Source organism: Megascapheus bottae, chromosome 4 (assembly GCF_031878675.1).
Source record: "Megascapheus bottae isolate mThoBot1 chromosome 4, mThoBot2.hap1, whole genome shotgun sequence".
Lineage (NCBI taxonomy): Eukaryota > Metazoa > Chordata > Mammalia > Rodentia > Geomyidae > Megascapheus > Megascapheus bottae.
In genome coordinates this window covers 33,468,205-33,612,383 of record NC_143512.1, presented here as the reverse complement: position 1 = coordinate 33,612,383, position 144,179 = coordinate 33,468,205, and the positions used below count along the sequence as shown (strand labels likewise).

The window sequence follows — 144,179 nt, the reverse complement described above, 5'->3', positions numbered from 1 at the left end:
TATAGGACAGTAGATTCTGAAATGAAGAATACTCTAGCTTAGCAGATCTGAGGAGGAGGGGTCTAGGATAGTTGTAGAGTCAAAGGATATGGCTTATATGGAAACCATTCTCACTCCAAGTATCATCCAGCCTTTCAGTCCTGTGTGATGGAATGTGGTGACAAGAAAAAGTTCTTCCAGGCCTCAAAGGACATAAGGCACAAGGGTTTTTGTAGGCAAAGGGGATTCTGGTTGCAACTCTATAAGCATGCATAACCCTTGAATGATCCTGAAGAAAGGCGCATGGAATTTTGAGAAAGTGACTTCAGAATTTGTGCCTACTGAAAAGTTATGATGTACTTCAGCACCCATCATTCATGCCCATAATCATAGCTTTTCAGGAGGCTGAGATCTGAGGATTACAGTTCAAACCTAGCCAATAAAGTCCATAAGACTTTTATCTCCAATTAAATACACACACAAAGACATGCATTAACATACATGCATGCACACACATTGAAAGATGTCATTGCATAGTAAGGAGTACATAAACATTATTAGGTTTTTTTACTTTGTTATTTCCTATCATAGCAATCCTTTTCTTGCTTTCTTTCTTTTTAATTCTGGTTCTGTCACCTCCTTATTGGTAACAACTTACGCATCACCAAATTCCAATAGTAAGACTTTAGGTAGATCTTCACAGCTCCAAATTCTACAACTTTGATTCAATTCAAAACATCTTTAACACTTTCCTCTTATGTTTCAGGAAAATACAATAGGATATAACACAGGTATGGAAAGAATCATTTTTCCCTGCATTAAGGAAAAGGAAGAGAAGTAGATAGTATTATAAAACACGATGAAGAATATAGCCAAAGAAAATAAGAGGAGCTCCAACCAAATGCAAAAGAAAAAGAAAAAATGGAGAAGCACTCTGCTGTGACTCAGAAATCCCAGGTTCTAATTTGATATCCATCACTTACTAGCTAAATTTCTCTGGGCCAAGTCTTCAGACCGTAGAGAGGCAGAAAGGCTGATGGTCAGTCAGACAATGAGATCTGGAACAAATTGAGTAGATTCTAATCTGACTCTTCATTTATTCACTGTTAACTTTGGACAAGTTACTTTTCTGTATCTCGGTGGCTTAATCTACAAAACAAAGATGGCATAATAACATACACTTCCTGTAGCTGCTGTAGAGATCAAATAAGTTAAAAACATGTTAAATGGTTAGAACAAACACTGGCTGGCACAAAGTAAGCATTTCTAAATGTCAGCTATTTAAAAGAATTTCTAAACTTCAGTATTCCTCAGTAGGAAATGACGATAATAATAATTGTCATTGCCAACCTGTCTTAGAAGTAGTGCTGAGATTATTTACATGAAATGAGATAACTTACATGAAAATGTTGTGGTGGTTGTTGCATACTGTTATATAGACTATAAAAATGAGTGCTAATACCAGCAGATGACAGATAATTCCTTCTCAGAACAGGCTATGGCCATTTTGTCAATAGAAACTCCATTTGAAACCCTTCTAAAGACACAAAACTAATATGAAACCTTTCATGCTATCTTGGCAGAATCCTAATCTGCAAGAATTTGGACAATAAGAGAAAGTGTGGCTAGTTGTTTTATAATAATCATTTGAATGAAGTGTCTTAACCAATGAACCCATAGGCATTGATGACCACATTTTTGAGATGATATTAGAGTAAATACAGGAAATTCAATCTCTTTAAAATGTTATCCTCTTGGGATGTCTGTTGACATTTTGCAAAGCAAACCATAAATGTACTTAAGCCTATGAGTAAAACATTAAAATTAAAAAACCAGCCTATCTTTGCTCGAAGTACCTTTTTCAAATGGCACAGAGAACTTTACACAAGCTTCAGGCATTCTGTATTTAATTCCTAGGGGCAACGGTTTTCATCACGCATTGAGCAGCCTGGTCAGGTAGTGCTGAGTCAACCCTGCTTCTGGATGTTCCTTGCTGGAGAATGCAGCACACAGGCCTTGGGATGTCATTATTCCAATGTTATGATAAGGTACTCACTTATACTGCTTTGCAGGAGAAAGAGCCAGAGTTTAAAAAGTCAGAGCCACCCATTTATATTATGCTACACTAACACTTTTTCGCAGAATCTCATTTTTAGAAGACAGTGCTTAGAAGAGCAAAAGCTTTACCGGGCTTAAATCCGTGATCTTAGAATCAGTGGTCCTTGGAAAGGTTTTTCTTTTTCTTCTTTTTAATCATTAGTGCTTTTGATTTTCATTGGTATGAAGGCAGCATCCATTTAACTTGTGGCACAAAACGCAAAGATGATCTGCTGTTAGTGGAGAAACTGGGTGGATGGATTACAGCCCAGTGAGTGGAACCACAGCAGTCGTGGCAAGTTAAGAGCATGTGCTTCTAAATGATCTTATTTGAATAAAGGACTATAAACCTGCTTATTGGAGAGGGAGGAATGGCCACTTTTAAAAGTTCTGCAAGGTGCAAACAAGATGTTTGGGTGTCTCTAATTAGTCAGGAAAATGGTCGCTGCCTCTTCTATCAGAACAGCGTGGTATGAGAATAAAATCTGCAACAGTAAAAAGCCTTTGGTTCCTGAAGTACCTCTTGCTGGAGGACTGCTAAAATCATAAATAGCCAGCATGTTACTCCTCTGCCCTTTTGCACTTGATGAAATTATGATACATGGAAGTAGCCTCTTTTTCCTCCCAAGGTACTTCAGAATTTTAACCACGCTAAAATATAACATGTGTATATGCCTTGATTTATGACCTTTATAACCTTTACTTAAGATTTTATCCAAAGTAAATTCCTGGTGGTTATTTTCTAACCATCCCTAATGTTGGTTGAACCGGGAGATGAAAACTCTGTTTTCTTGCCAGAGGGTGATGCTGACTATTAGAACGAAACCTGGGGACGGCATTCAAAGTCTCACCTGTAGCAACTATACATGATTTGAAATTCATAAAGCAGCCTGCTATACCCATAGAACTAGGATTAGACAAGGGCGTTCTTTTGATGTCAGTGTTATCAGTCTGTACAGCTGGGATGGTCCTTCTCTCTGAGCTCAGCCACACCCAAAAGGATAATCATCCTGAGAACATTTGTTTATTCTTCTTGTCAGCTTGCACCTGATTCCTGGATGGCTGCCTTTGACAAAGAAGGTTTTCCAAGAGCATAAGGAAGGAAGAGATTTCTTTTTAAGTAAGTAAATAAGTAAATAAATAAATAAAGGCTCTAAGCAGCAGGTCATAAATGGTTGATATTTGACTTTGGAACCCTGAGGCATACATTAAGAAATGCTTATATGACCATGGGCTTACTTTCTGCCTAAATTCAGTAACTTGTGTAGCGCAGCAGTTACCTTCTCAGTGTACTTTGGAGAAAACTAAAGTTCAAAAGGGAATCAAGCTATTAAGGACTGGAAGTCTGTACAGAATATAGGATGGAATCTGAGTTGTTGTGAATCTTTACATGTGTTTAGAATCCTTGCACAGATGATATAATGGTGTCATCCTGTATCAAGTGTATAAAACTCTTCCTGCCAGGAAAGCGCAACTTGGAACTCAGGCAATCTTTCTATAAGGATTCAGGAAACATTTAGAAACAAAGCCAAAACCTATATGGATGTTCCAAGAGTTAGAAATCTAGATCAACACACACACACACACACACACACACACACACACACACACACACACACGTTCATACATAATACTCATTCATCAACCAGCCTCTCTGGCCAACATACTATCACCAAAGTAGCTGAGGAGCAAAACTACAAACCTCTCATTTCTCCTCGTATTTGGCTGAGAGGGTCTTACCTAGCTTAGCACTCTACTGGACTTACTATCAAATTACAAATTTAGCCTCTGGGGAAGAAATAACTGAACACATTTATCATATATAATATTAAAATGATTCATAGAATATTCATTCACATCATATATGACATTGCCTTGAAATCAAACAACTATAGAGCTCAGTGGTTCAGCACTTTCTGAGCATGCATGAGGTGTGCGTACATGCATGCATCCACACATACACACACCAGAAACAACTCAAATGGCCTAAAACTGGTGACTCAAGGAAGGAAAAGCTGTGGTACCCCTAAGCGATGAAATACTACATAGCAATGAAAAGGAGCAAACTACTGATAGACCCATTAACACAAATAAAGGTCAAGTCTATTATGTTAAGTGAAAGTAACATGGGGGGAAGCAATATATTGTATGATTTCAATTGTATGACAATGTATAAAGGACAAGATGATGCTAGAGAAAAGGCCTGTAGCCACCAGGATTTAAGGATATGAGAAAAAGCTGAAGAAAAGGGACAAAGGATTTTGTAGAAGAAAGGGAACTAGTTGTTCCTTCTGGTGGTATCACATGGTTCTGTATTTTTTAAGGTTCCGATAATGGTATGCCTGAAGAAAACAAATTTTACTCTATATAATTTTTTTAAAAAATCACATTTTAAGGATGTGAAATTTGAACATTCAGCTCTTGATATTTTATTTCTGTCTTATACACTCAGGGAAAATAGTTGAATATTTTTCCTAAACTGCTTACTGCTTTCAAAACCTTATACTTGGCTTCAGTGTCAGCTTCTATGACGCCTTCCTATCTTGAATTGTTGATAGACACTAATATTGCATCACTATCACATGTATTATTTGACAGTTTGCTTTTTAGCCAATATTCTTTCAAGATATCCTTCTTGTTTGTTGGTTGTCATGGCCGGAGATGGAACGCTTAGTCTTTTGCATGCTAGGCAAGTGTTCTACCATGAATTATAGCCCCACTCTTTACTTGTTGGAGACAGGCCTAGCTAGGGAGCCCAGGCTGACCTTGAACTTGTGATCTGCCTGTTGCAGTCTTCCCACTTCTGGAATTACTTGACAGTGCCGGACTAGTACATTGATTTTTAATTGCTGCAGAGAATTTCACTGTAGGAGAGACCGACATTTTCCTGGCAGTCCTGACAGATATTTAAGATGTTTCCCTGCTCCCTGTTACACGGTGTCTACATTTATCCACCTCTCTGCAACATGGAGGAGAAACTCCAGGGCAGAAACCTTTTAGAATGTGTGCTCCTTCCTTTTAATTTCCACTGTACCTGGGAATTATCTCACACGCAATGCTGCATATGATGCAGTGTGCCTGCCATGTATTAAGCCTTCCATAAAAGTGCGTCCAATGACCACACCTTTGAACAAGTACAACTTTAAGGTTTGAGCTCTCTCTTCACTTCCTTCACAGGAGTCCTAAAAGATGTCCAAGATGACATCTATGAAACAAACAGGGTGGCCTGGAGGGTCTCAAAGGCCTCGCACTGTGGTTTTTCTCCAGTGACATTTCCCTCAAGGTCAGTCAGAGCAGTTATGGTAACCTTGAGTAGGTACTCAACCTACTCAACTTGGAGCCAACTTGGTTTTACAGGGAACTGGTTCCAGCAGCAGCGGCCCAGCTGGTGACACCTGGCCAGGTGACCCTGGGCTGTCTCCTAGACAGGCCACTTCCCAGCCCCACCTCTCCCCCTCACCAGGGCTGCTCGGATCTCCTCTCCCAGTGCCCAGCTGCGCTGGCCTGGATGTGCAAGTCAAACACACCCTTTGTAGCTCTGGGCATGCAAACCCGTGGGTCACCAAGGCCGGCGGCCTCCGGACCTGACAGGGGTGGGGGACGCGGTGGGGGAGGGGGAGGGGAGCCAGGACGAACACCCGTCTGCGGTACAGCATCCCCACCCCCACCCACCTCCCGCAGCCCCGGCGTCTTTCGACGTTGGCCTCCCCTGCTCAGCAAGCCTCCAACTTGACCTTCGAGAGGCTTTCAAGGGCAGAGGCCCCCTGACTTTTCCTGCCCCAGCGCTCCGAGGGCCTCCTTCTGCGAGAAGGCGGCGGACCTCACGTCGAGGCTGGAGGGGGAGGTGAGAGGGAGCGGGCCGGGGAGGGGAGCGGAACGGGGAGGGGGGACGGGGGAGAGGCTGTGTCTGCATATGCATGAGGCACCCAGCTCTGCCCTCTTCCGCGCAGCTGCTGGCCCGGGAGGGCGGGGGACCGGAGGGAGAGGGGGAGGGGGAGGGGAGGGAATGAGGAGAGGGCGGGGCGGTTGGAGCCACCGCGAACGCCGCGCTGCGTCTGGAGGACGGAAGAGGTGATTTGCATGGCGACCGGTGATTGGCTGTGGCCGGAGGCTGGGTCTGACAGGCGGCTCCTGAATGGTTAAACCCAGGAAATTACAGTATTCGGATGCTTTTCCCCCCACCCCCCACCCCGATATCCAGGACGGGCCTGGTGGGCGCAATTATGAAGTCTGGCCGCAAAGGGGCGCCACGTCCCATCTTTGTTCAGAGTCCGGGCTGCTTTTCTCTTCTCGGCTCCCTCCCTCCCCACCCCGTCCTCCCCCCCCCCCCGCCCTCCCCGCCCTCTCCGTCCCCGCCCCCACCCCCCCTCCTCATACACACACACACACACACACACACACACACACACACACACACACACACACACTCACGCGCAGAAAGTACAGAGAAACCCTGTGATCCAGTCAACTGGCACTGCCCCGTCTATTAAGAAAGATGAACACTCCTTTCTCTTCTATCTCCTTCATGGGAGACCACTTTTCATCTCAGATGATCACACCAATAAATATTCTTCCAGGAATTAAAAAAAAAACGGCACTTTGCCAAAAGATAAGAGAATCTGTGAAAATAGGTGGATTGCGCAGAAAGACAATACATGGAGGCAGAGAATAGGCACATATGTAAATACGAGCATAATCGCACCCAGAACACCAATACACGAGGGGCACACAGACGGGACGCCCGGGAAGAACAACAGCTCTCCAGGTCAGCAGAGAATGCACGGAGAATGCACCGAGGCACACAAGGCTGACCAACACACACACACACACACACACACACACACACACACACACGGATTTCAAGACATGCCTCCCCATGAATTCAGTGGCAAGATTCAAAACGCAGTGGAAACATTGCCGATAAAATACTAGAGCAGAATTAAAAGGGTTCATCCCTTCCCCCTCCAAAACATGCTCAAGCAGAATGATTCTATTTGCATAATACTAATATACGCAGGGCGCCAATAGGAGGGGGGAATGGCTCCGTGTGATGCACACACCAGAGAAAGCATGCACCCCATACACCCGCCCGCGCGCACGCCTGTGGACAGGACACACCCACAGCCTGTGTCCTCCGCCCACGGGCTCAGGCAGAGGACAGATGCCAGCCACCGCGCAAGAATAGTTGTCCAGAAAATAATAATGTGGAAAAATGGGGGAAAAAAAGAAAAGAAAAGAAACCCTAGCCAGCTAAAAGCACATTAGAGAGCCCAGGATTTTTACACACACACACACACACACACACACACACACACACACACACACACACACACCCTTGTTAGACAAGAAAGGTGGGCTCAACAAAATAGCAAATGCACTCCAGCTTAAACACTTGAACATTACTTTAGCTAAGAGAGGTTGGCCAAAAGCCTCCTAAGACATTCATACCTCACAAATAAAGAAAATTCTTTCGCTTATTTCGCTCTTCTCTTATTTCCTCTTTCCTTTATTTCACTTCTTGGTTTAAAAAAAAACAGAAAAGGGGAAATTCTTCTTCCTCTCAAGGAAGATAGCTCCTTTTTTTTTTTTTATTTCCCCCCAAACCATAAGCTTTCCAGTTGATTTCCCAGGGAAGAAGGTGCCAGAGAGGATTGCTCTCACCGCTACTCCCCGCCAGACAGCACCACAAAAGCCATTATTACACGTCCCAAATAACAAGGGCTGTCTATATATTTACGAATCTGTTCAAATATTTAACCTCTTAACTTACTAAATACCCCCTCTTTCCTCTTTCTCTTTTGCACTCTCTCCCCTCTTCCCTTTTCTGCCCCCTCTTGACTCCTTTTTCTCTCTCTTCCGAAAAAGGGGTAGCGACAGGAAAGTGCCTAACTAAAACCCCAATTGTAGTCCAGGACACTGGGCTTACCGAATTCTATTTGAAAGTCAATTTCGTTTTTTTCAAACAATTGTCCTTTATTATTATTATTGTTATTATTATTACTCTTAGTAATTTTTTTGGGTTAGCCAAAGGATGGAGTTCCAATGATCAGAGTTACTTTTTGACAGTAGAAGCTTTGATGTTTCCCTACAGTTTCCCAACTATCTCAGAAAAGAATCCCTAAATCTCAAGGTCTTTGCTGTCCCTTTAAAATTGACAGTCCCTTTAAAAATTCTCAGTTCCCCTCCACCGGGACTTGGAAAGGTAGACTAGGAGTTTGGGGGTCTGTAGTGACCCAGGCGAAGCTAGGCGCCGGGTATCAGTAGGACCAATTGGAAATGCCCTCCTTGAGAATTTAACTGGACAGATCTTCATTGGGCAAATAAAATGATTTTGAGGGCCAATGTACACTAGGAAAGTATGTAGCAATAGGCCTCTGTTGTAGCCTGCGAGTTAGATTTCTCAAAACTCCAGGCGACTTTATTTCCATGCATAAAGGGAAAGGAAAAGGTGAGCTTAGTGAGAGGTGGCCCTTTGCCTCCCAGGGCACTGTCCACGCCCTATCTGCAGGCGACTGCCCTGGACGGGCTTCTCTTTGAAGGACTCTGAAGTACCCTGACTTCAGGGTGCAAGGCTTTGCCCCGACGCCCCTTGAACCCAACTTAAAGTGACTTGAAGAGATTTCCAACATTACTGGGAAGAGGGGCACGAAGGGATACTTTCCTTAAAGAAAACAGTTGCTTAAGGAAAATCCCGTGCTTCAAAGTTGACCTGGTGAAGGAGATTTGCTTTAGGCTTATTTATTCTGGTCTAAAAGGATAACTTTATGTAATTGTTGGTTACTTTCTGTATTATGAACTCATTAAAAAAAAATCGTGAGACTGCAGTTTGGGTAAGACAGTGCGTCACATCTCTCCAAGTCAGATTGGTTCTCTCTTCCATTCAGTTTGGCTTTCACCTATGTCAAAGGTTTCTTAGCCTTTGAGGTGCCTCATGGGGGCACTGACAAAGCACCTTGGTGGGGGGGGGGCGTCCTCACTTCATATGCTTGCCCTAAACAAACTCAAGTTGGGATTATATCCATCAATGGTCCCAGAACTGTTCTATCCAGCAAGGGGCAATTGACTGGCTATTCAGAATGGCGGAAGACCACGCGGGCTGCCTTCCTGTGCTGGCTGCTGTCGGCGCTGACATTCCGAATCCAGGGTGCTCAGGGCTGCTCAGGCTTGGGGCAGGGGAAGAGTGTGAGGACAACCTACAGATTTGAAAGAGTCGACTAAAAACACTGTTCAAAAATTTACAAGAAGGGCAAAAAAGTCTTAGTGAGTTTCAAAAAAAAAAAAAAAGTACTTTCTGGGCCCTATTAGATCCGAGAGGGAACTGATGGAGCTGGGGTGTCGTGGGTGCATTCTAGGAGAGGATGCTGTCTGTCTGCGTGATAGGCAGGGTTGTGGGGACATTTCGTTCTATGGCCCAGTCCCCCCCACCCCTTCAGCAAACCATGTGTAGTTTGTAAGTTGTCTAGGTTTTTCTCCTCTGCAAAGATGCTCTGGAGACCTCTCCTCCGGAGGAAGCTGCTTGTCATGCGTCCTTCGTTTCCAGTAATGGGAGCCATTCAATTAGAAGCAATTTGGCCAATCAAGACCTTGTGAGAACCAGGGGGTGTTAAAAATAGGTTTTCTGTAGCTTCAGAACTCTAATTCGGAGGAAACTCTAAAAATTACATACGTATCGTTTATAGAAAATACATACATAATCTGAGCGTCTTGTATTGGCTCTCTCATCCCCTACTCTCCAAGATTCTTCCCCCATTGCTGTCCTGGCGTGGGGGAATCATTATTGAAGGGAAATATAACCGAGGCAAGTCTTCAGAGCAATGCCCAGAGATGCAGAGCTCCCTAGTTCTGGCATTGAGTCAGCACCCAGGGGTGAGCGGTGGGGGGGTGGGGGGGTTGGAGCCCGTGGAGGAAAAGTCCAGAGCGCTACTGGCCGCCAGTGTGTGTTGGGATTGGGCATGCGGAAAAAGAACGAAGAAAATGAATTGGGAGGCCGAGGAAAATAAAACCAGGTAGATGTTCCCAAACAGAAAAGGGAACATTAAAAAAATCTAAAAATAAGAAAAAGAAACCTTATAAGCGAAGAAATAGACTCAGACGCGTATCCTCTGCCAGAGGTGAGAACGGAATGATCACTCCGTTCTCACAATAACCCCAGGATGTGCAGGGTGGGTGCCTGGACCCAGGTCCGGATCTCCTCTGTACCAAACTTGGCTTTGTCCGCGCAGAGATTTTGAGAGGCTATTTTGATCCCCCTGAGCTGTTAAGAGAAAAGGGAGAGATTGTGTGGGGAAAATGACAGGAGTCAAGTTGTCAGAACTTCTAGAGACGCTGTGGCGGGAGCCTAGTACCGAGCCTTTGGTTCTTTTGATCCTAAGAATCCGCACTTTCTGACTTTTGTTCAAGCTCTCAACACCTTACCCTTCACCTTTACTCCTGGTAAAGGGTGGGGGGTGGAGAGGAGCTCTACACCAGGCCAAGGGGCTGAGTCCCGGACCAAGTTTGAAGGATTGCACCGGGGTGGGTAAGAAGTCGCGCCCCGGCTCAGGAAGTGACCCCAGGTCTCCGGGGAGTGCTGAGAAGCTCCCACTCTGAAGTTCACCTTTTCCAGAATCCAGTCTCAGTGTGTAATTCAAGATCAAAATAACACCCCTCTGCTCCTAATGGTGGTATAATGAATGCTCTTTGCCTAAGAAAAGCCATGGTTGTTTTCCAGACGAAGTTCTGGCAATGCCAGCTCCCCCCAAGTTTCTGACACTGAAAACATTACGACTGCGTAACAACACCTAGCTTGTTACCTATTTGTCCTGCTTACTTGTTATCTCTGACTCATGAACAGAAGCTACTCCATTCTTAACAACTATCAATTCAGAAGTGTTTCCAAATAATCTTTCCTCAAAGTAATTTTGAAATTTCTTCCCAAGTTAAACTTTCATGAAAACTAATGGCTTTCAAAAAATATCTGAAAAAGTAAGCAGACTGTATTTTCAAAGAAGTGAGCTGGAAAAAAATTACATGGAAAGATATAGCTATTAATAATATAATAATGAGCTTCTCTAAACTAGTAAAGATCAGCAGTTCTGAATTCATCTTCTTGCTTCAAAATGTTCTAGTGTGTGAGATACAAATCCAAATGGATATTATTGACAAGCAATGCTCTTTTTTGAAAGTTAAATTGAATCTTTAAATCAGAATTTATTGTGCAGAAGTTCCAAAGTTTAGTATGTACATATGTATATATACATACAAATATATAGATAGATCCTTTACTATTAAAGTTCATGGTACTTAAGTCTTTTATCTTTGGAAGATGTCAGCTTTGTTCATTTCATAACTTGAGTTCTCCAACTCAAAAGTTATAGAAATTTGAAATATTTTATTTTAATGTATGTTATAGCTACACGAGTTAGTAAAAATATATAATTATATGATGTAAAAGTTTTCCTGGGATATTTTATATAGTCAGCTCCCATCGTACTGTAAATTTACATTGTCTTTAAGGAGTTCTTAACCAAATCCATTCCCCCTAACAGTTTATAAATTCTTGAATATGCGGTAAGGATTTTAAAAAATGTGTATCTTTGCATATATGTATTTATATATGAAGAAGTCCATACTTTTACTAGATTCCCAGTGAGATTCATTATTTTGTACTTGAAGAGCATAAATAACCACAGCATCCATTGCATTTACATTTTTTACAAAATCATTTTTTTCTGCACAATAGTAGAAGGATGACTAACATGAAAGTGAATGATTCTGACCTGATTCTTCTCCTAAATCTCTATGGAGCTAAGAGAAACACCTTATTTTTTTGAGCACTCATTGATCAAGAAATTGAGTCAGATGAGCTCTGGAAATTCCATCTACTCCCCAGAGTCCATGAAGCTTTCAAGTGCTGTGAAGTCCACTAGATCTTGGTGATTTCCAAGGAAACATAATAGCTCATAATTTAGGCAAGAAATTTGAGTTGTGAACTTCACCCCTTTGCAATCTTTTTTTGTACCTTGCTGAATCTTTTCCTTTGCATGGATGAAAAGTTCTTGAAGTGAATTAAGAGTACCAAATGCTGTGTGGACTTGTCCAGTGCTACTGCTTCTGTCTTAGAAAATGAAGTTCTCAGGAATAGTCTTAGTAAGAAGTTTATGGTTCTAGAAAGAGCTTAAAATTTTTCTTCAGCTATTGAAATTGGTAAATTAATACCTTTGAGAACATTTTAACTTTTTCAACTCATCAAATGTAAGAATCAAGGACTACATAGAAAATATGCTCTTTGTCAGTGTCCTTGAAGTTGTCTATCTCTCCACTAACAAAGCATCCCTCACTCTTTCACCTGCCAACCATCTCTGGTCCCAGTACCCAGGCCCCACTCAGATCCATTCTTTTCTGACATGAGCAACATTTTCAGGATTCAGTAGCAGCAGATTACAATGAATATCTTCCCCATTCAGTGCCAAATCAATGAAATTAATTTCCATTTTGATAATCATTAGACTTCCATTGGAAATATAAATGATTGCACAAACCACAGATGGATCAAGTGTAAGTGTTCCATCATCCGAATGGGGAGAGGTTATAGTTTCAGTTGGAACAAGGTATTAAGTGATTAAATTGTGCCAGCAGACATAGCACTTCCATCAAGCCCTTTTCTATCCAACCAGGCACAAGGAGAATCAATCCCTGGCCCTGAAAAATCTCCAAGGAGTACTTAAAATGCTTAAGGAAATCATGTTTGCAATTAAGGTACTGACATTTTTCCTCACATCACAGAATAAAACCAGAATAACAGTTTTGAAACTTTACCTCTCCCCTCCAGTCCTCCCATCCCAGTAAGATACTCTAGCATTTGCTAGCAGGATTTTTGGTCCATTCTGTTATCCTGTTCCACAAACATTTAATTACTAGATGTTAACAGATTATAAGTGAATTCACAGAGGCACATATAAAATAATGAGACATGTTCTTGTTACTTTAATTTTACGTTCACTAACATTCAAAACAGAAGAAGAAATGCAAACCTGGGCACTCACTGTGCCTACATTTTTGCAGAACTAGTAGAACATTGATTTTTTTCATCTTCTTCCCCAATGGCATACCTGGCACAGGTATAGGAAATTGAGGATTCACAAATGGAAAAATAACTATGCAAATAGGCACGGTGTCCAATATCTATTTGACTTTTTGAACCCATGGGGGAGTTGGAAGCTTTTTAAGTGATTACTAGCATGTGTCTAAGACTATAAGTGCCTCTTAAATAAAAAAAATACAAACTGAATACAAATCAAATATTAAATACACATCAAGTCAGAAATAAAATTACTAAGCAGTCCATTATCATAAAATTATTTTAGAAGTCGTCAAACTGAGAAAAACGGGAAAAGTAAAAACCAAGCTTACTTGATAAGTCAGTGTAGAGGATACGATATCAGTATAAAGAGGCAATGTTTTAGTGCTTGGTGGGGAACATCTTATTCCACCCCCTGGGAAGACTCTCTAAGCCATAGAATAATGACCATTTTATAGGTGGAAGACCAAAACACTCAGAGGCTGACTTCCTGCTCAGCATGTGGTAGAGCCAAGATTCAAATGGAGGCAGCCTGGTTTCTGATACAGATCATAGCTGTTAGGCAGTTTGTCACAAAGAACAGTGTTAAATAGATTCTCTGAAGGGAACAGGAGTTTGGCCTAGTGGTAGAGTGCTTGCCTAGCATACCTGTCCACTGGGGTTCGAATCCTTGGTACCACATACAAAAAAAAAAAAAAAAGCCAGAAGTGGTGCTCAGGTAGAGCCCTGGCCTTGTGAAAGTCCAAGGACAGTGCTCAGGCCCTGAGCTCAAGCCCAGGACGGGCAAAAAAAAAAAAAAAATAGATTCATTGAAAATTTCAATGCTTGTATGACTCCAAAGTATGTATTTGTATTGCTATGAGCTACAGAAAAGAGGGAGGGAGAGAGAGAGAGAGAGAGAGAGAGAGAGAGAGAGAGAGAGAGAGAGAGAGAGAGAGAGAGAGAGAGACAGAGACAGAGACAGAGACAGAGACAGAGACAGACAGAGACAGACAGAGAGACAGAGAGAGAGGGGGGGAGAAAATGTGGGGCGGGAAGGAAGGGAGGGAGGGAGGGAGGGAGGGAGGGAGGAAGGAAGGCACAAGCAACATGGCTTGGACCATAAAGTTAGCTGAGCTAGGTTCACATCTCCACCACCCTCCACCATTAGTTGACCATGAGACCTCAGACAAATTACCCCAACAGTTCATTTCTGATGTCCTATTTACTCTGTTTTCTAAAAATAGTTTTATTATCTTTAAGTGGTAGTACAAAGGAGTTGCAGTCAACAACTCATGAATACATCTTTTAAATTCAACCATGAGTTTTATCTACAATGTCATTGGAAAGAAAAGACTTTATTTTTGTATCCTAACACAACTCTTTTTGAAATTTATGCTTTATATAATGAAATAAATATCAAACATTTATTTCTAAGAGATCTTATGTTTCATATGAAAAGCTAGAAAAGGCAACTTTTCTCGATCAGTGTCATCCCTTTCAATATTCTCACCCATCCCTCGCAGACACTAAATTTTTTTCCATATATTTTTATTGTAATTAATAGAAGGGTTACATTACATTCGCCAGATGGAAGGTGCATTACTTCACATATATTGATAGCCTTTCTCATGTCTTGGTCCCCATTTCCCTCCCCCCCACCCTCATCTTGTTTTTCCCCCCTTTCCTATCCAATTTCAAATAACCAAATATGCATATATCCAATATATCAGATAATAAAGTAAAATACTGTATCAATATGAGATAACCAAGGGACAGCAAAAGAGATGAGAGATAACATAGTACATCAAGGACAACAATCACTCATTATATGGCCTTTGTTTCTATATCCTAGAGGTCCTTTAGTGTCATACTATATGACCTTATGTATCTACATTTTGCTCTATTGCAAATCTCTGCTAGAAGAGTCCAGGGTTTCTACTGATTATGGCAAATGAGGGAAACCATTGAGCCTATGTTCCTTTGAGTCTGACTTACTTCACTTAATATGATTTTTTCTAAGTCTTTCCATTTCCTTACAAATGGGGAGATGTCATTCTTTCAGACAGCAGCATAGAATTCCATTGTGTATAAATACCACATCTTGTTGATCCACTCATCAACTGAGGGACATCTGGGTTGGTTCCATAACTTTGCTATGTAAATAGTGCTGCAATGAACATCGTTGTGCTAGTGGATTTAGTATGTCCTTGTTTCTGGACAGTTGGGTAAATGCCAAGTAGTGAAATTGCTGGGTCATAGGGGAGCTCTATGTTTAGTCTTTTGAGGAACTGCCATGCTGCTTTCCATAGTGGTTGAAGGAGTTTGCACTCCCACCAACAGTGTAGTAGTGATCTCTCTTGGCCACATCCCCTCCAGCATCTGTTGTTATTAGTTTTCTTGATCCTGGCCATTCTAACTGGAGTGAGGTGGAATCTTAGAGTTGTTATGATTTGCATTTCTTTTATGACCAGAGATATTGAGTCTTTCTTCATGTGTCTATAGGCCATTCTTATTTCTTCTTCAGAGAAGATTCTCTTTAAGTCTTTGGCCCATCTTTTGATGGGATGGTTGTTTCTTTGGAGATTAGTTTTGGATTGATTCCATTTTTTGAGCTGTTGATATATTTTAGAGATGAGGCCTTTGTCTATTGTATGGTTGGTGAAGATCTTCTCCCACTCTGTAGGCTTCCTAATTAATTTACTAGCTATGTCCTTTGTCATACAGAAGCTCTGCAGTTTAATGCAGTCCCACTTATCCAGCCTTTCTCTGATTTGTTGTGTTTCTTGGTCCTTATTAAGAAAGTTTTGACCTGTGCCAAGGAGGCCTAGTGTGTCTCCTATTCCTTCTTGTAAAGTTTTCAGTGGCAGACACTAAATTTTATCTTTACCTCTTACATCTACTCCACAGGACTTTGGGCACATCTTTGTTTTATACCATAGCAGTACCAGGTTGATATAACTCTTTCATGTTGGTTAAGTCAAAAACATGTATGAAGTAGATGTTGAGAGAATATGTGTATGAACAAGGTTTTGAAAGGTGATCAAATCTGAGAAATTTGATTTATTTATCAACCATCACCAAGGGCCAGTAAAATAACAAAAATCAATGGCAAAGCAGAAAGAAAGCATGTGTTTACAAAGTTTGTCTCTCTCCAAAGCATTCATTGTTAAAATAGTCTCTTGCATTTCTCAATGGGATGGAAAGCCTCATTCTTACCTTCCCCAGTTCTACTCTTCATATGCCCAGGCCCATCCAGACACATTATGGAGTGTCTAATGGCCCAATAGTGACTTTAGAAGGTGTGAGGGTAGCAGTAATTTCATCTTCTGGCAAAGTCAAGTAACAATTGGAGGCTGCTTTGGAGTCCACAGCATTATGGCAGCTACACCCAGGTGTCAGTACTGCTTTTGTGTAAGTGGGTGTCTGTAATAGGAGGTCTGCTGCCATTAGGAACATTCTAAGCCCTCATCTGTAACAAAAAGCAACTGAGCTAGAGACATAGCTGAAGTTGTAGAGTTATAGCTATGAGTAAAAAACTGGAGTAAGAATACAAAGCCTGGAGTACTGGTATAAAAAATAGAAACCAAAACAAAGAGATGAAATGAAAATGAGGTGAAATAAATGTGTTAGCATTATGAGTCTGTAGCATGCAGCAAGTGCCATATTGGTTAAGTGTGCATGTGCAATAGTGAATATGCAAAGGAAGCTAGTTTCTTTCCATGCATCAGTTCATCCAGGGAGACAAGAACAGAGGAAGGTTGGCAAGGAATAGAGAAAGTAATCCATACTGAGATATCCACTGGAAAAGATATCAAGACATTGAGATGAGAGTTGCTTAGAGCCTTTGAAGTTTGTGAGTGGTGGGGCTCCAAATTAATTTCATTAATAAATCTAAATGTAAACATTCTATTTCTAATACAGAAAAATAAGATAACATGCTGTCTCAAAATTATTTATGCACTATATAGTAAGATGTTAAGACCTCTTCTGCTTGGTTCCTTCTAACTTTTAAAATGAGATGAATGGTTAAAAGTGCTGAGCCAGGCAGAGAAAGCAGAGTCCATATATGTCCTAGACACCTGGAAAAGCAGCCCATAATGCTGCTTCCTGTCTAAAGATGATCGTGCAACCACTTCTTTTTTTTTTTTTTGTCAGTCCTGAGCTTGAGCTCTGTCCTTGGACTTTCTCTAGGCTAGAGCTCTACCACTTGAGCCTCAGCACCACTCCTGGCTTTTTTCTATGTATGTGGTGCCAAGGAATTGAACCCGGGTCTTTGTGCATGCTAGGCAAGCACTCTACCACTAAGCCAAACTCTTGGCCCCTGCAACCACTTCTTATTCCCAACCTCATGATCATCAAAAAGTACAAGCAAATGTGCTGTGGATCAAACAACTTTTCTTCACCTCCTGGTAACAAGGATGCTTGCTCAGAAAAATAAAATTCCTACTAATAGTGCACTCAGAAATCTGTACTTAGCTCCCCTTATGTGAACTTTAGGGAGAAAATCCACAATTGATGTCTTATGTGTATACGCTTTGTATCATTAATATTATAGCAGAACACATAGTAGGAATGGACATGCATAGTTGTAAAAACTCTTATGTAATCAGAACTACCCCTGTCACTCAAAGCTGTGCATCACAAAGGATCCCTTATGTGGGAGAAACCCTGCAATGTACCCCGCAGCTCCAATAAACCAACCATTATTGCCCCAAACACCATTCCTCAGATCTCTCTGGTTCAGGCCACTGTCACATTTCCAAACATATCTCCATTTCGCCTAGGTTTTCACTTTAAAATACACCTGTGCACATTTCACTCAATTCTTTTGTCAAGAACCTGGGAGGACACCCGCTAGAGACCAATGTCTTGATAAACAGCAAGACAACTAAAGGCACACTGGTGAACATTGCAAATATGAACTCAGTCTGGCCAAGCGTCATAGGAGTGAGGTGGCCATGCACACCGAACACAGTTTTCCAGCTACAAATCAAGTGATAAAAATATAAAATAGGTGTAATTTAAAGTTCCCCATACAGCATCTATGGACCATTTGGGATGAGTTTCAGCTGTGTCAATACATATTTAAAAAGCAAAATTATACGTATGTTTCAGTGGAAGCCTAAATTACAAGCCAAGGCCTAAAGCACCTGGTCCCTTTAAATGTACATGATTATATCCCACGTTTCCTGTTTTACATGTAAATTAGAGATATTTTACTTACTTTTCTCACTGCTGTGAGAGAATGCTTGACATAATTTAAAGAGATTATTTTATCTCATAGTTTCAGAGGTTATAATTCATTATGGTGGGAAGAGCAGAGCCCAGCACTTCACAACAGCCAAAGAAACAAAGGGGAATATAGGACACAGGACCAGGGCAAAGATTTGTCCCCAAGTGACCTACTTCCTCCAAATAGTCCCCACTTCCTCCCTTTTGCCACCTCTTAGTAATGCCATCATATTAGGAATCCATCAAGGGATTAATCCATAATTTAGCTCAGAGCCCTCCTAATCTAATTGTCTCTGGAAACAGCATAACAGACACACCCAGAAACATGATTTAGTAATCACGTTTAGTAACGTGATTACTGGCTGGCTTTGAACATCAAGCCCAGATTTCAGTTTCTGGATTGGCTAAAATTACAGCCACCCTCCTGCCCCTCCCCTTGAGTGTTCCTTAATTTGATCAAGTTGACAATCAAAAGTAACCGTCACCAAGGGCCAGTAAAATAACACAAATCAATGGCAAAGCAGAAAGAAATCATGTTTTTACAAAGTTTGTCTCTCCCCAAAGCATTCATTGTTAAAATAGTCTCTTGCATTTCTTAATGGGATGGAAAGCCTCATTCTTACCTTCCCCAGTTCTACTCTTCATATGCCCAGGCCCATCCAGACACATTATGGAGTGTCTAATGGCCCAATAGTGACTTTAGGAGGTGTGAGGGTAGCAGTAATTTCATCTTCTGGCAAAGTCAAGTAACAATTGGAGGCTGCTTTGGAGTCCATGGCATTATGGCAGCTACACCCAGGTGTGAGTACTGCTTTTGTGCAAGTGGGTGTCTGTAATAGGAGGTCTGCTGCCATTAGGAGCATTCTAAGCTCTCACCTGTAATGCAGAGGCACCTGGGAAGATTATGAGAACATTTGCAGGCTGTGCATAGTACTAAAAGCTCTGACGAATCATCCCACCACTGCTCTAGTCGGGTAACAAATTGAAGCACTTTATAAAATTTGTAGCTCTTCAATAATTTTGAATCACTTTAAAGTGCTCATGCTCCAAACCATAAAGTCTTTCTTAACCACTGCAAACATATAAAAGGCACATCATCAAAATGACAGTAATCAACTCCTTCAATTTTAGGTATGAAATTGTTCTAGGTTTTTTTTTTCTCCTTATTTTTCACCAAGTACCAAAAAAAAAAAAAAAGAAAGAAAATGGTCAGAAGGACAGAATGCACAAAATCTCTACTTTTTAACAGTTCCAAGTAATCTAATTCTAGAAAGTCTTTAGATGAAAAAAAATTCGTTTAGGTAAGGTATGTTAAGGTAATGTTTTGTGTGTGTGTGTGTGTGTGTGTGTGTGTGTGTGTGTGCACGCGCGCACGCTCACGTGCACATTACAATCTGTTGAAGATCCTAAGCGAACTTAAAGAAGAAGGCATTGAAGGGTACAAAGGAGACTCCAAGGATGCAAAGATTTAGGAATGTCCTTGAAATAATATGTACCATGTAGTCAGGGAAAGTATAAGATGGGATGGAAAAGGAGATGGATTTTGCAGCAAGAGGTGTTCAAGTTTCTTTCTGAGTTGCAGTAAACCCCCTGTGGCTTATAGGGCTAACCAAAAAGCACTGAGATCTTGTCATTTCAGTACACTTTCCCTGTTGTTTTTCTGGAAATGATTAGATTCCATTCAGAAGACGTCTAAACATCAGTTTCTCAGTAAGGGTATCACACCAGACTAGTGTAATAATCTCTATCTTTTCCTGGAGCAACTGTAATAACCTTAATGGATTTGTTCTCTTAACTAGTTTTAGTGTGATGAAGATTTACTTTACTTCAAAAGCATGAATAAAAACAAACATACCTAGAAGTGGAGCTGTAATGCAAGTGATACAGCTCCTGCTTTGAATTAAAAAAATAAAGATAATGAACATATCTCCGCCAATTTGAAACTGGTGATATACATAAATTCACATCTCTAGTTCCTATTAGTTGGCACAGTCTATCACAAGCCCCCATCTAACAGAAACATGGCTGGCAAGTGTAGAGGATCTCCCATGTTTGGAAAGGGTATTCTGCTACAGATCTAGATAAACCAAAATTTGTACCACAGTACTTTTTTTTTTTTTTGCCAGTCCTGGGGCTTGAGCTCAGCACCTGAGCACTATCCTTAAGCTTTCTCAAAGCTAGAGCTCTTCCACTTAAGCCAAACACCACTTCTGGCTTTTTCTGTGTATGTGATATCCAACCCAGGTCTTTGTGCATGCTAGACAAGCACTCTACCACTAGACCAAACTCCCAGCCCTCACAGTACTCTTAAAAAAATCCTACTATATATTAATACAGAATTTACTTTCCTTTTTCTATATTTGGTTAGCAGAATAAAGAACAGATACTTTTTCTCCTCTAGATGAAAACCTAAATCGATGACAGGGATAAAATATGAACATGTTTTCTTATTCTCTTAAGTCTTAGTGTGCTAGGAAGACACTTGCAAGGTTATGGCTTCTTCACATTGCAGATAAGACTCTTCTATCCACATGGTGAAGACCAGAATAGGATTGCTGGTGTACCCTGTGAGCCAGAGAGGAATTGCCTTTCCTTATCCAGGTGGGGAGGAAGGTACCACCTTCTGTGCCTCAACAAGTATGACAGACTGAGGGGCTCAGGAGAGAAGACACTGAGCATAGCTCCAAATCACAACTACAGTTTGGTTGGCCTAAACATAAACAATCCAACATTCCTGAGACATACCGATGAGAAGTTAGGGTATCATCAGTAGGAGGGGAAAATGAGGGAAGTGGTAGGGGGAGGGAAATGGCAACAAAAACATAAGAAGGGATAGCAATGTGTGAGAATTAGTGCGAATATGACTACCTGGTGAATATGACTGTAACCCCTCTATACATTAAAATAAAAATTTCAATAAAAAGTTATGGCATCATTGTTTCCTATTTGGAACTGGGACTTTGAACCATTTCTAATTAATTTGCTTCAGACAACTATATATTTATGTGTTTGTATTAATTCAGAGGATATTTCAGCAATCGAATTCTTTACAAAGAAGCATTTGTTTGGGAGCCTTGGGACCCAAAATAAGACCAACATGAAACCCAGGGAGGATGTTTCTTTTGTGATCAAGAAAGAGAACACTGATTTTTGCCAGGTTAAAACACTTGGTGAAGAAGGAAACCCTGGCAGAGTGCTGTACCATATGGACCTCCCTTTTAATTACTGTGCACTGAAAACGCTGGAGGAAATCACTACTCTTCAAACCACAGAGAACTCCAGGTGTTGACTGCTAGGGCGACATCTGACAACCTTGCTGGGAGGTAGTCACTTTCCTGGAGGCAGATGGAAATGTGGGATGCGTGTGTTACTCCTATTTTTTTCATTTATGCCTAGCTTCTTTTGTTTTTTAAATTTTGTGGGGAGCACTTCATTGGCAATAGTGAGTGGAAAGTCAGGGTAGAAAATACCTAGCAATATCAGGACAATCCTACAATCTAGAGTTACTGCTAAGATAGCCAACAGTGCTTCACTTGAGAAATACCAGGCGGAACCAACCAACCACAAAAACAACGAGAACAAGAAAACACTGATACCTTTTTATATTCCTCTGTTAATTCTCCCCATTCCTTATTTGAGCAAATGATTATTAAGTCTAGAAAACAGAGATGAAACACATGCTGAGGTTGAAGAAACTTGAAACAAAACTACTAACATGTTAGGGTATATTCAGACCTTTGAGTAGCAATCCATGATCCCCTCCTTTGTGCTGAACAATGTAGTCCTAAAGACAGCAGACAGAGGGATCAAAGCACCTATGTTATGGGGAGAACCCCCTGTTATGGTTTAATTAATGTTCTGTAACCTAACCAATGTAACAATATGGGACCGTTAGCAGGTGATGAAGTCAGGAAAAGTCCACTCTTAGAAGCATAATGAGCACCTTCATTAGAGGACTTAAAGAATTGAGGTAGGCTTCTTTTGACCACCTGCCCTTCCATCAGGTGAAGACACAGAATCTGGTTCTGCATGGAGTGTGAGAGCCAGGCACATGTCTTTCAGGCAACAGCCACTTCTGACAACAAAGCTTCAGTTCTTCCATCCTGGATTTTCAGTCTCCAGAACTGTGACCAATAAACACAGATTCTTTTTGATTTCCCAAGTCTGTTGTATTTTTTTCATTATCAGTGTAAATAGACCAAGAAAGCCCTCATAGTACATAGCAGAAGGATGGATGGCACAGGTCACTAGACCCACTTGAAGAAAGTTTCCACCAATTACATTTAGAACTTGAACTTGCAAACAGTTTCAATAGCAGACCATCACTCAGGAGCAAGGTGTGTTGTGACACACCTGTGATCCTAGCTGTTTAGGATATAGAGATTTGGAGGATCACTGTTGAAAGGCAGCCTTGGGCAAAAAGGTTAGTGGAACTGTCTCACAGCCAACAAGCCAGACATGGTGGTAATACTTGAAATTGTAGCCAAGCAGGAGGCTTAGATAGGAAGATTACAATAAAAGATTACTGTGAGCAAAACTGTAGGACTTTTATCTGTCAAACAATGAGAGCATAAAGGGTTTGGGAAATAAATCAAAGGGTAGAACACCTTCCCAGCAAGAGCATGGCCCCACATTTAAGCCACAGTGTTACCAAAGTAATAATAATGTTTCAAAATAACTGACAGTAATCATCTTTTCTTTGATATAAATCATTCAGTTACAAAATCCTAGGGATAGAGTAATAGAAAAGAATCTGTGTTCCTCCTACCTGGTTCTAATGTATGTCAGAAAAACAAAAGTTGAAGACGTAATTATATTTTTGAAAGCTATTTAACTGTGGAGTTTGAGGGACAGGCTCTCTGAGAAGGTCATCTTTATTCTAACCATTCAAAGATGCTTACAACTGAGTGGGGAAGAAGAAATGTATAGGTATAGGGGGGGTGTAGATGTCAGGACAGGAAGAGGTGGGCAGTAGGAGACAGCTGGTAATGGTGTAACAGTATAAAAGCCAGTGGATATGCGAAGAAACTGTCATGCTGTCCACTCTCAATCCCAAAGAATTTTAACGTGCAGATATCAGTAGGAAGGTTAAGCTTCTCTGCAAATAACTGAAGTTTAAGATTCTCAGGAAGTCACTGAAATGAACTGAGAAAACATCATTACTACCAAATACATGACAAGTAATTTAAACTCTGAAGGAAAACTGTGCTGTAACTCCTTGATTTAAAGTAGCTCCTTCACTCAAAGGAATTTGACATATTTTGATTTATGGGGCTATTTTTCAAATATACTTAAGCAAGTCAATTCAGGGTTCAAGGCAGAACTCAGACCATGCACAAGGACATGGATTCTATCACCAGCACTGGGTGGGAAAATAGTGGTGGCTTACCACTACTCTATTATTTTATACTTGGTGGAAGTATGGCAATGGCTTGCACAACTTGGTATACTTCTGTGTATGTGTGAAGGACAACCATTTGCATATTTGTACGCAGTACAGAGTATTACTTCATTTGAGTAACTTCGACTTGAATATTTCTTCAATGTAACCTCACTGTCCTTATTCTTTTCCAGTCCTTTTATTTTCTGATGACTATTCTACTTCTTGAATATTGCAGAACTGTCCATTTATACTTCATTTTCAAACATAACTGGCTTCCTGTTTCAAAGCTTCTCACTTGAAGTCACATATCCCTGTGTTATGATAAAACGTACAAACCTTCTACTCAAAATGTTCAAATGCAAAAATAATAGCTTGAAATTTCCAGAGGTTTGGCAAGAACTTTCCTTTCCTAGTCTATCCTAAATTATGATCTTTTATTGTCACCCATGCAGGACAGAAACAATCTGGCAATGATCAACTCTTAGGAATCACACTGATTATCCCAATTTTACCTTCATGATAATATTGCATGAAAGGTAACAATGTTATTACACACTAGAAATAAACTCTTATCTCAGAAAAAAGAATGATCCTTTAAAGTATATCAGTTTGGCTTCATGGAAAATAATTTGTCCTTCCCTTGTTACAGAAGAGCAAACACTCATTACATTCAGAAATTTGACTATGAACTCTGTTCTTAAGAGTCTGTCTTTCTAGAGTATAATATTTACATAAAATTTAAATAAACTTTAAAATAAACTCCTATATTTTAAAATAAATTGTTCAACAGTTTTAGACTTGCAGAAGAAATGGTAAAAAAAAAACAACAACAAACAATAGAGAATTCCATACACCTGAAACCCATTTCTCCTTACTTAACATCTTATATCAATATGGCATATTTATTCCAGCTAATGAATCTGCATTAATGCTGTAAGTTCCTTCTTCCTTTGTTTTCCTCCTCTGTATATTGTACTTTCTTTAAGGAAGTTACTGTCTTTTAAAAGAGGAAGAGATAAGTGCTTCCTCCTTGAGGATGGAATATCTATATAAACAACTTGGAACTTGTAATTTTGATCTTCAGTGGGTCCCAAGTGTACATATGTTAAATATTTGGTCCCCCAGACGGTGTCACTAGGAGGCAGTAGAGCTTGAAGAAGTGAGGCCTAATGGGAGGTCATTAGGTCACCGGGGCTTCTCTGATCTGAGTTTCTTCTCTTCTGCTCCATGGCTGGGAGTTGGGCGATGGTTTTCCTCCACTATGTGCTTCCTGAGGTGAGGATGAATGGCCCCATCCTAGCCCGGAAGCAATAAAGCCAATCAATCACTAAAGCCTTCAAAATAGCGAACCAAACTTGGTAGGATAGTGCTGCTGCACGGGAGGTGGAAGCAGGAGGAACTCCAGATTAAAGTCAGCATGGGGTACAGGCTGAGAAAACTCAAACTATCCCACCCATCCTGCTTACCACTCCTGGGTCCCAATGCACCGCAAACAATAGTGGTCCCTAAATATTCACATTTATTATAGCACAATCCACAAAAGACATGTTATTGCATGAATAGATAAAGGAAATTTGTGTGTGTGTGTGTGTGTGTGTGTGTGTGTGTGTGTGTGTGTGTACATAGCGGGGTATTTTTCAGCTACAATGATTAAAAGTATGTCAACTGCAGGAAAACAGATGGAAGTAGAGGTCAGATTCATTGAGATAAGCAGTGAGAGTTTCCAAAAGCAAGGCTGTGAGACCTGAAAGGATTCTGTGGATGGAATGGCTCTTCCCTGAACTCTCAGAATGCTGAGACCCCTGAAATGGTCCGTCAGTCCTGCCTGGAAGGACCTCGATTCTATACTAGGTGAAGGCTACTTCTGCACCAAACTTTCTGGGAATTTAGGAATAGACAAAAAATCTATGTTAATCATAAGTCACCTGCTTTTTTTTTTTGCCACTCGTAGGCTTAAGCTCATGGCCTGAGCACTATCTTTGAGCTTTCTCAAGACTAGAGCTCAACCACAGCACCACTTTCAGCTTTTTCTATGTATGAAGTACAGAGGAATCGAAACTGCCTGCGTTTTTGTGCATGCTAGGCAAGCACTCTACCAAATTCCTGGTTGCACCGGTTTCTTAAAATAAAAAAGGTTATCACTTGAGTACATCACATGATTGATGCTTGTGACTTCAGTGTTCCTGTGACTTCACTTTTTCGGCACGCACACCCTGGACCCATCTCAATAAATGCTTTATAAAATGGAGCCAGGACACCCGAGGCTGGAGGAAGGCTTTAGGTCTCTCAATTCTACCGTCTGGTATTCATTATCGTCTTGTCCCTGGTGGCCGCAGCTGCGACAATAAGCCATACTCAGACAAATACTACACGTGCCCTTTCATCGTGTAATCTAGACTCATTAATAAATACAAACACAAAGACTTGAGTCTTGAGAGAACTATTTCTAAAATATAATTTTATTGTTATTCCTCAGGTGTTGTACCGAGTGGTTACCATTTTGTAAGTCAGATAATGAGTGCATGTCTTTTTTGAACAGTATCATCCCTTCCCTCACTTTCTCCCCATTTTCCCCTCCCATCCCTGCCCACAAGTTACATAGGTCATTTTTCACATAGACTCTACTGACTAGCATGACTACATTAGTTTAACCAGAATGAATTCTTTTGGTGGTGGTAGAAGCACTAAGGAAGATAAGGATCAAGGCATATTATGTACACGTGTGGAAATATTACAACACATCATCATTTTGTACAATTAAAAATAACTACAAATAAGTACACTATATGTTATATGTACAAACACATGATTCAATGAGTCTAAATTTGCCAGGGGCAATATAATCAAGCTGAATATTTAACATGTATATAAATGCCAATTATATTCACAGATATGTATAGCTAAAACTATTTAAAGTCCAAAGCAAAATGGTACAGCTAATACCAAATCTTATATTTAGATATTTGTTTAGATAATACTGTGGCTCCCATATATCTTGACCTATTCACCTCCCTTGTCCTTCTACAATTTTCCCAATCATTCCACACACATCCCAGGGTCATGCTGAGATTTGTGTCTGTTAGCTTGTTTTTATGCTCTAATTCCATATGTGAGTGGTACTTGCCTTTCTGAGTGTGGATTATCTCACCGAACATGATGACTTTTAATTCCATCTGTTTTCCTGTAGATGAGATAATTTTAATCTTTTGTAGCTGGAAAAATACTTCATTGAATGTGTGTGTATATATGTATGCACAATTTTCTTTATCCATTCATTCCATAATTTTTTTGTGAATTTTGCTCCAATAAATACAGGTGTGCAGGAACCATTATTACCATTATTATATGCTGACTTAACCTTTTTTTTTTTAATATGCCCCGGTGTGGTATGGTAGAACCACGAGGTGGGAAAACTAATTTTTGCATTTCGTAGATTCATGCAATCAATCCAGGAAGGAGTGTCATGATTTGAAAGATTGTATGGTGATGCTTTAGGTTTTATGGCACACAAAGAGCTAAGAAGAATCTTAGAATAATGTAAGAACCCCCTCTGCTACACCTAATTAGTTAAAAATAATGGTTGATCTTCCTTTGTACAGTTGCTCTACAATTTAGTGGCATCTCTTAAAACCAGACTTACCACCAGATTTAAGAGCAAGCAGCATATTTTTCAAAGTTTAAACTGATTCATTTATGCTGCACAAAATAAAGAATTCTTAAAAGGTGAATTAAAACATCAGTTTGTATGTAAGTCTACTCCACCTGTGTGTATTTTATAGCTCCAATCAGATTTCAAACATAACATAGATTCACATTGTTTTTCTTTTAGTAGAAAATTAAATGTTTAAAAAATTGCAGTAAAACACTTTCATATAGTTTCATTATATTTACATGAGAAATCAGACTATTTTGACTATCATATACTTATTTATAGCAACATTCTTAATTTACTATCCACAGCATGATAGTTATATAGAAAATAGTAAATGATGTGATTCCATATCTCATATTTTCACAAATAGAACATGATTCTGCAGATTGCCTGTAGGCAAAGATGCAGTAATATCTCAACGTCCAAGAACAGTAACGGCAACAGCACCTAAATTCCCAAAAGTATGCTTGTTTGGTCTGCTTTAGTATTTTGTATGAATATGTTTTGTAACATATGTTTCTTAGTTTCAATGCTTGTGTGATTTAACCATTTTGTTGAACACTATGGTAGACTATTTCTTCCCATTGTCATATAGTATATATATCAAATAATCCTCTGCTGTGACTCCCTGGGGAATTGGAAGCCTATCTATTTTGTTTTTGCCAGTTCTGGACCTTGAACTCAGGGCCTAAGCACTGTCCTTGGGCTTTCTCAAGGCTAGAGCTCTACCACTTGAGCCATAGCACCATTTCTGGCTTTTTCTAGGTATATGTGGTACTGAGGAATTGAACCAGGGTCTTTGTGCATGTTAGGCAAGCACTCTACCACTAGGCCAAACTCCTGGCCAGAAGCCTATCGCTAAGACTCTTAGAGAAAACAAAATTTCTCTAACCAGAATTTAAAATATGACTCACTTTAAACCAAAATAACTATTTTGGCCCTTATTAGGGTCAAAAGTTAAAATACTCAGAATATGTCTGAAACAAAAGCTACCAGGCATTACGCAGGTAGCATAGATTAGGGCAGGAAAACTAATGATGTGAAACCTTTGATTGTTCTAGCTTCCTTCCTGTGCTAATAAGCCATGGAAGAGCATAAACAGGGTCTCTTGGTCTGAGTTGAGAAGCTGATGTAAGAGGAACAAGATTTCAGGCATCAGATGGTAAAGCTCTGCAGCAAGAACTCTAGAGAGACACAGTGAGAGACTCATTCTCAGCTGAGTTCTGTAATACATGCACCTGAGGGATTACCCTGGGTTGGAGAGGTATCATCAGACAGGAACATAGAGAAAAACTCTTCCAACAGATGCAAATAGTTGAGCTTCTGTTCCCATGTGGGAAGCATGTGTGCATGTGTGTGGTATGTACAGGTCCTGAGGCTTGAACTCAAGACCCAGAAAATATATAGCCTAGGAACTATTGTGCTTAAGGCAAGTGCTCTATTACTTGAGCCACAGCTCTACTTTTGTCTTTTTGGTAGTTAATTGGAAGTCAGTCTCATGAACTTTTCTATGTGGGCTTTGAACCTCAATCCTCAAATTTCAGTCTCTTGAATGGCTAGGATTACAGGTGTGAGCCACTGGTGCCTCAAAAACCTTTGGTGAACTACTCAGGTACATCATCTCAGCAGTGAGTAAAACTTACATCAAATTCAGGATTGTTCTGAGCTTAACGGCAAGCCATATGGAATTCAAAACTGTTGCCTAAATTTCTTAGTAATGCTGTATCACCCCACAAGACTCAAGAATATTTAAAGCAACAACAGAAAGCATCCGGTACTCAAGATGTTTCCCATTTAAAAATTTCATGGATGCAAAACAGAGGAAAATATGGCTTAGATCAAGAAGAAAATCAGTAATAGACACAAGTTCCAACTCAACACAGAAGATAAAACCAGTACACAAAGACCATGAATCCTTTATGATAAACATATTTACTATGTTCAAGGGGTAGAAACATGAACATATTAAGGAGAGTAAAGAAGTAACAAAAAAATTCCAATTGAATTTGAACAGATTAAAAAATTCAAGGTGTTGGCCCGGTAGTTTGGCCTAAGGGTAGAGTACTTGCCTAGCATGCACGAAGACCGAGGTTCGATTCCTCAGTACCACATACATAGAAAAAAGTGGTGCTGAGGCTCAAGTGGTAAAGCTCTAGCCTTTAGAAAGTCCAAGGACAATGCTCAGGCCTTGAGCTCAAGCCCAGGACTGGCCAAAAAAAAAAAAAAAAGAAAAAAAAAATTCAAGATGTAATCTTTTCTTGTTTGCTTGTATTGAGCTTCTGCTGTAGCATAGGTAATTGCTGAATATCCAAACACCGAGTAGAAAAAACACGGGGAAACTTTGTATGAAGCAACAATGACTGGTAAGACAACAAAAAAACAACAAACCTAGAACAAAACCAACAAAAAACTCAAGACCTATTGCCTTAGAAGCCAGCAATAAACATAATTAATTATATACATAGTATACATAGTAATTCTCAAATGGAGTGACAAGACCAGCAAAGTTTTCCACTTAAAATGACCTTGCCAAAAAAAATTCACATCTGCAGAAAACTTATATATTCTTAAGACTCAATACTTAAGAGACAAAACTATTACCAGGTTTACTCCATATGTGGGAGCATGTAATTGAAAACCCTTTATGTTATATCTAAGAGGTGCTTTTATGAAAAATTTTAAAACATTGTAGACATTTATATGAATCTAACACTTTTTTTTTGCCAGTCCTGGGCTTGAGCTCAGGGCCTGAGCACTGTCCTTGGACTTTCTCAATGCTAGTGAATCTAACACCTCTTATTTCAACATTCTTTTGCAGAAAAAAATTGATGTAAAATCCAACAATACATTGCAACCACATTTCTATGTCTTTCCTTGGGAGAAAAAAAAATGAGTGACCCTTTAAATTGGCCTGTTGTTATCAGATACCTAGCAAATCCAAACAAAACTCCTTAGCAAGGATCATAATAAACTGCTAAATGTTGAGCTTCCTTTTCCCCATTTTTTTTTTTTTTTGTTAGCTGTGAGGAGCAAATTCAATTTCTGGATTCCCTGTATACTAAGTGTTAAGTTTCTATTTCTCAACTTTGCAAGCATTTTATCTGAAGATGTTATGTGCATTTTCTTTCTTTTTTGGTTGTGGGGCTTGAACTCAATGCTACCATCCTACCCTTGGAGGTACAGGATCACTTCCAGTTTTCTAGTGGTTAATTTGAAGATAAGGGAGTCTCATGGACATTTTAGTGCCCAAGCTGATTAAAAACTGAGATCCTCAAGTCTCAGTCTCCTGAGTAGCTAGGATTATAGGCCTGAGCCACCACATTGGCTATGTGCATTTTCTTAACAGTTATTTTTGCTATTGTTTTTGTTTTTGGTGAAATTTTAAGTTCCTATGAAAATTACTTTAAATTTTAGGGGTTTTTTTGCGGTGAATAGTTTCATCTTCTTAGAAATGCTCATCACTAAAATTACAGAACTATTCTTATGTGCTCCTCATGAAATATTATGCTTTTTAGACAGGCACAGGAGGCTCATGCCTGTAATTCTGGCTATTCAAGAGGCTGAGATTTAACCATCACAGTTTGAAGTGAGGCTGGGGAGAAGTCTGTGAGACTCTGACCTCCAATAAACTGCTCAGAATAGGCTGGAATTCAAGTGGTTGAACACTAGCTCAAGGACAGTGCCTAGGTCTCTAAGTTCAATCCCCATGACTGACCAGAAACAAAAACAGAAAGTTATAGTTTTAGCCATTACCCTTAATAATTACTCTTGTATATTTGTGTGTATTATGAGGTTTAGATTGAGGCTGGCATCTTGTTGGAATGATTCCTTTTCCTACTGTATTCTGTTGATGCCTTTATCAAGCACCAGACAGGATGTGCATTTGTCTTGTTTTTGTGTAGGTAGAGGAGCTTGAACTCAGGACCTTGTGTGTTTATTGGCTTTTTCTGCTCAAGGCTAGTGCACTACCACATGGACCTCAGCTCCACATCCTGGGTTTATTTTTGAGTTCTCTATTCTCTCATTAATTTGTGTACTGTCCAAGCCAACACTATTCTGTGGCTTTAGAGAAAATCTTCAATTCCTTTCCTATTTTTTCATTTCTCAAGTACTTTGGGTACTATTCATATTTTCAAGTAAAGTTAGGTTATCTAAAATAATTATGGGTAAAATTTGTCTACCAATTGGTACATTATATACTGTTCTACAGTTTTGCAGATTGAGCTTTTGTAATCTCATTTGTCCTGAAATAAAGTGTAAATCAAATCAAATCAAATCAAATCAAATTAATAGCCCTTTAGAGAAAAGAAAATGTAGCGTTAGGAGATTGTACTTGTTACATGTTGTAATATTTGTTAGTAAACACTGAATATTTGTTTCAATGACTGTACTCTTTTCAGTATAAACCAAATGAACATGGGAATATATTACACTGTCCATTAAGAAAATTCCTTTAGTGCTCTCACACCTAAGGCAGTCCCACCAATTAGGTTTTCCTGTTGTTGTTTTCTACCAGTACATTTTCTGTATGAGCAAGTACCTGTGATCCCAGCATTTGGGAAGAAGAGGAAAGAGGATTATGCATTCATGGCCTGCCTGGACTTCAACAGTGAGACTACTTAAAAACAAAACAACCCAAATCAAACATTTACCAATTACTTTATGCTACAGCAGAAATTCAATAGTAACAGAAGACAAACATGAAAAAATACCTTGTTTTTCTTGCCTTACTAGGAAAAAATATGAAAATATTTACACTAATAAAGGCAAATGTTGCCCATCTTTAGTGTGTCTGTGACACAAAAGCATATAATCAACCAATCTGACTTATAAAGCCAGTATCTCTACATGAGTAGGATCTATGACTGAGACATTGAGTTCAACTCTGGAGTTTTAACATATGGCTCTTTAAGCTTGCTGAGGTTCTTTAAAGACAGAGACATACCACATTCAAAAACCCTTAGTTTTATTTTGCTGCATAAAGCCACATATCTTCATAGGATATTTTCAATTATGAGATGGCTCAGAATTCAGAGCCATTCAACATTCAGAGAATGTTGAGAGTTTTTATTTCCCAATACTGAGAATTTAAATCTTTCATTTGAAAGAATAATATTTATCCAATGAAGTTCCAATGATAAGACTCATAGTGAATTCTACTTATTGCCTCCTGGACCTATTAGTTCCATTAACAGATGAATATCTCTTCTGAATCATAACTCCAGAAGAAATGACACTATTTTACCAATGGTATTGATACCAGAAACAATAAGACAAGGAGTCCATAATGCTTGTGTGCTTTGCTAGTTATATGCTCCATGATTAGAATTCTGGGGGAAATACGAAAGACAGCCAAAGCAGAAACAAATACTAAAATAAAATTATATGCTTCCCATGTCAGACAAATCAAAGGGAGAAAAAGAGAGAACACAGCTCTGATTTTTATAGTATTAAAAGTGATGCAGGGGAGCAAATCAACAAATTTGTCAAGTACAATATTACAAACACACAAAGCAAGATTTTTCTATTTAACATAGTAATAAAAATAACTGGCCTTTGAAGTCTATTATATTGATAGGAGTCCAATAAAAAACAAAGAAATTATATAAGCTTAATTGAGAAACATTAAAATATTACTTGGCTTATACAAACTCTTCTGCAATGGAAGAAGATAATTTATGGCACAAAAACTTAGGTTAGATGTTGGTGACTCATGCCTGTATCCTAGCTACTTTGTAGGCTGAAATCTGAGCTGTGGTTCTACCTGTTAAGAGTGCTAGCCTTGAGCAAAAAAGCTCAGGGTCAGCACATAGGCCCCAAGTTCAAGGTCCAAGATCAAACAAATAACCAAAAAAGACAAGATACTTAAACTAGTTCAATCTGCTTTAAGTCTAGGCAGCTCCCTCCCCTGGCCCTCAAAACCTGTTACTTAAAACAGTGTTTTGTTTCTCCAATTTCACAGTATGCATTTTACATAAAAGTACATAATTTCATATATGTTGTAGAAAGTGTATTATTTCATAATAATCAAGGACATGCCTTTCCTCTGATAGTACTCCTGTATAAACTTCCAAAATCAAAATAAATTTAACAATGATTTTTAATAATGATCATAAATCTCAGGCATCATTCTTTACAAGTCTATCATGTCAGAATGTTCACGTACAAAATAGATATCAAAATCTGGTACTATCTTCCTATAAGATATATACCCATTTTGGTGATGCTGTTGAATCTGAACATACATTTGAAATGCTTCTTTTAAAAAGACATGAGGGTTGCAAGTTTGCCCTAGTGGTAGAGTGTGTGCCTAGCATACACAAAGACCTGGGTCCGATTCCTTGGTGCCACATACATAGAAAAAGCTGGAAATGGTGCTGTGGGATCAAGTGGTAGAGTGCTAGCCTCAAGAAAGCCCAATGACAGTGCCAAGGCCCTGAATTTAAGCCCCCAAGACTGGCAAAAATAAAAATAAAAAGACATGAATTACCATTATGTATATTCACATTTTATTTCAATTTTGTTTTATCTGATTAAAATACTTACTACTTAAGTCTTTCAAAGTATCAGCTATTTCCAGAATATTTGAATCTACACTAAATGGCATGAAATTTGTTGCATTAAAATTATTCAAATGAATATAAATTTTAATCCATGAGTGAAATTCCCAAAAAAGAGCTTCAAACTAGCTGTCAACAGTAGAAATATCATGGAAACACAATATAAAATCTTTATGAAGCCATATGGAAGGACATTTATATAAAACAAAAGAGGGGGAAAAAACTCACTAATCTTTTATATTTAATCCTTTTATAAGCTCAGTACTTCATTTTGGATTCTATATAAGAAAAGGCTCCTAAAAGGAATTTAACTTTTTTTTTCCCATCCACCTGATCTTTTTTTTTCATCCAAACTACCCTAGGACTAAATAAAATTCAGCATTTTATTTATTTTTTTTTTTGCCAGTCCTGGGCTTGAGCTCAGGGCCTGAGCACTGTCCTTGGACTTTCTCAAGGCTAGAGCTCTACCACTTGAGCCTCAGCACCACTTCCGGCTTTTTTCTATGTATGTGGAACCGAGAAATCGAACCCGGGTCTTCATGCATGCTAGGCAAGCACTTTAACCACTTGGCCAAACTCCCGGCCCCAGCATTTTAAATTCTACAAATTTAGATCACGTCCTAGTTAGTAGAAGTTTAAATGATGTCTATATATTTGGTTAATGGAGTCACTGTGATTTCATGTGGTTCATGTCTGGAGGGCCTGCGGGGTCTTTACTACCTCAGCCCTTTAAGACTGTGATCTCTGAAGATGATAGAAATATCACTGTAATTTAAAAGATACCATCAAAGCATTAACAGTATTTTAACTACTTTTACAATGTGCAACGAATAAGTTACATGCTCTGATTAACTTTCAAAATGTATTTTAATCTCATTCCAAACAGAAATAAAACTTCTAGGTACAAATACATCTCACTCACATCACTTTTTCACATACATTCAGCAACATAAAATATTATAAGAAACCAATATTTTCACCATTTATACTTCAATATATTATATATTTAATATATAATACATACAATACATACAGGTAACCAGCAGGATTACAAAGTAATTTCTTAAAAAGTCTGATCAGTATTGATAAATATTTTTAGACTACTGGAAGGATTTAGGATCATAGAAAGAATAAAGTATAGCAGGCCCCAAACTAACAGTACCATTGCAAATGTTCATATGGCCAGTTATTTTTAAAACAACTTTCAAGTTGGGTAGAATACATTTTAAACAATATTCTTGCTACTCTCAAGCAACAGTACTTGTGGTATCAAGCATGTAAATCTCCATTAAATTAAAAATAACTATGCAGCTTTCTTTACTGTAATATACAGTAACTCTCTCTTCCTTTCTGTTGGACTGTGGTTATTTGATAGTAACTAGAACATTACCAACAGAAGAGATTTTATTTCCTTTCCCTCCCCTAAATCATGGCTCAGTTTGGAGATTGATCTATAGGTAGCCATTATGACTATTAACAGTACCTTAATACCATTAAGAGCAATCAATAACGAGTCAATATGAGAAGTTGTAAAGACTGCTGGAGGTTTCTACTGTAAACCAAGGTATCACAAGTATTACCCCTGCAGATAGCCCTCTCACATTTGTTATACAATGAGTTAAAAATTCCAATTCCACAGTGTAACAGTTAACAATCTATCCTGTGATTTTAAATATTATAACATTAATTCACCCTGAGAATACAGAGGAAGCATTTAAAATAAGATTCTCTGATATGTTTCTTTCTGTTTTTTTTTTTTTCTTCTTCTTCTTTGTATTTGCTTTCTTCTGGTTTTCTGTTGGCCCTTCATGGGCCTAATATTTAAATTCAAAATATGACTTGGATATCCTTTCCTTGTTGACTGAGATTCACGCCACAGTCAGATACTGGTGATAGAAAAGCCCAAAAAGACTTGTAGAAAAGAGGCAGGCAGCAATCCACCATGTCAGAAATGACAGAAGTCCTCGAAAAAGAAGAGGAGTGAAAATGTTTTTTAAGCTGCTCAATGCCACTGTTATTTGGGTAACAGTTACCTTCATTTTTCCATCAGTAGATGGCAATTCAGAGTAAACAGAATTGGAAGTTAGACTATTATCCACCGGCAAGGTAGAGATTGATTCTGGATAAATCCCCCAGGAATGATTACCTAGAAAATTCAAGACACAAAACTTGAGATGATATTCAGTGTTGAAAATAGAAGTTAAACAATACTATTTTTCTATTTAAACAATACACATGACTAGAGTCTGTTCTTATAGTAAAAGTATACACAAAAGCACAAAGTCTGACATACTTTTAATTAACTGAAGTAAAATCTGCTAAGATATTAAAAACAAGTTTTTCCTTGTATAAGATATGAATCAACTACCTCTCCTGGAGTGAGAAGGACAGACTCAACAGCTTCTTAGAAATCTTTTCTACCTCTACAATATCAGAATAAATTTCTTTCTTAGAAACTGATTTCAATGTGAAAAACTGTTAATAGCTCTTAGAATTTTTTCATCATATACTTTCCTAAGTTGCATAGGATATGAGTCAGGTAATTTACAACTAAGATGCCTACCCTTTTATGTTCCATATATTCCTAAAGGACCTTTGTGTCTATCATCAGCTCTATAGTATCAACAAAGCCTACCAAATAATGGTTTCAGTTCCTTTTAGCTTCATACCCTGCATAATGGCAGCCCCTGATCTAAGCAAAGGGAAATGACCAATGCAATAATGACAGCTCTTGTATACTACTGCACAGGGATTTAAGAGCTTAGTGAAGAGACTTGTAGGAGAATTTTGTCCTTTCACTGAAAAATCTATCCTTTCAACACAAGTTTTCTAAAATCAAACCCACCTGAGGACTTGGTAATTTGTCTAAGTATACAACCAGCTCGTAAACATCTGAACATGAGACACAAACCCTTAAATCATTCTCTCAAAACAAAACTATGATTGGCAATACTCATTTATGTTACTTGGTAAATTTGGGAATTAATTATAATTATTAAAAGTATGAAGTTCTATTGAATGAATCAAAATCAAGATGAATCAACTTCTACATTTAAAACTTTACCATGCTTCCTCTTAAAACTCTGGAAGACTTTTACAAAGCAAACCTTTTTGGGTAATAGAAAACATTGTTAATTACCTTAATATATCATTAAAAGCAATCAAAACTGGAGAAAATATAAGTTTTAACACAGCTAAAGGTTTCTACTGTAAGCAAGGTAATCAATCGGAAATATTACTTTGGCACATAGTCCTCTTCAGATAGCTAAGGTAATATAACTTAAAATTCTAATGTCAACAGTTAATCTACTTTGATTTTTAAATACTGTAACATTAATTCACCCTGAGAATACAGAGGAAGCATTTATTCATTGTTTCTCAGTAGTTAGTACATGTATACCTAGTGTTTTCAAGAGCAGAGTTGTGTGCAGCAGCATTACCAAGGGTGCCACGTACTGCAGGGCTATGACACAAAGGTAATAGAAGACTCGAGCCACCTGCAACCAACGATATTTGTGAATATCCAAAATAGCTGATGCATTAGGAATAAACTTTCATGTCATTATCAAACTGAAATGCATAAGAGATAAGTGATGCTTTCAAGGGAAGAAAGATAAATGTCATTAAGTATACACTTCATTATAAAGATGACCACATCTCAGAAACGCTAAACTGGCTCAACTGGTAGATTATAATTTGGTATGTGAAAATATGATATTTTTTAAAAAAAAACACTTCAAAATTTTCGTATCTCTATGTAGTAAGCAGTTATATCTGAGCAGCAACCTCTCATAAACACATTAAATCCTTAGTATATATGGACATAAGATCAGCTTACAGAGAATATGAAAATATTGAAAGGTGACAGAAAAAATAGTTAACATGGTAAACTTTTCTAGGTGTGGACAATATGAAACAGGGAATTCCAATATAGCAATTTTCTAAAAACAATATGATCAGATTATACATCCACTACAATAGATACATTCCTATATTTTATTTTTATAATCTCCATAAAATTTAGCCACTAACCTAGTATTTCCTGCTTCTTAAGTACCAAGTTCTGACTAGTAATGTTTTTAAAGTCAGTTAGACAAGTTTCACTCAGCAACAGTGGCATACTACAACCTTTTATCAACCAGCTATCTGACATATAAAGCATTTAAGGCAGAAGAAGGAACTGAGATTTTTTTTTTAAGCACCAAAATCAGATAAAGGCCACTAATGCAAGTCAGTCTAAGAAAGTTCCACTTATTTACAATAAGATTATGGAATGCCACACTATTAAAGCAAATCCAATATACTGTTACAACACAATTTTTGCCATGTTTTATTTTTATAGACATAACACTCACCATTTTCTGTAGCTCAATTGTACTTATTCGGCCTGCTTCTTTTTTCATCTGATCCACACACTTCTGGGCTAAGTTTAAATATGCTTGCAAGTGACTACGCATCATGGCCAACCGCAAAGCACACAGGAGGATTATTAGCCAGAGTCGCAGAGTATCGAATGTAGCCTCTGTCATTCTACAGATAAAAAGTTGACACAGTGCTCACAAAGACCACAATAACTTAACAGGGTAATAACATGCTGCTGATCACCACACACATTACAGGAAACATATACATTAATAGAGTTGAATGTGTACACATGTATCTGAATGTATACACATTTAGCCAGACTCTGCTGTGTCTCTAGTCAACATCAGTGGAAAATCAAAGCTCTGGTACATTATACAGACATTAGATGTCGCCCATTCCTTGATAAGTGGCTGAATTAACCTACTCTGTGCTGAATCTGCCTCAGTTCTAAGCAATTCCTCAGGGTAAGTTGAGGATTCCAGGTGACAAATCTGGAACTTAGAAAGCCCCGTGAAATTCTTAAGAACATGAATATAAACCAGCATAACTGGGAAGATTTTTTTTTGCCAGTCCTGGACTTGAGCTCAGGGCGTGAGCACTGTCCTTGGACTTTCTCAGGGCTAGAGCTCTACCACTTGAGCCTCAGCACCACTTCCGCCTTTTTTCTATGTATGTGGTACCGAGGAATCAAACCCAGGTCTTCATGCATGCTAGGCAAGCACTTTAACCACTAGGCCAAACTCCCAGCACAACTGGGAAGATTTTTAAAGCCTTCTTCCCCCACAAGAAAAAAGCCCAGCAACTTTACAACAGTTTTATCCCCTAAGTGGTTCCATTACCACTCAGTTTTTCTGTCCAAGAGCAAGTACCTAGGAAAGGAACTAAAGGCACAACACAGGAAGTTATGTTACTAAATATGTTAGGAAACAAAAGTCATAAAAATTTATGATTCTGTGTGAACTGGGGATAGAACCATGGCTTTATAATGTATGCCCTATTGTTTTTAGACGGGACAACTATCAGTATGATTCTATTATAGTAACAATGAGATACAGAAGTTATTTATGTAATTGTAAAAGAATGGAAAATGAATACAAAAGCCTTGAAATTATCCAGGGAACCTATGCATACAACTGTGCTTCTGGAGTGTGCAACACGGGAGCTGATGGGCAGCCTCCTAAAGACAACAGAGAATGCAAAGAAAGAGACAAGGGTAGGAAATAAGAAATCTACTTGTTCATCTTATGAGTTCAGGCCTTGGGATAACAGTCAAGTATTCAGACTAAAGTAGTAATGATATGGTCAAACAGTTAGGTAAAGAATAGGCAGAAAAAAAATTTCTAAGATTCTAATGCAACACTGGTCTTTACAACTTTTTAAACTCACTTGATTTTTCTTTTTTTTGGATGCCCTAACAAAATGGGTACATTTAAATACACTTCCAATTTGAAACAGGATTATAATAATTTTTACTACTGATTTTTCTGATAAGCCAAGTTGCCAATGCGACAGAACCAGAACCTGTCATTTTATTTTTTCCTTTGTCTTACACTCTGATAAACAGGTACTCACTCTTTCATAATCCACATTTTACAGTAAATGCATGCCTTCTTCCCCTCTGTTATGGCACTAGAGTTTGAATTCAGAGTGCTTGAGTTCATACTGCTTGCATGCTCACAGCTTGTATACTACCACCTGAGCCATGTCTCCAACTTAACCTTTAGCTGGTTGTTTTAGAAATGGAATCTGGTAAACTGTTCTGTCTGGATTGTCTTTGAGGGAAATCTTGCAGATTTCAGATTCAAGAACCTAGGATTAATGGTGTGAGTCCAGAGTCTGGTTCTAAATGTTTTATATACATCAAACCTCATACATAAATCCTAGTGAACATTATTTAAGCTCTGAATGAGAACAGCAACTACGGATCTATAATTCCTGTATAAATTATAAAACCCATGAAACATTAATAGCTGGCAATACTGATAGTTATGATAGTTGCATCAAGTGTTAGTTTATCTTCCCAACTTTACCAAGATAAAATCAGAGAACATAACTATGATAGTATGAACTCACATTTCTATGACCAAACTTAGGGTAGGACTAAGATGTTTTCAATATCAATATGAACTAGAAGGTTTTCCTAGGATTCTTCCTACAACCCTAGGATCCTTAGAGTCACCGTTAAACACTTTTGGAATCTGTCACATTAAAAATGACTACTAAAGTTTAATTATGTGCAGGAAAAAAATATACTTCAGTCTACAATTCCCTAGTAAACAGGATTTTAAAAAAGGAGTCACGATTACTCCCAGACAAGCAAACTTGTACCAGGACCTATAAGAAATATTTAATAAAAAACATCCTGTAGAGTCATTACTAGTCAAGTTTTTTTCTATTTTACTTTTGATGAGATAAAGCAAGTGAAAGGAACATTTATTAGGCACTTACATCTAACTAGTTGCTTACATACATTCTATTATTGACACATAGTTCCATAAGACATATGTATCATATGAGATAGTTATTAGCATTTTAGAATAAATTGTTTCCTTGACTTCGTCTATGCTGAATCTTTCTTTCTTTCTTTCTTTCTTTCTTTCTTTCTTTCTTTCTTTCTTTCTTCCTTCCTTCCTTCCTTCCTTCCTTCCTTTCTTTCTTTCTTTCTCACTTTTGGGGCTTGAACTTGAACTCAGGGCGTGGGCATTGCTTTTGAGTTTTCTCAAGGTTAGTAGTGTTCCACCACCTGTACCACACCACTTCCAGCTTTTTCTGTGTATGTGGTATTAAGGAATCCAACCCCGGGCTTCATGGATCCTAGGAAAGCACTCTACTCCTAGGCCACACTCCCAGCCCCTGAATTTTTTTTGTTTTTGTTTTTTTTGGGGGTCAATCATGGTGCTTGAACTCTGGACCTAGGTGCTGTCCCCAATCTCTTCAGTTCAAGGCTAGCACTTTCTAACACTTGAGGTACAGTGCCACTTCCAGTTTTCTGGTGGTTAATTGGAGATAAGTCTCACAGACTTCATTGCCCAGGCTGGCTTTGAACTGTGATCCTCAGCTCTCGGCCTCCTGAGTAGTTAGGATTACAAGCATGAGCCACTGGCACCCTGTGCCGCTGAAAGTTTAACTAGAGAAACTAGTATCTAATACTAGTTAGGGCATTATTTTAAAAGTATAATGATAATACTTTCATCATAGAAGAATGTTCTTAATAGAGATGCAACATAAAGACTTCGGTTTAAAAATGTTATTCTTGTAATTTACCCTCAAAAATACTGTATTCCGAAAGTAGATAAAATATAGTAATGTTAAATCTCTATGCAGATGTGATTCCACTTATACTTTTTCCTTCCATAATTTTCATAATTAAAAGTGTAATGAAGGCAATGCAGAAGGGCCACAAGTGATAGCCACAGTGACAAGAGAAAAGTACCAGATGATAACTGGACACTAAGAAAAAAAGACCAATGTATAAGATAATATTAGTGTAGAGTAATAATTATCATATTCGTTTTACATGACCAATAAAAATAATAGCTTTCTTACCCAAATGTCCAGAAACAAGGCCTAAAAGCTACTACCACAATGATGTTCACTGCATCACTGTTTACCGTAGCTAAGATATAGAACCAACCCAGATGCCTGTAGATGATTGGATCAAGAAGATGGGGTACTTATACACAATGGAATTCTATGCTGCCATTAGAAAGAATGACATTGCTGCATTCATAAGGAAATGGAAAGACTTGGAAAAAAATCGTATTAAGTGAAGTAAGCCAGATCCAAAGGAGCCTAGGCTCCATGGCTTCCCTTATTTGTAATAATTAGTACACATATAGGATTCTCCTAGCAGAGTATCACAATAGCTCAAAACCTATGTATACATGGTCATATAGGATGAGACTAATGAAAGGATCTCTAGGTTATGGAAACAAGAGGTTTATCTTTGTGATTATTGTTCTTAATGTACTATGTAAAGTTATTTCTTTTCTTTTTTTCTTTCCACTTACGATTAATCTCATATAGTTACTGTATCTGCCTTTCTTACCTGGTATATTGTATATACTTTTATTTATTTGAAATAGGGAAGGGGGAAACAAGATGATTGGGGAAGTGGGGTAGAGGGAAGGGGGACAAAAACATAAGAAGTGGTATCAAGGTTCGAGAAGTAATGTACCCGTTACTTTTTTTTTTTTTTGCTAGTCCTGGCTTGAACTGTAACCCCTCTATACATTATCCCGACAATAAAATACAACACATACACAAAAAACGGCTTTCATCTTTGTAGCATCTTTTAGCATTTCTCCTAATTAGTGTCAATTAAATACAAGTTTGTATAGTGGCCCATGACTATTCCAGCATTCAGGATGTGGAGGCAGGAGGCTCTAAGTTCAACGCCAGTCTGGGGGCCACACAATGGATTTGCATCCTGTCTCAAAAATAAAACCAAAACAAACCAAAAAGCCCCCAATACAGTAAATATCTGTTAAGAAAGTAGTTTTACAACGAAATAAAATTTAGCCCTCAAGTAAACATACTTACAAAGGGATACTTTCTTTACCCAATGGTGGGTTCATAATGTAGTCTTTGGTGATTGGTTTTACCCAGAGCAGAACCATAAATAAAGGTGCCAAGAAGTTGATATGAAGTAATGTTCTGTAAGTGTTCAAGAAACAAACATAAAAATCGAGAAACAAATACACCAATTAACTATAGAAATGTGGGTATTAAATTTTTCTTCACCATATAACACTGAATTGAGAAATTTTTCTCCAACATTTTTCACATGAGAACATGGAATCCCTGGCAACTTAACAGGTTAGAAGTAGACCTAGGACTAAAATACATATTTGTTCACTTTTATTCTGAATATAAAAAATATATAAAATCTTTTACTAAATTCCTAATTCAACAAATGGTAATTCAAAAATTTTGTTTTAGTCACGAGTTCAATGGCAGATACTGAGAATCAAATGATACCTTCCAATATAGCTGAAACAGTGATTGTTTATGATTTACAAGTGAAGGATAGTGATTAGCTAGATCCATAATGTTAGGAGGTATTTGGCAGATAAAACTTATCATAAGAAACTGTGACTGAGAAACCTCTCAATATGTAACGAGCATGTATAATGTTTAAGCTATACTGTTAAAATAAAATGATTTATACATTTTTGACTGTCATGAATATAGCTGAAATTCATTTCCCTATGCTAAATAAAGCAAGGAAATTTTCTCATGACAAGGTCACATACCTAACACTGCAATGGGTCTCAGGACTGAGACCCATTTACTGCTGTTTCTAGCTTACTTATCGGATTTCCTATTTTGGAAAAAAGGCAAATTCTTCAAGCTATTTTATTACAGTGCACTATCAACCACATAGATAGCTAAACTAGGGGATTTAAAATACATAAACAAAATTTAAAACATCACTACACAGGCGATGGGAGTGATGTGTGTGAGGAACAGGACTTGGTACGGATGCCAGGAACACCTGACAAGGCAAAATGGGCCTCTAATGTGGCCTCTGGTATGAAAACAAGTCCTGGTGCCTAGCTAGGAGCATGAGGACAATGCTGCTCTTTGTGCCAGTCAGGTTACTCACCATGGAACTAGCTTGCCCACACCCTTGGATCAGAGCACAGTGCTATAATACAATGAGGGGCTGCAATGCACAGAAAATAAAATAAAGCCCCAAATCCCCAAAGGGAAAAAAAAAGCTTAAAAAAGCAGCCATCTTTACTGAAAAGGACACTAAAATGTGCCACCCCTTCCCCAACCACCACTAAATGCTTTATGTTTTTATAAAGTGATTCTTTCATCCCACAGCTTTGGTAAACCATCGGGTACAGGGGAAGAAAGAAGCAGTATTAGGTATGCAGTGTTGCTAGGGAACACTCTAGTATCAAGGAGATGCCCACAGCGGTTTCAGTAGCTTGTGAAGGGCTCCCCTCCACCCACCCTTTTCAGCTTATTTAAATCGTAACACTGGGGTTAGTGGACTGAAGTGTGTGTGTAGAGAGAAGGGGGAGAACCAGGTTTTGTTTTAAAAAAGGCCATTAGAGAGACCGGTGGTGGAAGAAAGCAGGATGACATAGTCAAGAGCATGCTGAGTAAAGGGAGGGAGGAAAAAGGGATAAAGGAGTATGTAATGGGAAGTGAAAGTAAGTAAACACATGCAGAAGATATAGGTAGAAAAAATGGAGACAAGGAGAAAAATAACAGTGAACATAAGTTAAAGAATATCGCATTGATGAGAGTGAAGAATGCTGAAAGACTAGAGTATCAGCACCATTAAATATAGTCTTGAGCATTATTAGAAAATATGATTATGTGGAGAAATTTAATGACTATAAATACATGTATCAAAATGCATTATATTCAAGCTAGGCTTACAAACAAAATGATAAGAACTTAGATCTGGATAGGCTCTGCCAAGGTGTTGATTGTATCAATAACAAAATATCTATAACAACCAGGAATAGGAGAGAAAAAGACTTTTTGAAGATGATTTCCATGATTTCTCAATTTCAGAACTAAAATAGAATTTGTCAGTTAAAAATAATCTACATTATAGAATATTGTACAGTATTGGCAAAATAAAATTCCAAGATAACATATCGCCGTACCAAAAGCCTAAGCAAATCAATAATTGAATAATCTTTTGTTTAAAAAGAGTAAGGTATTTAAATTAGAGCACTGTACTTGAATAAATATTTAAATTTAAATTGATATTTTTTAGTGCTTTGATGTTTTATATGGAAATTCCTACAACTCTTTAGTTCCGATATCAAGCTTAAAATATCAGAACACTTTGAATTAAATATTTCAGTACTTTTGTAATCAAAAGCATTATTTTTCCACACAAGATTTAAACTTCTGAAAGGAAACTTTATGTTGGAGAGGAAGTAATAATGCTCTATCAAACTGACTATTAATTTTTAATATAAAATGTATGATTTTATTATAATAATATACCTTCATTAAGATGGAAAACATATATTTATCTGCATGTGCTTATGTACATTTTCCGCTTACTGTGTAAGTTTTTCTGTTGCCAAATTCAGGGCATCCAGATGCATTTGAGCCAGTCGTAATCCAGGAAATGTCAAAAAAGCCCCAATGAGTGAGCAGAAAAGAGCCAGGAAAAATTTGAAAGTGAGTTTTGAAACAGGACTTCTAAAAGTAAAATAATAATAAAAAATAAGATCTGGTAAATTTTTACAATTAGCTTTCTAAGAACTTTTCTTCTAACATAAATAATATCAATAAAATAAGTAAAGTAAATGTATATACAGGATCAGTCTTATTCAAGTACTTGTAACAGATCTTGGTGAGCAAAAACTAAGTCAGGCACCTCTAAGATATCATACCTTGACTATGTCATCAAACCACATAATCAACAGAAAAACATAAATGACTATCAATTAGTTTTATCTTTAAAGGCAGAGGATTTAAGAGAAAATCTAACAGCTTTTTTTTAAACACCTAATTTTTAACAGCTGTAAAAATTACAAAGAATGACGCTTCTAGAAGGGTAGAACTGGAAATGGACCAGAGTCAGACTTTGTCTAACATGCCTAAGACCCTGGGTTTAATCCCTAACATCTGGTACGGAAATAAGCATGTGCGTGTGTACACACGTACACACACGTACACGTACACACACACACACGTACACGTACACACACACACACACACACATACAGAGGAAACTTTCATGGATGAAAAACAAAAATCTGCTTTGCTAAAGAAAAATATTAATATATTAATGCTTATTTTTTTCAAAAACTTACTGAGATTCTAGACCTTGTTTTTCAAGAAATTGCATTGCACTGTCTGAAAAATTTGTAAACCCTGTTGAAAAAGAAGAGAGATTATCCTTATCATAGAAGTGAATTACAGCATCTTTCCCTGGAAACTCAAACTAGAAAACTGAGAATGATAAATTCAGAACTAACTAGCTTAGATCTTTCATGTGTCAATTAGTATGACATAATGCAATAAAATTTGATTACCAATGTTCAGTCTATGAAAAATACTTTCTTGATACTGCCCATTTTATAGAGGACTATAACTTGGTATTAATTTTTAATATGAGTAAACAGCAGCATTATAGAAGCTTACTTAACTGCAAGAGAAAATAAGGACAGTATTTTGAGGAAAAACTAGATAAAGCAACTTAGTTAACAAGCAATAAAAAAATACAGAATTTAAGAATAATAAAGGTTAGGGGCCGGGAGTTTGGCCTAATGGTAGAGTGCTTGCCTAGCATGCACGAAGACCTGGGTTCGATTCCTCTGTACCACATACATAGAAAAAAGCCAGAAGTGGTGCCGAGGCTCAAGTGGTAGAGCTCTAGCCTTAAGAAAGTCCAAGAACAGTGCTCAGGCCCTGAGCTCAAGCCCAGGACTGGCAAAATAATAATAATAATAATAATAATAATAATAATAATAATGGTTATTTAGAACACCTTGAATCTAATTTAATTAAATGCTGAGGAAAAAAAAATAAAAAACAAAAAACCTCACAAAACTATATGAAACCATTACCTGTTTCAAGTCCAAATTCCAGATAATTCTCTGTTACAATCAAAACAGCCATTGCTTTGACGAAGAAAAAAAATCCAAAGGTGACACAGACTGATCTTTCACCACCATCTTCTACTTTAAAATAGTGTGTAGTTAATGAAAATAGAACTTTGCTGCAGAAGGAAAGGTTCAGGAAAAAGCACAAATAACTGTGGTAGCTACGCACAACTACTTTTACTGGACAGTAACTACAATAGAATTTGACTACAATGTTTATTTTGATTCTACTTGCTTGTCTATAGGATGCCCTTTGGAAGTAAAACACTAACATTAATAGTCTCTCAGGAAATTGGACATAAAACAAAGAAAATTTAAATGAAACATAGCATTTATAAATCGAGGAAAAGTATATCAAAATTAAGGGAATAAGTTTTTGTTTATTTGACTGAAATTCATTAGGAGACATTTACAGGTATTTTATGCAATGGAGTGTAAGTAACATGAAAACCGGGGTAGTGGTTATTTGAGGGTAGTCTATTGAGTATATTTGCCAAACAGCATTTATAATTAAACATAATGAACAGCAGAGGAACTACTGCTTAACATCCAATAATTTAAAAATTGAGATTTCTTTATACTTATGCTAACCTGCTTTAGGAAAACAAAGTATCTGGGGTCATCACTTTCCACTAGTTTAAATGAAACCAACCAACTCTTTATAAAATTTTTAAATTGAGGGCTGGGAGTTTGGCCTAGTGGTAGAGTGCTTGCCTAGCATGCACGAAGACCCAGGTTCGATTCCTTGGTACCACATACATAGAGAAAAAAAATTAAATTGAGTATTCAAAACTATACAGTTTTACTGTGTTTTTTTTCTTTCTTGTGCCAGTCCTGGGGCTTGAACTCAGTGCCTGGGCACTGGGTACTATCCCTTGGATTTGTTACTAGTACACTGCGAAGGAGTCACAGCTCCCTCCCACCCCCACTTCCTTCTTTTCTTTTTTTCCCATATTTAATAGATTATAAAAGTCTCACAGACTGCCCAAGTTGGCTTTGAATCACAATCCTCAGATCGTGGCCTTCTAAGTCGTTAGGATTATAAGCATGAGCCACTGACAACCAGTTTGTGCACTTTTTTTTTTTGGTTAGTCATGGGGCTTGAACTCTGGGCCTTGGCACTGTCTCTGAGCTCAAGACTAGTGCTCTACCACTTGAGCCTCAGTGCCACTTCCAGTTTTCTGGTGGTTAAATGGAGATAAGAGTCCCACAGACATTAGTGCCCAGGCTGGGTTTGAACAGAGATCCTTACATCTCAGCTTTCTGAGAAGCTAAGATTACAGGAGCCAGCCACAGGCATACTGCTTGCGCTCACTTTTTTGAGATAAAATTAAAGGAGATAACCCTGTCTAAAGCCTGCCCCAACTTACACTAATTTATTTAACCAGGATCAACAAATTAGAACATGATTCAAAATTAGAACTAGGATCTATCTCCATTATAGAAAATTATTCTTTTTGAGAAGAGAAACAAGGCAATCAGCAAACAATTTTAGAAAAACTACACAGCTAGATTAGAGGCAAATGTTTTAAATCCAGGCATTCTGACTTCAGTCTGTGCACTCAAAACTGGTGTACTGCTTCTACCCACTGTATACAGCATCTATCAATTATGCGGAACTTAACACAGGAGACCTGTCAAAATAGAACCACGCTAAAGTAGGTAGTTCAAAGTTTGAAATATCTGTTTTTCTAAGGTATTAATAGGATAAACTATATTAATTTCAAAAACAGGAATAATCAAGTTTATAAATCTGCTAAACTAGTAATCTCTCCATACAGAAAGAATTGAGTAGGATTTACACGTTAGTCCTTATTTTGCAGTGCACTATTGTATGCTGACTCATTCTACATTATTTCTAAAATCACTAACACTGTTGTACAAGTTTCCCTAAACATATTTCTCAATCTTTCTATTCTGACTAAGTTATTAAACAATATATAAGCAATGTGTCCCCTATGCTGGCATGATTCTGTAATATCAAGCTTAACTAGGACTGTAAATTTGTATGTCAATTTCAACTAAAATAATAATAAAAGGCTTAACACAAACACATTCAGTTTCCATGCCATTTTGAGAAATACGAATTCTTAAATGTTTTTTCACTTCATACAATTAATATATACAATCTACCAATATTATTTGCTACTTTTCTATGCTCAATTCAGCTTTTACATTTATGCTCTCACCACACTACTAGACTACATGAGAAATCTATAGCTGACTAAGGACTTTTCACAACCACATGGTCAAACTTTCATTTTACAGTCCTACACCTCCATTTAAATCAGGAGTGTATTTATTGTCCCCTGAATATAAGAGTTACACTGTCTCAGATCAGTCTTCATGTCATCTGAGCTGTCCTCTTCCCTCCCATTACCTAATCAAAGAATCAAGGGAAGCTCCATAACCTTCATGAGGCTCAGCATCACCTCTTCAGCCAAGAACTTTCTTATCCTCTTGCGAATTTACTATAGCCATAGAACCACATGGTATCTTGACCTGTAGTATGACAGAGCTAGAAAAGAAGCAATCTCCAGATTTAGTGCATAGCTGCTTTTTGGATCTACTCTTACTGTGTGATTTTTGGCACAAAAATATGTAAACCTTTGTTACTGTTTCTTCATTTGTAAAATGAAGCCAGTTATGTCTCACCTCAGAAGTATATAAAAATTAACGAATTTTTTCTTTTTCCAAAGAAAGGATTTTAAAAATTTTCTTCAAAAAAATGGCACATTCTGGAGGTGCTACATGTTTACAGTCTTGAAAATTAAATGCGCTAATAGAAATTCACATGGCACCACGTAAATAGATGCAATTAGCATGGGTCAACTAAAAGTAAAAAAAAATCAGTGAATGAAAGAACAATTTTGACACTAACTGAAGGTACACACAATTTTCTACAGTGTTTTGCCCCTTGAGATCTTGACAGGGAAGGGAACCTGATGAGAGTGGCATCCAAGCCAAGGAGCACTTGCAGTTTAGCATTGTCAATGCCCTTGAAATGTTCTCAGCAACAAAATGTTTACTAGATAAAAGAATTTTGCATTGAACTTCTAATACAACAAAATACAGAAGAACAGAGGGACTATATAAAGACACAACGCTTAGTTGTACTTAGATTTATAATTTACAAAGCTGGGGAACAATTAAGACTCAACTTCTCACTATGCCATTGCCTTTCCACACACATAGGGACTAAACCATTGGCTCCAATAGAAAACTACAATTTTTGTCTTTGAAGAAAAAGAACCTGATCTCAGCAGATTCTAGATTAAGTCAACTGCACAAAAAGTAGGATTGAGGATTAATGGGATTGAGGATACTGTACATATTCCCAAGAAACACCCAACTTTAATGAAACTTCCAAGTTCAAATATTCTGTTAAAAATACAGGGTAGCTTGTCCCTGTAATCCTAGCTACTCGGGAAGCTGAGATCTGAGGATCGCTGTTCAAAGCCAGTCCAGGCACTAAAGACCATGAGACTCTTATCTCCAAGTGACCACCCCACTAGAAAACCAGAAGTGGTGTTGTGGCTCAAGGGGTGAGAGCCTTGTAATAGCTTAGGGGACAGCACCGAGGCCCAGAGTCCAAGCCCCATAACTGGGGAGGGGGAGGATGCATTTGCAAACCAGGCTCCAGTAGCCAATGCCTGTAATTCTAGCTACTCAGGAAGCTGAGATCTGGTTGGAAGCCAGCTCTAGCAGGAAAAAATCCCCAAGAGATTCTTATCTCCAATAACCACTCAAAGACTGTAAGGGAGCTCTACCTTAAAGTGGTAGAGCACTAGATCTAATCAAAAGAGCACAAGGATACTGTCCAAAGCCCTGAGTTCAAACCCCGTGACCAAAAAAAAAAAGAGCATTTTCAGCCAGGCACCAGTGGCTCATGCCAACTAGAGTTGGGAGCAAACATAGGCAAACAAATTCTCCAACTCTGACCTCAATTAACCATCAAAAAGTCAGAAGTTTAGGTATAGCCCAAGTGTCAGAATACCAACCTGAGCAGGAAAAGCCCAGGGAGAGCTCAATGCTTCAGACAGAGTTCAAACCCCAGTACTACCAAAAACAAACATGAACAACAAACTGCATTTGCCACACCACATTTAACCCACAGGATACATAACAGCTTAGCAACCAATGAGCTATATAAAGTGTTTGTTATTTACCTCTGTGAACATGAGAGCAATGGATTTCAGCAGCATGCTGCAACCACCCAGCATTAAGCTGCATACCAAACAGATTTCTAGTCCAAGAAAAGAACAATGCTCAACATTCAAAGTATGGTTTCTATGGAATTCACATGGATTTCACATCATCTTAAAGAAAAAACTCATGCAGCAGGGACTGCCTGTATTAGCCTTAAAAACAAGTACATCAGGATTGTACAATACAGGTAGAAGACCTAACAGTCTACACAATCCAAAAGGCCCCAAAGGAAAGCACAATAGACAGGGCATTATGAGCCATCTAAAATAAAATGAGCTTCACCATGGCCAAGCCATTTGGTGGCCTACTTATTTACTGAGCTTCAAATTAGCTTTTGAGTTCTTGACTCAAATAGCAAATCCTTAGACACTATGGCTTGTATCTGAAATCTTTCCATAAAGCCACAATAAATATTTTAGATTTTGTGTGCAAAGTATACAGTTTCTCTAGCAAATTCTTCTGCCTTTTCCTTCAATCCTTCAAAAATAAAATCCACTCATAGCTCTATCTAGAGCTACATAAAACCAGGCTGTGACCTAGATAACAGACTGAAGCATGTCCACATATCAGCACAGTATCATATAGAGAAGGTGGGAGACAAAACTATGAACAAGAAAAATTAGCTTAAATAACAAAGACATGCAAACAGTAGAATAAAGTTCAAAAATATATAAGTACATATAACTAAGTATGCACGTGTTTTATACAGATTTATATTAAGTATTTATATTCCACAGAGTTAAACAAAGATATATATTGTTCAAATAAGAGCAGGATATTACAAAAAAAGAATGGTTAGCTGAAAAATAAGCTCAGAATAGTATAGAATTAAAAACAGTACAGTTAGAAAGAACAACTCAAAAGGTTTCAGATGTGAAGTTCATTAACTTCCACAAAGAAGAACAAAAAGAGGATCAATACAAGAGGTACATCTGGTTAACAAAATGTGTGTAGCAGAGAAAGCAAACAGAAAAGACCATGAAGGAAACTTTCCAAACTTCAGAGTCTACATGCACCAAGAAGTCAAAAGGATCCCCATAGTACAAGATCACTAACCTTTAAAACTAAGACAAGTCAAGAGAAGATCATCAAAGTTTCCTGCAAGGGAAAACTAGTCATTCATATATATATATATATATATATATATATATATATACATATATATACACATACACACATATACATATACATGTGCACACACATATATACACATATATATGTGTATATATGTGTATATATGCATATAAATGGTTTAATTCTTAATAAAATTTTCAAGATTCAAGATAACAAATATAAAAATATGAAGAAAAATTCTGAATTCTACACCTGACCAATAAAATTATTAGGAAAAGAGTTATGTAGCTGGCCTAAAAGGCAACCAGACTAGATAAAAGCCACAGCATGAAAGGCTCCTATGACTGGAAATCTCTACTGAAATGCTAATAGAATTAAATTAGCACAAAGAACTAAACTCAATGTTTAAAAATTTTTCAAACAGTAATTTATTAAAATAAACCATACTAACAAATTCATTTTGGTATCAAAATGAGGACTACAGATTTCACCAACATTTGTATAAAGTAACTATATTTACAAGATCAAATAGAGATAGTAGAGAGGATAGCACTAACCAAAATGGAAATACAAGTATTCTTATTATTAATAATAATACTTTATTTATTTGGTGAGTCATGGGGCTTGACCTAGGCCTGAGCGCTGTCCCTAAACTCTTCAGCTCAAGGCTACCAACCTACCTCTGGGCCTGGGAACTGTCCCTGAGCTCTTCAGCTCAAGGCTACCACCCTATCATTGAGCCAAACCCCACTTTCCGTTTTCTAGAGGTTACTTGGGAATAAGAGTCTCAGGTCCTTTTGTGGCCGAGTTGGGCTTTGACCCTTGATCTTCAGATCTCACCTCCTGAGTAGCTAGGATTATAGGTGTGAGCTACTGAGCCTGGCTTACAAGTATTTTTAGAAATATAAAGGGTTTTTTGTTTGTTTTTGGTTTTGCCAGTCCTTGGGCCTTAAACTCAGGGCCTAGGCAATATCCTTGAGCTTTCTGAAGGCTAGTGCTCTACCACTTGAGCCACAGCACCATTTCCATTTTTTTCTGTATATGTAGTACCAAAGAACTGAACCCAGGGCTTCAGGAATGCTAGGCAAGCACTCTACCGTTACTCCACATTCCCAGACCAAAATAGTAAGATTTTTTAAACCAAGAAGGAACAGCCATATTTGGAGGGTAAAATAGGAAGGAGCAGTACACTGGAAAGAATCCTGGATTTCTTTTTAATATTTAAATTTTTACTATCATTACATTTTACTTTTATGCTTTCTAAATTTTAAAATTATCTTTAATATCAATTTATGAGTATAACGTATCTTCATAGCATCATGTCTTCATTCTTCCCCAGAAACTGGAAATTTTTAATGTAACACTTAGTTCTCTGTGATTCCATATAACCTAGATACGCATATTATTCAACATAAAATATTGAAGGTAAGTGTCTCAAGGACTTTCATACCAGTGCTGGCTGAGAAACAGGATCCTCAGATCTCAGCTAGGATTACATCAAAGGCCACCAGTTCCTAGCTAAGTTATTTTTACTTTATGCTATAAAATCTCAAATCTTGAAATAAAGGGAAAGGTGGAGGAGGTAGAAAAAAAGTTTTATTCCTGCCATCAGGCTGACATTTTTAATTCAATATTAACATATATTTACAAGTGACTACATTCCTATTCCATATAGATGCAAATACAAAAATTCTAAAAACAATAAATAAGGTAAGGGCGGGGAACCGATTTATACAGGAAAATATTTTAAGTATGTTCACCTTCAAGTTGAAGATAAAAGTTTCAAATGGTAAATCAATTTAATTCTTAGTTCTAAAATAGCAAACTTCTCTTAGATCTAGGAAAACAATATACTTATCAAGTTCTTACTGTGATTCAACTGTTACTGAGATTTAACTTAACCATATTTTAAAAAACTAATCTTATATGAAGAAAACATGCCTTCTATATTATAACATCCTAATATTCTCCAAAGATACTTTATCAAATGCTTTCTTGGGGGAAATAAAGCGAAAAATCATATTCTAATTTTAACACATAGAAAGATTCTTCCAACATTTTTCATGAATTTGTAATTCTTTAAAAAAAATAGATCATATCTGCACTCAAATCAAATACATTGCCTTTTTGGGGGGAAACAATTTGATCTTTCATTTCAGCACTAAAAAAATACATTGGGACATGATAAAATTATATAGGTCTCTTGGCATTCACACAGTGAGCCAAAACTAGAACACAAACACACAATACTTAGGTTCATATGATCATATAAAGTAATATTTATCAAAATGAGTTCCAGAAAATAGGTTTTCTTTACTTTTTGTCATTTCTTTATGACCTTGGGAGAATAAGAGGGGCACAGAAATGGTGGGACAAAGGGTGAATAAATGCAGCAGTGGTACTCCTTAGCAGTTAAGTTGAAAATGAACTCTACAACTTTTTTTTTTTTTTTTTTTTTGCCAGTCCTGGGCTTGAGCTCAGGGCCTGAGCACTGTCCTTGAACTTTTTCAAGGCTAGAGCTCTACCACTTGAGCCTAAGCATCACTTCCAGCTTTTTTCTATATATGTGGTACCGAGGAATCAAACCCAGGTCTTCGTGCATGCTAGGCATGACTAGGCCAAACTCCTGGCCCCAAACTCTACAACTTCTGAATGGGGATGAGGGAAAAACTGGAAGAGAAAAAGAGAAAGGCTGGTTGTTCAAAAAGAAATAAAGGGGCCTAGTAGTACAGTGCTTGCCTAGCATGCATGAAGACCCAGGTTTCATTCCTTGATACCACATACATAGAAAAAGCTGCAAGTGCTGCTATGGCTCCAATGGTATAGCTTTAGCCTTCAGAAAGCCTAGGATAGAGCTCAGGTGGAGTCCAAGCCCAGGCCCTGAACTGGCCAAAAAAAAAGAAAAAAAAAATTAAAAGAAATGAAGTCTAAGCCAGTGGCTCACACTTGTAATGTTAGTTACTCAGGAGGCTGGGATCAAAGCCAGCCAAGCGTATGAAAAGCCAAAACACTCTTATCTCCAATTAATCACCCAAACACCTAAAGATGTGCTATGGCTTAAAGTGGTAGGGTACTAGGCCTTAAGTGAAAAAGCTAAGACTTGAATTCAAGAAGACAAACAAATAAAATAAGATTACTTTTAAAAAAAGGAACAAAAGATGGCCCTTTGCCATAATCATTTTTACCTTATTCTGTTTGATTCATGAATGAAGGCAAGAAATAATTACAACTTCCTCTAGATACTCTAAATTTTGCAGAAACTACTTTACCCTCATTTTCTTCGCTCTTTTCCTTATTCACATTGTACAACTTGACATATGTGGATTAGACATAAAGATCTGGTTGCAGACAATGGTCAGAAAGTGAAAGAATAGAGGTGAGAATCACGTTAGGTTCAAGAATCAGAATGGAGATGTGATAGCTCAGCAGAAGTACAAAACAGTAGAAATGAAAACATAGTTGGAGATTTCAGGATTTTATGTTAAATATCACACATCAGAAGTCATTCTTATGCTTACAAGGACCTTCAAGAAAATATCACTGTTGTTCTACTGTGTCAAATAAAGGGAAGAAAATAAAATGACAATAAAGCAATATGCTTCATCACTTTTAAGGAAATTAATTAAATTTATATATGTCGAGTTTGAAGACCACTTTAACTGTTTCATCAGTAACAACTGCAGAGAATTTCCGAATCAATGGATGTAGTTGTGACCTTGGAATTCAGGGAGCTACTGTCCTGTGTAATCAATGGAGTCATATGTTTGACTAATAACTAGGCACATTCAAAACAATGGAGAGAAACCAGACAGAGGTCACTTCTAGACTCACGTCACAGGGTGTGAAAGAAAAACAAGTTTATGTAAGATAATAGATAAGTTTTCGGTGGTAATCTGGACATGTAACATTTAATTTCAAGTTTCTGCAAAGCCTTTTATGGTAGAGGTTATTTTCTCATATACTAAATATTTTAATAATTGTATTCAAGTGTACCAACAACTCTACTTTTCTTCGCCGTCCTTAATCTCTTTTAGAGAGTCAAAGTTGATAAAAGTTGGACTGCAAGCTCTTTAGCAATATCTATCCTCTCTGGGATTGGTGAACAAGAACACAATTCCTGCAGAGATGCTATTGTCTGACACCTTTTATGAAAACACAACTGAAAACTAAGCAGAGCCAGTGCAGTGCTGAAGACCATAGGATCTCTGCTCTCATATTACTAGGTATTATTTAATAAAGTGAAAGATAAGATTTATACAAAGAAGCGATATAAATAGCAATAACATATACAAGTATATGTTACTAATTTCTCTGACAGGAAAAGTTTTTTTGTTTGTTTTTTTTCTACTGATTCTGGGGCTTGAACTCAGGGCTGGGTACTGCTCCTGAGCTTCTTTTGCCCCAGGCTAGTGCTCTACTACTTGAGCCACAGCTCTACTTCCAGTTTTTCTGGTAGTTCATTGGAGATGAGTCCACAGACTTTAATTTCTAGTGCTTTCATGTTTTTGTTTTGTTTTGTTTTGAGATAGGGTCTTGTTCTGAAATAAAGGCTGGCCTAGAATTCGAGTTGTCCTGTTTCTGTGATTCAAATTCACAAGCCTTCCAAGATACATACACTAAGATACTTACACATTAAATACCTGGCATTTTGACCATTGTATAGAGAATTATGTGGTGTCTTACTAATTCTTAACCTATTGAGTACTTATCCAGTGGAACCAGAGCTTTGCAATATCTTTCTCTTTCAAGTTCTTCAGCCTGGTTAGTCATTTATATTTATCTATTTGTTTTCTAAGTTTTGAAATTTGTTGCTTTTTCTCTCATCATAGAATCTATCATTCATAGCTTAGACACATGAAGATAAGGTAATAAAAAAAACAAGCAGAGTTTCATAAAGAAGATAAGGAAATAAGAGGTTTTGAAAATTTATAGCAAAAGTTCAATGAACTCCATAGCTAAACAGTGAAAAAAGACACCCAGCAAATAAAATAAATGCAATAAAAGATGTAAAAGTATATAAAAATATGACATAGGCGATCCACTACTTAAATAATAAAAATTACAAAAAGATAGAAAAATCACTAATAGTCATTCTAATGATGTATAATCTCTTTCAAATCGGATATAAGGTCTATTCATATTAACAGCACATGCTAAATAAATTCAAAATTAATATTAATGATGTTTTGAAGGATACATTGCAAAAGATAATGCCAGAAGGCACCAAACTAGGCTGATATTCATTTCCTGTGTAGGCTTCATAAAACTGTAGTAGACTTCTGTTACTACATACACAACTGTAGCAGCCACTGTAAAATCCACCAGCCACTGGTATTCTGGAAAGTAATGCAATGCTGAAATATAAAGGTTAAAAAAGTTCACTTTCACAGTTTTAATTTATAAGGATTTGTCCATAATTAATTTTAAATATGTTACAGTTTGTTAGTTTGCAACTTCAAGCTTGCAAATATAAAAATCAGGAAAGAAATTCAAATGTTAAGATATAAAATTAACTTGAATAGCTCATAAATAATACAATATTAAATTACAAAAATTATTCAAATTATTATCAAAGTGATAACAATGTGTTGGTATATTAACTAACCTTTTTTTTGCAAAATTAACTTATCTGAGGATCTAGCTATGATTTCAACTTTAGTCAGTATAAATTGGTACAGAGTATAAAAGATTTACTTGTATGGTTCATTTCTGAGAAGTTATTAACTGATGGAAGATTGATAATTTTGTAAGTTACTGCAAACAAAAATAATGAAATAAACAAACATATTCCTTCTTCTCTTAAACAAAGCTGATGTGTTTGCTAGTTTTTTTCTTTCCCAGTCCTTGGCCTTCAACTCAGGGCCTGAGCACTGTCCTTGGGCTTTCTCAAGGCTAGAACTCTACCACTTGAGCCACAGCACCACTTCTGGCTTTTTTCTATGTATATGGTACCAAGGAATCGAACCCAGGTCTTCGTGCATGCTAGGCAAGCACTGCACCACTAGGCCAAACTCCTGGCCCTGTGTTTGCTAGTTTTAATAAGAACAAACTCCTCCAATGAATGGTTACATTTTTCAGAATTTATGTTATAAAATTCCATCATTCTTTGCATCACAATTTCTTCAAACTTCTTACAAAGCATAGATCTTCTGGTTTATTTTTTCTATACAGTGTATTCGAAACCATCAGCATTATTTTTTTAAAGGCCTCCTAAAATTATGGAGGTAAATCACATACATACATATCTATCTTTTATTCTCACTGGTACATAACAAAGTGATTTATTTTGTTTTGGAAAGTACTAGACTATAAAAGTACTACAATTATAACTGCAAACACAATACATTTATAGAAAAATATTTAAAACATAATATACTCAAAGACTTAGTAAAATATCTAAACAAGTTAGCTAAAATGTACCAATTCTAAATAACAACAGTAATATTTTTATATACCATTTTTTGTGTGTGATTGAATATATTTCCTGGTTTCTTTAAATTATGATAATACTCTGAATGAGCTTCACGTTATTTTAACTGTTCTAGGTTTTCTGTTGTGATTGCGGGAGTTTTTGAACATTAGAATGGAAAGTTTATCCCAAAATGATTGTATAGAAATGATTCCTCTCTCAATTCCATATCCTCACAAAGATTCAGCCTTTTGGATAAATTCATGGAAGGAGAGTAGTAAAATGGGTAGAAAAGATAAATATTTATTCAAACAAAGGCTTTTAGTCTTTATTATTAATAACTGACGTAGGCATTCTAATTGTACACACCTGCCTACACTCACATTAGGCTCCTTCCACAGATATTAAGTCATGGTAAATATACACAAATTCTTATGCTCTTTATGAGCTTCTTATAATACACAGTTAATACAAATTGAAATTGACTTACAAAAGTACAAATCATATATAACTCTGGGCACATAATTAACTCAAGATTTATAATTCATTCTTCCTACATTTAGTACTATAACATGTGTGTGCCTAAAATAAATAGACAATTAGGAGTCAGATAAGATTCAGATAGAAAATTTATCTAAACATACATATACAGAGAACATTCACAAATGACAACATAAACATAAACTAGAATGCTCTTAATATTCAATGTTTTTGTAACTAGTTCTCAATATTGCACAACTGAAACCAAACAATCAATTAGAATCTAAAGCCACATTACCTAATTTCAACTTTTTTTTTTTGGCCAATCTTGCGGCTTGAACTCAGGGCCTGAGTGCTATCCTTGAACTTTCTCAAAGCTAGAGCTCTACCACTTGAGTCACAGCACCATTTCTGGCTTTTTCTATGTATGTGGTGCTGAGGAATTGAATCCAGGTCTTCGTGCATGCTAGGCAAGCAGTCTACAACTAGGTTAAACTCCCAATCCATAATTTCAACTTTTTAAGGTCATTAAAATAGCTTTGTTCTTATTAACTGGCTCTACCCCAAATCAGAATCATTTCAGTATGTAATTTTACCTGAGTCACTTAATATTCTTCAAGTGAGTTTAAAAAAAAAAAAAGTAGCAGCTACCTAACTACCCAACTAATGCATAAGACTGGAGGAGTTAATACAGCTATAGTATCTGATACTCAGTATTTTTATATTATGTAAGTTAAATAGCTGATAATTTTTCAATAAACAGCTTTTAGTAAAATGATAAAACTATACTAGGAAATAATCAAGGAGAATGTACTTATATTTTTGTATCCATGTCTCCGAATATTTTCATATAAGGACACATATAGGATTTAAGAAAACAAATGTGATGACTAGTCAATAAAAAAATGTTTTTATGTGTTTTAAATGTGGCATAGAAAAAAGTTTAAATATATCTATATATATTTAAAAAAAAACAAATTCCTAGAACATATTTTAGATTCACTGAATCTCAAAGAGTAACAGTAACAATTGTTTTTATTTCAGTCGTGGGGCTTGAACTCTGGGCCTGGGCATTGTCCCTGAGCTTTTCAGCTCAAGGCTAGGCTAGCACTCTACCCCTTGAACCACAGCATCACTTCTGGATTTTTTTTGTGCTTAATGGAGATAAGAGTCCATTGGACTTTTGTGTGCAGGCTGGCTTTAAACCATGACTCTCAGATCTCAGCCTCCTGAGCAAGTAGTTAGGATTACAGGTGTAAGCCACCATGCCTGACTACAATTTTTTTTTTTTTGCCAGTCCTGGGCTTTGAACTCAGGGCCTGAGCACTGTCCTTGGGCTTTCTCAAGGCCAGAGCTCTACCATTTGAGCCACAGTATCACTTCTGGCTTTTTTCTATGTATATGGTACTGAAGAATCAAACTCAGGTCTTTGTGCATGCTAGGCAAGCACTCTACCACTAGGCCAAACTCCCGGCCCCATGGCTACAAATTTTAAAGAACTACTCTAGTGATTCTAACGTACAGTGACGTTTTGAAACTAGTGTTTTAAGTATCTACTTGCATGTCTTTTCCTTCTAAGATTAAAAAAACTTTCATATACATTTCATTTTAAACTTAAAATCATTTCATTATCATAGAAATTGACACGAGACAAGAGTAAATGATTTATTCTGATATATCCAATAGACAACAGTAAATAAAATCCTTTCTAGTAAATGTTAGAATAAAAGTAAATTACTGAAAATGTAAACAATTCAATACAAATACACAAATACAGTTTTGCAAACTGCACAATGAAAGGAGCGAACTAGTTTAAGGAGCAAAAGGTGGTTTAAATTTGAGATTTTTAAAACTGACCAAGTTGAACAAACTATGAGTTTGTTAAATCAGCCTCCTTTGAGGAATGGGAAAAAATGCTACAGGGAAGACAAACAGACAAATTGAATTCAAATAATTATCTTGAACTTCTAAGTTCTTAGATTTCATATTCTACATAATAAACTTAATGATTAGAAAAGTATACAAGAAGGTGTAGTCAAAACAGATAAAATGAAAGTACTTTCACTTCCATAATATAAAACTGAGATTGACAGAACATTTTACCAAGATTTCCCTTACCTAACGTATCCACTTCTGTAACTGACTTTGTTTCTAGATGAAGGTCAATATCCTTTGGAATAGTTAGTGGTTTATTTTCAATGTGACCATTATATTTCCTATAAAAATCAGACAAGTGACACAAAAAACAAGTTATCTACACTGTTACCCAAGTGCTTCTATCAACTAAATGCAAAAGAAATGTTAAGGTTTCAATTGAAAAAAGAAGTAGAATTTCTAATATTTCATCCTAAAGGTTACCTCAAAAATTTAAAAAGAAAATTCCAAAATATGGATCCAAATTATTATATAAACATTTCTCTCTCTCTCTCTCTCTCTCTCTCTCTCTCTCTCTCTCTCTCTCTCTCTCAGATTTGATCTCAATCTAACATCTATTTCTTTAGGTATAAAGTTAAAGGAAAAGAAGACAAATGTAAAGTCTCTAGAATAACATATACACACAGATATATAACTACATATAAGTAAGAGTTGAAGAAGTACAGTAAAATTAATGTACATGAAAACGTCAGAAACATGGAGGGCTAGTAGTTGTTTCTACCAAAAGCCACAGAGAGAGAAAAACAAAAGAATTCTTCATGTGCATTTGTATCATGTCTAAATTTAAGTTTTAAAGACAAGGTTCCAAAATTATAAACCAAGTTGATTTATTTATTTATTTATTTTGCCAGTCTTGAGCTTGGGCTCAGGGCCTCAGCACTGTTCTTGGACTTTCTCAAGGCTAGAGCTCTACCACTTGAGCCTCAGCACCACTTCCGGCTTTTTTCTATGTATGTGGTACCGAGGAATCAAACCTGGGTATTTGTGCATACTAGGCAAGCACACTACCACTAGGCCAAACTCCCAGCCCCGATATTAACTTGCTTTCTTTTTTTTAACTATATTTTTGTCTTTTCTTTTTTGGCACTGGGGATCGAACCCAGGATGTTGCACTTGCTAGGCAAGTGCTTTGCCACTGCGCTACATCCCAGCCAAATTTAATTTTTAAAGATAATGAAATACATAGAGAAGGCATCAAACCAAGTTTTAATAACATGTGCTTCAATTCTGGAAAATTTTCATTTATTCTTAAATCAATATAATGTGAGAAAAATCTCAATTAAAAATATTCTACATAAAGCAGTCAATTAGTAATTATTGTATGAGGGACAAGAGAGCAGTACTAGTACATCTTTCTGTAATTATAAACCATGCTCAACATATAAAAATGTCAATAAATTATCTGATTGCAAGGTATTAAACAATTCAAGTATTTACAAAATGATTTTCATACTACATTAACTAAATTCTACAAGTGCTAAACTATGAGAGTAGAGGTAAATGACAGAAAATAAATACGTACACAAAAAACTAACCCAAATTAAAATCCTAGCCTTTAAATGTGATAATTGGGGCATCACATTAAGCATCTCTGATCAACAACTTTCCTTAGTAAAATGTAAGTTAAATTATTCAGGATTGCTCTGTGTAGTATATATAACTATATGAATTATAGTTTTGAAAACTATAATATTAGATAAGAATATTAAGACTTTAACTACTGGGATAATAAAAAGGAAGGCTTATAATTAATAATCCTATGACAAAAAAAAAGAGAAAAAGAAGATGTCAGTAAATTCAGAAAACAGTCTTTCTCAATTTCCACTGTATGTCAACAGTCATTAATATTTAAAGAACTTTCCAATACCTACAAATCTGTTAGGTCAGGTTAATGTAATTTTGTAATATACATGAGAAATTTGGTGTCAATATATTGTCCCTAACATTTTATAATACATTAAAACCATAACTTCAGAGTCAAAGTGGATTCACAGCTATGGAAATGAAGGCCACTCAGGATAATCAGTGTGAACTTTCCCAGAGAATTAAATTTAAATAAAGATAAGCAACCTGGCTGAGGTTTGCTTTACTTTTAATTTTTATTTTCTGTGGTACTTGCCTTTGAACCCAACTTCCTTGAGCTTGGTAGGGAGATGCTCATATAATTGAGCTCCACCTCCAGCTCTGTTACTTTTTTGCTGATTATTTTGAGATGGGATTTTTGTTTCCTGTACATACCTGGGAGAAATCTGCCCAAACTGGGCTTTCTCACTGTAGCTAGAATAACAGGCAAGTGCCAGCACCATCCAGTTTTCTGTTGAGCAGCGGGTCCTGCAAACTTTTCTGCTTGGGCTGCACTGGAGTCATAACCTAAATTTCAGCCTTGCAAGTAGCTAAGATTATAGGCATGAGCCAATTGTGTCCAGCTAGAAACTTTCAAACTATGCTAAGCCTTTCTGTTTCACAAAAGCTACTGTAGTCCATTCAGTGGAAGTTGACAGGCAGTTTTCTTTATATACTTTAATCACAGGTAAAGTATTCAACAAGCTGCGGTATTAAGTATTACATGATGGGGTTACAACTCAGTGGTACAGTTCTTGCTTAGGTCCTGGGTACAATTCCCAACACTGTGAAAGTGTAAGAACTAAATAAACAGGGCAGGAGTGTGGCCTAGTGGTAGAGTGCTTGCCTAGCATTCATGAAGACCTGGGTTCGATTCCTTGGCCACAACATATACAGAAAAAGTTGGAAATGGTCCTGTGGCTCAAGTGGTAGAGTGCTTGCCTTGAGGAAAGGCCAAGGAGACTGCTCAGGCCCTGAGTTCAAGCCCTCGAACTAGAAAAGAAAGAAAAAAGAAAGAAAGAAGGAAAAAAAGAAGAAAGAAGGAAGGAAGGAAGGAAGGAAGGAAGGAAGGAAGGAAGGCAGGCAGGAAGGAAAGAAGGAGGGAGGGAGGGAGGGAAGGAGGGAGGGAGGGAGGGAGGGAAGAAAAAAAGGAAAGGCGGAAAGGCGAGCTAAAGAGAATCTACAATGTCATATCATCCTTTATTTTAAAAAGTGAGGAAAGCGGGCCGGGAGTTTGGCCTAGTGGTGAAAGTGCTTGCCTAGCATGCATGAAGACCCGGGTTCAATTCCTTGGTACCACATACATAGAAAAAAGCCGGAAGTGGTGCTGAGGCTCAAGTGGTAGAGCTCTAGCCTTGAGAAAGTCCAAGGACAGTGCTCAGGCCCTGAGCTCAAGCCCAGGACTGGCAAAAAAAAAAAAAAAAAAAAGTGAGGAAAGTGTAGTTCAAAAGAAGTCAGTTTATCAACTAACATAACATGAACTCAGTTACAAAGTAAGTAGGAGGAAAAAAGAAAGAACTCAAATCCACTGACATCTTTAAATAAAGTATGTGGGTTTCAGTTCTTTCCTCAATCACTGTGAAATAAAATTTTAAACACAATCCATTGTTCTCATAACTTAAATATAACTAATGATTTTTAAAGTAAATAACCACTGTTTTGTGCTTATACATTAATTTCTACTTATTAAGACTGCATAGGTGCTGATCACAAATGTACCAACTGTTTATAGCATAATTGATGTTTCTGAAATCATTTGCATAAAATAAATTATACATAAAGGTATTATGTATAGGTTTATACACAAAACATATTTGCATAAATTTGTTAGTTAATACTTTTTAAGATTATTAGTGTAACTTACCTGTCTTTTTTGCTTTTTCCTTTTTGCTGTTTCCCTGCAAGAATTCTTAATTCTTCTTCTGTAGGATGCTGATACCACCTCAAACTGAGGGAAAAATAAAAATATATCCCTTTAAGTAACGGGTAACACTAGACTTCCTTTATTCTACAAATACCTACTGAGTTTCCTATGTGAAGAAACCGGCAGGGAAATATCAGGTGGAAACTGTATTCCCAAATAGATACTCAAAGTCTTTAAAAAGAGTTTGGATTCAAATTCAGTTTGGATTCAAATTCGGTTAACACTAAGCACTTACTAGACGCCAGGCCCCACTATGCAGTATGAACACTGTGTATTAAAAATAAATGACCTTATTTCTTATTTATGGCACAGGATAATATTAATTTTCTATCCACTGCTCATTTGAAGAAATTCATAGTTGCTTGTATGCTCTAAAATTTACAGGCATTTCCGCCCCTTCCTAATTTCACTGGAAAATTCTCAAGAGTTTTATGTTTATGAGAAATAGAGAAAACTTGTTGCCTTACAAAACTCCTTTACTCTTGGCTGAAGCTAACATTATTTGGTTAAAGTTCCAACAACTGAGTGTATTCACCTTTAACACACACACACACACACACACACACACACACACACACACACACTACCCAAATGAATCAACTATCCCCACATAATCACTAATCAGTTTATTTTGAATTACCTGTCTTACCTACTGGTCCTACTATCCATCATCTAAATTTGATCTTAGATGCTATGTTTAATGTATCCTTTCTATATAATGCAACAGTTCTGTTACTTGGATATCTAAACTCTGCCTCTTCTATTTAAGTTCCAACTTTGGTTCAGTTTATTCTCTTCTGTAGTTTTTTTGTTTTTTTGTCAGTCCTAGGCTTGAGCTCGGGGTCTGAGCACTGTCCTTGGACTTTGTCAAGGCTAGAGCTCTACCACTTGAACCTCAGCACCACTTCTGGCTTTTTTCTGATTGTTGTACTGAGGAATTAAACCCAGGTCTTGGTGAATGCTAGGCAAGCACTCTACCATTAGGCCAAACTCCCAGCCCCCTCTCCTCTGTAGGTATATCTCTGTTCTCCATGAGAAGGCCTCATCAAGCACCCTGAGCCACCTTTGGCTATTTAAATATATACTTAGGTATAGTATACACTTGTTAAGTATATGCCTGTTTAAATTTTCTTCAAGGTTCCTCAGAAGATAAAATAATCAGTAAACAGCTAAGAAAGAATCTTGAATCAAGATCTTATTTTTAGAAAAGAAACAAATAATAGACCTAATAATTGATGGAATCTTCAGGTTTTGAATAACAAGTCACATTTTTAATGTGAAATATCCCAGTTAAAATAATATTAGCAATATTTCTGGGTTTTGTTTTTTTGTGTGTGTGTATGGGGGGGTGTACTGGGATAGAACCTGGAGCACTGCACCTGCCACCAAACACTTTTCCAGAGATAAAACACTTTTTTTTCTTTTTGCTCTGGCCCAGACATTTTTTTGTGTGGGAAGAGGTCATGGGACTTGAACTCAGGACCTGAATTTTGTCCCAGCTTTTCTCAAGTTTAGTGCTCTACCACTTTCAGCCACAGCACCACTTTCTTGGCAACTATTTTTTTTTTGGCCAGTCTTGGGGCTTGAACTCAGGACCTGGACATTGTCCTTGGACACATTTTGCTCAAGACTAGCACTCTGCCACTTGTTGGCTACTAATTTTAAAATAGTAAATTTGAATACTGATTATATGTCTGATGGTAATAAATCTATATTATTGTTCCCCCCCCCCAATATCGGGGTTTGAATTCAAGGCTTGGCTTTCGATACCCTGTCACTGGAGCCAGGATTCTGCTTAGATATTTTAATTAAAGAAAGATGCTTGTGGGCTTTCCTGCCCACAAGTGGTTTTGAACTTCGACATTCAGATCTCAGCCTTCTAAAGAGTTATGATTAAAAGCATTTGTCCAACCCTCGATTGTTAAAATTCCTGACCTACGATAATAGAGTGCTACAGTTTGTGTGTGTGTGTGTGTGCGCGAGCGCGTGTGTGTGTGTGTGTGTGTGTGTGTGTTTTGCCAGTCCTGGGCTTGAGCTCAGGGCCTGAGCACTGTCCTTGGACTTTCTCAAGGCGAGAGCTCTACCACTTGAGCCTCAGCACCACTTCTGGCTTTTTTTTTTCTATGTATGTGGTACCAAGGAATCGAACCCAGTCTTTGTGCATGCTAGGCAAGCACTCAACCAGTAGGCCAAACTCCCAGCCCCTACAGTTTTGTTTTTTTAAACTCATATATTCTTCCTGGAATATTTAAGATTGATCAAACCAGATAGAATTTATTGCAGAATCATTATGTTTGGAGTGAGGACAGATTAATGGAGATAGAAATGAAACAAGTCTGACCACTAATGTGTTGAAAATATAGTAACAATAGCCATATAATGAGTGATTGTTATCCTTAATGCACTATGTTATCTCTCATCTCTTTTGCTGTCCCTTGGTTATCTCATATTGTTACAGTATTTCCCTTTTTAACTGATATACTGGATATATACGTATTTGGTTATTTGAAATTGGATAGGGAAGGGGGGAAAACAAGATGAGGGTGGGGGTGGTGGGAAGGAAATGGGCACCAAGACATGAGAAAGGGTATCAATGTATGTGAAGTAATGCACCTTCTATCAGGTGAATATAATGTAACCCTACTATTAATTACAATAAAAAATATATGAAAAAAAGAAAATATAAATTCACTACATTATTCTGTGCTCATAATTTTTCATTAAAACACACAAAACTCAAACCTACATTGGACTTTAAAACTTCCTGCTCCCTCAGTCTATTTCTGCAGATTAATATTTAACTATTTACTATGGAAAGTTAAAAAAAATTTAGGTGAGTGCAGTGGTTGACATCTGTAATCCTAGCTACTTGGGAAGCTAAGACCTGAGGATCCCAGTTCAAAGCCAGCCTGGGCACTAATGACTGTGAGACTCTCCAATTAACCACTAGAAAACCGGAAATGGCTGTGACTCAAGGAGTAGGGAGGGCAGTAGCCTTGAGTTGAGGAGCTCAGGGACAGCACCCAGGCCTAGAGTTCAAGCCCCAGGACTGACAACAAAAGAAAAAAAATCTAGCCTGATTAAATGCATTTACTCCTCACAAATTCTTTCAGCTTTTGTTATTTTCTACATGTATTCTTCTCTCTGTGTATAAAGAACCATGGTCCACATGACAAATACTTTTTTTTTTTAAACTTACACTCAAGTTTTACATTTTATGATTTACACAGTGGTCTCTCTGTGGTATAATGAAGAATTTATCTGTTCACCATTTTCAGTTCCTGGCACAAAGTTTCAAAAGCTCCTGATTATACTAAGGGATAGAGGCATATGTTACACTAATGAACTAATTCTCAACAGGGTACTACATCGCTTCTGTGTGGGCACTAGAAATACCAAATACATGATTAGAGAGGTCCAGAACTTTGAGCCACTTCAAGAGAGACTGATATTTAAGTTCTATCATCTAAGTCAATTTATAGCTCCATGATATGAAGTCCATGGAACAATATCAGGTCTATGAATGAAATTCCATAAGAAATCTGGATATGGAGGCCTCGAGCTTCCTGGTTGGTTAACACACGAATATACTGAAGGTGACATTTCTGACTCTGCAGGGAGAGAATGGGAAGCTTTTCATAGATGTTATCCCATGTGCACACTTTCTAGACAAACTGAAACTGTAAGTTTTTTGAGTTGGTCATTCCAGGGAATTCATAAACCAAAGAGGATCTTGGGAATGCTTATATTTGTAGCTCTACAATCAGAAGTATAGGTGGCCTAGCTACCCCAACAACTTAAAGCTGGTGTGAGAGTAAAAGCACACTTGTACAAGACTCACATTTAACCTGTGGGATCCATGCTAACTCAAGGTTGTGTCAAAACTAAATTATAACACAGAGGTGACATCAGGTGAGTTAGATTAAAATGGAACTCAATATTCCCAAAGACTTCACAAGTTAATTTACTGGCATATAGTAAGTGTCAAAAGGATCACTGAATCAAAACAATTTTGAAAACATTCAATTCTCTGTATATGTATGTGTACACACACACACATACGCACACCCACGTGCACACACACACACACCTACACACACATATGGACATATATATCCCAACACAAAAGTCCCTAAATTACAGTTAACAAATCAGTAGACACTTCCTGTAATTTCTATTGAAGTCCAGAACTTTAACTTACAGTCAATTCTCGTTATTCGCGGTAGTTATGTTCTATAAAGTCGCCGCGAACACTGAACCATTGCTCCTAGGGGAAATAGAGGGTTAGGTTCCTGAGAGCCTCTGGGTCACAACATTTTCATCAATCAATGAAGGCACACAGTAATCCTGATTAATGTGTGCTTTTATCTAAAAATATTTTACATCATATATATATATTGTTGGTTACTTTGAACTCATGGCCAGCAGCTCATACCTTATGCCAGTGAAAAACTTATCTAATATCTGTACTGCTAAATACAGCATTTTCCTGAATTTAAGGAGTTATTCCAGCAGATTTTCATAAAAGGTAAATCATAGCCTTCTTGTGCTTGGGAATAGAGCAAACTTTGAACAGCAAAATCACTAAGTTAAAAAAAAAGTTTAAAAGGCAGTGATAAAATATGAGAATTAAAATAAGGCAAAGACACCAGTAGAGCCTAACTGAGGAATAATGTGTGCAGACACACACAAAATTTTCATGACTGTGCATTATGCCCACAAATGACCAGGGAAACTCTAATGACTGACAAGAGCATGTGTACATTTCGTATGTACAGAATCGACACATAACGAGTACATGAATTCAGAAGAACATGTCAGTAAATAACTTATTTAGAAAGGGTACAATTATTTGAAAAATAATTAGTAAATAAAGCTTCAGCATAGCAAGACTTAGATTATATTAAGAATAATGAAATATTTTCAGACTTACAGTTTCTAAAAACCAGTTATTTTTAGAGTTTACTCAATTACCTAATTTTATTTTTGTAAGCTCATTTTCCTAAAAGAGATTACATTTATTATAACTTAATTAGACTGATCAAATTCATTAGTGACAATGACTTTTCAAAGCTGAATTCTAAGGATGCTGGCTGCTTTTTGATTTGGTAGGTATCCATTTATTTACCAGCTACTTATGGAGAACATTCAATTTAACAACAGACAGATAATCCTGGTCAATAAAGACAAATTCCTGACTTTTTGATGCTTCTATTCCAGTCAAAGTAGAACTTAACTAATTAAGAAAAAATAAGTCACAATTGTGATGTCACAGAAAGTACCAAATGAGTTATTAGGCTATGAGACACATCTTAAATACTATGTGAAGATAATTCCCCTGAGACATTTAACAGGAAGCCAAAAGGTAAGAAAAATAGAGAGATTATTTCAGAAAGGTGCAGTATGCCCAAAAGCAAAAAGGCATGAAAAAAAAATCATGTAGTACTGAAATAACTAAAAATCCAAAGAGGCAGAAGCCTCAAGAAGAAATGTAACAAGAAAAATAAACACTAAGAAGGGAGCAAATCATGCAAAGTCTCCAGTATTGAATTTAGATTTTAAGCTAAAATATTACTCTCAAAGTAGGAGAAATAATTTACATTTTAGGATTCCTTTTTGCTGCCCTGTGATTAACAAAAAGAAAATAGAAGAAAGATACATTTTGGACAGCAAATCAACAAGTTTTGCTCGACGACATGGTAACAACATTTCTGATCTAAAGGTAATACTACATTATTGACATGGAATAAAGCAGGTTGAAATCAATTTATAAATGTTGACTTTCAAGTGTCTATTGGAGGAAGTGGAAGTTAGGCTTAAGTGGTAAAGAGCCAGCCATACACACAAAAGCCAGCAAAAATATGAAATTCTGAGTTCTAGCTCCAGTACTAGCAATGAAATAATAATAGTAATACTGACAACAAAGTACCTATGGAATATCAAGTGAAAATGTCAACAGGATAATATGTACGTATTAAAATCTAGAGTTCATAGCCGGGAGTTTGGCCTAGTGGTAGAGTGCTTGCCTAGCATGCATAAAGACGGTTCGATTCCTCAGAACCACATACATTAAAAAAAAAAAAAAAGCCAGAAATGGTGCTATGGCTCAAGTGGTAGAGCTCTAACTTTGAGAAAGTCCAAGGACTTTCTGAGTCCAAGCACTCAGGCCTTGAGTTCAAGGGCCAGGACTGGAAAAAAAAAAAATCTAGAGTTGAGAGATAGTTTTGGGTCACTGGATAGTATTGCTGTAATAAATAAAATTTTTGCAATAAAATCAGTTTTTAATATTAAATCAAGAAAATTTTAATAAAATGATCTATACAACTAACAAACATGATATAAAGTTAAACTGCTACTGAACAATTGTAACTCAACTTCAAATTTGGCTCTAAAGAGAAACAGAGAAATAAGCACACACCAAGGAATGGAAAAGGTACTTTGACATTTTAGTGGGGATGTAAGGGTTTGTGATTCTTCTTTACTGTCATTATTTTTTTCCTTTTTTGGGGGGAGGGGGGTCAGTCATGGGGCTTGAACTTAGGATCTGAGTGTGATCCCTGAGTTCCCTGAGATCCGAATATCTAAGCCTCCCAAGTAGCTAGGATTGAGCCAGCAATGCCTGGATTCGCTATTACTTTTAGTGGGAGATTAGAAGAAGAAAACAAATGTTTGCAAACAGGAAAGATCCAACAGATATAAAATAAAAGGATAAAGCTAAGTACCAGCAGCTCCCCTGTAATGCTGGGGAGCACCAGGGCTCAAGGCTACTCTAGGTAAAAAGCTTTTAAGATGCTATCTCAACCAATAGCTGGGAATAGTGGTGTGCAGCTATCATCCTGCTTCTCAGGAGGCTGAATTTGGAAGAACAATGGTTATTGGGTGCGAAAGTAAGTAAGACCTAGCACAACAAAAAAGCTGGATGTGATGGCATATGCCTGTCCTACCAAATAATATTGGAAATGTGACTAGAAAGTTATCAGACCACCAGCCTGGGTTAAAAAATGAGACTCTATGGGGCCGGGAGTTTGGCCTAGTGGTTAAAGTGCTTGCCTAGCATGCATAAAGACCTGGGTTCAATTCCTCGGTACCACATACATAGAAAAAAAAAAAAAAGCTGGAAGTGGTGCTAAGGCTCAAGTGGTAGAGCTCTAACCTTGAGAAAGTCCAAGGACAGTGCTCTGGCCCTGAGCTCCAGCCCAGGACTGGCAAAAAAAAAAAAAAAAAAAAGAGAGACTCTAAGGACTTGGAGGCATGGCTCAAATAGTAAACAGACTAGCAAGCATAAAGCCAAGAGAGAGATAGAAAAGACGGAATGTTCCAACAGCAAAACCTAGGTGAAGGTTACAGACAACAGTCCACTGTACAATTTAAGTATAAGATTTTTGGCCCTAACAACACTTCTTCCATAAAAAGTAAAATACATACAAATTTTTAAATAGAACTAAATTCACAGGTACTACATGTAACTACAACAGATGAGAACAATGGACTCTGTTTTCAGGAATTTAAGTGAGAGTATTCTAAGAAGTAGATTACCAAAACATTTCTGGCAGTATGAAATGGCCACCTATGGCCAGAGATCATAGATTCAAGGTAAATTTGTTTGTATGATTTTCTTTATTAAGTCAGTGGTTCATATACAGTTTAACGCTATACCATACGGATTATATTATTATTATTTGTATTCTGGTGTATGTTTTTAGTTTTTTATTTTGTTAAGATTTAAAACACAAATAATCATACATAAGCAAAGTGACTGCCTTCTTGCAAGTGTTGCCATTATGCCTTTCTAATACAGACTTGGGAACAGATATTTAAACTCACTAGTTTAGAGTCTATGCTGCAGTTAATAATGGCCCCGATAACACAATTAGCAAAGAAAATATTTTATGTTAGTATGTTAAAGAGCATGAAGTATGGGCTGAAAGTTTGACCTACTGGTAGAGTGCTTGCCTACCATGCACAAAGACCTGGGTTTGATTCCTCAGTACCAGATACTTTAAAAAAAAAAAAAAAAGCCGAAGTGGTGCTGTGGTTCAAGTGGTCAAGCTCTAGTCTTGAGAAAGATCAAAGATAGTGCTCAGGCCTTGAGTTTAAGCCCCAGGACTGGCAAAAAAAAAGGGGGGGGGGCTGGAAGTTTGGCCTAGTGGGAGAATGCTTGCCTAGCATGCACAAAAACCTGGGTTCTATTTCTTGCTACCAAATACATAGAAAAAGCTGGAAATGGTGCTGTGCCTCAAGTGGTAGAATTCTAACTTTGAGAAAGCTCAAGGGCAGTGCTCAGTCTCTGAGCTCAAGCCCAGGACTGGTTTAAAAAAAAAAAAAGATCATGAAGTATAATTGAACATATATCATCCATAAGAAGAAAATACATAACCAAATTACCAGAAGGAAATACAATAAAATTTACAATGACTTTCTCTAGGTAATGAGAATATATCCACTATAATGTTTTCTGGTTTTGTTTTAGTTTTGGTGCCAGTCCTAAATCTTGAACTCAGGGCCTGGGTGTTGTCCCTGAGCTCTTTTGCTCACTTAAGCCAATGTTCCACTTCTGGTTTTTTGGTGATTAATTGAATATAATAGGCTCATAGACTAAGCCAGGCACGGTGGCTCATGCCTGTAATCCTAGTTACTGAGAAAGCTGAGATCTAAGGATGTGATGTCGGTTCAAAGCCAGCCAGGGCACTGAAGGACAGTGAGACTCATCTCCAATTAATCACTAGAAAACCAGAGGTGGTGCTGTGGCCCAAAGAGAAAGGTGGTAGCCTTGAGCTGATAAGCCTAGGGACAGTACTCAGATCCATGGGTAGGGCAGGAGCCTTGAGCTCAGGGACAGTGCCCAGGCCTAGAGTTCAAGCCCCACAACCGACAAAAAAAAAAAAAGGCTCATGGAAATTCCTGCCCATGTTAGCTTGAACCAAGATCCTTTTAGCTTCCTAAATAGCTAAAATTACAAGGGTGAGTCTCCAACACCTGGTGCAGTTTGTCTCTTTTTCCATTATAGGTATGTGTGGCTTTTGAAGTAGAAAAGGAACTCACAAAAAATAAATCTTCTGCACTTAAGATGCATATTAATTTCAATTTTACAACATTTACATTGGTTGGCAACTTAGTGGGCGTTGTTTTTCCCACTTACGTTCAGTTGAAATTGTTAGCAGTTCCCTAGAATAGAGATTAATGGCATGCACTACCACATTTGGTTCCATAAAATATACAGTTGACCACAGGCAAATAAAATAGGGGAAAGCAAACACATAACATGTAAGTAATAGAAGACTGCTGTCCTAGATGGCAAGTGGGATTTCTAGGATTTCTAGATCTCTTTTTTTCTTTGTATATGTACTTGAGTAAATCATCTAAAACTCATTTTCTCATCAAACACACACACACACACACACACACACACACACACACACACACACACACACACACACCATGGGTGTAGTATCATGTATTGAAGAAAAACACCAGGTACTCACCAATTTTGTTTTTACTTCTTTGGTACAATAAAAACCACCATTTTCCAGACCATTCTGACCCATAGCTAAGGCCACTAGAAGGACCCCAGGCTATGTAATTTGAGAAGAAATAATGAATTTATTTCCTTTTTTTTTTGCCAGTCTTGGGCTTGAACTTAGGGCCTTGGCACTGTCCTTGACCTTTCTGAAAGCTAGTAATGTATCATTTGAGCCACTTCGAGCACTTCCAGCATTTTCTGTGTATATGGTACCAAGGGATCAAACTCAGGGTTTTGTACATTTTAGGCAAGCACTCTACCACTAAGCCACACTCCCAGCAAGACAAATCTATTTCTAAGTGTGATATCTCACATCTCCTATGGTAACTACTCTCTTTACTTGCCAACTAGCATGGCATGTGACAAGAACTCCAAGGTCTTAAGACCTCAGCTACAAAGATGTTTAAGGTCAGAGCATGTTCCAACATCTCTCCTCTAACCTAGCTCATGGTATACAGAACCAAATGAGATACCAGACTAAAATTTTTTATCAGTATGTTTATACAAATATAAAAGTGATTACTAATGCAATTAAACCAGGTTGAAGACAGAGTCCAATGTATGATAGGAACAGAAATTAACAAGATATCCACAGAAAAGAATTGTTTTTTTTGTTGTTGTTGTTTTTGTGTTGTTTGGTGGGTCATGGGGCTTGAACTTGGTCTGGGTGCTGTCCCTGAGCTCTTCTGCTCAAGGCTACCACCCTACCTCTTGAGCCAAGCCCCACTTACCATTTTCCAGAGTTTAATTGGAGACAAGAGTCTCAGGTTCTTTTGTGCCCGAGCTGGCTTTGAACCTTGACCCTTAGATCTCAGCCTCCTGAGTAGCTAGGATTACAGGCGTGAACCACTACACCTGGCGAAAATGGTAATTTTTAAGAACAGTTCAAAGTATTCATTTGTAACTTGAAGTTATGATATCATACATATTAAAATGTGAAGCCAAATTTTTCCACATATTCATGCTAATATATATCTACTGTGATATTTATACCTATTTTCACTTAACTAGTTGCACTGAATAGTTCTGTTCAATATAGTCACTTCTGAAACATCCTATATTATTTAGTTTTTACAAAATAAACCCCAAGAAGGTGAAATATGTTTTGTCAGGTAACGACGGTTAGGCAAGTGTGGACAGACAAATTGAAAGAAAGGGTGAACAAATACAGTCAATGTACAACAGAACCAAGTAACTGTAGAGAATGAGTACGAGGAGGACAAATGGAAAGGAGGAATAGAAAGGGGTTATCAATTAAGATGCCTTGTTCTCATAAACTCTCATGTTGAATTAAGACCTCTTTGTACAACTACTTAAATATAACTGTAAAATTTTTAATTAAAAAAACTAAAACAGCAGGTGTTGGATGTTCATGCCTTTAATCGTAACTACTCAGGAAGCTAAGATCTGAGGACTGCAATTAGAAGCCAATGTGAGCAGGAAAGTTTGTGATACTCTAAGTGTCCAGTTGACTGTTAAAAAAGAAAAAGCCATAAGTGAACCTGTGGCTCCAGCCACAGACTGATAGCCTTGAGCAAAAAAGCTCAGGACAGAGCCCATACTCTGATTTCAAACTCCAGGACCTGCACCAAAAATAAATAAATAATAAAAAGCAACTGAAAATATGAAAGCCCTGTTGCATTTTTAAATTCCTTCAGTTTAGGAACTAAAAGAATGTCCTTAGATTTCTTTTCCTTCAACCCAATTGCTCAAAACACAAACTTATTTATTATCAATAGTATTTTAATATAAGAAACAAGAGAAGTTAGATTATTTTTAGCATTAAAACAGTACTACTTCATATTACAAAAAGTTAATAAGGTATTCATTATTTTTTAAAAAAAGCTGTAACAATCATGTTACTCAGCTGATAACAACAAACTGTCTTTCATGATTTTCATGAAGTCTCATTTGTATTATATAAGCAGAGAATTTAGATACAAGCAGTTCAGAGGAGAAAATACATTATTATATTTTTGTATACTTTTACAAACTCAAGTTTCATTTCATCTAAAACTAATGACAGTTTGCGTAGTAGATACATTTCCTTTTCATGATCTCTGGACATTTGTTCTGCTAAGCAAAGCATTAAACCAGATTATTCATATTAAAACTACACAAAAAATTTATAGATGACTGATTTTACCTCATAAATGATATGACCCAGGATTTAACTTTACCAAAACTTTATTTATTATGTTACTATACATCTATAAGAAGCTCTTATCTCACACTCACTAGATACGTATGCAGACATACAATTATTTCAAAACATTTTAAAGATGTCTAAATATTTTTCTATATTTGAACCTCACCATGAAAAAGTATAATGCATAACGAACATAATTCAAAAATCTCTACCAAAAAACTTAAGTTTTGGGGATTTAACATCTTGCAATTTATGAAATTACTCATAAGAGAGCTAACCATTGCTTTCTCATTTCAAACTGTTTGAAGAATATGAATATACTAAATAATATCAGAATTTGACTATTTAGTAAAGATAAATAATTGAAGTAGGCACGGTATCAAATTTATCACTTATCTTTCAGAATTAGATAATTTTTGCAATATTGTATGCAGACTTATTCTTTAACTTATATCTGTTTATTTTTGAGTTTTCATTTATTGTTCATATTTCAGCTAAGCAACTTAGTTCCTTTTCAGGAGCCAGAGACACCAGAGTTCATAATGCAATAGATAAAATCCCACAACATAACTTCTTTCTTTTCCTTACTGAACAGTAAAATTCTTGCAATAAAACAAAGAACCTCTAACTTACAAATTCTGAAATGAGTCACTGACAAAGAACATCCATGTTGTATAAAATTTCTCAGTAAATGGTGGGAATATATTAGCACTTTGACTAGAAAAGATATATGGTATTTCTAATAGCCAGACACTCAGAAAAAAGAAGGCAGAGATAGATAGAACGGGAGACTGAATACTTATGCCATACTTTATTACCCTTCTCCCCTTATACTATACAGATAAACAACTAATGCATCAAGTAAATAGAAAAAATAAGATTTCTTCATAACCTTCCTTTATCATACCTTCAAAAATAGGAATTAGCATTTCTAGAAAGTTAAGCAGGCTTGTAAACTAAATAAACCTGGAAAATGCCAATCACAATCAGCCAGCCTATCCTTGCCTTACCTGCCATTACAGAGTAGCCATCGAGCAAGAGAATAGTGAGGTATAATCTTCTGCATGACACTAGCCATCACCATGGTAACAACCAGCTGTATACCTATCACACCCTGTATAAAAAACAAACAAACAAATAAATTTAACAGTAAATGATTTTTTTCTTGAGTTTACTGCTGAAAAACTTGCCGTAAAGTTTGAAAATTGCATTTTTAAGAAAAATGAGCTAACTACTAAAATACATCATTATTGTGGTATTTAGGTATTCAAGATGACATACTCAGTTCAAACTTAAAATTCAGTTTGTAGTCTTACCTCCCAAACCTTTGCTACAAGTTAGCAAAGTGTCACATCCATGTGAACAAAAGTGAAATCTATTCCCAATAATTATTTCTATAAATTAAGGATATCAAAATAAAGTGAAAAGTATTAACTGTCCAAACTTCTCTAGCTTATACCATATACCTAAAACACCATCTTGGTAAGCTTTTGATGTAGTATACAAAAGCAGCTTTAGTAGTAAATTCAATAATTCCAGTACTCAGGAATCTGAGGCAAGAAGATGAAGAATTAGAACCTGACTCCAAGTGTCTATGTCAACGGCTCATACCTATAATCCTAGCTACACAAGAAGCTGGGAATCAGTCTCAACTCATCCAGGAAGAAATGTCCTTGAAACTAAAGTCCTTAACCACTAAAAGCCAGAAGTAAAGCTGTGGCTCAAGTCACAGGGTGCTAAACTCAAGCAAAAGCCAAAGGATAGCACCCAGGCTCTCAGTTCAAGCCTCAGTATCAACACAAAACAAAAAGAATCTGACTCAAACAAAAGAACCTGACTCACGTGAGAAAAGCATCTTTTCTATCAAAGTTGTTTGGCTCCTTTTGGTTAATTTTGAGAGAACTGTTTTTCTGAAATGTTCCTGCATGGCCAGGTGGTTTGATCCTTGTTAATTATATTTTACTTCTATACATCCTTTTCTTGAGCACTTTAATATATCCTGTTAGAAGCTCAGCCACTGCAAACAAAGGGGCAGGAAGTAGCTTGCCTGCCCTGTATGCTTGCTTGCCAGATTTGGTTTGGACTGATGGAGTATCTTTCTGTAGAAGTAAACTATGCATGCCTGGCTGAGTTTTGTTCTCCATATTCCTATGTGACACCCTAATGTCCTTAAATATTTCTAACATTCAAAACATGAAAGCATATTTTAAGCATATTTTAAACAAGCAGTGAATGATTAACAAGCACTTACTACATGAAGTGTTATTGTCAGAACTGACTTGAAGATTTGCAGATTTGAAAATTGAACTTATTATACTACTACAAACTATTTCCAGTGAGTAGGTCCTCAACAATCCTTCTAATTTTCTGTCATCAATTTCTTTACCATCTGCTAGATGTGCAATTCTGGACATATTATTTAAACGTCCTGCACCTTTATTTCCTCTTCCATAAAACAGACAATTCAATCTATGCCATTGAACTGTGGTTGAGTATTATGTCTCATACATAGTTAAGTAGTTAATACATGATAGTACTGTTTGTTTTTGTCATCATGATTATTATCACAAATAATAGAAAACATAATTTTTCTTATGTCAAGAATAAAAAGTGCTCAAAAATGAAATTTTTGACATGAAGAAATAATATAAACAATGTCAGAAGACCAACTAGAGTTCTTACAACTGAGCAAACAGTTCATCATCTAAATCTAATTTTAAAAAAGATACATAGAGGCTAAGACCATGGCCAACTGCCAGAGTACTTGCCTAGCATGCACAAAGCCCTGGGTTGGATTTCTCAGTACCATATACACGAAAAAGCCAGAAGTGGTGCTGTGGGCTCAAGTGGACAGCGCCCAAGAAATGGGTACTGCAGTAATAATTACAAATAATTAAGTGGTTCTTAACCAGGAAAACTAATTAAATAATGAAAATGGTTCTTAAACAGGACTTCTAAAATGAAGTATAACAAACCTACCTTAACTACTTTTTTTTTTGCCAGTCCTGGGCTGGGGCTCAGGGCCTGAACACTGTCTTTGGACTTTCCCAAAGCTAGCACTCTACCACATGAGCCTCAGCACCACTTCCGGCTTTTTCCTATCTATGTGGTACCAAGGAATCGAACCCGGGTATTCGTGCATGCTAGGCAAGCACTCTACCACTAGGCCAAACTCCCGGCCCCACTACCTTAACTACTTTTATTTGGGATGCTTTAATGTCCGAAAAACCACCAACTGTGACACAATTACATTTTTTTTATATTCACCTAACATCAAATGTTCACCTTTTCTTTTCCATTTCCTGTCATCATTATTTTCATGATAGAAAATTTGCAATCACCATATAGTACATGCCACTGTAAAGAAATTGCTCAAATAGAACAAGGCCAAGAAATATAATAACACATATGTCCAAGGATAGTATATTTGAGATTATAGATGTCAAAAAGTATTTAGTCAGTTTTGTGGACACAGTAACCTCAACTTGGCCTAGAAGGAAGTGATAATATCACAGAATTTTCAAGGTCATTTAGTATAATCTTTTAAACATACATTCTGTAAAATTTTATCAGAGTAGATATTTCTGTCCCTTAAAAGCAGAAGCCATATCTAGATCATACCTAATAAATGTCATAGCTATTACATGGAATTTCAGAAAGATTATTCTAGAAAATATATATGAGATGTGATAAACTGGAGTGAGTTTTTTTTTTGCCAACATTTCTGCTTCCTTCAAATAATAAAACACAGACATGAGCGATACTGCCACTTGTAAAAATGTAAACCGTGCTAAGGCACAAACCATAGCAAAAATTAGGGAAGTGGACTAAAACTAGGAATATACAATAACCCAGACCCAAAAATAATGAAGTACTTCTGGGAACCAAAAGGGAAACACATTCAGAAGGTATTATTCAAGAACTTAAGAGGCTGCTCACAGATGGAGGCAAAGGAGAATGAGAGACTCACCTTGAGTAAGACAAACAACATGGTTGGTATGTACTTGGTATTCTAGTTAATGAATTACTAAAATGAATTCATACAAAAGTATAACTTTAATGTGTTCCTTTATTTTACCATGTCATTTTTTTTAAATTGAAGCTGATAGGACTTCTACAACCTTATCTATTATCTATGCTAAATATATTATTACATAATAGAAATTTTCCTTCTTTCTTTCCTGAATTTAGGATAACAGAAGACCAACAGTCCTTTATGGTTGTTTCATTTTTTATTTTTCTTGTCAGTTATGGGACTCTTAGCCTGAGCCCTATCCCTGAGCTCTTCAGATCAAGGCTACCGCCATACCTCTTGAGCCTCAGTTCCACTTCCAGTTTTCTAGTGGTTAACTGGAGATCTTTAGTGTGTGGGCTGGCTTTGAACTGAGATCCTCAGATCTCAGCCTGCTCAGTAGCTACTATTACAGGCGTGAGCTACCATGCCTAATTGCAATTGTTTTATTTTTGTAACTTGCTAACATTTTTTTTGTTGACATAAATTGCCAAAATGCATTTGTGATATTTATGTACACACTTTTCACATAGCTTAATCAAATTCACCCTGTGTACATTACTGATTTTCAGCATCCCTCCCCCCACGAATTTTACTGGGTTACACCTGGTTACTTTCATATTTATATATGACATCCTTGAATCATACTCATCCTCTATCATATATTTTACTTTTTCAGACATTTTTCTTCACTTTTGTCTGGCATGACCCTGAACTAGCCAATCCTGCTCCTATCTCCACTTCCCAATTAGATGGAATTATAGGAATGCATCATAATACTCTGATAAAATCTTTCAGTTTTTTTTTCTGCTAGTCATGAGGCTTGAACTCAGGGCCTGAGCACTGTCCTTGGACTTTTCTCAGGCTAGAGCTCTTCCACTTGAGCCACAGAACCACTTCCAGATTTTTTCTATGCATATGGTAGCGAGGAATGGAACCCAAGCCTTCGTGAACGCTAGGCAAGCACTCTACGTCAAACTCCCGGCCCCCAACTTTTTTTATGAGCAATCATTGTATCTTCTCTAGAATTTATTGCTATTAGGTGACTACATATGTGCTACAAAAACAACAACAAATGTTAATTTTACCCTCATACAGGATTCTACATAGATAATTTAGGTTGCATGAAAAATATATTTTACCAGTTATTACTTCTCATATAAATGTAGAAGAGAAAACTTGAAACATACTTTCAAAATACAATCTTTCTCCCATCTCTCCCTCTCGTTCCCGCACCTCTCATTCTCACTCTGCTAGTCCTGGGGCTTGAACTCTGGGCCTGGTGCTGTCCCTAAGCTTCTTTTGCTCAAGGCAAGCACTCTACCACTTGAACCGCAGCACCACTTCTGTTTTGAATAGTTTATTGGAGAATTTCCTGTCTAGTCTGGCTTCCAGCCATGATCCTCATATCTCAGTCTCCTGAATAGCGAAGATTACAAGCATGAGCCACCCAGGCCTGGCTCAAAATAGTGATTTTTTTAAAAAAAAAATTATACTTCATGAAGTAAGCCAGACTCAAAGGAACATAGGCTCAATAGTTTCCCTCATTTGTCATAATCAGTAGAAACCTTGGGCTCTCTCTCGTAGCAGAGATTTACAAAAGAACAAAACCTAGATATATAAGGCCATATGGTATGATGCTAAATGAAAGGACTTCCAGAATATAGAAACCAAAGTCATATAATGAGTGATTGTTGTCCTTAATGTACTATGTTATCTCTCATCTCTTTTGCTGTCCCTTGGTTATCTCATATTGTTACAGTATTTTTTTACCCTGTTATCTAATATATTGTATATGCTTATTTGGTTATTTGAAACAGGATAGGGAAGGGGGGGAAACAAGATGAGGGGCAGGGGTTGGGGGAGGGAAATGGGGACCAAGACATGAGAAAGGGTATCAATGTATATGAAGTAATGCACCTTCTATCTGGTGAATATAATGTAATCCTTCTACTAATTACAATAAAATATATGAAAAAAAGAAAATTATACTTTATTAGTGTCAGGCTAGAGTAACTTTTAGAATATCAATACATAATGAACAATTACAGTATATGTATCAAGTATTACAATGTACATAAGGATTAAGGTATCTAAGTAAGACATGATATCTTAACATTGATCTTCATCTCCTATCTTCATTGGCCAAGTTGATATACATGTCTATTTACATAAATGAATCTCTGGAATGTTTAAAAACCAAGTGTCCTAAATATTACTTTGTAATTAAAGTAGAATGATTAAGCATATATTTAACTATAAACTTAAACATAAATTTGACCAAAACAAAATATTTTAAGCTGAGCAGAGATGCAGTGAAGCTACAAAGTCCATCAAGATTGAATCCTCAAAGACAAAAGCATATGGGTCACTGATTCAAGTAGCCTTAATGGCTTTATCAATGCTTCAAAACATTAACTTGACCAAAAAGATGGTTTCTGTCTGGATTCATTGCCCTTAGGTTCTTACTCTCTTGATAACTAGACTGGGGAAAGTCATTTACGAAATAGCCCATAAGCACCCAAGAAGGGTAAAACATTGGGATAACTTAGGCTTCAACCTTTCCACATCTATTAACCTGAGGCCATGAAAGCAACAAAGTGATTTGCCTTTAATGTCTAGAAGAATAATCATTTCAATTTTTGTAATAGTTTCCAAGTAGATTAAAAAAATTCTTGACAATGAAAATTAACAACTCTCCAAGAAATAAAATATATCAAATTAACAATATTCTACTTTCATGTGAACACTAAAAATAAAACTTTAAAACTTAAATATAAACATGTTGCAATTTAAAAATTCAAACTTTGAGTACTATATCAACCTCAGTGGAGTTGGGATTTTGTTATGTTTCATTAAACTAGCTCTCCTGCTGACAATCAGATTGAAACAAAGCACGCATTGTTTATCATTAGAAAGCATATTTATATATAAACTTGGGATCCACACCATCCCAAATGGTTTCAATTTTCATCTCCTGGAATGAGTTAGGAAGGAAAAAAAGAAAAGATGTTACTTCTTTCCTACTTTCTGTTTCTCAACGGTTTATATGTTTTAATAATCAATTGTTGGGCATGTTGAAACAGATTCTTAAAAATGCTCAAATAATCTTTACTCCAAAAAAGGTGTATACTTTATCATTTCAACTCATGTTCATATAAAACTTACAATTCATACTTTAAGCATTTAAACAAACGATCTCTGAACAATTTACAAATGAAAAATACAGGATGCAAACAATTAAGATCTTAGAGCTACTCAGTTACAACGGAAACAATTGAAAATCAGACACTTAAATTTCTACCGTACTGTTTTTATTTCACTGAAGTCTACTCAATGCTTTAAATAAACATTTATTGTGTAACAAATTAAATGGTGAGGACCAGCAACTGGGAAAAAGTGCATAACACCTGCATCACTGAGGTGCATTAAGACAGCAAACAGAAAATACAAAAAAGTAATGATGCTACCCAGCAGTAGCTCCTAGCAGGCTACCTAGGAGGCTGGAATTTGGAGGACTGCAACTGAAACAAGATAAGATGAAAAGAACACAGCAAAAGGATAGAGAAATCTGAGTAAAACTTAGCAGGCAGAGAGAGAGAGAAGAATATGAAATAATGTAACACATAGGAGATTTGACATAGAAATGCATAAAGAGAAAGCTTAAGACTTTTTTTAAAAGAATGATCTGCTTTAGAAAATTGACAAAAATATGTTTGAAAGACTTTTAACTAATTTATAGTGAAATATAAACAAGCAAATATATCAGATATTAAACTTCAGTAAGTACTAGCTTAATGATACACTGGGAAGCCCAATTAAAAGTAGGATGGTTGATGACTGATGATATTTTACAAAAAGCAGCTAATATCTGAGGCATTGCTAAAAAAAGAAAACAAAACAAAAAAACCAAAACACTCCTTCCACAATGCATCTCTAGAGTGTAAGTAAAATACTCTCAATCTAAAACACTTCTAATAAATATGTTCATTTTGGTACATTCTTTTCAGACTTGTAACTGCTAAAACTACTTTTAAACTGATAAATTCTTTTTAGGTAAAACCTTAATAAACATGACTATATTCATGTCTATATAATCCTAGCTATTCAGGAGGCTAAGATCCTGAGATGACAGCTCAAAGCCAACCTAAGCAAGGAAGACAGAGACTTATTTTCAGTTAACCAGCTAAGTGGAACTATATCTCAAGTAGTACTAACAACCAACCAAACAAACAAAAACACCCAACAATACTTTCCTGTAATATGCAACTATAATCGATTTGGCTATAATCTACAGCAGATCTAGGAACATTTAAGTTCAAGGTGAAAACACATCTCATTTCTTTATCAAGTGTTGGTTTTATCTTATTCCTAGTGCTAATCACTTCTACCTCTACCTTAAAAATCTGATAAGTGATATGGTAGTGGTTAATTCCCAGTGTTACAGGAAAAATCCAAGTTAAGGGAGTGCTCTGGGGAAATCTAGTTCACAAAGGTGACACCAGAACTAGTTTGACAAGGTTAAAGAAATACCTCCCTACCATAGGGAGAAGAAAAGAGAGCAAATATCATAATCCAAAATTATTGAGACATTCCACATGGCTACATTTTACTATGAATTGCACACCACAGGCTTTTCTCTAAGTTTTTGGAAATAATTCCTGGATCTTAAGCACAATAAGCCTAATGAAGTAAATTTGGAACAAATAATTATTATTAATCTAAGAAAAAGAAGTGCGGTGGGGTGTATGTAATTCACTGGTAAAATGCATGCCCAGCAGGCACAAAGCCCTGGGTTCAGTCCTCAACACTTAAAAAAAAAGAAAAAGAAAAAGTAATGTCCTCACTACCTTACAAATGTAACTGTAACCCCTATATATAGCACCCTGACATTAAGACAAAATAAAATAAACACAAAAAAACAGGTAACTGAAAAGACATTTATTAAAAGTTAACTAAAAAGACATTCTTTGTGCATGCATACACAAACAGCACAAGTTGAATGCAACCAATGTTCTCATTTAAAGGATCAGAATAGACCAGACCAAATATAGGGATAAAGTACAACTTTATGATGCTCTGTTCTACTAAATGAAATCACAAGTACAGAGAAGTTACATGAAGTTGATCAAGCTAATGAAAAAAAAAGATCAAGATTCTATATAACCTACTTTCGGTATTGCTGAGACACAATTTCATGATGTAAGTGACAGAATTACAAGAAGCACAAAAATGATCACCCCTCACAAATATAGTCATTTGGGAAAACTCCAAGTTCTCACATCATCTCCTAAGAATCAGAGTAAGTACAAGAGTTAAACTTTAAAAGAAAGGTAAGGGCAGCTAACACTTACAGGAGGCTTGACCCGAAAAAGAACATAGGAATGAAATGAATGACTGCAAAGCAACTACAACTCTGCATCACTTAGCAGGTAAGTACTACATCAGAGATATGAGTGATCCGGAGTTAGACTTTGAAAATGGTACATGAATAGGAAAGTACAAGATAGTAAGTTTGGCAGATACCTTTGAGGACTAACCACACCAACTACGATTTGAGTTCAGGCAGAAGGATTTTCAATCACCACTGTTTAGAGAATGGGTATGTCACTGGTCCTCTATCAGCTAGAGGCATTAGGATTAATGGACAGAGTGAATGCAGTCAAAGTAGTTTATCTGTGTGTCTGAAAATAGCAATGAAACCTGTTGGGATTATTTTAGAAAGGGAGGAAGGAAAAGGAGATAAAGGAGAATGGCAAAGCTAGTGAGTTTGATCAATATACAGTATATAAACATACAGAAATGTCATAATGCCTCAGCCTAATTCTAATTATGTTATAAAATCTAAGTGCCAGTGATTGTATATAGAGATTCCCTTCTTGAATACTTGTTTGTTAAATATGTCATTTGAAATATGATGTAAAAATCAATGTTAATAAATTCTTTAATAAAAAAGAAATGTCATAATGAAATCCTCCCTTGTATAATTAATGCACATTAATTTCAAAGAGAATTAATTAGCTTGTCAGTACCAATGATTCAAATAACAAAATGTCTTTAATTTCTTCAAGGTAAACTGTACAAGCATGACATTTTTGCTATTTTCTAATTTGGAAAAACTAAGGTGAAGATGCACAATCTTCAATAAAATGTGTAAACATATAAAAAATTTATTAAGTAGAACTACAATAGTAGAATCGTGACAAAACAAAACAACAACAAAAAAGTAGCTCAAAAAAAATTTGCTCAAAAAGAGGAGCTGCAGACTTTCTGGTGAAGAAGACAATATAAAGTCATTCATCAGAATTTGATTAAATTTAAAAAGAAGAGAAGACACTTTTCTCAAAGGTGAGAAGGCAAACAGAAGACTAAACAAACAGAGCAAAGATAAATATACTTTCTCACAAGAACAGAGGACATTCAAACCAAATACAATTCAAAAACCATTTTGTCTTACTAGTGTTGAAATTAATAGTTTGCTTTAAAAGATACTTTCTCAAGCCAGGCACAGTGGTTCATGCCTATAATCCTAGCTACTCAGGAGACTGAGATCTGAGGATCACAATTCAAAGCCAGCCAGAGCAGGAAAGTCCATGAGATGCTTATATCCAATAAACCACTAGAAAACCAGAAGTGACTTGAGCTGAAGAGCATAGGGACAGCACCTATGCTCAGAGTTCAAGCCCTATGAATAACAACAACAAACAAAAAAAAAGTCTCAGTTACAGTGGGTAAAACAAATTATACACATTTCATATACAGCAATACCATAGTCCTTAAAGTGTTGATGGAAGTGAATTATTTAAAAATTGTGAGTTAACAAGTTGCTTCATCTCTAGCAGAATGTATCCTACAATCTTTTACTTTTCCTTGACACTAGAAAATTGTACAGGTCTACAGTCAGAGAAGCTACTAGCTATTAACCAAAAACAATAAATCAAAAGTCAAATGACAGGGAGAACCAACATAGTGAAAAATGGCTATAGCCAAAATTCAATGCAATACCCATCAAAATCCCAAAGACAATCTTTACTGAAACAGAAGATACAATCCAAAGGTTAATATGGAACAAGAAAAGGCCTAGAATAGCCAAAACAATTCTGAGCAAAAAGAGCAATCCAGGTGGTATTACAATACCAGACTTCAAACTCTACTATAGAGCCATAATAACAAAAACAGCATGGTATTGGCACAAAAATAGATGGAACAGAATAGAAGATCCAGAAATAGAACCACATACCTATATTCAACTTGTATTTGACAAAGGAGCCAAAGATGCAGTGGAACAAACACAGTCTATTCAATTACTGGTGCTGGCAAAACTGGGCAGCCACATGCAGAAAACTAAAAATTGACCCTAGCCTTCCGCCATGCACAAGCATTAACTCAAAGTGGATCAAAGACTTCAATGGCAGACTGGAAACCGTCAAACTCCTACGTGATAGAGTAGGAGAGACACTGGAACTCCTAGGCACAGGCAAAAGATTCCTAAACAGAATCCCAGGGTCACAACAGATTGGAGAGGGACTCAATAAATGGGACTACCTAAAAAAAAGTTTCTGCACAGATAAAAGCTTAGCTACAAAAGTAGAGAGACAGCCAAGCAACTGGGAAAAGATATTTACCAATAATACATTAGACAAATACATAATATCCAGTATCTACAGGGAAATCAAGAATCTAATCTCACTCAAACCCAACAAACCATTCACTGAATGGACAAGGGAACTAAACAGAGACTTATCAACAGATTAAAATGGCAGAAAAGCATATGAGAAAACATTCATCATCCATGGTCATAAAGGAAATGCAAATAAAAACAACCCTAAGATACCACCTTATCCCAACAAGAATGGCCAAGATTTTGAACTCAGACAATGACAGATGCTGGCAGGGTTGTGGAGAAAAAGGAACCCTACTGCACTGCTGGTGGGAATGTAAACTAGTTCAGCCACTCTGGAAAGCAGTGTGGAGGTTTCTTAAAGAACTGAAAATTGACCTTCCCTATGATCCTGCCATACCACTTCTGGGCATATACCCTGAGCATCATAACCCAAGATATTACAAGGACACCGGCTCAGCTATGTTCATCTCTGCACTATTCACAATAGCCAGGCGATGGAAACAATCCAGATGCCCTACTGCAGATGAATAGATACTGAAATGTGGTATATATATACAATGGAATTCTCCATAGGCAACAGACAAGATAAAATAATGGCATTTGCAGCGAAGTAGATGAATCTAGAGCGAATCATGTTGAGTGAGACAAGTCAAGACCAAAGGAACAAAAGGTGCATGGTATTGTTAATATGTGGCTATTAGATCCAAACAGTACAAGAGTGAGGACTCAAAAGTTGTACACCCAATGCTATGGACATGGTATTGGAAACATAAACACAACTACAGAGACATAAAAACTTATGACTCTATGGAAATAATGTGTTATTACAAAGATTAATATGTATCTATGACATACAAACCCTCAGCCTAATTTTGATTATGTTCTAAAATCTAAGTGCCAGTGATTGTATATAGAAATTCCCTTCTTGAATACTTGTTTGTTAAATATGTCATTTGAAATATAATGTAAAAACCAATGTTAATAAATTCTTTAATAAAAAAATGCAAAAAAGGGGCCGGGAGTTTGGCCTAGTGGTTAAAGTGCTTGCCCAGCATGCATGAAGACCCGGGTTCGATTCCTCGGTACCACATACATAGAAAAAAGCCGGAAGTGGTGCTGAGGCTCAAGTGGTAGAGCTCTGGCCTTGAGAAAGTCTAAGGCCAATGCTCAGACCCTGAGCTCAAGCCCAGGACTGGCAAAAAAAAAAAAAAGAAAAAAAATGCAAAAAAGTCAATTGACATTTACAAATCAACTAGTTTAAGGAAATTTCAGCTTCATCTTCAATACTCCTTTCTTTTCTAAAACCTTTCTTTACTTTCCCATTTCTACTAAAACAAACAAAAAAACACAAACACCACCTCCCCTATACTAGCAGACTAGTCACCATCATTCCCAACTACCATCACTAAGGCACTCTTCTACAATTAAATTACATTAACTCCATCTCTTCAACTTTCCAGGAAAGTGACACGGCATGATCCCAATATGTTGGAATATTTTCCCTAAAAATGATAAAAAGTTAAACCATAAATTTTCCCTGTTTTTCATCAGAAGTATACACTGTATTTCAGCATAAAGGAAAATAAGCTAAAAGCAAAAGACAAAGCAAAGTATTTCTCTTTTACAGATCTCAGAGAACAAAGTTTGTTTGTTTGTTTATGAAATAATCTCAAAACACAACAGATGTGTCACAAATACTTTCCACCAACTAAAAAGTAGTATTTCAACATAGTGGAAATGTGCCATGTTACTTCCCTAGAAATACAGAGTTGCAGGATTTTCTATAGTGTCAAGGAATAATAAAAGAATTCAGGATACATTCTTTTTTGTTGTTGTTGTTTTTAAACCAGTCCTGTCCTTGGACTTTCTCAAGGCTAGCACTCTACTACTTGAGCCTCAGCACCACTTCCGGCTTTTTGCTATGTATATGGGGTACCGGGCCTTTGTGTATGCTAGGCAAGCACTCTACCACTAGGCCAAACTCCCAGCCCCCTGGATACATTCTTCCATTGAATCTTTTAGTACTAAACTGAAACGTTAATGCATGTCTTGGCCAGAGATGAAGCAACTTGTTAACTAAGGTCTTTTAAAATGATTCACTTCCATCAACATTTTGATGACTATAGTATTGTGGAATGCATTAAGAAATAGTTACATGGGCTGGGAGTTTGGCCTAGTGGTAGAGTGCTTGCCTAGCATGCAAGAAGACCCGGGTTCGATTTCTTGATACCACATACACACACAAAAAAAGAAAAAAAAGCCAGAAGTGGTGCTGAAGCTCAAGTGGTAGAGCTCTAGCCTTGAGAAAGTCCAAGGACAGTGCTTAGGCCCTGACTCAGGCCTCAGGACTGGAAAAAAAAAAATAGTCACTAAAATTTTTAAATATAAAATTAAGCTTAACTCAAAATTTAAAGTCAGATATGAAAGTCTAGACAATGTGATAAGTGTTGGGGCATGATGAACTGCTTATTATTTCAGGGTGTGGTAATACACTCCTATAATTCCACAAAGGTGTAGCCCCTACTACACAGTGAGACCTTGTCCCTATGAGCCTGAGAATTTCTCATATTTTGTAATCAGTCATTTATAACCATCATAAAATAAAGTGGCCAAAGTCCTCTGGAATGATAAAAATCATTAAACCTTCAAGAAATGAAGTTTTGAGTTTGCTGGGGAAAAAAAAAACCTGCCAGTACTACTTCTTTTGGAAAGAAAAAAAATATAACTGGTTTTTCTAGGTATTACATGAAGACAAACTAGCAAGAACCAAATCAAAGGTAATAATAATTAGCTAAGGGCTCTGGGAAAGGTCGACAAAAGCAACTGCACAAAGTAACTAAAGATAATAGTTTTAAATATTTTTCCTCATCACAAAGATAAAAGTATAAAACTCATTTAAAAAGTAAAATAGGGCTCGGAGTATAACTCAGTGCTACAGAACTCGCTTTATATGGAAAATAGATTCAGTTCCCCAAATTAACAAAAATAAATAAATAAATAAATAAATACCATCATACCCTTACAGTGTCAAGGATTTACAACATTAAAACCATTGACAAATTTACAAACATGTGTGCATAAAATAGAGCTGAGCATCAAGCCCTGGGTTCAATTCCTCAGTACAATATACACAGAAAAAGCCAGAAGTGGTGCTGTAGCTCAAACAGCAGAGAACTAGCCTTGAGTCCAAGGACAGTGCTCAGGCCCTGCGTTCAAGCCCCAGGACTGGCAAAAAAAAAAAAAAAAAAAAAAAATCTTAAAATAGAGCTGACCCAGTTTACTGGTTTGTTCTTCATATGCCATTTCCACAAAAAAGTTTCCTCTTTCTTTCCAATATCCATTTATCTTAATCTCATCTCTTCATAATCCAAACTCTATGCTTCTAAGAACTTACTCTATTATTACCATCTTGGGCTTCTCTTTTTCCCTGTGATATATGAGAATGAAAATAAGTAAGTACATAGTTGGTTAGTATGAAGCAAGGAGCCTTTGAAAATTATGCTAATCTTTCAAGGGAATGTATCTGGTGAAAACATGGGAAGGAAGGCCAGGTACTCTATAAGATTACATACTTATAGGAAAAAAACTAAGTTATGATTGCAAGAGATAAGAATCCAAGTATAAAGAAAAGAATAAGATTATTCTTACAGCCCTCAAGAAAGGAAATACATAACTATAATACAATCTTGGAACAATGACAGAGGAAATGCTCAGGGTCATTAAACTCTAGCTTACCACAGTAGCTTCTCAGCCCCAATTTCTCATGCATAAATACCCCAGCTCTAAAAGAGACTATTACTGTAGTGTAAAAGAATGTCCTAACTGGATGCAACTAAGATACAAGAGGTATGGGGCCGCGAGTTTGGCCTAGTGGTAGAGTGCTTGCCTAGCATGTATGAAGACCGAGGTTCAATTCCTCAGTACCACATACATGGAAAAAGCCTTAAGTGGTGGTAGGGCTCTAGCCTTGAGAAAGCCCAAGGACAGTACCCAGACCCCGAGGTCAAGCCCCAGGAACGGCAAGAGAGAAAGGGGTGGTGGGGGGGAAGGAATATGTATTCTCATTCTTGTAGCAGTTGAAGATAAATTTGGCATCTGAGTAAGCAATATCATTATGCTATGCTTGACAGTAAGTATAAGTGTATATAAGATGCTACCTAAGATACTACATTAACTAAGCTTGAGAAGATCTCCTAGAAATAGAATTATACAGTTATACAATGCCAAATGTTGCTAATTATAGTATTTCTATAGGAAAAAGATTGAGTTTTGAATACTGAATTAAATTCTCAAAATTTAACTCCCTTCCAAATGGAAACTTATCAAATATAAATGATAACAAGACTAGCAAACGAGCAAAGTAGCCAAGGTGAATGGGTTAGAAAGTCAAATTTTATCAACAGGAACTGTGTAATTTGACAGGTTAAATATTTGTTGTGCCTTTCTTTCTATATCTGCAAGATGAATACTAAAAAAAAAACTACACAAGATTTAATTCAAAAGTACTGAGTTTTTTCATAAATTTAGAATAAAATATATGTATCTGAAGAAAGTAAAATTCAATTTTACTTCTCTGTAGTGCTTCTATTTGCCCTTAAAAATCTAGTCTAATAATCCTTCTCTGCATCTCATAAATAGTAAATATCCTTTCCTTTGCACCTGCAATGCACATTCAACTAACTATACATCAACAATATCTATAATCAATGTACTCAGAATCACAGAAATGTTATGTCAAGCTATAAGGGTCACCCAGATCTAATTCAAGCAGACATTCTGTACCATGTACTTATTTTATCATCAATCAGTTCTAGAAATAGTCATGTACAAAAGGACTTATATGTCTTGATTAAAGATTATATACTATAATCAGACATTAGTATTAATTTTCTAAGCCTTAATATCAAAGTAGCAAAATGTGCAATTGTTTTAAGCTTTTCTAAATTTCATGATTAATGCCTCAAATGCAAAAGATAATTAGCCTAACAAGTGAATATAACTAGATTTTAGGAGTCAATATACAAAAATTAGTAACTGTTCCATAACCCAACAATGAAGAATTTGAAATTTAAAAAGGGGTTTGGGCTGGGGGAGTAGCTTAGTAGAACATTTACCTGTCAGTCAAGGTTCTGGGTTATATATGCAGCACCACAAAACTGCTACTAAAGTATCATCTGTACATTAACATTTAAAAAAACTGAAATAATATAAATCTAGGAAAATATGTCCAATATATGTTGAAAGCAAACTACAAGACTCTGAAGGTCAAACTCAAACGACAACATATTTGGATAGTATTGTGTTCATGGATAAGAAAGCTCAATATTGTCAGGATGTCAATCTTTTTTGATTTGATTTATATATTCAATGTATTTTCAATCAAAATCCTGGGAAATTACTGTGAAAGAACTGTTTCTAAAATTTATAAAGAATAGGGTCTAGGTCAGTGGTACATTACTTGCTGAAAATATTCAAGGCCCTATGTTGGATCCCCAGAACTACAAAACAAACCAACCAAACACAACAAAAACCCACAAAACTTTGAGCTAGGGCATGGTGGTGCACGTTGGTAATACCAGCCACCGAGGGAGTTGTGAGGATCACAGTAAGTCAGTCCTAGGCAAAACTATGAGACCTTATCTGAAAAATAATGAAAAGGCTGGGAGCATGATTCAACAGGTAGAGCATTTGCCTAGCAAGTGCAAGGCTTTGAGTTCAAATCCCAATACGACCAAAAAAACAAAAGCAAAAAGTAGTGAGGGGTGGGAAAAAAGCTGACCAATTATAAGAAGCCAAAGACCTAGACTAGCCAATAACAAAGAAAAACAAAGTTCGAGACCTGATAGTAATGAGCCTCAATGTTTAAGTGGACAATACAAAAACCTTGAAATGTAGACATAAATTTAAAATCAATAAAATTGCTTCTTTAAAATTTAAAGAAGAAAAAAGTGAAAACTGCAAAATACCACTATACAAGTACCAGAATGGCCAAAATCCTGAACAGATAATACCAAATGCTGACAAAGCTGAACAACACGAATTCTAATTCATTACCAAGTGAAAAGTAAAAATAGTATAACCACTCTGAAATGCAATTTGACAGCTCTTATAATTGTATTCTTATCGTATGTTTCAGCAACTGTACTCTTCGATATTCTTTCCTTCTATAACATTAGTAAATCAGACTTTGGGTCTTTCCAGTTCTATTTTTCGATCTTTGTCTACTTGTAAAAGTGTGTGTGTGGGGGGCGATATTAAAGAATATAAAGCATATTACTCATAACGAATTGTTCATATATTGCAATACATACATACATACAGTACTGAGACATGTTATAATGTACTAGTAACTAATTTTAAAGGTCTTTGTTTTTACACTCAGGTAAGTGGCAAAATCATTCAAAAGATAAAGTTGTCAATACGGAGAGCTAAAAATTCCTTTGCATGTGGGTTTGAAATCTTACATGTAGTGAAGTATTTGAGGATACTCTGAAATTTACTAAGGCATAGCAATCTTGGAGGCAGTAAAGGTTTAAAAAAAAATTCCAGAAAACGACTTAATGAAAAGAAAAAAACCTTTTCCCTGCAGAATTTAGGTGAGAGCAGCAGAGATCCCCCAAGCTTGTAACCTTGAAATTCCTATTCCTTCCCCCCCCCTTTTTTGTTTCCATAAATGTTTGTTGACGTGGTCTCCAAAGATAAATGGAACTAAATTCTTAGTTACCAGATTTTGATAAAAAAAAAATTCTCTTCCTTCGGATCCTGAATTACCTTGGGCCTGAAAACAATATTGAAACCTCCCTTATCAAATCCCCAGAGGGAGGGCCTCAAGGTTCTTCGGTTACTGATCCTCCCTTGTCATTCCTTGCAACCTGTTCCTCAGTATCAAGCTCTCTCTAGACTGACTTTGCCCTGCACTTCCAGACGCTGGCAAATCCGACGGTCCAGCGCATTCTCCCCTATCGTAGTAGTTACTACTCCGGCATCGGGTCTGAAGTAGCTAAGTTTGAAGGATCGACTGACTTGATCGTTGAAGTGACAAGCGTCTGCGAAGGGAGCGCAGTCTGTTTTCAGAAGGTCATTTCTAAGACCTGACAGTCTGAACTGGTTGGGCCCGCGTCTGGGACAGGGCAGCGGGACGAGGGTGATGGGTCGGGCAAGGTCAACTCTGCTCACCTGGCGCGGCAGGCCGGGCAGCGAGGGGACCTGGGGCGGTCGAACTGCCCACTCCGGGTGCCCGGGGCAGGCTCGCCCTCGGCCCAGCCTCCGCCCCGCCGACCTGGGCCCCGCCATCGCAGCCTCCCCCACACCCCCGTCCCGGAGCCCCCAGGACAGGTGAGGTCCGGCTTGGCGGCTCCCCGCAACCGCCTCCATTCAAAGCAGAGCATGGACCCACTTCCCTGCACAGGACTGCTCCCCGCCCCGGCCTTTCCCTTCCTACAGTTGTCACACACCGGTCCTCGCTGAAGGACTCACCATGGCGCCAAGGACAGGTCGTGAACTGGACCAACTCGAGAATCGCCAGGACCGCCCCGATCTCCCCCTCCTAACGCTGCAGAGGGACGCTCTGGAAACCGCCAGGGAGACGGTCTTCCGGCTTCGCCGGAAGTTCTCCCCGCGCGGGACAGGAAGTCCCGCCTCCTCCTGTATACCGGCGACCCCGCGCCACGCATTGGAGAGGCGACGCAGGACGTCCTCTAAAGCCACTTCCGCGGGTGCTGGGTTAGGGGCTGGGGGGGGGGGGGGCGGTGCTGACCTTGAGACGGGTAGGCGCCGGCGCAGGCGCGGCGCCGGCAGGTGGGGGCACTCGGAGGTTAGGTAGGCCGGCTTCCGCCCGCGCGCCTCCCGGGGGAGGTAGGTGATGGAGGCCCGGTTGCGGTGCGGTGGTAGTTGACCCTGGCCCCGGTGGTTTGCGGAGGGCCGAGACTGAGGTTGTAGGCCGTGTTTGTGCCGAGTCGTCGCAGTAACGTCCTCTCTGTTTCTGCCCGGTTTTCCTGCCTGCATCTTGGCTTGGGTCTCGCCATCTCCGTGGACGAATGCCCGGTAACGTCTTAGTTGGGTGTTTTCGTGTCCCTTACCGATCTTCCCTTCCAGGCAGTGGAGTCCACCGACGCCACCCGAAGCTCCAAGAAACGTCTTTACCAAGAACGGAGTAACGAGGAAGAAACGTCTTCACCTTTCACACAGAGGAACGAAAAAGTTACCAAGTGGAGAGACGTAAAATTCCCATATGACCCGTAATTTTGTGACAGGCCTCCTTCCCTCCCAGTTCCCTACCGTCAACTCTTTCTACCTTTGCATTCTGTTATACTGAGACAGTTCTGGAGGTTGGCTTGAAAGGAGCACTTTCAACCCAGGCATGGATCTCATAACTTAAGGATGTTCGTGTTCGGTTTTGTCCATGAGATCACTTGACATGTTTTGCTATGCGGTTGCAAAAGAGAGAAACTAAGAAGCTTCTGATTGGCCAAGCCAGATGGTCATGGATGCTAATTTTGATCTCCATCGCAGTACCTAGAAGGAATTGATACTAAGTTATAAATGGCCCTAAAATCGTAGAAATCAGAATTCTGAGATAAAAGAAATAGACAAGACAGTTTCTGTTAGAAAAAGGTTCAAAGACAAAGAGATGACTACTGGTTTCTGCTTTGAATTGGGCGTGGAGGGATAAATAGCATGACAATTTCATTAAATTTTTGTTGTTGTTGTTGGGTCATGGGGCTTGAACTCGCCCTGGGCGCTGTCCCTTGAGCTCTTCAGCTCAAGGCTACTGCCCTACCCTTAAGCCAAGCCTCACTAGCCGTTTTTTTCTAGAGCTTAATTGGAGATAAGAGTCTCAGGTCCTTTAGTGTCCAGCCTGACTTTGAACCTTGATCCTGAGATCTCAGCCTTTAGTAGCTAGACATGTAATCCTAGCTGGCTAGTATGATAATTTGAGAATGTAGAGGAATCATAAATACTGACAAACAGCTGAAGTGAAGTGAGTGGAATAGTTTTGTAAGAGTTTAATACAGAACTTCCCTATGGGTTCTGTGTCTATTCTGGGACAAGGTTGTAAATAGGCATAGGCAAGTTTCAGAATAACTGAATGTTTTTAAGTGTGGTAGAGAAAATTGGAGATATTTGACCCAGGAAAATGTATACCAGAAGTGAGCAAAAAAAAATTATAATACTGTTATGTATAACATTAAAACTTGGAAACAACTTTCTGCTCTTCATAAAACAAATGATAAATCTCATTAACAACATGTTGAATAAAGTGGAAATTTTAAAAACACAGTAGAATTCCATTTATGTAAAGAACAGTTGAAAGTAAGCCATACCTTACAGGTAAAAATATAAGTCTAAAAAGTAGATTCATAATTTAGCAACAGAACAATAACCACAGAATTTATGATAATTATTTTTCTCTACCTAAAGAGAAAAGGAGATGGAATAAGAAAGCAAATACAAAAGCATAAGATTGGTTGGTTAACTGGACAGTCCAGGTTTATCTGTCATGGTCCTACTTCCTGGTGTAACTAATTTCATTCTTGCTCTCAAATTTATCTGTTTGTGTAACAAATTATATGTTAATTTTATTTTATTTTTTTGTGGTAGGTCATGGGGCTTGAACTCTGCCTGGTTGCTGTCAGTGAGCTCTTCAGCTCCTGGCATCTTCACCTTACCCTTGAGCCAAGCCCCACTTCCCATTTTCTAGAGGTTAATTGGAGATAAGAGTCTCAGGTCCTTTTGTGCTGGGCTGGCTTTGAATCTTGATCCTCAGATCTCAGCCTTCTGAGTAGCTAGGATTACAGGCATGAGCCACGGCACCTGGCGTATGTTTATTCTTTCTAAAGAAATGTTTTCCACAAACATTGATACCCTTTCTCAATGTTTGTGAAGCAATGCACCTTCTATCTAATGAATATAATCTAACCCTTCTATTAATTACAATAAAAAATGTATGAAAAGAAAAAAATGTTTTCCTTCATGCTCTTCATTCCTCTATATGTCATAGAAGTGTCTCACACATACTTGAAACTGGTTAATATTTAGTAATATATTTAAATATTTAGCCAATGAATAAAAATCTGTATGTGAAATAGATGGAAATCAAATGTAATCATTGCCTTGCTCATTTAGATAGATACAGATATAAATACTATAATGTGTACCTAGTACTGTGTTTTACTGGTCACATACATATCATCTTTGTAGGAAAACTTTTAGGTTGGTAATGTCTTCACTTTTTATGTGAAAAATCTAAGTTTCAAAGACTGTATATAACTTGGCAAAGTCATAGCATATATGGCAAAGAAGAAATTGAATCCAAATGATGGATAAACCTATGTGCTTTTGCCCTGAATGCCCCAGGAGACCTGTAAGACATTCTTACGCTTTTTGTGCTGTGTTACTCATTGGCAATATGATGAAGCTTACAAAACCTTTTTCATCATAATGCTTTTAAGTATTTAAAATATAATGCTTACCATTTAAATGAAAAGTTATATGATAATGTAGGCAAACATTAAATGTACTATATGTGTCTTTTTCTAGTGTACTTAATGAAAATCTAATATCTCTTATTTTTAAGTAATTAAGCATCAATAATCTTGAGATACTTACAGTAATGTGACAGGAAAAATATTTGCAGACAAAAAAAGTAAAATCGAGTTGGACCAGGAGCATTGTCTAGTGGTAGAGTGCTGCTTAGCATGCATAAAACCCTGGGTTCTGTTCCTTGGTACCACATACACAGAAAAAGCCAGAAGTGGTGCTGTGACTCAAGTGGCAGAGCACTAGCCTTGAGCAAAAAGTGTCCAAGGAAGTGCCCGAGCCCTGAATTCAAGCCTCAGAACTGGCAAAAAAATAAAAAATCAACAGCACCTCTACATAACATTGGTTGCACATGTTCACAATCAAAAGACATGTTAAATGTTACATAGAAGTTAACAAAAATAGAGTTGTAAGTATATGTCATTGGTAGAGGGTATAAAATCGTGGGTTAAGTCTCCAACATAGAAAAAAAAAGCAAATTTTAAGATGTAATATTTTCCCTACTAAATTTATAAATACTATACATTTCACTTAGAAATCATATTTCCCATTCCACCTCAATTTTTCTGGCTTGAAATCACAAAGTTTGAAGATATAAAAAAAAATACATTAGCCTACTAGAAACAAAAAATACTTCTGGATGTAGTGAACTTGTATGTGGGATGAGAAATAGGAATGGCTTAGAATAAAATACACATACACACACAATGAGAAACTTGCAAGTACTACAGAGTTTCATGGAAGAGGTATAAAACTGGCTTGAAGCATATACATCTACATCTTAGTTTTAGAAACATAAAAGATTGTAATTACTATAGTAGCAAACATACCATACTATTTTGAATACATGTTGCAATTAAAGAAGAAAATTCAAGCTACTGGACATTTTTTGGAAGTTTTGTTGAGCTAATAATGTGAGGTTTTTACTTGCCTTTCTCAAGATTTAAAATGCCAACAGATAACTAGGAAACCTGATTCTTACCAACAAAGAAGGATTGTATAGCTAATTGAAAGTGACAGAAACCTTGAGAAAACGTTCATAAAGTACCAAGGATAATTATAAGTAAATGACAGGGGAACTGAAGAATAGTGTTAACCAACTTGAAGCTCCAAATGAGGTGAAACTCGCAAAAAAATGCTAACAGTTGACAAATAATGAACAGTTTAAAATTCTATTCAGAGCAAGATGATCAAAAACTCACTTTCAGCCTCAGTTACAATCTTAGAAAAAGCAAAGGTCCTAAACTATTGTTTTGCTTCATTCTTTTTAATAAAACTTGAATAATTTGACACATTACAGGAATATGCTTGTACAGTCAGAATTAAAGCTAGAAATTAATGTTTCTATACTGTTAAAATGTATGTGAGACGATTGTTTTGAATTGAACTTCTTTATGCTAGACCAAATGGAGCCATTCATGCAAACGTTGTATATCAAGAAACTGAAATTAGGTTGTTTATCTGACTTTCAAGAAATTGGAAAAGAGAAAACAGCCAAAATCCAACCTTTTCCTGCATATAAAACCTACCTCCTGATCATTTATAGAAAGATGGTTATCCAACCTAGATGTCCCTCAGTTGATGAGTGGATCAACAAGATGTGGTATTTGTACACAATGGAATTCTATGCTGCTGTCAGAAAGAATGACATCGCCCCATTTGTTAGGAAATGGAAAGACTTAGAAAAAATCATATTAAGTGAAGTAAGCCAGACTCAAAGGAACTTAGGCTCAGTGGTTTCCCTCATTTGTCATAATCAGTAGAAACCTTGGGCTCTCCTAGCAGAGATTTGCAATAGAGCAAAACCTTGATACATAAGGCCATATAGTATGATGCTAAATGAAAGGATCTCTAGGATATAGAAACATAAGCCATATAATGAATGATTGTTGTCCTTAAGGTACTATGTTATCTCTCATCTCTTTTGCTGTCCCTTGGTTATCTCATATTGTTTCAGTACCTTTGTTATCTGATATATTGGATATATTTGTATTTGGTTATTTGAAATTGGATAGGGAAGGGGGTAAAACAAGATGAGAGATGGGGATGGGGGGAAGGAAATGGGGACCAAGACATGTGAAAGGGTATCAACGTATGTGAATTAATGCACCATCTATCTGGCAAATATCACGTAACTCTTCAATTAATTACAATAAAAAATATGAAAAAAGAAAAAAAAAGATGGTTATCATATGTTCAAGCCTAGGCTAAATACTGAGATCTCAACAAAACAAACAATAAATCAGTGAAGAAATTATGGCTGGGTACCTTTACACAGCTCACAGAGATCCCAGGAAAGGCAAACAGAGTCAGGGTCCAAGGTTTTTCTTGTGATTCCTTTGGTATCTGTAGCATCAGCTGTGGACCTTGGTCTGTCTTGCACTGCTATTCTCTGTTCCCTTGTACCCATGGAGGACAGAGAATAATATACACCTTCTCCAAAGAATATGACTTCTTAATATATTTAAGAACTTCAGAGTTCTTATATTAGGACAAAACCAGAATGGTAATATCAACCAAATATGGAGGAAACAGCCAACAAGTGGTACTCATGAATTCGTTTATCTACTACTGCCCCTAAGAAGCAATTCAACTATAACTGAAAAAGAGAAGACTCCAATGTTAGTGACATGGTCTCTACAGTTCAACCAATCTCTGCCCTCATTTATTTAAGCATTGCATGTTTCAGCTTGAAGTTCATCTGTGAAGTATATATTATCATACCACTTTATACAGAGTTAGTGAACAATGTATAAAGCTTTTGGAAATATGAAGTATAGTGTATGTGTTAACATAACTCTAAATCTAAAAAGGCACTACAGTTTAATTTGTAATTAACCTATAAGTTATTGGAAATTCATAAAACATAATAAAATTGATCTTTGTGTCAAAATACATAGAATTAGATGCTAATTCTAAAATCATTAATAAAAAACCTAAAGTTTTAGATCAGCACAATGCTTGTATTTATGATGATTGTTGTGTTATCAAGCACGCTGTGCTGCCCATTGAATAATAAAGGATAATAAAAAAAAGTACTGGTTTATATACGTATTGTGCTTTTACGAGTGTACTCTTACATATAAAATATTTTAAACACAAATTTGTTGAAATTTTGGCTTTGGGCAATATTTACTAGTTACATTATTCAAGTCTCCCTTCTCTCATTTACAAAATAAAGATAATGTCACCCTCATAGAATATATGGAAGTTCTGGGGCTTAAATTTAGGGCCTGAGTACTGTCCTTGAGCTTCTTTTGCTCAAGACTAGCACTCTACCACTTGAACCATTTCTGGCTTTTTCTGTTTATGTGGTACTGAGGAATCGAACCCAGGGTTTCACGCATGCTAGGCAAGAATTCTACCACTAAGCCACATTCCCAGACCGCAAGAACTATTTTATTCAGTGTTTTATTTCACCATAAAAAAATTGAGATCTGGTTTATATCAAAACAAGTAATACCATGAAAAAACTGACTTTAGAAATGATTGAAGGAAAATGTGAATGTTTAGCCTAGAATATATGTTTGTAAGATTCAGATAACTGGTTTCAAGCATTGGAATTCTTGCCATGAGGAAAAGTGATCACAATTCTACAGGACGATCTAAGAAGATGGGTTTAAGCCCATTGGCAGGGTCTATATAGGAAGCCATTTCAGCTCAATGTCAAAACACTTAGACTGTCAATTGTTTATAGGCAATTTCACCTCAATGTCAGGAAACACTTTCTAAAAGAACAGAGAAAAATGAGTGAATTTCCAGCCATTTGAAAGATTCAGGCATAAATTCTAGTCAGTGAGACATTATAAAAGAGATTTAAGCATGGAAATTTGTTTTTGTTACGACTCCAGGATTGTGAGAAATCATTTAACCATTGTGGGACTTGATTTTCTGTATAATGGGGAGAAAATTCACTAAATTCCCTTAGTGTTCAGATTTACATTGACATTTCATTGCTAAAATTATATATGGCTATCTTTTGATGTTTACAAATAAGCTTTTTATCACAGCATATTACATAAGTGAAAATGAATATATTCAGAACATTATACAGAAAAATGAAAAACATGTGAATGAAAATGTTACTCTAGCTTAACATTACTGGCCATTAGGAAAATGCAAATGAACACAGGATATCAATGCATACTTGTTTTTTAAAACAAAAACTAGAATTAAAAGTACTTATGACACAGATGCTAACACGTTGGATGACAACTGGCTCTCTCATTCATTGTTAAGGGGAATAGAAAATAGAACAATTACTGGAGAAAAAGTTTCATACTTTGCTGTATTGATAAATACAAACTTACTATGTTAGTCAGAATTAACCAATAAATATTAACTGTGAAGAAATGAAAGTTTATATTCACACAGTTCTGTATGATTATTCACCTCAGCTGTACAAGAATATTCACCTTAGCTGTACAAGAATATTTACCTCAGCTTTAATTTAGAAATAGGTCAAACTTGGAAAAAATCCAAATGTCCCGTGTGGAACATCAATGTCATGGAAGCAGGAAGATCAAGACTTCAAGGCCAGTCTTGTCTGTATAATAGGACCAAGCTATCACAGAAAAGTCAATAAGAATGAGTCATTTTTTGACCAAATTTGGTCAGATAATTATTTTTAATGTAACTTAAGAATTACCTACATCATCTATATTAATAGTTGATGACCAATTCTGTACAAAAGAACAAAATGGTTGTTCTTGACCAAATTATCTTAGATCCATTCAAGGGATTCTTACTGGCTTTTCTGTGATAGCTTGGTCCTATCCATTTCTTTTTCATCACCATCAGCACACCAGTACTATTTATTATCTCGTGCACTATTTCAGCAAACTTCAAATTCATTTATTCATATGTATTGATTCTCTTCCATTTCATTATTACTAAAAACTAGAATGGCACTTTACTAACATACTTATTCCTATAATTCTACCATCTCACTACCCCATTTAAAATTTTTAAGTGCCTAAAAAAGGTACTGAGTTAAAAATACCAATATAAAGATATAACATATCCTACAAATTCATGCTAGATTTGGGTCTACCAATTTCCCATTAAATCTGTTTCCTTCCTTCAATTACTAGTATTCTTTCTGTTTTCATGACCACAGAGGATTTTTGTTTATTAGCTCTGTTTTTAGATAGGATAAGGCTGACATCAAACTCCTGAACTTAATAAAGCCTCTTGCTTCAGGCTCCTGGGTAGCTGGAATTACAAAAATCTGCCATTGAGAACAGTCAACCAAAATAGATTTGTGCATGCTATTTCCTGAACCTTGAAATTTCTTCATTTTCCTCTATTTCTAGTTTAAAATTCATTCTTCATATTTAGTGCATTTGTCAGCTCCTCAGCAATATTTTCCTTAAAATCCCTGTTTGACTTCCATCACTCGTCTCTTTTTTGTACCAATCACATTGCAATGATAAATGTATGTGACTATTATTAATATTCATATTCACTTCTGGATAAACCTTAAATCCTATGACAGGAGGTACATTTCTGATGTAATTCCTTCATATATGTATTATTGCCATCTATAGTATTGAAAACGTACTTCATATTTGGTAATTACTTCATAATAAAAAGAATAAACTTTAACTTGCAAGGTTATATGGTTATAAAGGTTGCTTTAAGGATAGACTGCTGACATTCAACTTCTGGAAGTTCCTACTCATGTCATGTTAGGAACAATTCTTACAAGACCCCACTATATAAACCAGACTAGACTCAAACTCATGATACTTCAGCCTTAGGATTTCAGACATGCGCCATCACCCTAAAGTTTAGAAACTTTTTACCACATGATAATTAGCTTACAGGATTTTCATAATATCAAATGAGGTTAAATAAACTGAAATTTAAATTTCAGAAAGAACATCACTGGGAGAATATCAATAGCAATTTTAAACTCTGTCACAAAGCTATAGTAATCAAAACAGCTTGGCACTGGCACAAGAACAGGCCTCAGGACCAATGGAATAGAACTGAAGACCCAGAAATCAACCACAGATGTATGGCCACCTAATCTTTGATAAGGGAGCAAAAAAAAAAATAGAATGGAAGAAAGACAGCCTCTTTAACAAGTGGTGCTTGCAGAATTAGTTAAACACCTGGAGAAAACTAAAGTTAGATCCTTCTATGTCACCCTGAACCAGGATGAATTCCAAATGGATCAAAGACCTCGAGGTAAAAGCAGATATCCTAAAAACTTCACAAGAAAGAATAGAAGATACACTAAATCTCCTTGGCTCAGGTGGAAACTTTCTTAATCAAGACCCAGAAACACAACAAATTAAAGTTTGGACGAATGGGAATGCATTAGACTGTAGAGCTTCTATATGGCAAAGGACATAGCTAGCAAGTTAAATAGAAAGCCCACAGAGTGGGAGAAGATCTTCACTAATCATACAACAGACAAAGCCTCATATCCAAATTATATCTACAGCTAAAAAAAAACCAAAAACTGAATCTCTCCAAAACAAATCTTCAAAGAAACAATCATCCCATTAAAAGATGGGCTAAAGACTTAAAGAGAGACTTCTCTGAAGAGGTTTAATAAGAATGGCCTATAGACACATGAAGAAATGTTCAACGTCTGCGCCCCTAAAAGAAATGCAAATCAAAACAACTTTGAGGTTTCACCTCACTCCAGTTAGAATGGCCATGATCAAGAAATCTAATAACAACAGATATTGGCAGGGATGTGGCCAGGAGGGATCACTACTACACTGTTGGTGGGACTGTAAACTCATTCAACCACTATGGAAAACAGTAGGGCGATACCTCAAAAGTCTACCTGCTTTTTATAGCCCACTAAAAATAGTTTAATATACCATCTCTCTTCGAGTTTTTTTGCACTGGTTACTTACCTATAGAGCTCCTTCAATAATTTGAATATACTGCTACCAATAAGATTCCATTGGTTTCTTTGGGCTTTAGATTTTCCACACTCAAATATGCCTTAAAACAGTTAAAGATGTAGTTGCTGATTATTGGACAAGGAGAGTGATGGTTGAATCTCATTTCTCAGGTGATATTTCTTAAAGAAATATGACATTTTGTCATATTTAAGGTTTCCAAACAGAGGTCCATTGTAATCTGCTGTTGACTTAGGCAATAGGTCATAGACTAAAGAATTGTTTTTGGTTTTGCCCATGATGCAACCAAGAAAAACAATATTTTGTACTTTCCAGGGAATCTGAGATCACCTAGTCCTTGCAGCTTAGGTCATTTTAGTCTGGGTAAATGAAAAAAGAACTCTTTTCAACTCTTCCAGTTCTTCTTAGTTTTTTGAGGATAACTCTGAATGAAAATAGATAAAAGTTATATGGGATTGAGGGCAGATCAGAAAGCTATACTTTGTAGTCTATAAAAACAGAACTGGCTTGACTAGAAAGAGATCATGTATTGCAGCTCTAAGGGATGTAAGGAAGGGTACTAAACTAAAAACTCCATCATTCCTCTGCCAGTTTGTCAGAGTTTAAAAAAATCTACCATTACTTTTCACCAAGATGGCACTGAAAGCTAAGAAGGGAGCTCCTGCCCCTCCTAAAGCCGAAGCCAAGGAAAAGGCTTTGAAAGCCAAGAAAGCAGTGCTGAAAGGCATCCACAGCCACAAAAAGAAGAAGACATGCACTTCACCCACCTTCCGTCGGCCCAAGACCCTGCGGCTCCGGAGACAGCCCAAATATCCCCGCAAGAGTGCTCCGAGGAGAAACAAGCTTGACCACTATGCGATTATCAAGTTCCCCCTGACCACTGAGTCAGCCATGGAAAAGATAGAAGACAACAACACGCTTGTGTTCATTGTGGATGTCAAAGCCAACAAGCATCAAATCAAACAGGCTGTGAAGAAGCTCTATGACATTGATGTGGCTAAGGTCAATACCCTGATCAGGCCTGATGGAGAGAAGAAGGCGTATGTTCGACTGGCTCCTGACTATGATGCTCTAGATGTCGCCAATAAAATTGCATCCAGCTGGCTAATTATAAATATACATGTTTTTCCCACTAAAAAAAATCTACCTTCAAAAACTAATTTTAAATAAGAATTTGGAAAATTTTTAACAGTTTCTTAATTACTCATGGAAAACACATAGATTTTCTATGAAAATCTTTTCTTTTCTTTTTTTTTCCATCTTAATCATTTATTTTCCCAGTCCTCACAGAGGTTAAGACTGTCCTTGAACACTGCAATAAATAAACAACAGTCTTCTGGCTATTGATAAAGAGAGGCCGTTGGCCCTGATGACAGGCAGGTGCCCTTAACTGAACTCTCAATGGGTCTAGCCATCTCATATCATGCTGATTTTCAGCATGTCTATTATGATTGCCATTTTATTCATGAAGTATGGTAGACTAAATAAAAAAAATATCTGAATCACATGGCTAGGAATCCAGTAGTAGCCGAGCTGATTATGATGCTTTGGTACAAAGGTGATGAGGATTTGAAAGCAACTGTTCATTTTTGTAAGTTATACTTACTATTGGTATACAGAATATAACTAACACCTTCGTAATGTTTCAAATTTGAAAATCTTTTCTTGAGTGACTTTCAGAAGAACTCAAAGAGGTAACTAGCTTTCAAAAGTTCTATTTTGACTGTAGGGGTGCTTGGAGATGAATGGGTGGAAGAATGCAAACTGCATTTGAAGAGAGACTAGAGGAATATTTCTTGTCATAGAAGACAGTAATTTCAATGTATAAAGATCATAAGTAAGAAGAAATGAGTGACTTAAAAATGCCCTGCTCTACAGATCTGGGCTTTTGAGTGCAAAAGACTCATGGGTTGATCTGACAGACAGGTCATGTATATTGTTTCATGTCCTGAAATCTACAGGCTTATGAATCTAAGTGCTCAGGTGATAGGCTTATTGCTCTGAATTTCATTTGCCAGTGGCCAAACTTTTTGAAAGCAGCCAGTAGTATCAGCAGTTTATATCAACTAGTACCACAATTATGCTTTTGGTATTAGGATCTTTGGCTCCACACAGTGGATAGTTTTCCAGCTTTCAAGCCTTAGATATTGGGATCCTTGGCCATCACAGTGTCTAGTTTCATCGCTCAGAATCATGGATATCAGAGCTATTGGTCTTTAGGTCTTTCAAATCCCTTGGAACCGTTCCAGCAGCAATGACCCATGACTCCTTATCATCAGCTCTTTACAAGCTGCTGTTTTCTACTGCAATAGTGCTGACCCACCTCTCACTTTTTTTTGTTTGTTTTCATATATTTTTATTTTAATTAATAGAAGGGTTACATTATATTCACCAGATAGATGGTGCATTACTTCACAAACATTGATACCCTTTCTCATGTCTTGGTCCCCATTTCCCTCCCCCCCAACCCCCGCCTGTCATCTTGTTTTCCCCCTTCCCTATCTGATTTCAAATAACTAAATAAGCATATATACACTATATCAGATAACAAGGTAAAATACTGTAACAATATGAGATAACCAAGAGACAGCAAAAGAGATGAGAGATAGCATAGTACCTTAAGGACTACAATCACTCATTATATGGTTTTTGTTTCTATATCCTGGAGGTCCTCTCATTTAGCCTCATCCTATATGGCCTTATGTATCTAGGTTTTGTTCTATTGTAAATCTCTGCTAGGAGAGCCCAAGGTTTCTACTGATTAGGACAAATGAGGGAAACCATTGAGCCTATGTTCCTTTGAGTCTGGCTTACTTCACTTAATATGATTTTTTCCAAGTCTTTTCATTTCCTTACAAATGGGGCAATGTCATTCTTTCTGACGGCAGCACAGAATTCCATTGTATATAAATACCACATCTTGTTGATCATCTCATCAACTGAGGAGCATCTGTGTTGGTTCCATATCTTTGCTGTGGTAAATAGTGCTGCAATGAACATCATTGTGCAAGTGGCTTTAGTATGCCCTTGTTTCTGGATGATTGGGTAAATGGCAAGTAGTGGAATTGCTGGGTCATAGGAGATCTCTATGTTTAGTCTTTTGCACCTCTCACTTTTTTGTTTTGTTTTTTCTATATTTTCACTGTTGTTGGTCATCTCTATCACCATTACTCCCAAATTTCTCCTCTCTTTTTTTCCCCCCAAGTCTAGCACTCTACCACTTGGATCACCATTCCACCTCTGGCTTTTTTGGTGCAGTTGATTGAAAGTATGTGTCTTACAGTTTTTCCTTTCCTTGGACTATCCTCAGATGGGATCCTCAGATCTCAGACTCCCGAGTAGCTAGAATTACAGGCGTGAGCCAGTGGTGCCCAGCTTAATCTTGATTACACTTTAGAACTCTTCAATCACCTCTTCACTGCCATTCACACTCTGTTACTGCTGCTATCAACACAGCGGTGACTAGATGACTACTACCACCTCCACATTCTGTTATTTCCTGACACTTCTACCATCTCCTGTTTGGTTTGTGTACCAGCATATCCCTCCTTACATACAATAAAAATCATTTGAATAGAGTTTTGTATTACCTCTAATGTTGCAACACTGAAGGGACACCAGAAGGTGTATCTTAGCTTACTTCGTCCTAAAAAGGAATGGGATATAAGTATGGCATACATTCACATGTTGTATGTTTCACAAATCACAGTAGTTATTTCTCCCTACCAACCACATGCTCTAAATAGGACTAATCAGAAATCTCGTACTTCACCAAACACAAACTTTAGCAAAAAGTGGCCCTCATGAGCCAGAAGTGCTGCAGGGTGAGCAAGGGTATCTAGAGTTTACCGAGTCTTACATCAGGGCGATAGCTTTTAAGATCAAGACAGGATGTCTAGAGTGGCCATGACTGTAGCAAGGCCTCCTGAAGCAGGTCTGCCATCAATACAGTGGCCTTTGCTGCAGGAGATAAGTGATACTTGGAGTGGAAGTGGAAGATTTAAAATAGCTGTGCTGTACTGGAAAAGACATTATTTTCCATGAGACTGCTGGTTTAATAAGGCCTAATGTAACCTGCTTAAGGGCGTCAGGCATGTGTCATGATTACTGTGGGTCAAGCTGGTAACTGGCTTATGTCCAACAGTTCAAGTTATTTGGAAGAAAAAAAATCAAGAGATATACAGCAGAGCTCAGCATGAAATTAATGTCGCTGATCATACTGAAGAGTGTTTGGGTTCTCATACTACTTGGTTACACGTAGCCCTCTCCTAAATCTACTAGGGAAGATTGGGTCCCTCCAACCTGTTTTAACAATCACACTATAATTCCATATTTATAGACTGGTAAACAATTGTTTGGTTTTCTGTCTTTTGGGAACTCATCCTGTATACCTCCTCAGTATTCATTCAGTATGCTAATCACTTAACTATGGTAGAAAAGTATTCTTCCCTGACTAGGTAAGAAAACACAAATTACTTTATCTTATAGTGAGGAGCCAGGTAATATACTAATCATTTGAGTGCACAATATAAATTGGAAAAATAATATAAGATAAATGTATAAGAAAACTAAGTTCAAAGGGTATAAAAATTCAAATGAGCCAGGCAAGGTGGCTCATGCATGTAATTCTAACTACTACTCAGGAGGGTGAGATCTGAGGACCAGGGTTCAAAGCTAGCCTGGGCACAAAAGGACCTGGACTCTTATCTCCAACTAACCTCTAGAGAATGGGAAGTGGGGCTTAGCTCCACTTGAGCTGAAGAGCTCAGGGACAGCACCCAGGCTGAGTTCAAGCCCCATGACCCCCCCACACAAAATTCAAGTGGTAAAGATACTGTCGAGCACTGATGGCTCACACCTGTAATCCTAGCCAAGATCTAAGGATCCAAGTTTGAAGCCAGCCCAAGCAAATAATTCTCAAGACTGTTATCCCCAATAAACCATCAAAATGCCAGAAAGGAGATACAATATAAGTAGTAGAGTACAACCTTGAACAAATATGTTAAGCTAGAATGTGAGGCCTGAGTTTTGCCCCAGTACAGGAAGAAGAAGGAGGATGAGGAGAAAAAAAGAGGAAAGGAAGAAGGAAGAAGGAAGAGGAAGGAGACGAGGAGGACCAAGAGGAAGGAAGGAAGAAGAAGGAAACAGGGGAAACTATCAAACATGTTGTTGGTGCCTAAAAATAACAAGCATCTCTACCTACGTTTAAATCTTTGATCTCAAATACTACATCTTGACTATAATTGGATATAAGAGTCTCACGGGCTTTCCTGCCCAGGTTGGCTGCAAAGGGTGATCCTTAGCTCTTAACCTCCTGAGTGGCTAACATAACAGGCATGAGCCACCAGCATGTGGCTATGGTATAATTTTTAAAGCTCATTTTCTTCCACTTTTTTAAAAAGCACATAGTGGGAACCTTGAAAGATTAACATAATATTTTTGTTAGGAAGGTGTAGTATACTTGTATTGATTGTGATTGATTTTTTTGGTGGGGAGGGCAGTCCTGGAGCTTGAATTCAGGGCCTAGCCACTGTCCTTGGAGTTTTTCATGGCTCGTGCTCTACCATTTGAGCCACAGCACCACTTTTTGCTTTTTCTGTGTATATGGTACCAAGGAATTGAACCGAGCTTCACGCATGCTAGGTAGTTACCTTCCACGAGGCCATGCTCCTGGCCTCTGTGATTGAATTTATTCCTGGGATTTTGTATTATTTATTACCTTTTTTCTTTTTGGATTTTTTTGTATTTTTATCATTACTCTCTTGATTAGTATGAAAATTATGCATCTTATTTTATTTTTAATTATCAAGTATGTGTCATATTCCTCCTCATCTTCCCTATTCCACTTCCCCTAGTTCTTCAGCTTAACTACTTTCTTGAATATGTACAACGAGCATTGTCACTATATTTGTTTCCGTTCCATTTTCTTGTCCCACTAGCCTTCTCTCATTCAAACTGTGTTTTAGCTTTCTCATATTCATTTTGTTGGCCTGTTAATTGTTCATGGATAAACATGAGTTTATACATGTAGTTTCATTCTTGCATGTACTATACATCAGTCAACTTGATATCCTATATATGCAAGTGTTCCTGTGTGTGTTTAAATGGGAGGTTTTATTTTTTTTATTGTAATTAGTAAAAGGGTTACATGATATTTGCCAGATAGAAGGTGCATTAATTCACATACATTGAAACCCTTTCACATGTCTTGGTACCCATTACCCTCCCCTCCACACCCCCCACCCATCTTGGTTTTCCCCCCTTCCCTATCAAATTTCAATTAACCAAATACAAATAAATTCAATATATCAGATAACAAAGTAAGATACTATAACAATATGAGATAACCAAGGGACAGCAAAGGAGATGAGAGACAACGTAGTACATTAAAGGACAACAATCATTCGTTACATGGCTTTTGTTTCAATATCCTGGAGGCCCTTTCAATTAGCTTCATACTTTATGGCCTTATGTATCAAGATTTTGCTCTATTGCAGATCTCTGCTAGTAGAGCCCAAGGTTTCTACTGATTATGACAAATGAGGGAAACCACTGAGCCTAAGTTCCTTTGAGTCTGGCTTACTTCACTTAATATGATTTTTTTCTAAGTCTTTCCATTTCCTAACAAATGGGGTGATGTCATTCTTTCTGAATGTACAAATACCACAACTTTGTGTACAACATTGTGTACAAATACCACAACTTGTTGATCCACTCATCAACTGAGGGACATCTATATCTTTGCTATGGTGAATAGTGCTGCAATGAACATTGTTGTGCTAGTGGATTTAGTATGCCCTTGTTTCTGGGTGGTTGGGTAAATGCCAAGTACTGGAATTGCTGGGTCATAGGGGAGTTCTATGTTTAGCCTTTTGAGGCACTGCCACACTGCTTTCCATAGTGGTTGAATGAGTTTGCACTCCCACCAACAGTGCAGTAGTGATCCCTCCTGGCCACATCCCCTCCAGCATCTGTTATTCGTTTTCCTGATCCTGGCCATTCTAACTGGAGTGAGGTGGAATCTTAGAGTTGTTTTGATTTGCATTTCTTTTTTTTTTTTGCCAGTCCTGGGCTTGAGCTCAGGGCCTGAGCACTGTCCTTGGACTTTCTCAAGGCTAGAGCTCTACCACTTGAGCCTCAGCACCACTTCCGGCTTTTTTGTATGTATGTGGTGCCGAGGAATCGAACCCGGGTCTTCATGCATGCTAGGCAAGCACTTTAACCACTAGGCCAAACTCCCGGCCCCTGATTTGCATTTCTTTTATGACCAGAGATGTTGAGCATTTCTTCATGTGTCTATAGGCCATTTTTGTTTCTTCTTCAGAGAAGACTCTCTTTAAGTCTTTGGCCCATCTTTTAATGTGATGATTGTTACTTTGGAGATTAGTTTTGGAGTGATACAATTTTTTGAGCTGTTGATATATTTTAGATATGAGGCCTTTGTCCGTTGTTTGGTTGGTGAAGATCTTCTCCCACTCTGTAGGCTTCCTAATTAATTTACTATCTATGTCCTTTGCCATACAAAAGCTCCGTAGTTTAATGCAGTCTAAATGGGAGGTTTTATTTTTCAATCTGAAATCCACATATGAGAGAAAACATGGGCCATTTATCCTTTGAGGCTTGACTTAATTTGCTAAGTATGATAAGTGTGATTATTTTTTATCCCAAACCATCCATTTCCCTGTGAATGACATAGTCTCATACTTCCTAATGAATGAATAATGTTCCACTGTGTGTGTATATGGAATATGTATATATAGAGAGTATGTATATATATATATATATTCCATTTGTCTGTTGTAGTCTACCTGTGATGTTTGTATAATGTTGCTATTGTGAACTGTGTGCTGTAATGAACATGGGTATGCAGGTTGTATCATGAAATGAAATGCACATCTTATTTTAATCTTATAGCTATGTAAGTTTTACTGTTATTTTGCATGTATTGTTTTATTAAAGAATTTATTAACATTGATTTTTTTACACCATATTTCAAATGTCATGTTTAACAAACAAGTATTCAAGAAGGGAACCTCTATATACTATGTTTTTAAAACATAGTCAAAATTAGGCTAAGGGTTTGTATATCATAGATGCATATTAATTTATGTAATAAAACATTATGTCTATAGAGTCATAGGTTTTTATATCTATGTAATTGTTTATATTTCCTGTACCATGTCCATAGCATTGGGTATGCAAATATTGAGTCCTCGCTCTTGTACTGTTTGTATCTAATAGCCACATATTAAGGATACCATGTGCCTTTTGTTCCTTTGGTCTTGACTTGTCTCACTCAACATGATTTGCTCTAGATTCATCCACTTCCCTGCAAATGCCATTATTTTATCTTGTCTGTTGACTATGTAGAATTCCATTGTGTGTGATTGTGTGTGTGTGTGTGTGTGTGTGTGTGTGTGTGTGTATACCACATTTTCTGTATCCATTCATCTGCAGTAGGGCATCTGGAATTTTACAGGTATTTTAATGCCTAGAAGTGTATTGTTTCTGGCGTTTGATCAATATGACTTTCTTTTATCCTCTTTCTCCTACTACTGTCATGTATCATTGCATGATCAATTTTATTTCCAGATTATCAATTTGATTTTTAATCTGAATAATTTTTTAGATTCTGTTACCAGGTTTGGGGCGTGTGGGACGAAGGGGTCTTCTTTCATTGCCTTTTCTCTTGTTTTCAGAAAGTAAGTCTTTCTCAGTGTTCTCACTTCTCCCAGAACTTCAGGGTCGTTGTCTTTCATTTTTTCTCTGCCGGAATTTCTCTTTTCCCAAGACAGCATGGTCATGTATTTCTTCCAGGTATCTCCTGAGAGCTCTGAAATCTACTCAGAGGATTTCCCTAACCATCCTGTGCACAGTAGCACCTTCCAACCCCACTTTATATCATGCTACTTGTCATGATCAGTCATATGTCATTGTTTGCTTATTATTTTTTAATCTGTTTTTCTTACCGCATTGATAACTGTATGGAAGTAAGAACTCAGCTCTATTCAGTTTTATCAGGGCTTAAAACCATCTCTTATACATACAAGTACTTTTCTTGTGCTCTCTGAACCAGTAGTCATTTGCATAAGTGAATGAGTGTGTGTAACATTCCTAAGCCACTCACAGTATTGACAGTTGTCTTTTATGTGCTACTATGATTCTGTCTGCTTCATCATTTGTGCCTTCATGAATTCCTTATTTTTTTCTTTTTAAACAGAAAATAGGACCTATAGTTATTTTTTAATTTAATTTAATTTTTTATTGTCATGGTAATGTATGCAGAGGTTACAGTTTCATTCGCCAGATAGTAGGTGCATTACTTCTCACACAATAATAAGCCTTCTCATGTTTTTATCCCAATTTCTCTTCCCCACCCCTCCCTATCATCTTGTTTCCCCCCTTACCTTTCCTATTTCATATAAACAAATAAACGTATATACAATATCATGTAGTCATTTTCAAGTAAAGTAATGAAATTAAAAATAAAATCTCTTCACTTTTTTCCCCTGAGATTTATTTTCTGGTGAGAATCAGTTTGATGAACTCACTTCATAATCTTGGTCTAATCTTGTCTATATTTTGAAATTATTGACCAGAATATATTTTAATATGTTTAACTTTGGAACTCAGAAACTGTCTACTTTAACTTTTACATGCTGTGATTTTTTTCATATATTTTATTGTAATTAATAGAAGAGTTACATGCATGCTGTGATTTTTGAAATGAGACTTGGAGAAGTTATTTAATTTCCCTAATCCTCTTAAAAATGCATCTCTAAATTAACACAAATTCTTTGCAACTGCCTAAGTAGTATTCAGACTTGCTTATGACACATGCAGGAAACCCAACACTTGTGAGGGGAAAAGCTTGACAATGGCAAACTGGAAATAACATTAACTAGAAGCATTGACCATGAAGAGAAATGGCAGCTAATCGTGGGACTTAGCAAATTTGGGCGGATGCCATGATCCAAGAGGCTTTAAGCAAATTGGTGAACTGTGGTAGTGGAAATCTCCAGGCAGTCATTTTTCAGTTGGGCAAGGGAGAGACTCTGGATTCTGGAGAATCTACCACACAGTAAGGAATTAGTAATTCCCAAGAGTCAAAGTTTATGCCCTCAATGATAGGCTATCAGGAGATACTTAATCAATAGATAAAAATCACAAACTTCTGTAAATATCAAAGGATACAAGGGTCTCAGTGACATGAAAGAACTGACTACTGGTTTTAAGGCAAATATCTGAAATATCTATGACATCTTTGAAACCCATTGAACATAGCTTTCTACACTTTAATCTGTTTGTTTGTTAAATATATATATATGTTTGTTAAATGACTTGCTGTTGAGTGTTCTAAATTTTAAAAATGAGTAAAGAAGCTGTGATAGAATTCAGTGGTGTAAGAGGAGAAAAACAAGATGATTGAGAGAGGGTGGTGGGAGAGGGAAACAGAGACAAAAGCATGAGAAGGGGTATCAATGTGCAAGAAGTAATGCACCTACTACCTGATGGATGTAACTGTAACCCCTCTATACATTATATCCCAACAATAAAAAAATGAAAAAATAACTGGATAAAGGAGCTGTGAAAGATCTCAGCATGGAGAGATTATTTAGAATAAGAAGAAATCTTTATAAAAACCACAGCCTCAACAGAATCAATAAAACTAAGATTATGTTTTTATTAGTTAATTGACTGGCACATTTCTGTTGTATTTCTCCCCCCATCCTGTGATTCCTCTCTTTGTAACTTTACATAACTGATGATTGGAAGAGTAATCTTCACAGTTTTCTAATTGAGTACAACTCCAGCTTTCAACCTTCACTACTCCAGCCCCTACATTGTCTATATAATTTCTGGGTGAAATGGGCCTCACTTACATTATACGCTTTCCAGCTTGTGCTGGAACAAGTGAGAAGAACTCCTAAAGAGCATACTTGAGAGGCTAGCACAGGAAAATGAACTATCCTAAAATTAATTCACTTAAATATATTCCCCAAAGTGCAAATTAATTATTCTCCTTTCCTGTTCCTTGGCCAAATATACCTGGCCGAGGAAGTATAACAGAGAGGAGAAACAAAAATGGCCAGATCATTAATAAATAATATTATTTTAACTGATTTCAACTATTTACATTTAAGGAAAACTTGAAAAAGATAAAGCATGTGTATTAATAAATACACATAAATAAATAATTCATATGAAGATGATTTCTCGCTAATGATGAATAAGAATTTGAAAATCATGTGCTTCTGGCACCTAGAGGTGGCAGGTGAGGGGAACAGGGAGGCTTTCTCCTATCTATTTAAATTCTTGACACTTTGAGAGCTTTTGTTATCATTTTTGTGGTTTGTTTACTTTGTGCAGGTATTACTTATTTATATTATGAAATAAAAAGAAAATCATAATCAGATTATCTTCTAACACCCAAAAGAAAATATAAAATATTTAGCCAACTCTTTTTTTTTTTTTTGCCAGCTCTGGGCTTGAGCTCAGGGCCTGAGCATTGTCCTCGGACTTTCTCAAGGCCAGAGCTCTACCACTTGAGCCTCAGCACCACTTCTGGCTTTTTTTTTTTTTCCTATATATGGTACCGAGGAATCGAACCCCGGTCTTCATGCATGTTAGGCAAGCACTTCAACCACTAGGCCAAACTCCCGGCCCCCAACTCATTTTTTTATAGACTTTCTATTTACCCAGTGTTCTCCTGTTGTTTTATGCCCACATGTTTTGTTGTTGTGGTGGTTCCAGTTGAAGTTTTCTGTTTTTTGAAAGTAGTCATAATTCTACTTATTGGGAAATGTTCTCTTATGGTATGCTCCTATAATTTAGTTAACAGTTTTTAAACTCTTAAATGAATAAGTTTTATTTCTTCTTGAAGTGTTTGCTAGAATTCACCAATGAAACAAGCTGTATCTACACCTTTCTTTCTTTATAGGTTTTTTTTTGGTTCGTTTGTTTTTAATAAAAACAAAGAATTGAAGGCTTTTTAAGATTTTTTTCTATTTCATTTTTGTCAGTTTAGTGTTTTGTATTTTCAGATTATTTGTGCATGTTATCCATTTGCATAATGATACTAAAATATTCTCATATTACCCATTTAAGATCTTTAGAATCTGTGAGGATAATGCAAATATTTTTATCCTTGACATTGCTCACTTGCCTTCTTCCATCACTGTTGTCAATTCCTTGAAAGAATAATTTTTGTTTCATTAACTTTTTGGTTTTCTTTTTCTAGTATAAGGTCCAATTTACCTTGGTGCCTTGTACTTTCACTTAGCTAATATTCTACCCTTCAAACCACACTTCATTTTGGAGTTGGAATTTTACTGGTTTTTCTACCCACGTTGCTCTCAAACTGTGACTTTCCAGATCTCAGCTTCCTAAGAAGCTAAGATTCCACATACCAGACACTGGGGTTGGGGAGGCCAGATGCTTTTGTTACATTTTTGTTGTTGTTGCTGTTTTTCCCTTCCAGTTTTTTGCTGTTATTTCTATTTATTTTTTATTTGTTTCGAATGTATTCTACCTCTCCTGTTCTAGCTTCCTAATTTGAAAGCTAATGTTACATGTTTTTTTTTACTTTTTTTCTTTTTTTAATATATGCTTAAAATGATAACGTTTAAAGCACTCTTTGGCTAATTCCTATAAAGTTTGAGATGCATGGTAATTATATTCATCTTGAAATATCTTCTGACTTCCATTATAATTTCTATTATTGTATTTATTTTTTGATTCATCAGTTAAATAGTATAGTCCTAGTTTTACATTTTTTAATAAAAATTCTTTTATTAGATTGATTTTGTCATCAAAGAAAATTGTCTTCAAGACTATAGATTTAATTAAAATTAAAACTTAATATTTGACCTGACATATGATCTTTTCTATTGAGCATATTCTGTATACATGAAAAGAATGAAAATAAAATAAAATGTGTTCAATTTCATCACTGAAACAACCTATATCACTATTTAGACACACGGAACAACATTTACATTTTAAGTGTTGTGCCTCCATTTCTTTGTCTATAAAATGGATATTAAAAAGTCTACACAATATTTAATTACTTCAAAACTGTTTATGAGCCGGGAGTTTGGCCTAGTGGTAGAATGCTTGCCAAGCATGCACGAAGACCTGGGTTCAATCCCTCGGTACCACATACATAGAAAAAAGCTGGAAGTGGTGCTGTGGCTCAAGTAGTAGAGCTCTAGACTCGAGAAAGCCCAAGGACTAGATTTGAGATAGCTCAAGCCCAGCACTGGCAAAAACAAAAACAAAAACAAATAACAACAAAAAAAAAACCTGTTTAAATGAGGGGCTGGGAGTGTAGCCTAGAAGTAGAGTGCTTGTCCAGAGTTCTTTAAGTCCTGGGTTTGATTTTTTTGTACCACATACACAGAAAAAGCTGGTAGTGCTGCTGTGATTCAAGTGGCAAAGTGCTAGCCTTGAGCAAAAGTGCTCAAGGACAATGCCCAGGCCCTGAATTCAAGATACAGGACTGGCCAAAAAAAAAGTGTGTGTGTGTGTGTGTGTGTGTGTGTGTGTGTACACATACATGTGTCTATGTATATATAAATATTTATACATATATAGTAGTGCAGAATTAACTGTAAGAAAAATCTTCTGTTCGTATTCCAACAAGATCCATTTTTGTTTTCTCATGTCAGCACTAGATGAGCTGTAGACTTAGATACAAAACTAGGATGAAGTAATAAATGGGAAAAGCCAATGTTCCTTCAATGTACCTGAGCCTTATATGTGATCTCTTGTGCTCTGAAAACTGAACAATTTTTCTTTTACCTTACTGACAATCTTAAACTGTATGATGATCTGTTCTGTGTTTTAAGGATCAATATAAGATTTTATTTAATTCAGGAACAGTAGTACTGTTCATCCAGCCTTATTCAATTAACTTTTCCGTGTATTTGCAAGCATGGTTAAATAAGAAGAGGAAATTCTGAAATTAACCGTGGAAATCATAGAGGAAGACAGGATGAGACAAAATCTAGCCACCTAATCGAACAGAGAGGCCAAGTTAATTCCTCAGCTCATTTCCTGGGACCCAAAACATGTACGTTGTTTGCCCCAAGGCTTACCCTCAGTGCCTTGTAGGTAAAACTGACTTTACTTGCTCTCCTAATCAGGGAAAAGCTGTTTGGATTGAGTCATGTTTTACCTGAAGTATTTTGGCCCCTTATCTGAACTAGTCATTACATCTCAAGGCAGTAGTAACTGGGACTGCTATAATGATCTGACAAAAGGCCTATTCCGCCAACATTACCAGTCATTAATTCTCCAAGACTAGATGTGACATGCCACAGCCCTAAGACAGTTCATCCAGAAGGAGTCTCTTCTTGACAAATATAATCCTTCTTCACCTTTGTTCCTGACAATTTTATTTCTTCCACAGTGTCAAACTACCAATTTTTCCAAGTCAGCACTCCCTAGTTGGACCAAGGGGACTTTTTTATTCACTTCAAAAGGAAGTGCTACTATCTTTTCACTTTTCATTGTGTCTTACTTTAATCTTTTTTTTTCTTCATAGAACAGTAGTTTTAGATAGTGATATATTGAAAATAGCAAGACCTGATACTGTTATCTATAAATGCTTTCTTTCCCATAATTTTTGCTATAAGTTTTATAGTCTAAAATTATCATGATATTAGTGTATCTCATAACACAAATTGAACATCAAGTTTCTTATTTGTGTGTCTTAAAGATTAAAAAACTGTATTTTAAGTGGGTTGGTAATTGGATATTTCTGTAAAGATAGAATATTCTCAACATGAAGAAAGCACTCATTCACTTCCCCTGAAATTTAAGTAGCTTATTTCAGAGAGAAAATTCACTTTGTCTCTTAATTGCAATTTTTCAAAAAGTTAGTTACTTTGGACTGGAAAGTAGACTATAAGAATGGCATGTTAGTTATTGAGATGAGATTTAATTCAACATGGAAATGTGTGAGATATTTTCTGACCCAAGACACATAGAAAAATACAGTGGTAGATAGGGCCCAGATGACTGAAGACTTCAAATGTAGGATATATTCATAGATTGCTCATAATTTGGCAAACAATAAAGAATCATTGGAGACTAAAAGGAAAAGATGCACAGAGAAATTTCAGCCATAGAGAAATGAGATTAGTAATTTATTCATTGTGAAGATGTGGTATCTATAAGAATTTGTAATGAAAACTGAATGAGTTATTTACTTATTTATTTTGGTTGGTTATGGGACTTGGACTTAGTGCCTAGACGCTGTCCTTGAACTTTGTTATTCAAGGCTAGTGTTCTGCCACTTTGAGCCACAGCTCCACTGAAAGATTGTCTATCTTATGTTCATACTAACGATTGTGGGATCCTAATTAATATGGAAGAGATTCTTCAGGTGCAAGTGAAATCTTCTGTAACGATGATTTGGGGGTAATGGCAAACCTAGGTGGTATTTCTCAAACAGTTTCTTTTAATGGTGATCACTTAAAGAAAAAAACATAAAGGAGAAGAAACTTGACAGAATCTCAATAAAAGCAGAGCTTTCCAAAGGGAAGCATCCTTCAGGCCTCAATACAGTCCTAAAGCTTACAGCTCTGCATAATTTTAGAGCAGTGTCCAAACTAAGTACTGAGGGCTAAACCAGATAATTTCTCTATTCTTTAAATTTCAAAGACTAGCTTTCACAGAGATTTGCCTTTATAGCTTTGTCAATCTACATATTAGCGTCAACAAAATAGATAATGCTTTTCCCTTATCCCAACATAGCATATGGACTTATGAGTGACTGCCTATACTGTGTGCATATACACTCATCTCACTTTTTGCCTCAACCTTGCCACCTGTTTAGATGGATGTTTATGAATGACTTATTTTGTCGTTGATTAAATGGATATGTGTGTGTACGTGTGCGTGTGTGCGTGTGTGTGTGTGTGTGTGTGTGTGTGTGTGTGTGTGTGTGCTGATCCTGAGATTTGAATTAAGGGTCTGTACACTTTCCTTGAGCTTCTTTTGCACAAAGCTAGCTCTCTAACACTAGATCCATAGCTCCATTTCTATCTCTCTTTTTTTTTTGAGGAATTTTTATTGAAGAGTCTCATACGCTCGCTTTCAACATCAGTCCTCGGATAACAGTGTACTGAGTAGATAGGATTATAGGGTTGATCCTTTGGAATTATGTACTAAATGGATTTTTAGGCTTATTGTGGTATACATGAAAAATAAAATTATACATTCTGATGGTATATACATATGGGATAATGACTATCTAGATAGTCATTATAAAACAATTACCATAATACTTCTAGTTAATGTCTTTCACTTTATGTAGCTATTTGTGTGTAAGAACAAATCTCAAGTATACAATAAATTATTAATAACCACAGTCATCATTCTATATATTAATTTTCTAGACCATATATATCTTGTAGATGAACATTTATACCCTTTAACCTACATCTTCCCATTAGTTTCTTTCAACTACTCTTCTGTTTCAATGAGTGAAGCTTATTTTCAGATTTCCTATGAGAGATCATGGGTTGTTTGTGTGTCTGAATGGATTCACTTAGCATAATGTCTTCCTGTTTTCTCTGTTCATCCATCTAATAAAATATGACAGGATTTTCTTCTTTTATAAAGTTAAATAATGTTTCATTGGATATGTGTGTGTTCTTTATCTACTTTAGCAGTCAGAAGACACTTAAATTGATTCCATATCTTGAGAAGTATTAATGCTGCCATATTTATTCAAGATAATGATCTCATGCTTGTTTAAGCCAAATTTTCACCACCTTCATATTTGATATAAACTACTTATCAGGAAGAAAGCTTTGTTTTGGCTGACAGTCTTAGGGATGTCAAGCTAGGGTCAGTTGGCTTCAATGCTTTTGGACCTGGGGTGAGTCAATATATCATGGTAGAGTGTGGAAGATAGAAAAAGCTCAGACACCTTATGGTAGCTGGAGGCAAAAAGAGAAACACAAAAGGCCAGGGTAACCATACCCTTTTCAAGATCCTTCCCTCAATGACTTAACTTCATCCTACTAAGCCCCTTTTAAAGGTTCCATCACCTCTCCACAATACTGCTACAGATTTGGTACTGAGCCTTTAACATGATGGGCCTTGTGGGTAGAGGGTACTCAACATCCAAACCGTAGAACTTTTCTCTTTATTAAAAAAGATAAAAACAAATATGTTCTGGAGATCATATAGAATCTCTATACTATTTTCTATAATGGTTATATTCATTTACTCCTATACTCCTGTCATCAGTGTACAGTGTCCCTTTGCTCCAAGTTTATGCTACTATGGGTTGTTACTTTGTTTTTAGACCCATGCCACCCCAAATTTTCCGTGTGTGTGTGTGTGTGTGTGTGTGTGTGTGTGTGTGTGTGTGTGTCCCTGGGGCTTGAGCTCCAGGCCTGGACACTGTCTTGGAGCTTCTTTTAATAAAAGCTAACAATCTACCACTTGAGTCACAGCACTACTTCTACTTCTGCCTTTTCCTGTTTATGTGGCACTGAGGAATCGAACCCAGGCTTCATGCCTGCTAGGCAAACACTAAAGGTAATAGCCTTACAGAGTTTCCTGCCCTGGCTATCTTTGAATGGTAATTCTCCGGTCTTAGCCTCCTGAGTAGCTATAATTACAGGCCAGTGACCAGTGCTTGGCTTCTTTTGTCTTTTTTTTTTTTTTTGCCAGTCCTGGGCTTGAGCTCAGGGCCTGAGCACTGTCCTTGGGTTTTCTCAAGGCTAGATCTCTACCACTTGAACCTCAGTACCACTTCCGGCTTTTTTCTGTGTGTGTGGTACCGAAGAATTGAACCTGGGTCTTCGTGCACGCTAGGCAAGCACTCTACTACTAGGCCAAACTCCTGGCCCTCTTTTGTCTTTTTTGATAATAGCCACTTAACTAGTTTGGAGTGGTGTTTCATTTTGATTTACATTTCTCTGATCATTCATATTATGGAACTCACTGTTTTCTTCTGAGAACTATCTAAAAAGTCTTATCCATTTTAATTAGTACGTTAATTTCAGCAAAATATTGGGCTTTATCATGGCAGTTCTGTACATGTGTATGAGGTTTGTCATAAATCTAGACTCTGGATGAGATAAAGCATGTGCTATTGTCTTTCTGGGTTAATTTTGCTTAAAATGGTGATTTCTAATTCCATTCATTTTCCTGAAAAGGACAAAATTTCACTCTTTCTGGCCAAATAATATTTCACTGTGTATATCATTTTTAATTCTAATCTTTCAATAATGGGCACTTAAGCTGATTCCATAACTTGGCTACTGTGAATAATGCTACCATAAGTATGGATGTGCAGACATTTCTGTTTGTATGATGACTTTGATTCATTTGGGTAACTAAACTGGTTAGATTGATTTTTGCTTTTAGTATTTTAAGGAACATCCATACTGATTTCCGTAGTGATTTACTAATTTGCATTCCAAGATAGTGTGTGTTAATTTTTCTATACACCCTCACCAACATTTGCTATGTTAGTCGTGTGTGTGTGTGTGTATATGTGTATTTTTAAATTTAAATTTTATTTTGTTGTAAAGGTGATGTACAGAGTGGTTACATTTACGTAAGTAAGGTAATGAGCACATTTCTTGTCAAACATTATTTTCCCCTCCCTAGTTTTTCTCCCACTATTCCTCTCACCTCCCCTGACTCCTATCCCCAATGTGAAGTTCATTTCCAACCTAGTGTCTTGTGAATATTTCTGTTGCATTTGTTCACCCTTTGTCCTTGTTTCAACATTTTGTTATTCCTCTTCATTTCCTCAAATCAGATAAGCATATATAACAGGATGGGGGTATCAGAATGAAAAACAGTTACTATAGGGGATAAACTAAAGGAAAAGAAAGAAAGAACTTAATGTAGTACACTAAATACACCAACATCAACAACAACAACAAAACCCCTCTTATTTCCATATCTTGGAGTTCACTTTGATTAGCATCATTTCATATGGTCATATGTACATAGCTATTGAGCTACTGTGATCCTCTGCTAGGACTATTCTAGACATATACTAATTGTTACAAATTAGGGAAAGCATGGAGCTTATGTTTCTTTGGATCTGGCTTGCTTCACTTAACTTTTGTTCCCCAAGTCTTTCCATTTCCTTACAAATGGGGCTGTGTCATTCTTTCTGATGGAATCATAGAGTTATATTGTATATCACATTTCTTAAGCCATTTATGTACTGAAGGGCTTTTGGGTTGATACCATATCCTTGCCATGGTAAATAATTCTGCAGTGAACATAGTTGTGCTGGTAGCTTTAGGATGGCCTTGTTTGTGATCATTTGGGTAAATGCCTAAGAGTAGGATTGCTGGGTTGTAGGGGAGTTCTATGTTTAGTTTTTGAGGAACCTCCATACTGCTTTCCAAAATGGTTTAACTACTTTTCATTCCCATCAACACTGTAGTAGTGTTCCCTTTTGGGAACAGCCATACGGTCATCCCCACCAGCATCTACTACCATGACATTGATTAGTTGGGTCAAAAAACAAGATCGGTCTATGTGCTGTCTTCAAGAGACACATCTTGCCCACAAAAACAAACGTATTCTGAAAGTGAAAGGCTGGAATGAAATCTACCAAGCAAAAGGCCCCCATAAGCAGGCCAGAGTTGCAATCCTAATATCAGATAAAATAGACTTCAAATTAAAATTAGTAAGAAGAGATAAAGAAGGACATTACATACTAATAAAGAGATCTGTCCTATAGGAGGATATAAGAATTCTAAATAACTATACACCAAAAACTGTAGCACCAAAATGGATCAAGAAAACAGTGTAAAATCACATGTAGATCCAAACACATTGATTGTTGGAGACTTTTAACACACTACTTTCACAACTAGATAGATAAACCTGACCAAAACTCAATAGAGAAACCTCAGAACTAAAGAATTGCATGGACCAATGGATCTAACAGACATCTACAGAATATTCCACCTAGTAGCATCAGAAGAATGTTCTTCTTTGTAGCACATGGAGCATTCTCCAAAATAGAACACATTTTAGGTCACAAAGAAAATCTGTACAAATTCAGAAATATTGAAATTACTCCTTGCATTTTCTCAGACCACAATGAAAAATTAGAGCTTACCACAAAAAGCCACCATAGAAAATTCTTTAAGTCATGGATACTGAAGAACACATTGTTGAATCAGCAGTTGGTCCTTTAAGGGATTAGAAAGGAAATTCAAATGTTCGTGATATATAAGAAAAATGAACACATAAAATACCAGCTCCTCTGGGACATAGCAAGAGCAACATTCAGAGGAAAATTTATAGTTCTGAGTTTCTACATCAACAAATTGGAGACATTTTAAACCAACAATTTAATGATGTACCTGAATCTCCTTAAAAATGAGCAACAAGTCAAACCCCAATCCATTAGATGAAAACAAATAATTAAAATTAAATCAGAATTAAATGAATTAGAGTCCCAAAAAAGCATAGCAAGGATCAACAAAACAAAAAATTGGTTCTTTGAAAAAATTAACAAAATTGACAGACCTCTAGCAAATGTGACCACAAAACAAAACAAAACAAAAAAACCCACACATCCAAAAAAACAAAATCAGAAAGGAGAATGGGAAAATTATGACAGAAACAACCAAGATTCAGTTTTCTTGATGACAACCATTTTGTATTTTGATGTAGGCAGCATGGAATATCAATGTAATTTTGATTTGTATGTCCTTGATGGTTAAATATGGTAAACATTTTTCACGTACATATGGATATTATACTTCTGTGATTGAGAAGTGTCTAAGAATCAGAATGTGACTCAAGTAGAAGAGCACTGTGTAGCAGGTGTGAAGAACAGAGTTCAATCCCCGGCAAGAAATAAAAGCAAGCAAGGAAACAAACTAGAGTGTTCAGTTTGTTTGCTCCTGTATTAATTGGATTGCTGTTCTTTGGGTGTTTATTTTGATTTTTTTGAATATTCTGGATATTGATCCTCTGTGAAATGAAGTCTGGCAGAGTTTCACATCAAAGGAAACAATCAACAGAAATAAAAACAAAAACAAAAACAACCTGGGATACTAGAGCACACTTGGAATCACAGCTGTTTGAAGGCTGAGGCGGGAAAATTGAATGCTCCAGCTCAATCTGAGCAATGAGATAGTCTCACAATAAAAAAAAATTAGCTCTGGGTAGAGCATTTGTCCACTAGGAGTGAAACACTGTAAAACTATTAGTAATCTGCAGAGAAATAAAAATGTAAACTGCCCCTCTGCCAAGAATCAATAGATATACAAGTAAATACATAAGGAACTAAAGCAAGCCAATACCAAAACAGAAAAAAAAGTCAAGCAGAAAATGGACAAAAATCTTCAGCCAGAGACTATCTAGTTTGATGTATTACTAAACATTTTTTTTGTTTTTATTGCCTATGATTTTACTGTTGTTTACAAGAAACAGCTACTAAGACCAATGCCTCAAAGCTTTTCTCCTTTCCCCACCCCCTCCTTTTTCTTCTATGACTTTTATAGTTTCTGGTCTTATATTTTTTCCATCTTTAAAATATCTTGAACTAACTTTTGCGTTTGGTGTAAGACACAAATCTTATATCTTGTATGTGGACATTCAATTTTCTCAATTCCAGTAATAAAGAAACCATCCTTTCCCCATTGCGTATTCTTGGAATCTGTAAAGGAATAGTTGGCCTGGCACTATTTTTACATCGTCTTTCCTGTAATCCCATTTCTGCTGTAATGTTGAATTTAGTATTTCACTCTCAAGTGTGCATAATGGAAAATAGATACAACCTACCATATCATATCATTTCCATGTTGGAAATGGTCATAGAAACAGTGAAAGGTTTTATAAATATCATATTTTAATTCTATATATCCTCTTAAGGTCTGATTAAATTCTTGAATCAATGAAACATTAATTTTGAACAAATTATGACTGTCCATGATTTAAAAAATACAGTCAGATACAGAAGCAGTAATAAAGACTGTATGGATTTCAAAACACTTCACACATGATGCCTATGATTTGTGATAATGAAGGACAGGTTATCATCATTTCAGTTAATGGCTTTAAGATTTTTGTCCTGTCCAAAATTTTACTGCTCCTCATAGCTGAATAATTTAATCTTCATGTCCTCTTTTTCCCTTTGTGTCATTCTTTAGTTAATAAAAAAAGATGTCAGTTGGTGAAAAAATTTAATATGACAAAATTAGAGAACATGTTTAGAAAGAGCAAAAAAAGAAAATCTGAATGATCACAACCCGTATAATCAATAAGTGACTACCCTACTTGATCTCATAATAATTTTGTGGTCTAAAATGGGCATATGCAATTTGTTAATGACAAAACAGACAAAGGAAACATATTAACTATGCTAATTCCACAAGATGTATCCAATGTCACCCTGAGCTAAGACTCAGCATATAATTTAGTGATTACTGAGATAATCCCAACAGGGTGTAGGATTACTAACGAAACACTTGGATCCTCACAGAAAATTTAAAAATCAGATTGGTGCTCATCATGTTAGCTTTGCATGATGACAATTTTGTCAAAAGATACATTTAATAGGTCAGGAAAAAACGATGGTCTTTAAAATAGTATTAGGTGTTTAAATTTTTTAAAAAAACTATTTTTTGTTTGCCTTTTAGGCTCAGGGCACTGCTATGAATAGCAACTGAAGTGCAGCAATACACAGGGGCCACCCCTTCATGGGACTTTTCATCCAAGAGAGAGTGTAAGTATACACAAATAGTTATAAAACACTCAAGCAATGTCTATGCTGCAAGAGAAATAAAAAAGAGTGGTTGTATTTAACTTAGAACCTGATGAAAGAGCAAGTAGTGATCATGAGAACAAATAAACCAGTTGAAGCATTCGTGGGTAAGTAATAACTTATATTATGTGTATACAAGAATAAAATGTGCTATAATGTCAGATTTTGAACATAACTTTTTTTCAAAATAGAAAGCACTTCTTAAAAGGACTTTATGGGAAAAAGTAATAGTTGAGACAAAATTTAACAAAATGCTGCTATTTTGATAAACTAAGAAGGGCAGATAAAAAAGAAGAATCCTGAAATGTAGTTGTGCTGTTCATATTTAAAATGGTACTGATTGGCCAGGTGCAGCAGCTCACACCTATAATCCTCACTACTCAGGAGGCTGAGATTTGAAGATCAGGGTTCAAAGCCAGCCTGGATACTAAAGTCCGAAAGACTCTCATCTCCAATTAAACACCAGAAAACCAGAAGTGGTGCCGTGGCTTAAGGTAGGGTGGTAGCCTTGAGCTGAAGAGCTCCGGGACAGTGCCCAGGCCCAGAGTTCAAGTCCAATGACAGACAAAAAAAAAATTACTGTTTCACTGGGTTCATAAGGCTGTCTTGAAATATATGAGGATAAAATTAAGGTAAATTCTAAAAAAAACATTGTTTTGATAAACTAGGGTTGTTAAATTATACAAGTTAATAGGCCTGGTGACTTGATTATCCTTGGATTGATTTAAGCAAGAACATTACAATGTTGTGTTTAACACGACATGCCATTTTTTTCTATTAACATCATTCTTCATTGAAGAATCTGAAGTAGACACTAGAGGATGAGAAGACTTTTCATGTGCATTATGAACAAAATTAATATTTTGATAATGGCCATACTACAGAAAGCCATGTATGGGTCCAATGCAATCCCACCAAAATATCTGCCATTATGGTCCATGCCCATTTGGTTTCTACACACACCAGCTAACAGATGAGGGATTTTCTTCTAGTAGATATGAAGTTTCACCTAGTACTTATTTGTTTTCTCATATCTTTTGGCTCTGTTTTCTGCCTTTTACTTCTAGGCTCTTCTATTCTACAACTTTATTTTCCTAGTTACCTTAATGATTCTTCCTTCTCAACACATATGTTTTTTCTGTAAATTACTACCTGTGATACTATTTTTAATTTCAAAGATACACTTAAAGATATTTGAACTTTATGTAACTCAGTTCACTTTGTCCTAAGGAACTCTCCCATCTTTGTTTCTGACTCAGAAAAACTAACTTTTCTTGGACTTTTTTAAATAAAAAGAAATAAATTTGATATTTCCTGTGGTAAATATCCTCAAATTTGTGCTCTTCATTTGTAGACTGAGGGGTGATGTTTGAATATGATACAGCCAAAGGTTTGGCTAAATCTCTGAGGTGTTTGATTGTATGCATCAACTTCCCTCAGGTGGACTAAAGCTGGATGGGGGGCAGGGTAAAGGGAAAACAGAAATCAGATGTTGCATCAAGGATACTAGTTTGAGTAGAACCCAGAGAAGGAAAATGCTGTCCCTAAAATAAAGATGGTATTTCATTTTCATAGAGGACATAATTAATCATGCATGTACCATATCAAAACGTAAAACCTATAGAAATCCTCATCATTTCCTATTGCCTCAGCCCAAATGCTATAACTTTGCATCTGCAAAGGCCCTCATGTTCAAGTCTTGGTCCCCAACTTGGAGTTCTTGGTGCGGGTTGGAGTGGGATAGGGTGCGAACCAAGCTGTGGACACATGAGCCTCCGCTGGTCACTGCAGGCATGGCTGGGAAGAGACAGGAATCTCCCACCTTGCCCTTTCCTTTTCTCTCTCTTTTTGTAGCCGACCCAAGAGAGGAGCAGCATAGCTTTGCCACAGATCCCAAAAGGGCGGGACCACCAGGCCATCAAGTTAACTTTCACGTATATAACAGATCTCTTCTTTTTACATGGTGATTATCTCAGGCTGATGATATACTATATTTCTATTTTTCTGTACAACTTAAATTCAGCTTCTGCCAATAGAAGCCTATAGTTCAAGCAATGTACCCATCTAAGACACAAAAATGCTCGACACTTTAAAGGTAGATATTAAGAGGATCCTGAATCAATGGACTGAGTCAAGATGAGTCCCCATCTTAACAATTAACAGGGTAAGTTAGTGCATACTTGTAATCCCAACCACAGGAGGATAGGTTGGAAGAAGGTACTGCATGTCAAAATTACTACTACAAAAATGACAACTATTCGTGTTTCATATGTCTATTTGGTAAAATATAATAATTTTATGGCATCTAAGCATCATAATTTTTAATTTGAAGTCTACCTAGACAAACCTACAGAATTAAATTTGAACCCCATAATCAGAGTTTATTATCTTCAGAATCAACGGATAAATTGATTATATACTAAAGCACCAAGAAAATCATGATAATTTATTCACAGGATAACTAAGGAAGACTTTGTTTTTGCTAGGAATAAGATTTTAAATTAATAACAGAAGATTAAAGAAAGAAGACTGAAAAATTGGATCTATGAAATCTTACACTTCCTGGATTAAAGGCTACAAAAAGTACAGCTGCAAAAAATTCTTAAAAACAAATATAAATACACTGCTCTTTGAATTTTTCTGTTGACTTGAAGGCTTTCATAATAAAAGGTTCTGAAAAACTCCAAGTGAGAACTTCATAGATTAGAGTACTCTCATTCTGTGTGCTTAGAAGGAAAGGCATTTCATGGGCGACTTTGACATTTCTCATGATGAGAACAACTTCCATGGTGAATATTAACTGGAAGAATTGTGTACTTTGAAATAGTTTGGAACATCACTCCTGGCAGCACCTTGGAGATTTATTTTTTAACTAATTTATGTTCACAAAGTCCTGGCTTCAAAAGCATGTGGCCATTCAAACCACTTACACACTTTAATACAATCCCCATAATGGGAGTTATTCATGTGGTTATTTGAAGCCTGGTGGCATAATCCTCTCATATGATAGTGTACTTTTCTGAGTCAGAAGTCAACATTCAAAAGGCTCACAGAGTTAATTTAGGTTCTGTCTGATTCATCACTCAGCCAGTCGTTGCAAACTACAGTTTGTACTCTGTGATCAAGGTAAGTGGGAAGAAAAGTGTCAGAGCTCTACTTACATAAAGAATTAAAATCCTAAATTTTAATTGGAATATTAGGGCTATCTTGCTCAAAAGAACATGCATGAATTGGACTTCCAGTCTTCTATCTTTTCCTTAACATGGCCATATAAAAATGCAGTTCACAAACCAGAGCACAGTGGCATTCTAGTGCGTTCCAGACCAGCCTGGTCTATAGAGTTAGTGGCTTTTATTTTTAAGTACTTCACAAATCTTTGATAACTTCTGTAGTAGGCAGAATATCACTTATTCTTCTTTTAACCTTGCTTTATTTTTCCTATCTATATTAGCTGACTAACTTAATTACACAGTTAAAAATTGAGAGTTTTTAAGTATTTGAATATTTTAATAGAAATATTATTAACTTCGGTCTTGTAACAAAATATACCCACAGTATGTAATATTTAAAAATGGAAGATTTATTCAGCATTCATTAATCATCACTTTCACTAATAATATCAAGTTGACAAAGTCCATCATGACATCAAATTTCCCAATTACAGAGGGCTCACTCGGTCTCTCTCTCTCTCTCTCTCTCTCTCTCTCTCTCTCTCTCTCTCTCTCTCTCTCTCTCTCTCTCTCGTTAATAATCTCTAGTTTTCCTTACTAAAGTCCTATATGCTAAAATGTTTCTGGCTCTTGAAATGAAAAATTTTAACCCAATAATAATATAATTTGGTAACTGAAAATAGCTATTATTATGCCTACCACGTTTATTCACCAAAATTAGATGAGAAAGAATAAATTTTTTTATTAAATACCCTGCATCAATTTCCCCTGCTTGGAAAAGGACAAAATATTGTTTTACAACAGATGACTTAATTTTATGCCCACATGTGTATTTATCTTTATATTGTAGGATTTTAAAAAGACACAAGATGCTGCAAATCAAATCACATCAGATCAAAATATATGCCATATTTTTAGTAAATTCTAGCCTGTTTTATCCTCAATAACATCCTTTTTGCTTTTATAGAATAACCTCTAAATCTCAATTTTGGTGCATTCATGGTAGTATATATTAGGATGAGTGTTTGGATTTTAAGTTCAGAGAAAGAAACAAAGTTCAGTAATAGGATTTTGAAAATAGACCACATTTATTTAAATTTTGTTCCAATTTCATTTTAACAAACTTTAAAAAATTGTTTAGCCTTCATAAAGATATGCTTGTGAGTGAATGTTTGAAGCAAAATGGTGTCTGCTTCTAAAGAAATGGTAAATAATGCGGCAATGAACATGATTTTGCTGGTAGGTTTAGTATGGCCTTATTTCTGGACATTTGGGAAAATGAAAAACTATACCCACAAAAATTTCACCATGCCAAACTTAGATTTTGCTGTAGGCACTAAAATTGAGATTGAATGAATGTTAAAACAAGTTATCTATTTGCTTTAAGCATCTGTTTATCCTTTTTATGACATAGCCAAGAGTTACTTGCATAATGGTGTTTTGGTAATTACATATCTGTTACAGTCTGTTAATTGTACTTTATGCCTACATTCCTTCTCCAGATTGTATTTGTAAGCTAAATCTTTAAATATCTGCAGAAAAATAAGAAGAAGCCTCCAGAATTCCTCAGGAAATAGGTAGAATAGATTCATACATAGATATACCATTGTAAAATTTTAGTACATTGGAGAGAGTGTTCTGGAGAGAGAAAAAAATCACATAAAAATGACAAATCAAAAGTGTTAACATACTTGTCACTGGACTATAGGAAGATCAAGGTCATTGGGGACACATCAATATAATTGTGAAGAAAAATAACTTTAATTATAACATTTTATACCTAGCTAAAGTTTAATCAAGTTTCAAGATAAATAAAATACTTCAGATAGGCAATTTCTTTGTTTCCTTCCCCTCCCCTCCCTCCCTCCCTTGTTCTTCTCTCTCTCCCTCCATTCCTTTCTTGCTTCCTCTTTTCTTTCTTCTTTCCTTCATTCCTTTTTCCTACCCTTTCTCTCTTCTTTTGTTCCTTTTGTAAAGACTTCTTTTTGAGACAAGTTTTCCTATGTATCCATGTTGCTTTGGAATTCATGGTCTCCTAGGCACTGTCTACAGGTATGTGCCATCCTGACTGATTTAATTTTTGAAGATTTTTCTTTCATTTGTTCCTATCTCTCAGAAAAACTTCTTGGAGTTTGAGTCCCTCCAAACTGAAAGGACAAACCAAGGAAAAGGAAGAGTTGGGGGAATTTATTTCCAACTCAAGAGAAAGATGAAGGCGAAAAGTAAGAGGAGATTCCACAGTTAAAAATGCAGACATAGAGTATAATTCATACATACTGGAAAATGACAGAAGGGTCTTTCAGAACTCCATTTGGAAGCTAAAATTATTAGGGTAGTTTTCCCTTATCAATGAGGAATATGCTACAAGACCTCTTCTGGGCCAATGTCCCCTTTCTGTTTTCTCATCCTTGTTTTTTTCTTCTAAATTTCACACAGGAAGGAAAGCATGTCTTTCAGAATCTAATGTGGTTTATTTAATATAATGATGTACAGGTTCTTCTATGTCCTTTTATAACATCATTTTTTTGCATATCATTTTTTTGCATATCATTTTTTTGCATGCTGAGGAAAACAGTGTGTGTGTGTGTGTATGAGAGAGATAGACAGACAGACAGAGAGAGAGAGACAGAGAGACAGAGAGAATATGATTTATTTATCCATTTATTTATTGTTAGGCAATCATCTATTGTTGATTCTATAACTTAGCTATTGTGAATAGTACTACAACATACATGAGTGAGTTTATGGTAACCTGATTGATTTTTTTCAGGTTTATACCCAGAAATGGTATGACTGGATTATATGGATTTTATTTTTTATTGTGTTTTATTGTCGGGGTAATGTATAGAGCGGTTACAGTTACCTTTGTTTCACCCCCTTTCCTTTCTTATTTCAAATAAACAAACTTATATACAATATACTAGGCAACAAAGTCAGATACAGTAACAATATGAGATATTTTTCATGTGTCTATAGGCCATTCTTATTTTATCTTCATAGAAGTTTCTCTTTAAGTCTTTAGTCCACCTTTTAATGGGATAGTTGTTTCTTTGAGGATTTGTTTTTGACAGATTCAATTTTTTTAGCTGTAGGTATATTTTAGATATGATACCCTTGTCTGTGTATGGCTAGTGAAGATCTTCTCTTACTCTGTGGGCTTTTTATTTAACTTGTTAGCAATGTCCTTTGCTGTACAGAAGCCCTGCAGTTTAATGAAGTCCCATTTGTTCAAACTTTCTTTAATTTGCTGTGTTTCTGGGTCTTTATTAAGAAAGTTTCAACCTGTGCCAAGGAGACCTAGTTTATCTCCTATTCTTTCCTGTAAAGTTTTCAAGGTATCTGCTGTTACCTCAAGGTGTTTGATCCAGTTGGAATTAATTTCTACTTTGATTTCTTCAGAAATCTCCGTGCTGATGATTTCCATAGTCACTGGAATAATACCTGGTTCCATCAACAGCATGTCAGAGCTCCTTTCTACTCCATACAAGCAATTATTGTTGTCTGTTTCCTTGATGACAGCCATACTGATTGGGATGAGACATGACTGTTTTGGTTATTTGAAGTCTGCGATGTTTCCATATTAACTTTAGGGAGAGATTTTCTATTTCTATTAACAACATCATTGGAATTTTGATAGGGTTGTATAAAAATAAAAGTTTACACAATGTTGATTCTGCTACTCCATGAACGTGGGAGGATCTCAGTCTCAACCCCAATAACAAAAAAGACAAAAAAAAAAGGAAAAGAAAAACCATAGTTCTTTGATTTTGTTCCTAGGAATCCTCTAATGGAGATTTTTAAATATATGATCATAGTATCTGCTTACAACGATATTGTAACTTTTTTTCATTCCTATTTTTATCCCTCTTATTTGCTTCTCTTGCCATATTACTCTTGCCATAACTTCTTTTCAATACTTCTCCTCCTTTATAATTTTAGAGAAAATTCTTTCAGGTTTTCCTCATTCAGCATGTTGTTTGTCATTGGTTTGTTATTTATAGCCTATATTATGGATGATCCCCCCATTTCTAGTCTCTTCAGGCTTTGATGATGAAGCAACATTGAATTTCATCAAAGGATTTAATGCATCTATTAGCATTCTCATATGACTTTTGCTCTTGACTTTAACTTACGTGTGGTGTTAACTTATATTCCTAGAATGAAACTGACTTGATAGTAGTGTATGATCATTTTACCTTGTTACTGGATACAATTTGCAAATACTTTATTGAGGACTTTGCATATGTGTTTACCAAGAAAATGGTGTATAGATTTTTTTAATTTTATTTTTATCTTTATTGGAAAGATGGGGGTTACATTTCTTATATTCAGCTTGGGAGAATTTAAACAATTTGCATTTAGAATATGCACTGTCCTTGGGCTTTCTCGAGGCTAGAGCTCTACCTCTTGAGCCACAGCACTATTTCTGGCTTTTTTTCTATGTATATGGTACCTAGGAATCAAACCCAGGTCTTCGTGTATGATAGGCAAGCACTCTACCACTAGGCTAAACTCCCAGGCACACCCCTCCTCCTTCTTGAATGAACATTCTGTTCATTTTTTTCTACTTTCACATAACTAGGATTACAGGCATGTACTACCATGCCTAGCTTTGTTGACTTAGGATCTCACTAACATTTTTTACTTAGGCTGGCCTCAAACCACAATCCTCCATGATCCTCCATCTCACCTCCCATACATTCTGAGAGTGTAGACATGAGCTACTATGTCCAGCCTATATTCCAAGTTTATGAATATACTGTAGTCCATTTTTGATGCCAGTCCTGAAGCTTGAACACAGGGCCTGGGTGCTGCCCCTGAGGTGATTTTTGTTGTTGTTCATGGCTACTATTCAAGTAGTGCTCTGGTTAATCAGAGGTAAGAGTCTCATAGACTTTCCTGCTCAGTCTGGCTTTGAACTATGATCTTCACATTTTATCCACCTTAGTAGCTAGAATTACAGGTGTGAGCCTCTAGTACCCAGCTCCACAGTACATTTTAATTTTAGAGTATATTCCTTCAACCTACAAAAATGAAAGTTAGGTATAAAACATGGAGGCCCTTTAGAAGAAATCCCAGAAGACAGCATTGCTATTGTAGGAGATGACAGCCCCCTCCCCTCTCCTCTTACCCCCTTCCTGCAACACACACACACACTGTTCTTGCCCTAAGCATCTTCTTGTGGGAAAGGATATAGACATGAAGACAGGCCCTGTGTAGGCCTAAATACATATAGAAAATGGAAAATTTACAATAAAGAAGTTTTTTAAATAGAAAAGAAGTTTTTTTTTTTTTTTTTTTTTTTGCCAATCCTGGGCTTGAGCTTAGGGCCTGAGCACTGTCTTTGGACTTTCTCAAGGCTAGAGCTCTACCACTTGAGCCTCAGCACCACTTCTGGCTTTTTTCTATATGTGGTATTGAGGAATCGAACCTGGGTCTTCATGCATGCTAGGCAAGCACTTTAACCACTAGGCCAAACTCCCGGCCCCCCAAAAAAGTTTTAAAATGGAAAAAAGCTTGTTGAACAGGGCATAAAGAAAGAAAAATGTTTTTGTATAAGTGTAAAATGTGTTTGTGTTTAAAGCTTTGTATTAACAAATCATTATTTCATTTTACTTTATAAAAGTAAAATGTGACAATAAGCTAACGCAAATTTATTACTAAAGAAAGATAGTTTTTAAATATTAGCTGGTATCACCCAGCTATAATCAGCAATTAGGAGGCTAAATTTAGCCATGGAATACTAAGTTTGAGGTCAGCCAAGGATACACAGTGAGATCCTGTCTCCAAAAAAAAAATCTAACAAAATAAAAGTAATGAAACAAAGAATAGAAATAAATAGATGTAATGTAGCCTAATTGCACAGTATTCATGAAGTGTATAGCTATATATAGTAATAGCTTAAGCTTTTCCATCACTCTGTCACTTAGTCCCCCAATCACTCACTGGCTTATCCAAAACGATTGCATGTCCTACAAACTCCAGTCATTAGAAGAACTTATAGAAGTGTACTACATTTAATTTATATGTCTTAGTTTCACTATAGTCTTTCTATGTTTACATGGAATTAGATATACCAACGGATACCACCAATGATTACTGCCTTTACAATTGCCTATATCACGCAGTACAGTAACATATCCTACAGATTTATATCCTCTCAGCCTATGCCATACTGAGCAAAACATTTGTGTAGGTACTTTGTAAGGAGCCACTGTGGATTAGAGTTGCATGGATGGATTAGACATTCTTGAGAAGAATCCAATAGCCCAGCCAGTAAGAACTGATTGATGTATGTGTGCCAGGAAGCCACAAGCACTGAGGTAGATGAGACAGGTTCCAGGCAAAGGGTCATAGTATGGGAAAGTCAGAGATCTGACTAGGTAAGGAGATTGATTAATAATGGATTGCGAAGATAAGGAATCCAAACAAGAGCAGAGTAGCCTGGAGGAAAACAAACACACACAACAAAAAAATAGAATAATGATTTTTTTGACATAGATTGGAGGTTATTTTTGAAATAGGAGCCAACTTCCTCTATTAACTACCTGAAGGTTTTTGCTGGACTCCTTGAGGCGAGGCTGGATTCCCAGACTGGAGTAGGGAAGGAAGAAGCGGTATTTCTGACGTGGTATAAATCACCTCATGGTGATGTATGTCATAAAGGTTCAATAAAATGACATGGTTAACATTTTATGTGTTTGATAAATTGAAGCTGGTATTTCTTCTATCTCTAGAAGTGTGTAAGCCCACTATTTTGAGCCAGAAGGAATAAAAAAACCCATTTTCTTCTGGGATATTTTTCTAGAACTGATAGCTTCTACAACAATAATAAAAATTGCTTTCCCACATAGTTTTATAAGGGGCTGTGAAAGGTGGCAGTGCTTGCTGCCAGACCTTTGTCTAATCAAAATTCCTCCTTCTGGGCTCAATTGTCATGCCTGTGCAGGAGAGACATCATCTCCAAATGACCTCTCCTCCTGTCTCCTCCCCAGATCACTCAGTCATGAAAGTGACTGGCCAGAAATGGTTCTTAGAGAGCTAAGGGGTACAGCTCACTGGTCAAGCACTTGCCAGGCATGGATAAGGTTCTGGGTTCAATCTTCAGCAACAGAAAGAAAGAAAAGAAGGACAGAAGGAAAGAAGGCAGGCAGGCCTGCAGGCAGGAAGGAAGGTAGGGAGGGAGAGGAGATCAAAAGGGAAGGGAGGGAAGGAGTAAGGAGGTGAAGGAAAGGATTCTTAGACTAGTTGTTCATTTGCACAGGAACAAAAAGCTATTAATTTAATTAAATATTTAAGTAGCTGAAAAATTTTAAGATAGTTAAACTTTAATTGCATTTGTTAACTATCTCAGAGCTCTATAGTTATTTAACTGAGGGTAACTGCATAGTGCTTCAGACTCTGTCAGGGGAATTTTAGCCTAGTTCCTACCTTGTGTAGGAAAGATAGGAGTAATGACATTGTGAAAGAAAAAATACTGCACTTAAGGTAAAGGGTTATCACAATATAGAAAATAGGATTATTTATCTCAGGTTAGTCTCAAACTCAGAAACTAGCCTAGGCTGGCCTTGAATTCCTACTCCTCCTATTTCAGACTCCCCAAACCTGCGTGCCCAGTTTCTTTTGACAGGTAGAGAGGAAAAGATCAGAAGGAAGCATATCTAGAGGAGTGGAATGAGCAGGTAGCATGAGGGTACAAGCTCATTAAGAATGCAGGGTGTCAGTGGCTCATGCCTATAATCTAGCTTCTTAGCTGCTCAGAAGGCTGAGATCTGAGGATCGTGATTCAAAGCCAGCCCGGGAAGAAAAGTTCCTGTGACTCTTGTCTCCGATAAAGTTATTGAAGGGGAAAATTTAGGAAATGTGACCTATAAATCTTCTAAAGAGGCTTAGGAAGAGAGTATGTTTTGACTGAGAAAGCAGTCACTATAGTCATCAGATAAAGCAACAGTATGAGTGAATGAAAATAGCCGATCTTTATATCCAGAATATCAGAATAACAAATTCATGAAAAAGATCTATTTTAAGAAAACTAGGTGGATATAAGCTCACTCTAATGTTATGTGTTTTATCACATTGTTCAAAGGGTTATTAGTAGCTTGGAATGAAGAAAACATTGCCATATCTAGTCACATTTAACTTAGACTTAAATGAGTAACTGGTAGTAAGTCAGAGCCTTAAATATCTCACCCATTATAGAGATAAAATATCTCCCCAACAATTTTCTCTAGAAACATCCTTCCAGTTTTCTCAAAGATACGTTCTCATTTTTGTCTCCAGACTCAGACTCCAGGAAGATCTGCCTACATATTGTATCCACAAATGTGCCTCTATCTTCCTCAAGGTACCAAAAACTCAAGATCACATTTCTTCTGAATAACAAATTTAGATTCATAAACTGCTTTGCTAAATGGCAAGAAAATTCAATACACACCCTACAAAATTAAGAAAAGTGAGGGGAGGGGTGGGTCGAGAGGTTTGGTAAGAATATTGAAAGGGATAATACTGATTAAGACTCACCATATTTATAAACTGCTTTGTTAAATGGCAACTCCTTTGTACTTAAAGATAATAAAAGTAGTTTTAATATTGAAATGCATTATGAGCGGTATCTTTTTACCGTGCATAATGTCAATAAACAAATACATTATGTAGGTAAGGTTTCTTTTAATTTTATTACTGTTCACATTGACAAAAATTAATTTTACAGTGGGTGTCTGTCTTAACATTGGTTAAATTTTATTAATACAGATAGCACAGCCTCCTAACATTAATCTTTCTTAGGAGAACTTCATTTTTCGTTTATTTTATTTTTCATAACAGAATGCTTGAGACTTGGTAAGGAAAGAATTTATTTTGGCTTATGGTTTTGAAAGCCATGGCATCAGCACTTGCTTGACTTTTAGTGAAGGAAAACAGAAAACAGAAGCAGGCACGTGCACAGCAGGGCCACAGTGGCCTTGCTCTTTATCAACCCACTTTGTCACTTAGCAATCCAGCCTTGAGAGAACACATTAAAGCCTTCACTACCTGACACAACTATATTCGCAACAACATTTCAGCATACATTTTCATGAGAAAAAACCACCCATCCATTTTCCACTCCTTTTTTAACAGTCACATGAAATGTAGTGGGTTCTATTAAGACAATCTAAGTAAAACTAGAGTCTATATTCAAAAATCTTGCAATAATGAACAAAATAAGACCTATAGATAGTTACTATACGGTATATGTATCATGTGTTAATTCACAAACAATAATGTAAGCTCTTTCAACATGAAGATTTGCAATCCACCTCTGGCTTGTTTTTATGTAGTTAGAAGAAAGGGGTTATGAATATTCTCTTTTATTTCTAAGAAAGCTGATTTGAAAAAGGAACATAAGCAGGGCCGGGAGTTTGGCTTAGTGGTAGAGTGCTTGCCTAGCATGGACAAAGACCCGGGTTTGATTCCTCGGCACCACATACATAACAAAAAGCCAGAAGTGGTGCTGTGCCTCAAGTGGTAGAGCCCTAGCCTTGAGAAAAACCAGGGACAGTGCTCAGGCCCTGAGCCCAAGCCCAGGACTGGCAAAAGAAAAAAAAAGCAAGATAAGCAAAATTTCATATGTACCATATAAAAACAAAAATATGTACTAGCTACTTCTTATAAAATAATTCTGATTATTTTTCTCTAGACCATCAATTCTTACATAAGGATCATCCTGAAATTATGGACTTCCTTTGCTGTGGATCTTGTCATGGGCACATTCACCAGATCAACTGTGCATGTGATCTTTTGGAAAAGCTATGCTCTATATACCTTTTGCAAGCCAATTCACTGAACTCTTATCCAGGTTGAAGAGACTGTTAGCAAGCAAAGTCCTCATTCACACAGCTTACAGCCTATATTCTACAATACTCAGCATATTTCATGTGTCTTACTAAGATAGCCCTTTCCTCCTACGTAATAACATTTTAAATTAATGTGGTTGTCTTTAAAAGAATAAAATATGGGACTGGGAGTTTGGCCTAGTGGTAGAGTGCTTGCCTAACATGCACGAAGACCCAAGTTCGATTCCTCAGTACCACATAAATGGAAAAAAGCCAGAAATGGTGCTGAGGCTCAAGTGGTAGAGCTCTAGCCTTGAGAAAAAAAAAAAGAACCCAAGGACAGTGCCCAGGCCCTGAGTCCAATCCTAGGACTGGCAAATATATATATATATATATATATATATATATATATATATATATATATATATGCACCTAACATGATTTTATCCCAACAATAAGACATAAAAATATTGCCTGAGAGAAGTTAAAATTAAAAAAAAAACTCAGTCCGCTCAAGACTGCACAGGATTTCTACCTCCAATATCACTCTTCTTCCTCAGTATTGTTGCCTCCTTACCTTTCCTGAGTTTCCACTGAAAGAAACTGTGCAGTCTATTACTACCTGGTAGCAAAATTTCATTACATTCCATAAATCTGTTAGCTAGAGAATGTAATTCCTGTTTAACTTGAAAGCCTGTGTGTCTTAAGGCAGACTTGTGTTACAATAATTCCTCTAATTTGCAAGCACTTTTCCACATATATTATGTACTTGAAATAAATTCGACACTAACTCCTACTCAGGAATAAATGGAGGAAAAACGTATCTCTCTAGAGCATTATTTAACATAAAGCTCATGAAACAATTTGCAGTAGCACAAGGTTCATCAAGACTTAGTAAATTAAACAATTTTGTTAACCTTGGTATCTTTTGTTAGAAGTGAAATTTATGATTACTGTATTGGCCCTCTACTACACAGAACCCAGAAGCTTTTGAGTGCCCTCAACCAGGGCTATTTATATACCAGGATATGGGTAGTCCCCTTAATCAGAAAGTTACAACTAAACTAAAAATGAACTAAAAAACAAACCATGTTCTTTTATATGTACAATGCCAAAAGTAAAAGAACGCTGATTTACAAACATTTTACATATATGCTTACATTATCCTTTCTGAAAGATTTTAATCAATAATTATGATTAGATGTCAGAAGAGACATAATACAAGCAAGTACTTATTAGATCCTTATTGCTCTAGTTTTATTGACATAAGCTTGGATGCTATTGGGAATGAGATGACACAAGAATTCATTTTTGCCCTAAACTGTTGTTCATGGAAGGTTTTTTTTTTTTGGGAGGGGGGAAAGGCTGGTCGTCCTGGGCACTGTTCTTGAGCTGTTCAGCTCAAGGCTAGTGGGCTACCACTTTGAGTCACAGCAACCATTTCCAGTTTTCTGGTGGTTAAGTTTTCTGGTGGATAAGAGTCTCATGGGCTTTCATGGCTGGGCTGTCTTTGAACTGTGATTCTCAGATCTGAGCCTCCTGAGTAGCTAGGATTACAGGCGTGAGCCCGTAGCGTCAGGCTCATGGAAGGCATTTTTGATACTGTTACACCAGGAGATTGCTGCATTGTACCAGTGCGGATCAAGGAGAGCTGGAGAAATCAGCGAAGAATCAATTGCCAAAGCAGACAATGAAAAGCACAACACTGGAACTTTGCTATGCAAAGGGAAACGTCCACTGACCACAGTATTCTGAGTATGCTTTAAAAATAGACATTCTAATCTTTCCTCTAGCCGGGCCTCTCACCGCCACCGTGAAGGTGGAGCTCTGCAGTTTTAGCGAGTACAAGAAATAACCCCTGGCACGGGAGGTTTTCCAACTTCTTAATGCAGAGTTCGAGCCAGCCCTTCCTTCCAAGAGAGATATCCTTGAGAGATAAACTGGACTGTCCTCTACAGAAGAAAGCACAAAAAGGGACAATCGGAAGAAATGCGAAAGAAAAGAACCCAATGTGCAGTCAAATTCCAAAGGCCCAGCGCTGGTGCATCTCTTGCTGATGTAATGGCCAAGAGGAATCAGAAACCAGAAGTTAGAAAGGCTCAGCGAGAGCAAGCTATCCAGGCTGCCAAGGAAGAAAAAACAAAACAAAACAAAACAACAACAACAACAACAAAAACGCTAAGCAAGCATGCAAGAAGACAGCAATGGCTGCAGCACAAGGCTCCCCAAAGGCCGCACCTAAGCAAAAAATTGTAAAGCCTGTGAAGGTTTCTGCTCCCCTAGTAGGTGGAAAATGCTAGTTTGGCAGATCAGACTTTGAAATAAAGATCTATCTGTAATTAAAAAGAAAAAAAAAGACATTCTAAGCTGGATGCCAGTAGTGCAAACATATAATCTCAGGAGGCTGAGATCTAAGAATCACAGTTCAAAGCCAGCTTGGGCAGGAAAGCCTCTGAGACTCTTATATCCAATGGCTCAAGTGATAGAGCTCTAGCCTTTAGCAAAAAGAAAAAAACCTTCAACTCAGAGACAGTGCCCAGACACTCAGTTCAAACTCCAGAACACACCACACACACACACACACACACACACACACACACACACACACACACACACACACACACACACATACACTCCTCCTCCTCCTTCTTCTTTCCATCTCCCCCCTCCTTCTTCCCTTTTGTCATTGTTTTTGATTTCTGTACCCTTTGCTTTTTATGTAAGTTTATCTGTTTTTGGGACGGAAAGGAAAAACACAGAAATGTTGGGACAAAGAGTGAACTAATTCAGCAGTGATACTCACTAGATACTATATTGAAAATAAAACAAGTCAAATTGGGGGTAAGGGGAATTGTGAGGGAAAAAAAAAACCTGGGAAAAAATGAGGGAGGAGGTAACACTGTTCACTTATTACCT

At 36.7% G+C, this 144,179-nt stretch overlaps 1 protein-coding gene and 1 pseudogene across 3 annotated transcripts; one reads left to right on the top strand and one right to left on the bottom strand.

Annotated features, from left to right (window-relative positions):
• Positions 1–34,013: 34,013 nt before the first annotated feature.
• Tmem161b (transmembrane protein 161B) lies at positions 34,014–95,684 on the bottom strand. 3 transcript variants are annotated; one of them, XM_090331664.1, is made up of 12 exons: positions 95,555–95,684; positions 77,453–77,556; positions 64,714–64,797; positions 61,191–61,288; positions 57,381–57,537; positions 46,865–47,016; positions 46,109–46,169; positions 45,351–45,491; positions 42,852–42,965; positions 38,300–38,474; positions 37,345–37,441; positions 34,014–36,090 (listed from the first exon to the last, which is right to left on the bottom strand). In XM_090331664.1, exons 1-12 carry the CDS (start codon positions 95,555–95,557, stop codon positions 35,813–35,815), a joined length of 1,464 nt encoding a protein of 487 aa, XP_090187790.1. In that variant the 5' UTR covers positions 95,558–95,684; the 3' UTR covers positions 34,014–35,812. The 3 variants fall into 3 exon arrangements, with proteins under 3 accessions (XP_090187790.1, XP_090187792.1, XP_090187791.1); XM_090331666.1 differs by lacking the exon at positions 77,453–77,556; XM_090331665.1 differs by lacking the exons at positions 61,191–61,288; positions 64,714–64,797; positions 77,453–77,556; positions 95,555–95,684 and having other exon boundaries at positions 46,865–46,978; positions 57,381–57,467.
• Positions 95,685–106,131: 10,447 nt separating this feature from the next.
• On the top strand, positions 106,132–106,579 carry LOC150064247 (large ribosomal subunit protein uL23 pseudogene; annotated as a pseudogene).
• Positions 106,580–144,179: the final 37,600 nt, after the last annotated feature.

Coding starts and splice junctions, on each gene's coding strand:
- Tmem161b (XM_090331664.1), bottom strand. Junction 61,289..64,713: donor GGAAAAAGCAAAAAAGACAG/GTAAGTTACACT, acceptor TGATTTTTATAG/GAAATATAATGGTCACATTG. Junction 38,475..42,851: donor GGTAAAGAAAGTATCCCTTT/GTAAGTATGTTT, acceptor TTTTATCTGTAG/AATGACAGAGGCTACATTCG.